This window comes from Nymphaea colorata, chromosome 12, assembly GCF_008831285.2.
Source record: "Nymphaea colorata isolate Beijing-Zhang1983 chromosome 12, ASM883128v2, whole genome shotgun sequence".
Classification (NCBI taxonomy): domain Eukaryota; kingdom Viridiplantae; phylum Streptophyta; class Magnoliopsida; order Nymphaeales; family Nymphaeaceae; genus Nymphaea; species Nymphaea colorata.
In genome coordinates this window covers 18,459,571-18,579,551 of record NC_045149.1, presented here as the reverse complement: position 1 = coordinate 18,579,551, position 119,981 = coordinate 18,459,571, and the positions used below count along the sequence as shown (strand labels likewise).

General features: G+C 38.8%; 9 protein-coding genes across 15 annotated transcripts; 2 read left to right on the top strand and 7 right to left on the bottom strand.

Moving 5' to 3' along the window:
• The first annotated feature begins 8,108 nt into the window (after window positions 1–8,108).
• LOC116265428 (auxin-responsive protein IAA13-like) lies at window positions 8,109–12,044 on the top strand. 3 transcript variants are annotated; one of them, XM_031646019.2, is made up of 5 exons: window positions 8,109–8,723; window positions 10,266–10,564; window positions 10,662–10,797; window positions 10,939–11,000; window positions 11,490–12,044. In XM_031646019.2, the coding sequence occupies exons 1-5, from the start codon at window positions 8,275–8,277 to the stop codon at window positions 11,540–11,542; spliced, it is 999 nt and encodes a 332-aa protein (XP_031501879.1). In that variant the 5' UTR covers window positions 8,109–8,274; the 3' UTR covers window positions 11,543–12,044. The 3 variants fall into 3 exon arrangements, with proteins under 3 accessions (XP_031501879.1, XP_031501880.1, XP_031501878.1); XM_031646020.2 differs by having other exon boundaries at window positions 10,263–10,564; window positions 10,668–10,797; XM_031646018.2 differs by having other exon boundaries at window positions 10,263–10,564.
• Window positions 12,045–14,951: 2,907 nt separating this feature from the next.
• LOC116265865 (probable voltage-gated potassium channel subunit beta) lies at window positions 14,952–23,454 on the bottom strand. The gene is made up of 4 exons (XM_031646820.2): window positions 22,691–23,454; window positions 21,056–21,199; window positions 15,597–15,761; window positions 14,952–15,405 (listed from the first exon to the last, which is right to left on the bottom strand). Exons 1-4 carry the CDS (start codon window positions 23,264–23,266, stop codon window positions 15,292–15,294), a joined length of 999 nt encoding a protein of 332 aa, XP_031502680.1. The 5' UTR covers window positions 23,267–23,454; the 3' UTR covers window positions 14,952–15,291.
• A 15,227-nt stretch (window positions 23,455–38,681) lies between these two features.
• On the bottom strand, window positions 38,682–40,035 carry LOC116266114 (zinc finger protein 4-like). The gene has a single exon (XM_031647209.2). It carries the CDS (start codon window positions 39,497–39,499, stop codon window positions 38,936–38,938), a length of 564 nt encoding a protein of 187 aa, XP_031503069.1. The 5' UTR covers window positions 39,500–40,035; the 3' UTR covers window positions 38,682–38,935.
• Window positions 40,036–51,349: 11,314 nt separating this feature from the next.
• Window positions 51,350–66,149, bottom strand: LOC116265633 (sterol 3-beta-glucosyltransferase UGT80A2-like). 2 transcript variants are annotated; one of them, XM_031646369.2, is made up of 14 exons: window positions 65,496–66,149; window positions 62,205–62,392; window positions 61,555–61,803; window positions 60,181–60,292; window positions 59,272–59,442; window positions 57,930–57,993; window positions 57,354–57,411; window positions 56,777–56,954; window positions 54,197–54,330; window positions 53,310–53,412; window positions 53,133–53,209; window positions 52,919–52,966; window positions 52,579–52,728; window positions 51,350–51,791 (listed from the first exon to the last, which is right to left on the bottom strand). In XM_031646369.2, the coding sequence occupies exons 1-14, from the start codon at window positions 65,866–65,868 to the stop codon at window positions 51,609–51,611; spliced, it is 2,088 nt and encodes a 695-aa protein (XP_031502229.1). In that variant the 5' UTR covers window positions 65,869–66,149; the 3' UTR covers window positions 51,350–51,608. The 2 variants fall into 2 exon arrangements, with proteins under 2 accessions (XP_031502229.1, XP_031502230.1); XM_031646370.2 differs by lacking the exon at window positions 65,496–66,149 and having other exon boundaries at window positions 61,569–61,803; window positions 62,205–62,346.
• Window positions 66,150–68,858: 2,709 nt separating this feature from the next.
• On the bottom strand, window positions 68,859–73,241 carry LOC116265396 (uncharacterized). Of its 4 annotated transcripts, none has more exons than XR_004175032.2 (7): window positions 72,744–73,241; window positions 72,495–72,573; window positions 72,222–72,311; window positions 70,372–70,465; window positions 69,632–69,679; window positions 69,405–69,547; window positions 68,859–69,305 (listed from the first exon to the last, which is right to left on the bottom strand). XR_004175032.2 is itself a non-coding variant. In XM_031645977.2 (6 exons), the coding sequence occupies exons 1-6, from the start codon at window positions 72,875–72,877 to the stop codon at window positions 69,465–69,467; spliced, it is 528 nt and encodes a 175-aa protein (XP_031501837.1). In that variant the 5' UTR covers window positions 72,878–73,241; the 3' UTR covers window positions 68,859–69,464. The 4 variants fall into 4 exon arrangements, 2 of the variants coding, with proteins under 2 accessions (XP_031501837.1, XP_031501838.1); XR_007574847.1 differs by having other exon boundaries at window positions 69,405–69,515; XM_031645977.2 differs by having other exon boundaries at window positions 68,859–69,547.
• A 2,866-nt stretch (window positions 73,242–76,107) lies between these two features.
• LOC116265139 (purple acid phosphatase 23) lies at window positions 76,108–81,233 on the bottom strand. Its single transcript, XM_031645662.2, has 7 exons — window positions 80,824–81,233; window positions 79,840–80,028; window positions 78,577–78,913; window positions 78,020–78,237; window positions 77,302–77,492; window positions 76,566–76,847; window positions 76,108–76,469 (listed from the first exon to the last, which is right to left on the bottom strand). Exons 1-7 carry the CDS (start codon window positions 81,131–81,133, stop codon window positions 76,290–76,292), a joined length of 1,707 nt encoding a protein of 568 aa, XP_031501522.1. The 5' UTR covers window positions 81,134–81,233; the 3' UTR covers window positions 76,108–76,289.
• A 5,743-nt stretch (window positions 81,234–86,976) lies between these two features.
• Window positions 86,977–95,309, bottom strand: LOC116265940 (probable pectate lyase 8). Its single transcript, XM_031646949.2, has 7 exons — window positions 95,104–95,309; window positions 93,051–93,110; window positions 92,837–92,893; window positions 89,832–90,474; window positions 89,245–89,348; window positions 88,571–88,709; window positions 86,977–87,641 (listed from the first exon to the last, which is right to left on the bottom strand). Exons 1-7 carry the CDS (start codon window positions 95,208–95,210, stop codon window positions 87,420–87,422), a joined length of 1,332 nt encoding a protein of 443 aa, XP_031502809.1. The 5' UTR covers window positions 95,211–95,309; the 3' UTR covers window positions 86,977–87,419.
• Window positions 95,310–111,509: 16,200 nt separating this feature from the next.
• On the bottom strand, window positions 111,510–112,974 carry LOC116266271 (late embryogenesis abundant protein 2-like). The gene is made up of 3 exons (XM_031647418.2): window positions 112,833–112,974; window positions 112,149–112,337; window positions 111,510–111,786 (listed from the first exon to the last, which is right to left on the bottom strand). The coding sequence occupies exons 1-3, from the start codon at window positions 112,890–112,892 to the stop codon at window positions 111,694–111,696; spliced, it is 342 nt and encodes a 113-aa protein (XP_031503278.1). The 5' UTR covers window positions 112,893–112,974; the 3' UTR covers window positions 111,510–111,693.
• Window positions 112,975–116,335: 3,361 nt separating this feature from the next.
• LOC116266187 (late embryogenesis abundant protein Dc3-like) lies at window positions 116,336–117,314 on the top strand. The gene is made up of 3 exons (XM_031647301.2): window positions 116,336–116,458; window positions 116,541–116,741; window positions 116,861–117,314. Exons 1-3 carry the CDS (start codon window positions 116,408–116,410, stop codon window positions 116,951–116,953), a joined length of 345 nt encoding a protein of 114 aa, XP_031503161.1. The 5' UTR covers window positions 116,336–116,407; the 3' UTR covers window positions 116,954–117,314.
• Window positions 117,315–119,981: the final 2,667 nt, after the last annotated feature.

Sequence of the window (119,981 nt, the reverse complement as noted above, 5' to 3'; positions counted from 1 at the left end):
GGAGAAATCTCCCAGTTTCTCACTGATGCATTGTATTGAGTAGTGTATTTAATTCCATCCATGGGATGGAGCTGTGATTGTACAGAGCTCAAGATGACCGGAAAATTGAAATTATGGAATTTATGACGATGTTCAAAGTAACCATGAGGGCGTAATTTAAGCTGTTGATTTTGCGAGAACTAGCACTCGGTTTGTGTGCTTGTAATTTTTTTTATAAATATTGAGAATCAACCGCCCAGAAATCTCTTAAATATGGTGGCCTTCCTTTTTTCTTCTTTACCTTTCAAGTTCTCGGACATTCCAGCAAAGATATTTCAATCGTGATAGCCTCGAACATGGAGTATATCTAGAAAGTCAGGATTGATTATATTCACACCAGATTGTGCCTAAGAGATACTAAGCTTTTAAGCTCATTCGGCGTAAAGGTCTTGAGTCCAATCCCTTGGTTAGGTGAAAGGGAGCGATTGCGTGAAATGATAATGAATAACATTAACAAATTGTAGGTTGGTACCCGAGATTTGTGAATCAGATTCAGATGAACTGTTGATATGAACCAAATTTCCGCTTCGTTCTGTGGTTGGCTTTCAAGTTCAGAGAACATCTGTAAGTGCAGAGAGAGAGAGGGTGGTTGCTGCATGAGTGACTGCAAAGATGTTCAACAGCATATATTTATGTATGCGGTTGTGGAAACATGGAAAGAATGCTTTTATCTTTCATTTATCACCACCATTGAATTTTGGTACTGTCAATGGAACAGTAATTGTTGGAAGAAGACACTGTTTATCTGAATAAAGTTGGTGTACCCTTCTGAAAGCTGTACACTGAATGATGCAGCACGTACAGAAAACAAGGCAAAGGTGTTTTTGGTTTCTTCTTTATATTTTTCTTTTCCTTTGGCCTGTAATGATCACCAGCATGCACGTCTGCGAATTACTCTGCAACTACTCCTCCAGGTTGAGATCCAAAGACAAAAAGCCCTGTGCCACCACAATTTCCTCACCTCCTCGCACTTTTGTTTGTTTCTTCCCCTCATTCTATCTTGTTACTCAACTGTTCCAAAATAAGAAGAAAACTTTTACAAGGTTTATGAATTCTAAAGTTGGGCTCACTACTCGAGTGTGTCTGGTTGATTCTCTTTGCTGGGACTTGGAGTACTTGAAAACGATTATCATTTCATAGGGCATGTGAGCCCTACGTTCTTTACCTTGTAGGTCCAACTCCTGTTACAGCGGTTGGTTTCCAAAGCCATTTGTCCTGCTGAGACACTTGATCTTTATATGTAAGCTGCTTAATTTATCATCTGCGGCTACAGTAATAGCGATGACGTTAGAGTGACAATGTTGTGATGTGGTAATAATAATATATGTATATATAAAGATAACTTAACAAATGCCGTTATAAATTGTGTTGGTAATTCTTTTGATAAAGATATCATCATGATTAGATCTTGAAGTTTTGAGCTTTACTACCAGTCAAATGTTTGGATGTTATTACTAATATTATATGTGTCACAATAACATAGGTGGTGTATGTGTTGCACTAAGGGCTGAATTTGGAGAGGCAGTTGTATATTTTGGCAGTAGAGTGTTTCGTTGCTTTTGTTTTGTTATATTGATCTTCCTTTTGAATTTTTTATGAGAGAAATGGGTGTTGTTCTAAGTGAAGAAATAGGAAATCCAACTACCAGATTTAGCATTTAATCATGGGAGTCAATCAATTCATCAACTTCTGTATGTTCCCTCTTTTTCCAGAGTTCAATGGACATAGAGGAGATTTTTATTTGATTTTCCCTTGGTTGAGTAGCTCTAGATGGTCAATTCTTATTTTAGAAAGACAATGAACTTAAAGATTCCTGTTGTACTCAGATTTCTTAATCAAATCTGTTTTAGGCAATCCCAACCATTTGGATCAAGATTACACACTTAGTGGATATCCCTGTCAATGGAAACTTTTCCCTCTTCATCCTAAAAGCTTGTCCCCCTGATTTCTGTGCAGTGGGCTCCAACTGCCCACTCAAGACCACTTGCTTGCAGTGGGCTGGAGGCAATGCCGCCTACCTTGGAAACCATGCTAGTGACCTCCATATTAACGCCAACATGCTGTCTGATCTCTGCCACAGTTGTAGAAATCTTATGGCCACTTTACAGTAGGACTGACTTTTGTCATGCTTCATTTATCGTTTTGAATGTTCTCTCAAACTTCAGAAGCAAGAAAAACAAGGCTTCCAATGGTTGAACTACCAACATACTAAATCCAGAATTTGAATTGTTAATACAGTATGATATGATACAGTGACCAAAAAGAAATCCCTATATGCATATTTTGATGATGGCCTGTGGCCCTACCTTCCTTGAATCAGGCCATTGTATTCCTTAAAAACTGGGTTCATCCACTCCAGTGATATAATTGCTGTTGATTTTTCAAAAGATAAAGTTGCAACCAACTTGGTGAATCTTTTGTAAGGCAGGCAGATGTGGACTCACAAGTATCTTTTTGAGACTGCTGACCTTTTTGAATATGCATGGTGCAAACTGCAAGAAACTCTTTCCCTATGATAATAAGCTGCATAGGCAAAGTTACCATTGTGCTTATATCCAACTCGTAGAAGTTTAGTCTGCATTCAAGCTAAATGAAAAGCAGCAGAAGATTTTATCCAGCTTTTACAAACTACTTGCAGTGGTGGATATTGTAACCCTATTGTACAAATATCTCCATGATTCTCCATATTAGATGGAAGGGGAGAAAAAAGAAAAGAAAAGTGATCACCAATGGCTGGAGACCAGGATTTGTGTGCAAAAAGCACAGGTACAGGAGCCTCTACCTGGAGCTCCCAAAGCCACATGCAATAGCAATTTGATTTCCATGGGAGTCTGCATTGAGTCCCTTGGCCTAAACCGGCTCGCAGTTGGTTCAATAGGTTAAGGGTTCAAACCTTGTTGTCTTTAAATTTCAAGTGATATAAGCCTAGTCAAGCATGGTTTTCTTAGTTTTAAAAGAAAGGAAAAAGAAGAAACCCCGAGCTTGAACATCTTAAGCCCACTTGTTTCTAATGTATTTTGATCTTTTGCAACACTAGCCACAAGAGTAGAGGAGAAGCTGAACCTTTTTTTGTTTTTCTTGGAATCTTTTCCTTCAAGGTCATTTTCTGCCTCATGGTCCTGGCTTGCGTCGGCTTTCACAAGGAGCAGGCACCATTGAGATTTGAACTAGCAACTGGCCGCTGACCGGCTGCTGGCCCAACCAGCTATGCCACCCCCATCAGGGCCAAACTAGAATTTGGTTTGGCACTGATCTGACTAAAAGGAAGCAAGACCCAAAGGTATGTTACCTTTGTTTTCCCTGTACCCCCATGAACCCTACAGGGCCAGCTTTAACCAGAGCCTGCTTTGCTAAAATGCACTTACTTTACTCAATTCATGTTGTTTCCTGCACTACCCACATGGGTTTAAGTCCTTTAAACCCCTCCCCACTTCACCTACTTCCAAAGGAACTGCCCCCCAAAGGCTGGGGTAGCCCCAAAGGGGTCATATGCACAGTCTTTAAAGGGATCCTTCTGCAATTCCAAGCACGGATCTTGTTGGCTTAAGCCCACCATGCATCCAAAAGAAAACCTTATTTTACACCCAAATAGAGGAACAAAAGCAGCTTTAAATCCTGCCTCCCCATGTCTCCTTTTATCATGATATTTTGTTTTGTTCATCCTCCCACACGGGCCACACCTTTTGCCTGTCTGCTTAACTTCAGGTCATGATCCAACGGCTAAGAGAAAAGGGTCTAGAAGCAGCAAGGGAGGCAGATGTGAGCACAGTGTGGGCAATTGCCCACACCCAAAAAAGAAAAAAGAAAATCTTTTTTCCATGTTGATACTTTAAGGAAATTTCATTTATTTACATGTTGGTGCGGCTTAAAAATTTAAAATTTTATAACTACTGCCTCTTAGCCAGAATTTTCTGGTCCTGCCCATGAGAGAAAGTTAGATATCATTCATTAAATCTTTCCTTTTCATATGGGTTTTGAGATATTGGTCGTTTTTTTTCTTTACTTTCTTGAGGTCCGGAGATGTCACTGAATGGTTGTTTTTCTTTTCCTTCTTGAGGCCCGGAGATGCAACGGAATGGATCATACAGTTCTATTCTAGAAGCAGGGATGTCAATGGATTGAATTCGAGAAAAAGATTTAACATCCCATTAAGAAATTGAATTCAATTTGAATTTAAGAAATGACACATCTGGTAGGATCCATGCTTGGTTTCAAATAAATATCTTATATCCAATATACTTATATCTTGAAACTCTGTTCGTCACATATCATAATGCAGTGCAGATTCAGCAGTGCATTTAAAAACTAAATCAGGGTTGGAAGTGAAAATAAAAGTTGAATTCAGATCATGTGAACTTCTGTTAAACAACCTCAAAGGGTTTTTACTGTTACTCCTCTAAAAATTCACAAAATAGAAGCAGGAAAGCAAATAACTCGGCAAAGGAATAAAATATGAATGAAGCAAAATTTAAAAATGAGAGTAGATTCCCAGGTAAGCAATTTCTTCATCTGGCAAGAATATTCCACAATGGATGTATGTGTGTGTGTCTATATATATATATATATATATATATATTGGAAAATATATTAGCAAAAAGGGTTGACAACAAATCACAAGGTACAAATAAAGATATATATATATATATACATAGAGAGAGAGAGAGGATGGTAATATCTAGTTCCTCATTTCTTATAGATTATTTCAAATCCAAGGATACACTTATGTAACAAAACAATGTTTCTCTTACTTTGACTGAAGAAAATTATTAGATGAACGTCATTAACATGCAATTTGATTTCATCAGCAACTAAATGGCCAAGCTTCCATGGAGCTTCATGAAACCCAAGAAAGTGCTCATGCAGGGTAAAAAGTTGCAGTACACCTTTTTGAAAAGTATTCTTTGGATGCTATGCTCTTAGGAATATTGATAGCCTTTTTCTTGTTAATTAAAAATTTGATTATTGTATTATTATTAATGAGATTTCAGAAAAGAAAAAAGAGTACTTTGGACCCAAGTTAGGATGTTATGTGGTCCAAGGTCTCAGGGTGGAGGTTCGGCTCAAGATGCTTAGGAAACTGAGACCATGCATTTAAATTTTTTATTTTTTTTTGCATTTTTTTTTCTCTTTCTCTCTCTCTTTTTAATTTTAAAAATGCTATAATAATCACTAGCTTTAATTTAAAAATATAAATTATTATGCACCGATACCAACATAAAGAACATGGTTCCGGTTTCCTCTTGCAGTTCTTGGGAAGAAAAACAACCTATGCCACTGTTTGTAGTAAAGAAATGAAAATAACGAGGCATGAAAATACTACAAACTCTTCTTTTCATTGTGTTTGCACTTCTCGGAAAAAAAAATGCTTAGAAGATATTGGTTTTTTAAATTTTAGTTTATACAATTGAACTCGTTGTCGACCCTTTTGGCAAAAGAATTCAATTGATTAAAGTTATTCAACTAGATGACTGAATAGTTGATTAATAACATTTTTTGAAAAATAAAATAAATAATAACTAAAGAAATTAACGCATAAATATAGGAGGAGACACTTCGGGGTGTGTTTGTTTGTGGGGCAAAATGGAATCCTCCCAAAGCCAATAAGGTCCATCCAAACACTGAAAGATATATAAATATAAATATATTCATGGAATCAAGTTCTTATGTAAAAGTACATGCAAGATTGAAAAGGAAATAGGTGAAAGAGGAGGTGAGTCCAGGTCCGGTCCCTAGCCCATCATAAAGTCACGGGCTTCAACTGACACCTGACCTGACCTGACCTGACCTGACCACATGGGTTCGGACCTCTCTTCACCTTTCTTCCCCCCAACTGCCTTTGACTTGCGCTCAAATCATTATCCTGCTACTCTCCCCAAAAGTTCTACAGCGACAGTTCATCTCCCCCAAAGTTTTCGTCTGATCTTCCTCATATATATATATATATATATATATATATATCAACAAGAATAATGAAGATATATTATAATTGGATTTGAAGCTTAATGTAGTTAGCAACAAGAGCTGAAATTGGTTAACATCGTGCCACTTAAAATGTCGTGGGTAATGAATAACATGTTATTTAGTTAAAAGACGGCAATTGATATAAAGATTAATATATATATATATACAGAACTTGTAAGGAATGCAGGGAAAGACGGCGACATTTTATCTCGCTTATGTTATGCTCGTGACACCTGGTCTCACTTCTAGGTGGCTATCACACAGTGGCTCTCCTTTCGGTACATTTAAAAAAAAAAAAAAGATTTTTTTTTTCTGAGGGTAAATATTTATTTGTTTTATATATTGCACAGGACACGTGTCGACGCAAGATTGAGCAGGTGGGCGACAGGTTCTTCGTGTTTCGGGTGGTGTCTCATTCCCGCCAACACTAATAAATAATAATTAAACACAAAAAAAGAAAAATAAATTAAAACAATTTTAGAAAATGACAATCGTACCCCGACGTGGAATGGAGATCCAGGGGGAGGCTGGTCGAGGGTATTTAGGTCCTTGAGGCGACCTTCTAGAATCAAGCGGAGGACAGGGGTGTGTTAGTAATTACGTAAAAAAAGGGGGGTGGGAATAATAATTACGGGAGGAAATAAAGTTTCAGAGGGGGTTAATTAAGGGACGGTGGGCCCCATGGTGCGGCGACCTGTCTCCCCTGGTCCAGACATGATCCTGCGGCCATCAGAGCTCCGATAGTGCCCGGATTCGACGCCAGGGATTTAATTCCCACCCTTCTGGGTCGGGTCGCCGGGTTCGGATGTATATGGATCGTAAAATATCGGGTCAGCCCGTACTCTTAAACAAGGCTTCTTTATAAAGAGTCGTTAGAATAGTGTGTGTGGGTGCGTGCGCAAAAGCAGCAGAGGATGGACAGTAGGTTAAAACGTCCTGCAACGAATAATGAGAAGATTCCAAATCTCAGACGGCAAATCCCTGATTTTGTGAGATTTGAGATCCTCAATTTAAGGTAAAATAACGGGGCACCCGCCATTTGACTCTATAGGATTTTCAACGCGAAGACCTTTAAAAAAAAAAAAAAAAAACAATTGTCAGAATCCTGTGTCTAACAAACCATGTTATGTGATATACATTATAATATATTGACCTAAAAAAAATATTATATATTTTTAAAAAACTGTATCGGTCCCGTACCGTATCGGCAAGGAGGCGACACGATACATATAAGCTATAAGTTTATCGGACGGCAAAGCGAGCTGACACGTAGGACGAGATCCAATCCTCTCCCTGCTGTCGGCTTAGGTGGCAACAGCTGATTGGATCTACCGGCGGGGAGTGGGCTCCGATGTGGCGATTATTTTCACGGTGGGCCCCACCGCGCGATTTCCCGACGATAAGACATTCTCCCCTTTCCATACGCGAGGCGCTCGAATCTTCACTGTGACGGTTTTACCCTCGCCTTTCGTTCCCATGAATAATTTAATTGTGTGGAGCAGACAGACTTGGCCACGACGCGACATATTCTTGTATTCTATGTAAAAATTGATCATACAAGTAAATAAATTTCGTTGGCAGCAATATGAGGAAATAGTGCTTGTTTAGCACCTACCATGTTAATGGTTTTCATTTTGTAATTTATATCTAAATGATATAAGAATTCAGAGCTAAAATAGATTCTACTTAATATTTGGGATTGATTTTAAATGTGATTCGTGCTTCCTATCATATCGAACAACAATATGTATTGAATAATTGAAATTGATTTTAAATATCAATGGCGCTTCCTATCATATCAAACATCAAGATGTCACATCTCATGCACAACTCTTGAAATTCAGAAAGTTGATTATATATATATATATATATGTGTGTGTATATATATTGGTTGAGTTTTCGTTTTTGTTGTATTTTATGAAAAGGGATTCACGAGCAAACTTAGGCAAGCTAGAAGAGGTTAGGTTTGTGCCACACCTAGAAAAGGGCAATTTAGTCATTGTAGGGCGACACCAAAAGGACATAATTGTCATTTGAAAAATGGTCTTCACACTTATCAGTCATCGTTGAGAAAAACAACGTTCCAATATAAACGTCTTTGATAACAACCCCTTCGCTTCTGTTCATCCCTCTCTGCTCTTCTCTCTCTCTCTCTCTCTCTCTAGCAAATCCAAGTTTCTTTCCCAATATTCTCTTTTTCTTTTATTTTGCTTTTGGGCTTGCTGGGCATTCAGAAGGTTGAAGGAAGAAGAAAAAGGGAGGGAAAAGCAGAACATGCAGCAGGCTATAAGAGGTAGGGGCGGTGGTGGATCATCTACAGGAAGCTCCGCCAATGGTTCAATGTCAACAGTGTCCAAGGTAGAGAATGGTGTTTGTGGTGGTGGCCTCACCGAGCAGGACTACATTGGCATCTCTGAGGTCTCTTCCTATCCTTGTTCTGGTCTGCTGAACCAGAAGAAGAGCCAGGAAGGTGGGATGGGGTTGGAGGAGACGGAGCTCAATCTGGGGTTGAGCTTGAACAGCATGAATGAGAGGAGGGTTGATGAAGATGACATGTATCAGAGGAGGAATGGCAGCAGCAGCGGAGGGAGGAGGATCGGGAGGATATTGACTGCCAAAGATTTCACTAACTTGGTTTCGTCGATGGTTCAGACGGGGACTAAGAGGGTGCACAATGAATCTGCAGATGCTGATTCTGTTCAAGAAGTGACATCTCATCCAAGGTGAGAGATGAGAAGAAAAGGAGATAAATCATTTTTTTTTTGTTTAAATCAATTCTCTTTTGTTGTATGGATCAGTTTTGTCTTTTCTTTTTCTTATGATGGTATAGGATTTACTCTGTTTGTATGTCTGTGTGTATGTGGAGTACTGAAGAAGAATGAGCTTAATACTTGTTCCTCTTTGTTTCCCTCATTGTGTATTTGGTGTTTTACTGGCACAATATGATCCGAGATTTCCAGGTTCTCCGTTCTTGTTTGTGTGTTTTTTACCTTCTATTATTTCATTTTTCCTGTTGAATGATTTTGTTTCTTTTTTCATTTATTGTTGACAAGTTTTATGGTTCGTTTTAATTTTCTTTTCATAGTATGTTTTGGGAATGTTACTGGGTCTACTGGTTTCATGTTGGTTCATTTTTACCTTGCTGTGTTCTCGTGTTAACTGTTATGGAGCAGCAAGTCCTTTCTTCCTGTTTCTATTGCGTCAATGAAAAATGGTATCTCTTTGTGTAGATTATTTATTCTATTCGTTTGTGGTCATGTTGGAATTGTTTTTCTTCTGATACTGGAGTACTTTTAAGGTTCTTTTTTGGGTATCGATGCTGTTTGTTTATCCTTGTTTATGATTTCCAAATTCCATTTCTTCTAAGTCTTTCAAATTTTACAAAAATGGTTACCCTGTTTATTTATTGTTCATGTGTTGGTTTCTGATAGATGAAGACGTTTGATCATATTTCTTGTTTTCTATGTTACTTGGCTTTCAGGCATTTATTGAATGGGTTAAAGCATTCCCTTTATGTGAAATTTTGCTTGATTTTTCAGCATCAAATTTTCCTGTCATGCTTATTGTTAGGAGCGGGCAGATTATCAATATCTGCTTTGTTGGTTTCTGAGTGAATTTTTGTATTAATGACTATGATTAGCATCCACATATCTATATTTCAGATATATATATGTTTGGCAAATAATACGGTTTTAGTTTCTGGGGTTACACCCCAATATTCTGAGATTTTTGATACTGGGTGGAGTCTTATGTATATATACTTACTGTTTCAAGTAATTCGATGGTTTCTTTCATGTTTACTGCGGAAAGTCTGATGGATGCCAACAGTTACCATGCTACGGTAATTTCCTTATTGCCGTTTTTGGCTTCTTTCTTCTCGGATCCTTGTGTCCTCTGGAGCAAAAATTGTCTCTTGCAGCTGTTTCTGCTTTTAACTTTTCTATTTTGGCTTCTCGGTAACCGCGGCCTGGAGATTTTACTGTTACCGAAATCGGGTTCCACAAATAATTTTATTTTTTGTCTGGATTTGCTGTTCATGAGTCACCCTCGGTATCCGCCTAGGACATTCTGTAGCTATACTTTCTTTTCACCACAGCAACTTGGATTCCTTTTGGTTTTTTCCTCCTCACAATAATTTGCTGTGTTCCCCCATCAAACTCAACATATTTTCTTTGGCGTTTCTCTTTTCAAATTTGGTTGAGCGAGTATATATATATATATATGTTTCTATTTCTGACTTCTTTTCATCTGACAAATTTCAGCAGCAATCAGGTAGTGGGTTGGCCTCCCATCAGAACTTACAGGATGAACAGTCTGGTAAACCAATGCAGAGTTCCAGCTGAGGAAGATGCTGAGAACAACATTAATTGTGACAGCTATGGTGAGATGACTAAAAATAAGAGTAGGCAGGAGAAAGCTGGCCAACGGCAGAACAAGTCCATGTTCGTTAAAGTTAACATGGACGGAGTTCCCATCGGAAGGAAGGTGGATCTGAAGAATCATGCTTCCTATGAATCTCTGGCCCATGCATTGGAGGAGATGTTTAAGAGGCCTACCGCCAATGGTATAGAATGTGCTGTCTACCAACTTTCTTTTTCCAGGTAGAGTTTATGGATTTTGTTTTTGGTGAATGACTATTCATTTCGCGGTTTTGTTGTTAGCTCCAGCCATGGGGAGGGAGCATGGGTTGATGGTTGATATCAAGTCTTCAAAGCTCCTGGATGGTAACTCTGAATTTGTCCTTACTTATGAAGACAAGGAAGGGGATTGGATGTTGGTTGGAGATGTTCCATGGGGGTGAGTAATTTTAACTTGTTAAGATGAAAGAAAAATTCCACAGTCGGTTTATAATCTTGGCAACCTAACTCTTAAATACCTTTCATTATTTCATATCTTGTCAAAATGTCACTATTCTTATATTTTAATTTTGTCTTACAGTATGTTCTTGAGCACTGTGAGAAGGCTCAGAATTATGAGGACTTCTGAAGTCAATGGGCTTGGTGAGTTTTGTGCCGTAACAGTTACAGTTACTCTTTCCGGTGTTGCCTTTAATTTTAAAGGAATTAAATGCTACAGTTAACCTTGATCTCCTGAAGGGGCGTTTGATAGCCTTGGATTTGAGATCCCGAGTTTTTAATAACCATGGATTTCAGATCGGACCCTCCCTCCCCAATCTTAAATTCAACCTTTTTTTTTTTCAATGCAAAGAAGTAAAATAAAGAACTTGCATGTGAACCTTAGGTCTGAACTAAAATCCTTGGTTTGATGAATCATACATTTTATCATCAATCTTTTGTGTATGAGCAAAAGCATGCGATGTCAGTTCCACATCTGATCCATGGATTTCAAATCCAGAGTAATCAAACACCCCTTAGGGTCTTACAAGAGTTCCTGTACGTGGATTCCTGCTGTCCCCTGCTGGTTTGCTTCATTTGATTTGCATGTTCACCTTTTTGCGCAAGGAATAATTGGTTTTGTTTTTCTTGCAGGGACAAGATTCCAGGACAGGGTTAATGGGCAGAGAAGTAAACCAGTTTACTAGTGGGTTTTCTGTTTCACATAGGGATAGCAGTGAAAAAGAACAGGGGAAGAAGTGAAAAGGAACCGCTCGTTCTGTGGAGGATGGCAGACTGGCAGTAAAAAGAAAAATGGAGGAACAAGTAGAGGATCATGTCATTTTGTCATATTTAGTGTCCATAACTTACAACCTATTTGTTTGACAGTTCTCTCTCCTTGGTGGCTCTCATAGTTTCCTACTCGAAATTCCAGTTTTTGGGTTTCCACAGACGGATACTCACAAGCCTGCAAGTTCAGTTCCTCCATCTCACTTGTTTAGTGGTGTTTCTTCTCTCTTGCCTCCTCCCTCTCTTTTGGTTTGTTATCATGTAGTTTCACATAATTGGTATGAAAGAATATAATGCTTTGTAATATTAGTGTTTCTTACTCATCTGGTTAGACCTTTTCAACTCCTGTAATTTTCTAGAACAAAGTTACGCGAATTGCTGAAGCCATAAAAGAAATGATGTTAAATGTTTCGTTGTTATTATTGTGCTTTCAGAGAAGAAGTCTTTTTTAAGAGTTTAAAGTTCAACACCGAAGGTGTATGTATATATATACGTCTTCTGTCAATAAGTTGAAGCTGGTAAGCATGATGTGTGCTCTGAAAAGAGACAACCAGAACAAGGCATGGTACATTCATATCTCACTGGGTCGACTTTGTGCTAGAGCATGGGATTTGGCTACCATTATTGCATGGGTGGAGCTAGAAATTTCTGGTTTTAACAAATTTTAAAATTTTAAGGGGCATCAACATGTTGATGTAAATGAAAAAAAAAAATTGCTCTAATTTTAATATAAAATAAGTATTTTTTGGGGTCTGTGTGGGCAATTGCCCACACGATACCTCACTTTGTCTCCAGCCCCTGCATGATTGGGTTCATCCAGCTAATTGAGGGCTTTAACAAGTATCAGTTAGCTAACTGAAATTCCAGAAGTCTTAAGATGAATCCTAGCCTTGTGAGTGGATCTGTAATTGGTTTGCCATAAATTGAGGATGTAAATGACAGAAAAGATGGGAATATGAAAATGTTCATCATTGAATGTCTTATGCGCCACATTTATTGCTACAGTTTGGGAGAAAATTTGAGGGATACAAAATTTAATCGTTTCCCCAAAAGAATTTCATTGATAAACTTACACTCATCATCTTCACTCTAGAGCGAGAAAGAAAGAAAGCAGTGCAACTAAGAGTAATTTGGATAGACCATTTGTTTCTCAAGTAGATATTTGATGGAGCCCCAGGGGTGTTTGGTACATCCGGCTCCACTTCTCTTACCTCTTGCCTATGCATGTTATGAACCTGGGGGCCAGGGAATAGTCTTAGTGTTTTGCACCGCCAAGCAAGCAACAAAGTCTCTCAACCCAGATACAGTTTGCTTGAGTAATATTTGATGGATTTAAACCTGAAAAAGCTATAGCAACTTGATGTTAATTTTAAAGAATCAAAGCCAAAAAGTCTAAAAGAAAGCATTTTGAATTTAATGAATTCAAATGAGATGTTTGTTTTGACATGTTCATCAAGCCATTCATCTGCAACAGATTAGTTCCGAAAAGTGCTTCCTCCTGCACCAGAACTTCCTACCTACCCTCAGCCGAGTACAGTTGAAGCCTAGCAGGAACCCGATGAAGCTGAACTGCTTGATTAATTTATGTTCATTGAATGCATCACAGTACTTGGCTGTCCACCAACATGTTGCTGTTTGGGAGTTGGTGATGACCCAAATGATTCTCTTGGGATAGTTGTAGCTTGGTTGTTTATTGTTTCCCTGTCCTCTTGTTGGGGAACAAAATTAGGTCAAATTATACCATTCTGATACACTTCGAACCTAACCCTGATCCTATTGCACCACATTTACCATGACAAATCTGTGAACCCACTGGATGAAATCAGTCACAGCTCATTTATGGAGTTGAGTGAGAACTTTGTAATGGAATCTCTCCACAGTAGCTGAATTCTTTCACAGATTGGTCCTTGTCGCTTTTGCAGTAGGACCTGTAAGCACTCAACATTTGAATCCTGGTGTTAATGGCAGATGATGATGGAGGAACCACTAGATACGAAGTCCTTGATTACAAAGATCAATCTTAGCGTGTTTCTGGAGTCAAAAATAAATGACGGTTCGATTTTTGCAAAAAGAGAAGAAAAAAATGGTTCATCGTTTATAAAAGCTTAGACAGGAGCATCGTCGCCTTGTGTTCGATCACTTTTCATACCAATACTGTCGACATTGTTGACATTCATTGCAGATGATAAGAACACTCGATATCGATATCTCAGGTGAATGAGCATGCCTAACTTACCTCTTGCAGGACGTATCGATATCTCAATTTCCGCAGTACAGATGATCAGTACAACCAGACTATATTATAACCACGTTATCAAGACTAATCACATCCTCGTTTTCTTTTCCTGCACATCCTTTTTGCTTTCTTTTCAGCAGTTGAAGGGAGAAATCAGCCTTGCGTCCAATCCAATATCTGATTCCGAAGTAATCTACTCCAATAAGAAAATTCACATCCTCCTAGTAATCAGATTCAGATACCGAAGGTGATTCTTTGTAAACCTGATGGATACCCAAATTTTCAGGACATCTGAATCTGATTACCTGAAAATTTTGGACAGGTTTTTGTCTCTTTATCTACATCTCAAGTCAAATCTGATTCCGGGCGAAATTATTTCCAGTTTGAATCCGACCCCTTTGACATCCCCGCCTCGTGAGATATGTAGTAAATCCTTCGAGTCCTTAATCGACTCCTGGGACTTCATAGTAACAAAACTTAGAAACTGAGTAGCACAGCCGGTTTCTTACTAACTGATGAGGAACAACATAACATGGATCGCGAATTTCTTGAAGGTGTCCTGAGTTTTGAACTAATTCGATGTTGTTCAATCGGTTATGATTTAGAACCAGGTTTGGATACGATTTTGTGAAGCTAAACCCAATAGATGAAATTTCGACATCTAGATGCACTTGTATTTCTTAATTGGTTTGCAGGCTAAACTTGTACCAACGCAGGCCAAACTTGATAGGAACCCATTTTCTTGTCAAACATAACTACCTGAATTTCAGGTTAGTTCATCTCGATCAGTGCAGAGTTGCAGACCCAGATGAAGTAACAAAGAAAGCTCTATAGATAGAAGGGACAAACCTTCACCCTAGAAGCCTAGAATACGGTAATTTTGTTCTCCACATAGCTTTATCTTGATCTAGTTAAATGCAACATTGGTACTGCGTAGAAGCCCTTGGTCAAAGTTGTTTCGAGGCGACTTTTTGCGACATGCATAATCACATACTCCATCACAAAGACGAGTAACTGACCACAAACTGAGACGATCGGCAATGCCTGTTATAATAGAATTCCATAATGACACCACACAAGGACCAAAACCAAGTCCAAAAAATTGTTCTGCTACTAAGAAACAGAAATGTTTTACATTTGTCCAGCCCGGTACCATTCTTCGTAAGAAAAACGGTGCCAAGGGCATTGTGTTCACACATCATATCCCCGTGCACAAATAACTTCTGTGAGTATACGAGTAACCCCAAACGAAAACGAGACCAATTTCCAGTATTTTAATTTCCCATAAATGATCTAGAGACTAGGAAGAAAGAGAAGCAACAAAAAACTTCAAAGAGGTAATCTGCAGCAACCTTGGCTTGAAAACTGTTGAGCACAAAATCATCCGGAAAGCCAATCCCAAATACTGATGACAAATACACCGCCATTCACTTATCTGTATGATTCAGCACGCTTTGGCTTGCTTTGAACAACTGCCTCAATCTTGTCCATCACATTTGGTGTCAGCAAGGGAATTGCATCTAGAGCTTTCATGTTCTCATGAATCTGCACATGGAAGTCAGTGCAGCGTTCATTAGAATTTGACTACGTAAAAAGTATTATTAGTTTTGTATAGTGCTATAGCAGACAATAAAAGAAAACCTCTCCCAGATGACTGAAAGCATGTCTGCTACAAAATAGAACTTCTCCCAAATGACTGAAATCATGAGTTTTAGAGATATTGAAAAATTGCCTACCTGGCTCTCCTTTGTAGCACCTGTGATGACGGAACTAACATTTGGATTTGTGGCACACCAAGCAATTGCAAGTTGAGCTAAACTCACACCCAACTCCTCTGCAATGGGTTTCAGTCCGCCAACCTTTTTCAACACATCATCAACCAACGACCTGTTTGCCAAGTTCTACAGAGCAAACAAACCAATCATAGAGGGAACTCCTCAGAAATAGCACAGCAAACACAAAGATGACACTGTAAAGAGTACTGGACGGCCAAACATGTATGATGACTGGTTGCATCAGCTGCTGCGAGCAGTATGCTCAGGAAAAGACAATTCTGTAGCGATAGCGTCGAAAAGGAATATTATAAATATCAACAACAAAAAGAACACATTACTTGGATAGTCCCCAACATCATCACGGTGACTGGCAACATTCAGTTAATCTGTTAAATCTAATGCCAGAAATTCTATATGGATAAACTAGTGCTCAGCCAATTTAAATGAAGAGCATAATGAGTGCATTGTCATATAAAGTGATTCCTTCAAGTCAAATAGTTGCACCCGTTGTCAACATAAAATAATTAACAGGTTTCCATCTGGATCCTAGTGAAAATTGACTTATAGGGCTTCAACTTGATATGGGACATTATGGCCACGGAATTTTTCATTATTGCTCAAAAATCAAAACAGCTACATTTTCCTAGCAATTATGATTTAATCTTCCCCTCTGAAAAGCTCGACATTTTCAGAATCAATACCATAACTTGAAGGCCTTGGTCACTGTTCGGTCATTCAGTAATTAGTATATTTACCAGTAATTAGTATCTTTACGTTTACACTCACTCAAAATCTTAGAATCAAGTATACCCTTTTAAATTAACTCAACTACCCATGGTAGCCATAGAATGAAGTCACAAACCATTCTCATGATTGTTGTCTACGCATTTCCAATTATGTAGTCTATTGATAGAATTGTTGCAAGAAAGACCTTTTGCTTACATCATAATACTGAGCTCATACTTCAATTTGGATCTGCAATTTATTTGATGAAGCAATATGATGCATGTTTTGTGTTTATCCATTAACCTTCTTAGTTGTCAAGGTGTCTAGGCGCTGCCTAGGCGCCAGCCAATGCCTGGCGCTTAGGCGTACCTGGCCTAAAAAGGCGTCCAATATCTAGGAGACTTTTATTCTGTTACTAACACTTCAGTTCTTTGGGAGCTCTTCTGTAATCAAGTCATATCTACTTAAAATTAATTGCCATAATCAAGCATTGCATTTAGTCTGTAAATGAAGATGAAGTTTACCAATATTTAACAAACTTTTACTATGTTACTTGTGTACTGAATATTTGATGACCATGACTTCATAAGTATCTGCATCAAATGAAATTTTTACAACATAGTAATTTAGGAAATGTTTTATGCTTCATGTGTGGACTATCATCTACATAGTTCATATTGTATCTTTGCAGCTCTAACATAAGACTATGTTGAAGTGAGGTCTACACATATTTCTCTGATTACTAGACATGCACTAAACAAAGAGAAACTGATGATCTTTTTACCATAAACCTAGGTTTTAACATGGGTAAGAAGGCTGGCATAGGTTCCACAAAATATGTTTTAGAGCACATAAGATATATACAGATTCACGGTTTTATAGACTATGTACTTAACATATGACTGGAACTTCCACTTGATGAGTTGATATACAATATGTAATTAAAGTACAGCAAACTGTACTTAAAGAACAGAAATTATATAATATAACTGCATTTAATATAAGTATATATTGTATAACAGCATATAATAAAATTACATGACTTAATTTGAAGGGAAGGTGACTTTCCACCTTCCCATGGACTAGGCATGCTAGCGCCTAGTCCAGGTGCCAGTCTAACATGTCGCCTAAGTGATGGACTTAGGCAACGGGTGTGGTCTCATGCCTAGGTGTGGACTAGTCCAAGCCTTAACAACTAAGTTACAACGGGTGTGGTCTCATGCCTAGGTGTGGACTAGTCCAAGCCTTAACAACTAAGTTAACCTTACAGGTGACTATGCACCGTCAAACCTCATCTCTGATCAGACATACTATAAAGTATAAACCATAACATCTTTGAAACCCAGATAGCATGCAAAATATCAAGAAAGAATCACTCAAACGATACTGCAGCACCTAAGCAATAGTGAAACTCATGTTCTTCCCTATGCTCAAATTTAGGTATCTCCATTTTCAAATGGAACCGAGTTACCACAGTGGCAGTAATTTTTAGTTTTATAGAATTAAAGGAAAAAAAGCAATTCTCGTCGTGACATTTCAACCAAGAACGGCCATCCATTGAGCAGAGTGCCCATCCTATGGCTAACTAAACATGAGAAGCTGAGATGAAAATTGTAAGCACACATCAGGCATGCACACCAAGAGAGAGATTCTTGACAAATAAGTAGTGAGTAGCTACTCTTAGTTTCAAGTTATATACAAGGATGGACATCTGAGTGGAGAGACCAAATGATAATAATCTTAACCTATGATGTCAAACCAGCAATTGATCAGCCCAACCAGTCACCTAGTTGGACCAGTTTCAAGTCGCCAGTAAGCAGCAACTAATTTCTTTAACTAGTCGCCTGACTAGGGCAATTAATCAAACCTAGTCATCGACTCACTAGAGATTTTTGGTGCCTACTGTTAAAGATTGTAACTGTATGATGTTTTAGCCTTTCTTTCCAATTGTGTACTTTGTATTTCTCTTTCTATATATAGTACATCCCTCCTATGCCACCAAAAAAGGTTGGTGTGCAATTACACCGCCTGTATGGAGCATTTGGCAAACACCTTCTAAACTATGCCTTAGACTCAAAAAACTCCCCTAATTCAAACTCCTTACATAAAAACTTCAAGCACATGGTGACCATTATCAAAACTTACATTTGCTTCATGATTATCATCATCATGTGAACTTTCATCATTTGTGTAATTCTCATCTTCTAAACATGATAGGAACATTTCGTTAAGTACAACTGCAAACTTGCTATCAATTTCAAATACTTTTATCACTTTGTATGATGTCATATCTACAACATAAAGAAAAACTTGACAAAGTTATCAAATTTAATAAGTTTTTCTATGAGACAAATCCAAATAGCATCATCACATGGAGAAAGAATGAAAACCGAATCTGGTTCAAGAATATAGCATGCCTTCAATGATACAAAGATGCTCCAAGCAAATTTATTTATGCAAATGGATACCTCTTATATGGAAAGTATTGTTCCTCAAGATGGAAAAAAGGGAGTTTCCATTAGCATATGATATAGTGGGACAGAAGCACATATAAGTTGGAAATGATTTTTTAGGCTTTTAGATGCAACATGTTAAATTAATAACGAAAAGTCGAAAACACCATTATTATGAGTGATTGTCAAAAAAGTCTGCTACCTGCTAAAGTCCTTCCACTTGTGCAACAAAATTTCTAGTTTGTTACACGAATTATTCTAATAGGCATTATACACTTGAAACTTACATTTAATAGCATAGTGTGGTTTTGCAGCCTCCAGTTGTTCAAATTAGTATTAAAAAACAACTTTTTTGGCTCAACAACATAAATGTTTCAAGATTACAGCAAATACATCAGAAAAGGTCATACATGATCAAGCAATGGACAATATTATAAGAATCAACATTCATGCTTAGAATTGATTGGATGGCATAGAAAGACATTTTTGGGCAAGAGCTATTTTTACTAAGATAATCCAATGAAGTTAACACCAATAGCATCAGCAGATCTTTTAACAATGTAGTAAATAAGTATAGATCACTTTCAATTATTGAGATGATAGATCGAATTAGAATAATCATATGACACTGTTAGCAAGAATAAGCTACAAAGAAAACACTTGGGAAGGTGGAGTTCTGTCTACAGTGAAGAAAAAAAGATGACTGACATGGTAGCTGGTGGAGCTATGTTATATTATCTCACTGGCTAGTAATGTTCAAGTTTCGTAAATTTTATTTTGGCACCCCGTACTAAGTAGTGAACATTCTCTTTAAAATGAACGATATGTTATTGTGTATATGTATAAATGACAATGAATAGGAAGCGGTAGAAAACGATTTCAAGTATACAATGCATTTGAGAGAGAAATTCCAAGCAAGCATACCATATATGTTATTGAAAATTCGGTGATGATCCTAAGCCATAGATAGATGATTTTTTTTGTTTTTTAGTTGTTGCATAAAGAAAAGCATATGCAGAGGCAATACATGTCTTACCTGATAAACAGTTTTGGCCACAAGACAATCTCTCGATTTTACTTCTTGAAGTATGATATAGTGTTGAGTGACCCAAAAAAAAAAAAAAGAACTGAATCAAAGGATGAAATCACTTTAAAAAGGGTACATTGACCTACACAATGTCAGGTAGGAGATGTGACAATCTTGGACATAATTTGAAAATGCACAAACAACCTTTAAACATTATACTTCAATCTACAAAAGGTGGTCCATCAAGAGTAGATAGTATAAAAACAAATTTGAAATTTAGTAGCTTTACAAATGTCTCATCTTGTTCAAATATGCAAGAATGAAGAATCACATAATTACTCATCACTAGTAGACATTGATTGTAGCGAGGGTGTTGACATGTTCTGAAAATTATGACATGTTTAATTAGACGTTATCTAATATGCAATTGACATGTGTGTGTTATTACAATGAGAAGGGGATGCACCACCTGTGAATATAGATGTCACTCTGACAAACAGGAACAAGAAACCAAGAGGTCCAAACAACAACCAGTTCTTATTAAAGATGATTGAAGAAAACATGCAATAGACTAATTTCTTTGAAGAGGGAAGGACAACGAGAGGAAACAACTTCCTTGAGATTTTGGTACTCTAGAACTTCCTGAAGGAAGAAGAAAGATGAAGTGTGAACAAACAACGTTAAAGCAAAAGGAATATTCTTGAACATGTTCAATGACTTATCTTAGTAAGTAATGTTATCAGCAAAATGAGTTTATGTCATTGTAAAATGCTTATACAATTGACAAGTTTAATATCAAGGACTAACTTGAGAGACAGACAAGGACGGAGTTGTTCTACCAGCTGATAATTTGCATAAAGGTCCAAAACTAGAATGTTTTGTCACTTAATCCTTTGTTTCCTCTAACTTTCTTGCATCTCCTACATATGGTCCCCTAAAACTTCTTCTTATCTCATATAAGACTCTTGATCCTTCACAGATAAAACTGCTTTAAAATTTCTACATAGCTGATTTTGTTTGCATCATTTTAAACTACCTCATTTCAACTTCAACAGAAAACTGACTTGAACAGTTGAAACATCCATGAATGTATTGCACAAACAAGCTAATGATCAGAAAGCAGATACAACTACAGCACCGAACAAGGAATTCCATGCAGTTTATGATATGTCGCTTCAAAGTTTAAATAAATTCATGAAATTTGAGCATTTTACCTTGTAATTTTCCAAGGCAAATCGACTATCAGGAGGTATGGTTTTGTCATTGTATTTTCCTGTGAGGACTCCAGATGCAAGTGGACTCCATGTTGTAAGACCGAGACCGTATGTGCTGTAAAGCGGGAGATATTCCACTTCAACCTGATCCCATCGAGTTCATGCTTAGGACTAAGGCATTTCAAAAATTAATGAAGTAAACATACCATGATAGCATTTCAACGTAAGAAGAGAACAATGATGTATACAAGTCAACACATATGTAAATAAGTACTTGCTGGCATGGGGGCACACGAGCTTGTGCCTTGTGGTTGTGGTTGTGCATGTGCATGTGCATGTGCATGTGCATAGATTTACAGATGCACGCACAAAAGTTCACAAAGGCATAATGCTTTTCAAAAGTATTGACTCTTGAATTGATACATCTTGAGTTGTGTGAAGGCCAAATTTTCCAAATTATTGTCAGAAAAGGTAATCATGCTTTAGTTGTGTAAACTGTAAAGACAAACTTTCCAAATTACATTCAAGAGAAGGCTAACCTGCGCATAATATACAAGCCAAATGCATGAATCAGACACTATACTTTCTTATGGCCGCTCAAATTTGGCATGTTATGCCCAAACATGTTTAAATCTGTATAAGACATTATTGGGTATTTCTTAACTGGTTTCTTGCATGCACGACAAAACAATATCACCATGACGTGAAACAAACAACTGATTGGCAAACAGACAGGCAACGTTGAAAAGTAGAACACTGAAAAAACGTGAAAAGGTTTTTACAGTTAGCAGGTAAGGAAAAGGTGAACAGTTACAGTATTAAGAACAAGAGAGGAAATGAAGAACGTAAACAAGATCAGAAGGATAAAACAAAATCAAAACAAATAAATTATGTGTGGACCAGGCAAAAGAATAGAAGAAGAAACCCAAGGGCAAACTGTTTAATCTATTAAGCTTCGATCACCCTACCCTGTAAAAACAGCAATACCTTAGGAATAAAAGAACTTAAACTTCAACCTGCGATCTAAAAATTTGTCAAACAATCATTAAATGATAAACAAAAAAAGAAAAATAACAAGAGGAGATTCTGAGAAGCCACGATGATCCCTACTCTACCGAAAAGTAAAATGATCGACCACAGAGCTTGAATAAACCAGGAAGCAGCAGCACATGTGAAGCAAAATTCTTCAACTCTCGTTAAAGGGTGGACTAAAACCCGAAAACCAACACCTTCCCGACCCAACCAGCAATTCGATCAAACCCATCAGAATGCAGAATCAATCAACTGCCACTAGACAAGTTTGAATACTCACCATCGAATTTGCGAAATCATAATCTATTCCAAGATAACAAGACTAATTACAATAAATCTAAAGCAACATCAAACCAAATCACCTACATCTACCATCAAACTCATTTAATCATCAATCGATCGACGCCACAAAAAAGCAAAACAAAACCAGCCCAAATCAGAACGAGGCCACACTAAATCAAACCAACAGAAGGAAAAACGAACATAGCAATATTAAACAAGGACATGGATCAAAATGGTGAAGCAGCCACCCAGCAACACAACAGCAAGACCACCGAAGGAAAAACAGGAGGAAAAGAAAAATGTCAGGGAGGGAGGGAAGACCTTGTGGCGGGAAAGGAGGTTGTACTCCGGCTGCTCGACGACAGGTCCGATGAGGTCGAGGCGCTGGGCGACGGACCACGCCTCGGTGATCTGCTGAGCGGACCACTCGCTGGTTCCCCAATAGAAGGCCCACCCATGGTCGATCACGTGGTTCATGGCGCGGACCGTCTCCTCGATCGGCGTCGAGGCGTCCGGTCGGTGGCAGTAAAGAACGTCGACGTAATCCATGTCGAGGCGCTTGAGGGATGCGCGCGTGCCCTCGATGATGTGCTTCCGGGAGAGCCCCTTGTCATTGGGGCCGCTTCCTCCCCAAAAGATCTTGGTGGAGATGACAAGGTCGGAGCGGCGCCACCCGAGCTCCCGGATCGCCTGCCCCATGATCTCCTCCGCCCGCCCATTGGCGTACACCTCCGCATTGTCGAAGAAGTTGACGCCATGGTCGCGGCAGCACTGCAATATCGACTTCGCCTCCCTCACGTCCAGCTGGTTGCCGAAGCTCACCCACGCCCCGTAAGATAGCTGGCTCACCCTCAAACCCGACCTTCCCAGATTCTTGTACTGCATCTTCGTTGCCATTTTCCTTCTTCTGATCTAGGTGGGGAGGGAGTCCTTCCGCTGCTTCTTTCTACTTGTTCTTCTTCCGGTGGTTGGTGGCGGTGAGAGTCACACAGACAGGTAGAGAAGACGAAGCAGAGCAACAGAGGATGTTTGACCTCTGGCTTCGTTCTGGAACAGACGAGGAAAGATCTGAACAGAGGAAGGGCGGTGGGAATGGTGAGTTGGTTGGTGAAGAGTTTACTCTTATGCCCTTCTAACGAGAGAAATTATTGCGGTTTTGGTCGCATGGCGCCGCCGTCGACGATGGAGTTAGATCTTAGACCCCCAACGACTGCACCCGAGGTCGAGTTCAATCAGCTCCACTGGACTTAGAAAACTCGAATTGAGTTCCCTCCAATTTGAATCGATGATACAATGTTGAGTTCGAACTCGACTCGTTAACTCGTTTGTTATGAATATCTTGTTTCTTTTAGCTCGTTTAATTAGTTAACTCGTTTAGTTGATACTCATTTAACTATTTTCTTAATATAACTTCATATTTTTTTGTATAGTCTAACCAAATCGGGTTTAAACGAGTCCAATTCTTACAACTCAAACTAGACTAGTTTAACATTTTAAGCATACATCTCAACTAAAGCTTAAGCTCGTTTATAAACAAATAAAGTTTTGTCAAGCAAATTAAAAACAAATAAAGTTTTGACAAGCAAATTAGAGCCAAGTCCATCAAACACCTCGATAGATATTCATGTAAATACCGGGAAGAACGTGGCCATTTGGAAAGGCAACTACCATGGATGACGTGCTCAGATTCTGGCATCGTGTGATTGTGCTTACTGGCCACACGCAACCATCCACGTGCAAAGAGCCTAAAAGTCCCAAACCTTGTAAAAAAATAATACTAATAATCCACCATTCACACAATGGGTAGCCAGGTATTTCATGATTTTTTTTTTTTTCAATCTTACCTTATTGTAATTTGCAATTTTATTTTCCAAAATTTACAATTCTAAAACGAATTTTTACATCTTCTATGTTACCTTATTGACATATATATATATATATTTTTTATCTTAGGTTAAATATTTTAAACTCAGCAACGTAAGGTGAAGCAGACTACTCTTCACAAGCTCAACTTTGAGCGTACCTGGTTCTACTTTGTCTCGAGGTAGAATTTGTAGCTCGGTAGATTTATCCTAGGCGTGTGTAAGGCCAGGAGAAAAAGTCCCGACTCTTTGAGATTCAACTTTCTCACCAACTAATTATAAGTTTCTAACGCCATGTGAAAAGGCAGGTGAATTTCGTCACAAAACATTAGATGGCCCATCAAAGGAATTTTCAATTAAGAGAGGCATGTGCCCGCCCACTTCGTCCTGACTCCTCCATGTTAGATTCTGTAGTGAAAAGATATAAGTTGAGTATTAAACTTTCCCGCTTACCCGAAAAATGTCACCAATGCATACCTTGTTAGGCCCCACCACATGAATCTACCTCTGCACATAAGTAACTCGATTAAATGATCATAGTTTTTGCCATTCTTACCTGAAACATATATATATATATATATAAATAAGGGGTTTGGTTGAGAAATTGGTGTTTGGGTCTCAAACCGAAAAAGCAAAGAGAGATCTGATCTGGTGAAACCCGGAGCTGACCCGTTCACATATCTTCACTTTTCTTGCCCAACGTTAACGTTATCAAGAAAAATACCGGAAGGCAAGAAAGGAAAAGCTTGGGGGTTGGTGGAAGAGCCCGGAAGCGGTAGGCTTTTGAAATACAAAAAAGGAATATTCCGTTTAGGATTCGTTTCGTTGACGTTAATGACAGAAAAAGGCCCCAGACTTCTGAAATTCTCTATATGCCACCTGGTGAAACTTCCGAACATGGAGTCTTTCTGGGTCCGTTCCTGTGTCATGGGTGCCGGTGCGGGTACAGATGCCGGCACGGTACATCTCAAAAAATTTAGGTGCAGCGAGAGTATTTATTATTATTAATAATTAATTATTATAATATATTAATAATATCAAATTTGTTAAAAAAACTTAAAAAATGAACTGAAATGAACGTGGTGCGGTTTGGGTGTGAATCTGGGTCGCACCCGTATCGCATCGACGCGGGTGCGTTTTCTTTTCTGCCGCATAGTGGTGGCGGTGGTCAGTTCATGAATTTAGAGTTCAACTCTAATAGCATTAAAAACAGAAGAAAATAATACCATCTCTTTCATTCGCTAAAAAAAAAAAGTCAAATCCAGAAGATACAACTTGCCAGCAGAGGTGGAGCCGAGAATTTTTCATGAGATGATTGAATTATAGTTGGGTGCCACTTCAACCAAATAAAGAAAACTAAAAAACACGACTCGCTATAAGACCAGGCCTAGGTCCAAAAATTGACCATTGGGCCTATTAAAATCCGAGCCTGGCCCAGCGTGGTTTATTTAACTAATGTGATGGGTCATAGGACCGGACAAGGGCATGACTTGTCTTGACAATACAAGAAAATTAATGATTTCATGACATAATTAATCTCGAGGAAATTTGTTGATATCCGATTTTATATCGCTTTGGGAGCAGATACACATCCAACTCATATTAAACTTCACCAGCCTATTTTTAATCTTTTTTATAGAGTAAATAATTAAAGAGTATCTTAGAATAATTGAATTTTTTAGAATACGTTGTTTTCACAATCTTAGGGCTGCCATGTTTCTCCCAGGGCCGGATATGATCCAACAATGGCAACATTGGAACGAGGTCATCGGTAATTTACAGTGAATATTTCGTAATATCAAGAATTTCAAAAACTTCAGGCCTCTTTTTATCATTAAAGGCAAAAAGTTGTTCTTGCATGAAAATATTCTTAAACTTTCAGCCACCAAACGTGCTTTGCTGGGTTTTTCTTCTATGTAATATTGACAGATTGGACGTGAACAGGCAAGATTTTTCTTTTCTTTTTTCTTTTTTTCCCAGATCAACGGTGCAAAACTTTCGATGGAGACCAACTTTTTAGATTTACTTTGAGACGGCATCACATGTTCTGAAATTCCTGACAACATTATTTCCTTATAAATCATTGAAGAGAGAGACCTGAAACTTTTAGTTCTAAGAGTTTACAAGAAAATGAGAATATCCCATTTCATCTTCATTTCACAAATAAAATGATAGATTTTTTTTTTAAAGTTTAATCTTTGGAGACTTATGATATGACATTTGCTTAAATGGATGCAAATAGATCCTGTTGTCTGATTCCAACACCTCATTTCTGATGTGAACTCCCAATATGTTCAAAGTACGTTAACGTTAAATTTGTACATATATGTTCTTGAGTAATTTAAAAATTTAGATCGGACTAGATCCAGTTTTTTGAGTTGATATGTAAAGTTATTTTTCCTCATTCACATTTCCATACGATCTATTTGAGTCATATGTTCGCGAGACCCTTTTTGGGTCCAGATTTGATGAAGCCAAGATTAATAAAAATATTTCATGTTTGAGCCAGACATATTTTCACTTGTTTGAATTCCCTTCATATTGTTGATGCCAATCCGAAGGCTCGGAGTCAGAATTTTTTCATGTAAGGAGCCAAATTAAAGTTTCTAAACTTTTACTAGAGCCAAAATATCATTTTTCAAAATTTTTATATAGAACAAGTGAAATTTTCTAAAATTTACATATAATTTTTTTTTAAAATTGAGGTGGGGCCAGGGCCCAAGCTGGCCCTACCTTGACTCCGCCCCTGAGTGAAACTTGAAGAGTCTATCGTTTGGCAGCAGTAACAATTATTACTGTTATATGAATATGCCCTAAATATTAGGAGCGTATAATACAAAGTTAACGTGAATCACATATTATTATTGTTATATGAATATGCCCTAAAGATTGGGGCAGGTTCATGGAGCATGTAATACAGAGTTAACATGAATCTGGCGCAATGTTTGAGATTGATTCATAATAGAATAACAACTTGTTACTGTTGCCAAACAACCCCAAATTTCATAGCAGGGTTCCAGATCCAATTATTTGAGAAGGCCTTGCTCCATTGGATTCACTAATGGTTTTGTTATGGTTACACTGAAGTGAGAAATATATGCTTGGTTGATCTACAAGGTGCAGCTGTGACTTGAATCCCTCAATATTTAATTCTTTGATTCTTACCTGGATTAGATGCAAGTTGGATTGGATTGATCATGCTTGTGTTGAATCAAACCGGATTCCGACATATATGAACTGAAACTTGATATAGGTTTCTGAAAATTGATATAGGTCTTTTCTGCTTAAAGCTAGATAGGACTGAACCCCCACAAAATTGTATATGGTTAAGGAGATAGCAAAATAGTTAGGATAATCTCTTCCCAGATCCAAATCAGTTTCTGTACTTGGTTCAAATATTCTTACCTGGATCAGATATCATACATTAATTATTAGAGACCAATGCGATCTTTAAGCTTGAGAATATTAACTATACCATCACTAATTTCTGATATTGCTAAACTTAGGAAAAAGCTCAAAAATTTTATATTTTTAGGCAATATGCATCGTCCGGGCTGTCGGTGGGGATTCTTCTGGCAGCCAAGACATATATTCCCTGTTTGAGTTCTTGATCTCGTTCAACTGGAAGGTCTTAAGTGCATCTCTCTGACCAGATGGATGGAGCTCTTATTCGACAAATAATTAGCCTTAACCGGAGAATTTGAGATGATATATATATATATATATATATAGTAGTGCTCAATTCATGGATCAAGAAAAGACCCATTTCACAAATCTGGAATTTTATTATGTGAAAATCCAGCAAAGTTCTACTTAGATCTGCCCATGGAGAAGCAAATCATGGATAAGCCCTACTGTCATATCTTGTACATAGATGTGGCCTGACCCCAACAATATTTCTAATGGAACACCATGAAACCGCTGAAGGTGCAAAGTAAGAGTTTGGGAGTACCTGTTCTTGTGTCTTCATCTCTTTTATTTCCATTGTCATTGGTCTTCTTCTTCTTCTTCTTCTTCTTCTTCTTCTTGTGAGAAAAATTAACCTTTTGTAAGATAAAATGATCAGGACAGCACCATCAGAAAACATAAGCTAATTGCAGAATGATAGCGCCCGGGATTCGAGCACATAGATGTCTATTGGTTCAGAATGCAATATTCCAAAGCCTTGGAGATCAGACTGATCAGTCTTATCATGCCATAGGATAAACATAGCAGCTGCACTAGAGTAGCTAAGTCACTAAAAATTGGTTGGCTCCATTACATATACTGTCCTTCCTTCCTAAAGAGAAGATCCAACTTCAATCTTGAGGCAAAGACAACCGTATCATCGACCCTGTTAGGTTTCCGATCTTTGCGACATGATCTGATCGACTTGGTAACTTTCGCAGGTCGCACAGCACCGTATAAAAGGGCCTTACATAGTTAACAACGGATATTTAGATCGAAAATCACAGAAAGAAATGCAAATGAAAATAACAGTCCGAACACCACCATTTCTAAGGGCAATTCTGAAAAGCTATCTCTCTTGATCTTTTCTCGATGTCTGTGGTGTTCTTCGCACAATGTTACAGTCATAGAAGCAGACAACCTCATCAGCTAGTACTTAAACCCAGTAAATTCACACAGAAACTTAAGCGTCTAAGAGATTGAGTGCACTACAGAAATAGAACAAGAATTTACAGTAAATGCCTCAAAAGTACAGAATATTTGACATATACATGGTAACAAAACTCAGTTCACCCGGCTAGGGGGTCGGACTACAAGATCTTTAAGCCAAAGAGGTAAAGAGTTGAATACCCATGTTATATGTCGACATAATCTGTGGCAAGGCATGACTAACCCCAACTTGCTAATTCAAAAGAGAGACAACGATTGAACTATGACTGACGTGGACTAACAAAGAAGGTATTGTCGAAGGAGAAAATTTTTTTCCACTTGGACCTCTCTAAAACTTGGAATCAGACTAGACAAAGTTCTCTTCATGTTCAACTGCAGGTTCTGAGCTTCACTGTATGGTAAGAATATTTATTTCTCCACAGAAATTTATCGCAATAGCCAATAGGGATAACAACCAGAATCCTTCTGCAAGCTTACGGTTGCTTGCAAAGGCCGCTTACAAAAAGATCAGTGAATACACCTTGTCCGGGAAACCAGGATAAACCTAGATTATCCAATAAATGCTCTAAAAATTCCACTTCTTTGAAGCATGAAGGGCACTTTATGAAAGTATCTTATTAGACTGGGCAGGTGAACAGATAAAGTAGCAGCTCTCTGAATCTGTGTTATTAATTGCTCTAGTAAAAACCTTTCATGGGAGCTACCGAAATTCAATCTGATTTCGAGTTCAATAGGACCTGTTTTCCCATTGACCTGGGGAAAATAGATTAAAAAGTTTTGGTTGGAAAATGAGGACATTGTGCTATGAAAGTGAATCACTTCAAAACTTTGCATACATGATTGCATGAGAAGATAATAACAATAGAAAGAATAACCTTTCCTTGTGTATCTGCTTCAGGCTTCATCAGTCGCCTGCGCCGATGATCGATGAAGGTAATAGCAGGTGAAGATGCTCGAATGTTACTGCAGTGCCATAATGGCAGCCATTTGTTCAAGTTTTTTATTAGTTCGGTGAAGACCAATGATGCGAATAACAAAAGGGAGTCAAGTATTAGTTGATCATGGCCATTGATGTTAACAACGTGATGGGGAGTCATTATTGTTGGTTGATCAGAACGGAGAGTGCTGTATCGGATGATCAATGATGTGAAGAACATAATAAAGGATCAATTATCAGTTCCCTGAATGTGATTACTGAAGATGCATTTGCTTGTATCAAGCAGGCAATGCAGCTGCTACTGAAAGAGGCCAAGATGGAACCTATCTTAGAAGGATCCATTCCTCACGAAACATCGATCTGAATGCCATTTAAAGTGAAAATTAAGGAAGAAATCAAGTAGGGAAAAGGTTTCAGTTGCTCTTGCATTCTTGGTCTCTTCGTTATGAACATATGAAATATAAGAAAGAGAGAGAGAGAGAGAGAGTGCATGATACACCACCAGTTACCTGCACTGAATCTACTGATGGAAAATTTTCTCGTCGGCCTTTTGAAATTTTTAATTATCTGGAAATCGGAGCACCTTTTTATCTTGAACTGTGTTTCTTGCCATCCGCACAGCATCTGTCAGGTATATCTAAACTACATACGTTTTCAGAAGACTTGTCTCCTGCAAATTAAAGCACCACATGCAATAAAAATAACGACAAAGAAACGGGACCAGAACAAAAACAAAGAGAGATTATTATCGCGTGCATTTTTTCTGATGATATTCGAGATTCACCTGTTTTAAATCTTTGTTTGTCAGCGCGCTTTTCTCCTAGCTTCTATCTATGAAATTCAGTTCACATAATGATTATATTTTTTAACCTCCCGACTTTCACTTCCGTGATTATCTAATTCTGATTACCCCCACAATGCAATCTAAAATGGGAAGATCATTTCAAACTTTCATGATCAATTTAACCAGATTTTATAGAATTATTCAACATTTTTCTGGAAAATTTTAATGTACAACTTTCTTATATATATATTCCCAAAGATTTTAAAGGTATCACGTTATATAGTTACAAGTTTATTACTTAATTTACAACATTCTTTCCCAATTTTTTCCCGAAAAGCATGTTTTTGAGATTTACATGAAGGCTTTCCATCGTCCAAATTGGCCTGACATTCCTGACTCCAATGGATATAAAATTTATCTCGAACATAAAATTATATATGATTTTTTTAGTAACCTGATAAAAGAATATGCAAGGTTTTCTGCATTTTCCTAATAAAATTTGGTGAATCGAAAGCATCACCCTACAAGAGCGTAGGGCGTGCCTGGCCTACTCCTACAGGGGTCAAAAATTATCGAAGTATGCAGAAAACATCCACTTTAAATGATCGAAGAGACATGTAAAAAATACTAAAAAATGAATCTAAGAAGAAAAAAAATCATGCCACTGATCTCGCTATCTCTTCCATCTTCTAAAGCTAATCCTTAAATATCGTGCCTCCTTAGGGCTTTGAGCCCATCAAACCCGAACCCCACAACACGAGTGGGAATGACTGTTGAGTTGCACCACCAATACAGTGAAAGCAGTGACTGAGCAGCTAGCTAGAGAGCTAAAGTCTCTTTTCTTTTCTATTTTTCTCGGCACTCCGATCTAAGCAAACCTTAGGATAAAGCGGAGAAAGTCAGATCCAGAAAGGAGAACTATTGGTCCTCACGGATTCCAAATGACACACGTAGGGGCACTCTAGCTAGAAATTAAATTCTTCTTCGATTAGCTCATTGATTGATTGAAAAATTAGAAATCTATGTACAATATTGCCAACCGGAAGCTTTTGATTGAGAGATGGTACAGTTGAAAGACCGATAAATCAAAAGAAAGAGCCAACTAAATCAACGCTTGGAACCACGTCGTTCTTCAAGCAAAATATCATTTAAGAACATGAAACCTGCTCCCCATTTATCACAGAAGCTTGATTTTGATAATCAAGCAAGACCAATATATGTAAAAATTATAGGAGCATATGTGTGTGTACGTATGATGAATGATCTCATGGGTTCCATCAAATTAACGTATGAAAATATTATGAGTCTTGATTCTTTTGGAAGCTTAATATCAACTGGTTATCAATGAAGAATTTCAATTGATTTACAGACTGCCAAATGGGTATTATATTGTTTGACTTGTTAGCGTCTTGTAATGCAATGAGTGCAAAGTTGTGTTCTTGCAAATCCATGACGGAAGATGAACAATAAGATTTGCTTTTAAAGCTCTGGGCCTTTGTTCATCTTTAAAGCAAGCACTAACAAAGAACTTGGATTGAATAGCTTCAATGACTAACAAAGAAGGTTATTCATTAATGCATATCGAGTAGGACTTGAAGTAAAGCCAGGACAGCAATGGATCTCTATATACCTGGGAAGTTGGCAACAAATCAAATTTGGATTTGTACATTAAACCATAAATATATGGTATGGATCTTTAGGATGCCTTGGCAAGTTGGATTTGCAGAAGTTGCAAAATGAGTCAACTAAATACATTGCATTGCAATTTGATCACAATTATATGGATTTTTAGAGTAAAACTGTCCAAGTACCTCAAGGTTGAAGTGTTCTTGGTCATTAGTGGCTTACTTTTGTGAACTCCTTACAATGAAACTGGAAAGACAAGGTCGCCTAGATGTTTTACTGTTTAATGGCCCAAGGGTGGGAAATTAGCTAGATATCTCATTCTTGTGTGGCAAAAGAAGTGAACATGCTCTATTATTATCATTATTAACTATGCTTGTTGTAAGCTCATGGTCAGACACATTAAGTTGTTTATACAGCAAGTTTGTAATTCTTCTATTAGAAAGTGTCAATGAAACATTTTTTCACTCTTGAGAGTTAATTAATGACATATAAAACAATCCATCTTTTCCTAAAACAATTTATGCTTTGTTGGTGCTGCCAGTGGCAGTATTGGCCTAGTGAAGTACAACCAATTCCCTATGGAACATTAATAAATGTTACAGCATGTATTGCATTCAAAGATCATCCAATGGCATAGATTGTGTTGCTTTGGGCAATTAAAAAAACAAGAAAACAGTGGTCTGCTGACTAGGAGAACATGTAGTAACTAGTTCCCATTCTTCATGAAGTGGTGTTGGAGCATTAACATTTGGGTAGTCCTTAGAGAAAGCTATTAACTCCTTGAAAGTGTTATTTTGATATTCAAAAGTCTCCATTTTCACGCACTCGTAATTCGAGAAGCACTTTGTCTGATGAGCAGGATACAAGGACATTAGAGGCTTTCTCTTTCATAGTCCAACTATTTTTCCTCTTTTTTATTGCTATAAACTACAAAACCTACTCTAATCATCCGACATAATCACTAATCTTTATGTTATACAACACATAGACTATCAAGCTATAGGTAGGGCTACATCTACGAATAATTTTTCACCGCTTGTCGCTCATCCCGTACAATTTGCCAGCATGTGCTTCTGACTAACTGTTGTCTCAACAAGTTTTAGATGAACAAGCACTGAACAGCATTGACATGGGGAACAGGCTAGAGACTTGGCTTAGAAAAAGTTGAAAATTTACATTCCACAGCCCTAGGCCCTACTCAAAGTTTTCAAAAATCAAAATGGAGTACCTACATGCAGTAAGTGGCTTAGCTTCAGCCTTCAAAGGACCAATATTGTTCCCTTCATGTTTTCACCTATAGGATGCATTGTTTTGTCTCAATAGGCTTCATAGGTGTTGTTGGGATGATAGAATATCATAATGTTTTCATATCTTAGGGAATTACTTGTAAAGTTTGTCCAGCGTAGGGTATTAACAGGAACAAGTTCAGATATATATATATATATATATATATACACACACACACACACTCACACTATTCCCTAAATTTTCACTGAATGTACTTTAGATTTTACTATACTACTGTCTTTGTTCTTCCAACAACCTTTCCAGGAATTACTAGTCATGAAGCAGTATTGTTTCCTTAGGCAAACTTAGGGCAACTTTGCTGCACCAACTCTGCAATTGCATTCATTTGAATTGTTTATCATTTGCCTTAGTGCACTCAATGTAGTCGTGGAAACTTGGCCTACTGACAATTCTTTATACTTTTTCTTGTCCATTGAAAGCCCTCATGGTGCCAATGCCCCGACATCCCACCTCCGTTATCAAATGAGAAAAAAACAATAGATAGTGGACATTGGGAGTGGAAGTTGTGGGGCCCACCACCAACTTATGGATGGTGGCCCCCACATCACTTGGTGCTTACAATTATTTTTTTTTTCTTTAAAAGAAAGAGAAAAAATACACTTTTTTTTTATTTTAGAAGTATTAGCTCCATCCCTCTTGGCTTCTTGCCATATTCTTCAGAGATTCTCTCTTGTATGTGTTGCTGAGAACTTAAGTACAGTTGTTAATTCTTCTCTTGGCCCTTTTGGGTAATCTAAGTACAGTAGTTCATTCCTCTCTCCCTCTCTTTCTCACAAACAAAAGAGAGAATGTCAACTTAGCTGGATTGGCCAACAGAAAAGTTTATAAAACTTATAGTCAGGCTTCAAGCCTATCAAAAGTTATCCCCAACTGCCAAATGGAGTAGAAAACTCATAATATATCATACAACTATTATTGGTGGTCCTTGGCACTCATGGGATTAAAGTAGGCAACATCCTGAGACTGGTACTGGGTGCCCTCTCTGATTAGCTTGATTGGAAATTTATCTGCTGTGAACACCAAAACTTAGTGGTAGTTTTCCAGGAGCTGGTTGATGATTACAAGATATTTCTTCTCTAAAAATTTACTTATGTACAGACTTTCGTCTATTGAAACAATTGATTTTTATGAGATAGCATTGTTTTGAACAGTATCTGTCAGGTATATAGATCATGAACGATTGGTTCTAATTTGTTCCAATTTGGCTTTATGAAGATATTAATTTGGTTCATTTGCAATTCTAAGGTTACTTGAATCCTTTAGTTAATTAGCAACCCATAAATTCACATTAATTACTTGGTGAACATTCTTGATCAAACTTGTCCAAAGTTCATAAATTCATGCACTTCCATCACCATTGATTAATTAATGATCTCCAACTTGTCGCTTAAGATGCCAAGCTCAAGAAGTTCACGAACTTGGCAGAGTTGCATGTAAAATTCCAAAATGGCGACATACAAACTCTCTCTCTATATATATATATATGTGTGTGTGTGTGTGTGTGTGTGTGTGTGTGTGTGTGTGTGTTTTAACCAGATGGGCCAATATGAATTGAAACACGATTTACCGTCAAATTAAGAATATATATCAAAAGTTAACTCTGCATACCGAAATTAAATTAGTCGATCAATGTCACCAATAATTGCCCAAATTGCTTTGCTTCCGAACCTCGCTGCTGTTCTTACTAAAATTAAAATCAGTTTTTACAGAATTTGCTTCATCTATAAGATAATGCCGCCAGAACTGCACCGCCAATGGCGATGGGATATGGTTTAATTTCCAAAACCGAAACAGTATATGCATTATATGTTTAATGGAAATCTAAAAAGATAGCCATGAGACTTATTCGTGGCAGCAATAAGCGTGCTTGACATTTAAGTAACAGTGCGGCAACCGTATCTTTTTCTTCCATTAATAAGGAAAAAGAAGCGTTACCGGGGCTACCATTTTGGAATTTAAATCTCATACCTACGTCATAATGAGGTGGTTAACTCGTCATTAAGCCAGCAACTCTAAATTGAACTCTCAAGGGATTTCAATAGCTTGTGTTTTGAGACTTGGATAAGATCGTCAGCTTTCCAAGAAGAATTCAATAGGAGGTTTTGTAGTTGAATAGATTTGAATCGACGCCCCGGGATGAGCGCAGAGTCATTGATGAAGCAATCACATACGTTACGATCTGAGATTCAATAAATCTAATTAACATCCTTAAAGGTTCTCCATTGAAAGAAGGAAGTAAGAGCACTGAATCAGATAAATTAAGAAACAGCATGTGGATTAATTGAGAATCAGAAAGAAAATGAAAGAAAAATGGAAGACCCACCTGTGCTTTTTATCAGTTCATCAGAATGATGCCCCCAAAATTAATCGTCAGTTTCCTGCTTCACTTGATTTATTCGGGGCACGTACAGTCGAGGAGATCTTATTTATTCCTCAAGGTGTGCGCTGTCTACATTCTATGAACAAACAGGTTATAATTAAAGGAGATGTTGCTACCGATTCCTCAATGGCGGTTTCCAGTTGGTTATCCAAATTTTATATAGGCTTCAGTAAACTAATATATATATATATATATATATATATATATATATATATATATATATATATATATATATATATATATATATATATATATATATATATATATATATGTATGTATGTACAAATATTTTTGGTTTTATCTTATTTGAGAGTACCACCTTTTACCTGCAAGCCATTAACTGCAACAGTGATCACCTCAGAGCCTGTTACGTAACCATGTCAATATTGTTCTTCAATATGCTCATCTTTATTATGTTATTATTATCTTTTGTATGATTATCAGAGATGAACAACACCAAATAGTTTTCATGCTGGTTCTTAATTGGACCACTTGGAGAAGTTTGACAGGTAGCCGATGTCATGTAACACCACAGTAGGTATATGAATCATTCTCCTGTTGTCTGTTTATTCTTGATATATGTGACAAGCCAAAGGTGAGATGGTAGGTTTCTTGAGCTTGCTTCTTGACAGATTGATCACTTGGGAATGGTACTATGTATGGTCCACACCCTATCTTTAGGGATAGGAACTAAAGTAACATGCTTTTGGATCTTTGCTAATTTTAAACTGAAAAATATTTGGGTCATTCCACTGCTCTGGTTGCCATAGTGCTGGACTAATTAAAATCCTCCTCCAGCTGTTGAGAATTACAAGCAAAAGCTCCAATGACGTACCTGACAGGAAAACAAGTCTCTTGATTTGAACCAAAAGTTTGTTTGGAACCCAAAACTATGGGTTTCAAGATGGACCCAAAACTTTATGAAATTGGTTTATATGAATTGAATAAAAAGATCGTATGGAATAAAAAACTATGGGTTCAAAGTGGGCCCTGTACATTAAATAATTGATTTGTATAAAGGAATTTAAGCTCAATGAAGAAAGTGTGGGATCTAAATTCGGTTTCCCACTAAGGCACGTCCCCTTGGGCTCATGCATCTAGGTTGCCAAGATAACTGGTCTGGTTTACTGCCATAAGTTCGCCGTGTTAAGACCCTAGCAAACTTGGTGTTTTGTGCCAATAGGGTATCACGCTTAAGCATAGTTTTAGGTGGGATTCCAAATTAATTACATTGTTCAGTAACAACTTTTTAAGCACTTGAAGGGTTCTAGTTTCTCTTTTTGTAGTTCAGCTGTTCTTCTTTTTCATTCACCTTTGAAGGAGAAGAAGAAAACCGGCCACCCGCCATCCGCCTTGTGTTACCTTTCTAGGAAAGCGACCATAGGTACGCGAGTTCAGGCCATTGCAGCCGGATCTCTGATCTTAACTACAATTGTTTCGTGAAAAAATTAATAACAAACGCTTAATTTAGGTGGTGATCGAAACCCATATATGTGGTAATTGCTCTATGCCTGTGGACAACATCATGTTGGAAATTGGTCTCGTGAAGTCTGAAGTCCGAATATCAAGCCAATTAACCGGCATGGGCATAAGTTTAACTCATGCTTGGTTTGCGATAAGAACATGCATAGTTCCTGCCAATTGTACTTAACCTAAAGATCAGGACGGAAACAGTCTCTGCCAAGTGAACTTAAACTAAAGATAAGGAAGGCAAACAATTCAACTTTTACCAAAGTATACATATTCTTCAGACATTAAACTATTATATATCACTATGAACATGTTTCACGAATGTTGAGATAAATGCAGATCCTGTGGTGCCATTTTCCGAAGTTTCACTTCTTTCTGATACCCGAATATTTTTCTGATCCTTTTTGTAGCTTTTCTATTTTCCAGCAGAAGTTGTGGGTACTTTGTGAGGAAGAAGCCTCACGGACATTTGTGAGAATGAGATTTATAGTTATCTCTTGAACTCACAATTCTTAGGATCGGCAAACTACAATTATTTTGAACTGATCTATCAAGTGGCTACTTAGTAGAGCCAAATGAACAAGCAAAAGACGGTACTTTCTCCTGTACTGAATAGAGCCAAAAGCAGCATTCATGCACTGAATAAAGCAAAATTTGGTGATTACTCTGATGATCTGGGTATTTCTGTATCCGGATGAACTCCCTTGGACCGAAAGGTTCTCTAATAAATGCAAAGAGCATGGCACAAGGAATCTCAGTATTTTGCCATTGAAGAGCTTGACTTTAAAGATAAAGACCATAATTTCTAAAAATAGGTTATCGTTCCTTTCAAGCTTCCAATCTCGGTTCTTTTTGCCAGACATGACGAAGAAAAGGTGTAGCCGTCAGAGAGACCTTATCATCGGCCAACAACTTGTTGAAAATGACAAGAACATGCAGTTTTCTTTGAAACAACTGTGTAAAAATACAAAACCTCTTCAAAGGGGAAGCAAGCAAACATCCTGAGCAGTCAGTTGACCGTAAAGCGTACTATTTGTTTTGTTACTGGAACCTTTCTAAGTTTCTTTCTTTCCTTTTCCTTTTTTTTTTTCTTTTTTCTAAATGCTGTTCTTCATGTAGCAATGACAGGAGAAGTACAGTACAGGAGAGCCTTGAGTGATCTTGACAAGAATAAGAATCCAAATTTGGTGAAATAATCTACTATATCTGGCCGAATGTTATGGATTGGGTTAGTAAATAAAATATTATCGGAAGGGAAAGGAGAAAAACCATTCACATGCCTCTTAAGCTTCAACCATGGAGGAAGGCGAAGAAACAAGAAACAAGGATAGTCGAAAAGAAGATGATCACTATACTGAAAAAGCATGCCCTCAGACGCAGAGGGCCATGAACAAAGAAATCAGAAAGAAGACTATTAACTTATTACACATGCACATACCCAGAACCAAAAACCGACGTCCCAACATAAGATCAAGAGAAGGAGATAAGCCTATAGGACACTATTTCTCTCTCTTTCTCTGCAACAAGAAAATTGTGGTCTCTCCCATGACTCTCCCTATATCTGTTGAAGATCCTTAAGCCTCTACAAATGCAAAGACAAGTCAAGATTCTGGTCACTTCCAGAAGATCCAGATGCGTCCTCATCAATTCCCAAAAGTTGTGCCCTCTTCTTTGAAGGCCCCTCTGATGGAAACTCCCCATTGCTCACCACCCTGTCCCTGTAACTCCTCTGCCAATTGAAGAAACTTGCATCTTCCTCCCCAAAACATGGTGGTCCTCTGTATGGGTTGTCGAACCTAGGGGCTCCATTGGACCCAAACCTGTCAGACAATTGAGAAGCAAAGTGCCCAGTTGGAGGGATGCCGTGATTCCCAGAGTGGGCATTGATATAGAAGGAAGGGCCTAAGACACCAAGGTTTTGAGCAAAGATAACAGGTGGGGAGGGTAGCCCTGAAATCCTGTAGTCAGCTGCTCTCTGGGCCTTCCTTGCTGCTGACCTCTCCTTCTTGTGTGCATTCTGGTGACCACCCAAGGCCTGAGAGCTGACAAACTTTTTTGAACAAAAGAGGCAGGGGAAGAACCTCTTTTCTCCAGTAGAGCCATCTACAACTTCATTAGTTGCACAACCCTTTTCATCATCTGCCATGCTGCGAGAGAAACAGTGAAGGGAGAACAATAGAAAAAAGAGAAAGTGGGGTTGATTCGTTTGGATCAAGTTTCCTTTTTCTTCCCTCTCTGCCTCTGTCTCCCTCTCTCTCTACAGTGGCCAAGAAGATCAAAAAACTTAATAAGAAAGAGTCTGAAATACCATGGAAGGAATCAAATAACCATCTTGGGTTTGCTTCCTTGGACTGGAGAAAGTGGGGAGCTTGGATGTGGGCTACAACAGCCAACCTTTCATTGCCTCTTCTTCTTTTCTCTTTTGGTGTAAAGCAGGGAGAAAGGCCTGTCGAGCCCCTCTATTTATATACGCGTTGGCAGGATGTATGAGAAACAACAGAGTGGTGGGGTACTCTCTATGTGCAATCTTTGAACTAGTTGGGAAAAAAAAGACAAAATCTTTCTGGGCTTTACCAGTGTCTCTGCAGTAGAGCAGGAAGTGGAAGAGGGCACACAAAAACTAGAGAGGGAGAAAAAGATAAAGGTGTCTTCTTGAGTTTGAGAACCTTTTCCTTTGGGTTTTCAAACAGATGGCATGCAAGAGATGGGGATGGCTTTGAAGCATATCTTGCACTATTTAATAAACAAAGTGATAAAAGAAGGAAGGTGGGATCTTTCCACCTTATTTTTTGTGATCTCCAAAAAAGAGCAGAGAATTTAAAGCTTTGCATGCAAGGAAATAATAAAGGTTTTTGGGAAATACTGTAGGGCGTGATTGGAGAGAGAGAGACTTCAAACCCCCACCTTCCCCAAAAACAAAAAGAAGAAAAAAAGAAAAAGTAGTGGGGATTGATAACCCCCTGCATCGGTTTCTTGGGCATTCTGATCAAAATTTGCAGGCGTTTTCCTGCAGTAATTGCTGTTTTGAGTTTTGGGTTTTCATTTTCCTTTTCTGGGGAGTGCAAGGAAATGTGACTCAACCTAGCTAGAGCTATGTTGCTGGTTCTGCCCAATAGCCCTCTTTGGGGAGCCCTGCACGCCCATGCATGCAGCCATGAGTTATGGGGATTGCCCTGCCATCTTCGGCCTCTTCACTACCTCATCCATGCACTGCAAGACCAAAGAAGAAAACCTGACAAACATCCCAACTTAGATTCTTTCTTGCTAAACCCGAGTTTTCTTCCACACCCACTCTCTCTCTCTCTAGAATCTTTCTTGCTAAACCGGAGTTTTCTTCCACATCCACTCTCTCTCATGTATATATTAAGTGGGTTTAGTTTCATGGTGGATGGATCTAATAGAAATTGGAATATTTTATAAGAGGGTGCTCAACTTGGGTTATTAGCAAGAACCTGCGGTTTTTATATCAATAAAAGTTGGGTGACTTGTTGTAACATCTTCATACAAGTTGCATCCACTTCCTGGAGTTTTAATTTACTGTGGGAAACTTTTAGAAAACCCTAAATGCTTGACTTAAATGAAGAGGCGCAGCAGGAGTGCCGCATAAATTCACAGATTTAGCGCTGCCAAACAGACGTAGAGTTGTTTATAGAATGAAGGAGCAGATAGCTTGCTGTTCTGCTTGGAAAGAAAGTAATTGAAAACTACAGAACATGAGTTAATTTAATAATTCTTTTTACTGCAAAGAAAGAATTTGTTATTGTCTTCCCAAGGAAAGAACATGGTCCTAAACCCTAGAAGTATATTGGGCTCTCAGATATCCAGTAATCTACCTTAGAATATTATAATGTTTCTTTTTTTTTTTCAAAACTCACTAAACAAAGAAAAAGAGAAAGAAAAAAAAAAGTGGAAACCCTAGGCCAAGATAACTCTAAACGCGAAGTCTACTTGAACTTGAACCTGTCCCCAGCATTTTCATATGCAGCAGGTGATTGAACCACAGCACACCCATGCTCTCTCTCTCTCTCTCCCTCTCAAAAAGTAATTAGTAATTACTATAAGACAATTGAAAGAACTTTCTTTTATTTCTTTGCCAGTTCCATGTTTAATAATGACCTTCTACAAAGAGAAAAAATAAAAAAAAAACTATTGTGTTGTTTTAAACAACTACAAATGTCATTTGATATGTGTATGTGTGGGAGCATATCATTTTGAGACCCTCATAATAATTATGATTGTTTGGCACCATACGAAGGGTTCTGTCGGATTCCAACCCCTTTGAAATCTGAGATTCTCAATAAATAGTCATATACTTCCTTTGTAGAGACCAAGTTTTAAAAACAAATTGCAATCAGGATAATCAATCGTATGGCCAAAAACAGCACTCTAATATATATATATATATATATATATATATATATGCGTGTGTGTGTGTGATGTGACATGAAAATAACCAAATCCCCACAGAATCAGTTACATCGATGCATCTGATGAACAAGGTAAAAGAACACAAGGTACTGGTGCAACAGTGGAGAGGACAAGACTGGTGGCTTCTATCTTGATTTCAACCGGCAAACGCCAGTTGTGAAAGAAGACGTACAAGGCCCAGCACAGGAACATCCTATAAACTATGCGGTTTTCTCTTTTCTTCTATAGGACAACATCCCATTTGGGTTCATTGAATGGCCCATGAGAGGACAAATTGTCCCCATGTTCCCCTCTCTAACCATAACCAGTTCGAACATAACAAAAAGACAATTTTGCCCCCTTCCAGGGTTCCAGATCCAGGTCCACAGTGTTCTGCCAGCATCTTTTCTTAGATTTTACCCTAAATAGTTCCATGTCTTTCCTGTTATTCTCCATGCCCCATGACAGCTAGAAAAGAGAGAGAACCGAAGGTACAAATAATGAGTGTACTTAAAAAAGAATCGATACTTGATTGATGTCTTGTGATTACGTGAGCATGGTACTCTCTGTGTGCAAAGCCTTGCATGGCCTGTTCGCCTCTTGTGCGGTAGGGCATGTCACGTGGGGGGGGTTGGGTCCTACCATCAATCTTCACCGTTGATCGGCCAGATGGACGGCTAAGATTGTGGCCGTGGTCATGCAAAGACTTCCTCCTCCTCTCTGCAACCAACAACTTCCCTTTCACCTTTCTGGAGGATTCAGCCCCTACCATCACTCTCGGCCGTCGATTCACCAGGTGGACGGCTGCAATAGCGGCCGTATCATACGACTCATGCAAGGACGCTGCGGTTCTCTGCGATCAACATCTCCTTTTTTCTGTGTTCTTTCCAGCTTTTATAGGACTCCCAACAACGGCATAGTGTGGCTCATCATAGGTTCTCTTGAGTGCAGGGAGTCACAAGCTTACTGCTATCTCGTTTGGCTTCGCGAGAGAGAGAGAGACCACTCGGGATTGAAGTCATATGAAGGCAGTTCTAAAGTTGATCTGCTGTCATTATTGCTCTTTATACTTCTACTGTTGTTTTATTCTTTCTGTTTCTCCTTTTTAAAGCACTGAAGTCTGAATATGATCAGAATCAGATTTTTTATGTGTGTAAGTTGATGTGAATATGATCTATTTACACTTGATCTGTAATATGGTCCTAAATCTTCTTTGACAGCAAAGGCAGAAAGGCCCCAAGAATGGCTAGCTTTTTAAGGAAAGAAGCTCGTGAGAATCCCACTACTGATCGCTTCCCCTTTGACAGAGATGCTGTCTGCTCCATATTGGGCTCTGAAAAGCTTGAATACATGGCTTCGCATAACAAAGTTTGGCTGTTATCAGTGCTTTCTAACTGAAATAAAGTTGTTCAGATTAAACATGTCTTAATGAATATGAATTTTGCATCTCACAATGGAAAAGAAAACAGAAGAGTCTGTATAAATCTACACGCAGGCTACCTTGTCGTGCACCATCATTGCAGTCTTCAGATTCACATCCATGGCAGGAGTCTGTATAAATTTGTTAAGATTCCATTAAAGTTTTCCATTCTCTTTAAAAAGAAAAAAAATAAAAGAAACCAGAAGAAAACAAGTGGATTCTGAAACACTGACTTGGTTGTGTGCAGCCTTGGTTGTCTGTGAAGAGATAATTATCAAAGAAGACTCAATAATGGAACTTCTGCATCAAGTGGGTGCATTTAAAAGTACCATTGAAGGGTAACGATGAAGAATCGCGACAATTCAGAAAGGAGATAAAGACCTTCCTTTTGGGTAGGGGGGGAAAATGGAAAGATATTCACGGAGATTTAAAAACAATAAAGCATGGTGAAACTATTGAGAAGATGATGAGTTATGAATTCAGATTATTTTGCTATCACCCAAAAGAATGAAAGGCTGCAACTTCGGTACCATAATGAAAACTTCCAGCTTCAGAAGCTCAGTCAAAAGCAGGGAATACATTATGGGCTTAATCATTTATATAAACAGTCTTTCCTGAGGCCATACTATAGCCAAACCATACGTCAAGAAACTTTATTCTCAAATGTGCAGTCAAATTGGAAAGCAAGCTTCATCGAGAAAGGAGCAGGACCAGGCAGGGAGATAGTTGTTCTGATCTACTTAAAAGGCGCCCATAGTACAAGCAATGGATGCATGTCAACACTTTTTTATGGAAGATGAAACTGAGTTATTGTTTTTTTATTCGTCTTGATGAGCAAGATTACAAAACACGACGGAAAAAGAAAGCATGAGCCATATTCACATTAGCCTAAAAGTGATAATATATATATATATATATATATATTGCTAGCATATGCTAATAAAAGTGTTGTATTACACGTGGGAGTCATTGGTTGGTACAACTGTGTCCTAATCCAGGTGCAAAGTGAGCGACATATCAGTTGTGTTCTAAAACACATCTAAGTTGGTCGGATTTGGATCAGCTAAATTTACAAGAAATTGGGTTTCTCTTGAAATCCAGAAAGAAAGAGGAACGGATCAGGATCTTTCTGGTAATTTATTGGGAGAATAAAGATGGGCAGGATTAATATTATTCATGAATCACAATCTCATTGACTTTATGGTCAAATAGTGGAGGTTTGCAACAGTATTATGTTGAGTAGGCCAAATAATGCGAAACACCATTAATGCCGTTCTTCTGTTCAGTGTATCATCATCAGGGTATTGTGTTATTGTTTTATGTATATATTCATTCAAAGATTAAATTGTATGCCGTAATCGGTGCATTTTCCTAGCTTGTTGTGGGATCTATCATGCATGATACATGAAAATAATGTATATATCTTCTAAATTCTGCTTCCAATAAGAACTTAAATTGGGTATAGACACTACTAAAGTGAAAAGTGAGAAATGATATCATAGAAAAGGAAAATTTTACATGAATTGTCCCATAAAAATTTTCATTTTAATTATGTCCCTGAGAAAGTGTAATTAGCAAAAAAGGCGCACAAAAATGAAATGAATGACTGAAATTTTCCATGCGAGAAGCTTCTATATCTGAGAAATATTTTGTATAAAACTGAGATTTATATGCTTGTTAGAAAAAATTTCTGTTCTTTGAAGCCAGAAGAGAGGGGAGGGAGAATTCTTTTACTCGTCCTCCATGTTTTCTTGTCTACTCGAGTACGCACTCTTTTCCCGCCGAGTCACACCTAGCTTGTCCAAGAACATTGACTCGTTAGAACATTCATCCACAACTATGAGCTCTATATTAACTTTGGCATTCAAACATATATATATATATATATATATATATATATATATATGTGTGTGTGTGTGTGTGTGTGTGTGTGTGTGTGTGTGTGTGTGTGTGCGTGCGTGTGTGTGTCTTCGTTAAGGTTCTAAAGCTGATCGTTAACGTTCATGAAGTGAAGAATATATCTCCTATTTTTGTTCAGTAGTGACCAGAAATAGTTAAATGAGACGTACGGCTTACAGTGTGTCAATGAATTTGTTGATGAGTCCTTGAGGTTGTTATCAGATGCCTAAACGAATAAAAGAAAGTTGTTGATGTCTGAACTCTGAAAGCATTGGTTAAAGTTGAAGAATAAAAAATGTACAAGGCCTTTTTTCTATGTTAAAGTAAATTTAATAAAGTATTTCACCTAAACAAGCAATCAATGATTAACAGATAAACTACTGGATTTGATTTGACGAGTCACTCTCAGAACTGTATATACATATAGCTTTCCACAAGATAACAAGGTACTGCGCTAGCTGTAATATCAAATCATGCACTGGTGATTTGACCAAATTTTTTTTTTTTACTTCAATTTTTTCTGATCAAGTAAGAAATTCCCCGTTAGCACTTTTACATATTTAATTTCGTAGCTTTCACTCGGAATCTATCTCTCTCTCTCAAACTTGTAAAAAATTATTTACTTAATAGAATTGACCATCTAATCGACTATTCGACTGACCAATCGGATTGCAATCGAGGGCATCCACTAGCTGATTAAAATTAACATGTATGCTTTAATTTAAGAAAATTAAAATATAAAAGTGGTAATTTTAAGAATTATGCCACCAACTCCCCGTGAAATGGATTTTATATAAACGGGAGAACGGTTTGGTTTCATTTGAATCGAACTCATTTCGGCTATAGATCCATGATTTTTATAACATAGTGCGGATCTTGAATCTGCAGTTGTGAAATCCATTATTTATTTTCTTCGTAGATTTTTCTAAGGCTAAGGTGAGATGAGCCTCAATCCAAAACATGCCCAAGTTAAGGCATGTCGCTGGATTGGATTCAGCTAAACACATAGAAAATCAGATTGTATATAATTCATCTTGTTCCATGGGAGGGGAGGTTGAAATCCCTCCCTCTTTTCGGGTGTCTTGAGGATTCAGTGTTACTTTGGAACCTACGTGAGAAGTGAAACACCTGTCAACTAAACGTCATACAAGAAATTAGTCATCATGGAAATAGAGGTGACAGCCTATCTTTCATTGTGCCGCCAATCCGATAAGCTACACTACGTCCCTCCGAATCCTGTAAGGGTCAATCCAATAAATAGTTCAATAGATATTTGAGATAGTTAAGTTAAGGAAGTTAGTTTATCAATTGGTAGATTAGAGCACATATCTCTAAATTTTAGCAATCATTTGTGCTATATTGGATAGTTATAATTTTGTCGAATTAAAAAATTTATCGCCTTCAGATAAGAATAATCCTCCAATCGTTTTGGGTCAATGCTCTTTCTTAAATCATAGGGAAGAAAGGAGGAAAATTAAGGGTACAGTCTATCAAGTTCAAGAATGTTCTTCATTGGAAATTGATATTCCACAGAAAAACTTGTTTGGAGAATACCTGATTGCCAAGTGTCTAAAATTTGTTTATTCTAAGTTCCACCTGTAAGAAAGCAATTATTGGCTTTGGAGGGAAGAAGATTTACTTGGGTACACATGAATCCAAATCCTTAACCTGCATTATGTGGTTTGTAATTTTGTAAGAAATATCAACTCTATTATTTCCAAGGATGCATGTATGATAGGTTTGGCAGTATTTCTTCACCTCATTCCCACTGCCTCTAGATTTGCTGCTGCCAAATATCATTTCTTTTTGTCCATGGATGTCATCAGCTTATGTAAACTGGCGGAAATGGTTTGCGTTAGATGTGCTCTGGATAGCAGTGAATTTTTTGTTGCAGTCTTTTAAATGTGTGTTCTCTAAAGTTTAGATATAACTAGCATGTTCTTTTGTAAGTAGTAAAGACCTGAAATGTTATTTTTTGGGGTTTTCTACATCCTGTCAAATATTAAGAATTATGAGCCTGTGAGAAAATTGGAAAATATAACCAGATGATTCGATAGCAGATCTTACTAAATACACCATATAAATTATACTCTTTGTAGAACAATGGATCACTTTAGTAGCTATAGGAGGAAAACTTTTACTTCTTGCTACATTCTGACAATGCCTGCCCAAAAGAAGTTATTGTACTTGAGGGAATTGAACACTTGGGTCTTATTCAGTAGCAAAAACAACTATATATACACATTCTCCACGATCTTCCGTATGGTTGGCATGGCTGGTCAGAAAAAAGCAGAGTCACTTATTTGATTCTTATGAGTGCTATGCCTATACCCCCACCTAAATCCTTATACAGCCTAGAACGCTGGAGGCAGGGGAATGGTGGAGCCTTTGAGTATTTTTCTTTCAAGCGATGGGTTGTCAACCTTATGTTCATCCAAAAATTATATATATATATATATATAAATTAAATATAGATAATAATTCTGAGAACTAATAATTTTCAAAGAAGATAAGTGGCCCACTATACATTTTTCTACTTCTTTCTAATTCACTGGTGGTTTTTGCCTCCGTAATGGAAAGGTGTTGTGCGCAGGGGCAGTGCCAGGGGGGTATATATATATATATATATATATATCTAATAAAGTTTTGTAAAATTAATTTGGGTATAAGTTTATAGAACATGGTAAAAGAAAGCTGGGATCAATATTAGACTTTCAAACAGTTGAGGAGTTGTAAACTATGGGAGTAATGGATCCAATGCTCAATCCGGCTTGAAGTAATTAATTGTCTAACATATTTCATACATTTGTAAGTTTTTGAAGTAATACTCTTTCGTTCAAGTACTTGCGAACAATTCTCTAAAGGAAACCGATATCTTGGCTTTCTGAATTTTGAGAAATGGAATCATCAAGAGCCCTGGCCTGTTAGAGAAAACTGCTTACTTCAGTTGATTGTTATTTTCTCAGCTCACAGCAGACTTGTTCTATCGTGAAACTCGTCCATGGTAAGAAGCTGCAGGGATCAGATTGGTTCACTAGAGCTAATTACTGAAGAATTAATGGTGTATGCACAAAGTGGACATGTCGAACCCCATATGCACATGCATCTAAACCAAGGTAGGTGTGAAAAATGTTGCATAAAGACTGTGAGATAAGCAAATGACAAAAGTTTCATTGGATCTAAGAAAGAAAAGGACGATTCCTTCCACAGTATACTACAGGCTACTAAGGTCGATAAGTCTCTCATAATCTATCGTCCCATCACGCTCTGCCGGAGCGCCATGCAGAGCAGCAATGGCAGGTCACTACCAATCAAGCAATCTACCGGCCCATCCACCGGCATAACAAGCCAGGTGAGGATCAGAATGATCCCCACCCCAGGACCTCTTGGCTCGTCTACGTTTTTCAACCCGTCCATATAGATGCTATTCACATGATTTATTGCAAAAATATAATCTCAAGACAAAATTGAATTAAAGAAAATAAATGGAACCTAAAAAGTTCAACTATATAGTAAAAGAAAAAAATAAATAAACGATTAGCGAACATAAGAATCACTTATCAAAAAAGTCAGAGAAAAAGAATCATATGTCGGAAGTTTGTTAACCTCAAAAGCGAAAACAAATAAATGAAAATTTTATTATAGCAAAAGCATAATATAAAAACTGTTTAAGAGAATAGGCTAACAAATATTAAGTTTACATGTATTTTTTTTTTTAAAACCCCCCAACTCTTCAATTTTTTTTTAAATTTACATGTAAATTTAAAAGAAAAAAATCATTTATTGTATATACAAAAACTTCGAACAAATTATATTTCGGCCCCTGTTAAAAAATTAATACTATAATTCGGGCCCCTCATAAAAATGACTGGCTCTGCCTGCACTTAGACAAGTATGAGAATAGATAGTCGAAGTTGCATGTTCAAAGCCATTCACAGTCAATTTTTCCAAAAGAAAGTGAAAGATTCTCTACCCATGTCCCCTATGTACCTTGCACAAATATTTTTCTATTTTGCATGTACCTCCTACTAATGCCAGATTCCACAGTTCTAAATTCACTGTCTTCAATATATATAACTATATACGCATATACAACTATTTTAAAACATTAGAGCAGGAATCCGCATCGTAATGATATTGCGATCTAATGGAAAAAAAATTATTAGCAATTCGGCGCAGTCTGACATCATGATCTGAAAACAATTTTTTGGTGGCTTGCAATCAAATTACTATTCCTGGCACATGATAAGGTTACTTTTATTTTACTCAAATCTTTTTTTCCCCACTCTTCACAATGGTACCAACTCATTATTGTACAATTTACAAACTGTTCATCAATGTTTTTAAACATTGGTATCAGAATTGTATCGGTTTACTTAACGGCTATACGCATCTGGACCGGCGAGATTTGGCCGACACAGGCATTATACCGGCAAATATTTTGGAAAAAGATTTGCTTTCAGTCTCTTCATTAGAATAAAGCATTCAACGGTTATAGCCGGAGATGGGGGGTAAATATACTCTGTTGAAGCACTCTCCACTATAATGTGAGGTCAATGAGAGCTAGAGAGAGAGAGAGAGAGAGAGAGAGAGAGAGAGAGAGAGCTAAAAGGAACCCAAAGATACATACGGACGAGGACAGCCAAGTATTGAATTTGGGCCACATCTTTAGATAGATTTATTTAGTAGAGAATAAATTAACCTGCTTTCTAGAGAGAGAGAGAAGAAGAAGAAGAAGAAGAAACCCTAATACTGGACGGGCATGGTAGCCAAGTATTAGATTTGGACTACAATCTTAGAAAATTTTATTTATTAGCGCACCAACCAATCCGCTTTATAAAGCCAATTCTATCTCACAACAAAGTCACATGTGTGATTTACTGAGGTGAGTCCACATATATATATATATATATATATAGGGGCGGAGCTAAGAATTTTTCAGGATGAACTATGATTTCAAAATTTAAACATGAACCAAAATAAAATTTTTTAAAACTTTAATATATAGGCCAGGTGAACATATAAAGTGAACTCTCTCTCTCTCTCTCTCTCACAGCCTCATGCACCCAGTAAGCCACTCACTTGGGCAGATCAGATGCCTTTGATATAATTAAAATTCCATGAGAGGGACGCGATCGAATTGGCAAATCAATACGGTCACTATCATGGACACTCAACGTGTCACTCGCTCTTTTATTGCAGGTTCCAGTACTACCGTAGGCCTTCGTCCCCAAAAAGCGGAAATGTTATTTATTATCATTCTAACTTTACAATTAGATGAAGCTCGAAGGAATTTGCCACAAAAACAGGAAAGCAAAAGGGTTGCTAGATTTACTCAACGATTAGAGTGCGAACTGTTCGACGTTGAACGTGAAAATGATCCACCTTGTTGAGAATGAATTAAGATCCCAGAGAGGTTAGATATGTCTGGCTGCTGAAAATCCCATTTCACATACTGCACGGAAAGGACCTGTTAAAATTTGTGCAGTGACATGATTGGCAGATCATGTTTTAGCAAAAAATTATCAATGGTTTATTTTGTATATAACGATAATCTTAGCAATTTTGTACCTGCATTCAACTTGACCATTTATGATTAGGTCAATAACATATCCATAGATCATTATCGACAGCAAAAAGAAAACAATACATCATCCGATAAGTTATCTATGTCCAAGACATTAAGAAAGCTCTCTCCCTCTCTCTCTCTCTCTCTCTCTCTAGCGTACATTTCCGTGTTGATAACTTTGTTAACATCCATTAGCAGAGAAGATATTATATTTAAACCCCATTTTGTTACAAGACTGGGAAGTCCACTCGCTTATGCTGTGGTTTTCAGGAAGCTGGAGTCCCACCTGGAATCAACAACTCAATCTTCATCTCCCTGTCGACAATAATTAACCAAAAAGTTACCCCACATCATGGGACCTACCTTATACATAAAGCTCTGGTCTTTTCTGCAGCAGCGCCGCCACTAATCACGGCCTTGCGGACAATAGTGGACCAGACTCCAACAAAACCGTTAAACCAGATTTAGGTTCGCCTAAGAGGGAACTCGTATACATAATTTTTTAAAATCTTTCATGGATAAAATCATGAGATTTTTTTTTTTCTTATTGACCACCAACACTAGTGATGGGGAGAAAATAAACTTAAATTACACAACATTCCCTCGCTGGATCCCACCTTATATAATCTGGTGCACTTTGACCTAACACACGCACACGCAGAGAGAGAAGGAAAGAGAGAGAGAGAGAGAGAGAGACTTCGTGATCATCAGATATTGTAGATATAATAAGAGCGGACTATCCACAACAAACAAGTTCCACTAACAGGAAAGTGGGCCGCCATTGGATTGAACAAATATAAGATCTTTATGTGGCATGAAATAGGAATGAATACAACGGGAACAGGCAAACGCAAACACAACAAACCTCATCTTCCCTTCTTTGCTGACGCTTTAGACATGCTCCTTGAGAGAAATGGCCAAGAAGTTTCGAGTGATACAATCACACTTGATGTTCAGCAGTTACGTACATCCAAAACATTTCGTCACTGAGCTGAAACAGTTCCCTAATAAACTTGGCGGCATGGGTGTGGTTAAAGCTGGTGGCATTTTCCGTGGAAGATGCTTATGGAAGGCTTTGACTGCACCTGTCACTCCATCTTCTGATGCCAATAACGTTGCCAACTCTCCTGCCCTTTCTTTGACCTGCAGAATTTTTTCATGCAACAGAGAAAGCCATGACTCATGATCCATTTTTTTCTCATTTCCAGATGTTGCAGTTCTAATTTGAAAAGATAAAGATCCTAGTCATAAATAACAAATGACCCAACCCAGGATTAAGAGAAAACACATAGCAGTAATGCATGGTCTGCGCAGTCTGTGTACTGTACGCTGTGGTTGGAGATTGGAAACGAAAGCAGAGACAAAGATACAATGGAGGTTTATGGGCTTCCTAATCCCCACGCATCCCTTTGAACTCTCCAGAAATAAGGAAATGGGGGACGGGAATGACTGTGGAGGTCACATCCCTTCAACGAAATCTATCATCTCCCATGCTGGCATCTCTCTCTCTCATCTCCCACAGAACCAAGCCTCTCAAGCAGACTCTTTAAAACTCTCAGAAGATGAGAAATGTTAAGATCTGGCAGACACTGCCAAGCTAAACATGCAAGCCAGCGCCGATGCATTTCACGTGGGTAAAATTCTCATGCAACTTGGAATGGTTAACACACATGCAAAAAAAGATGAATGATGGCCATCAATGTTGTCAATCGAGTGAAGATTTCATCCACTACTTATGAAGACCGACCCACCAGAAGGATTCTAGTGATAGCCTGATAGGGAAACCTATTTGATCTGAATGAAATGATGATTACATATACCATCTGAGTTTTCTGCCCCTGGTGGGTCTGACAAGTGATTGTACTACAAAACTCTTGTTGCTTTAGAATGAATCAGAATGTGACAATGCCATAACTAAGTAAGCACATACCTCAGGCTTGAGCATGACATTGATTGCTTCAACTAGCTTCTCTAATGAGAACTCATCTACAGGAATAGGAGGTGGTCCTAATCCCCTGGCATGAACTCTCTCCCCCCAGAAGGGCTGGTCTCCAAAAAATGGCACAATAGTTGTAGGGCACTGCAGAAATTCAATGAAAGAATTAGAAATTTAGACCATTCCAAGCTTAAATCTGGGAATGAGGCATTAAAGAAATGAACCCAAATATGAACAGAACGTATTTCTGTTATTGGTAGGATATTCTTATTTGAACAGATTATATCTAGCTACCCAAGAAACAAAATTCTCTGATGATAAATGTGGCAGTTACCCCAGCCTTAAGCCCAGCAGCAGTTGTCCCCGCGCCACCATGATGAACCTACAAGAAACAAATGAGATATCTTGACTAAACTTTAATTTGATTCCCAAGCTGATAATATAAGGAGAAGAGACCAGCCCATATAACCCAAGTTAATAGTTTTTTTTGCCCTTTAATCACCACCTCAAAAAAAAAAAAGACTGATGGCAATTTCAAGTAGTCTTACCACAGCAGCACAATGCAGGAAAAGCCAATCGTGAGGGCAGTTGTCAAGCAAATACACAAAGTCCTTACCTTCTGCCACTGGCAAACTCACAATTAGTATGCATACAGTTTACAGTTTCTAGTGCAAGCAAATAAATGAAATGTTAATTTCTGATGTGACTTATAGACAACTGCATACAGTTTCCAAGACCACCCCAGCCCTTGTTAATAATTCCTCTCTGATGGGTTTTTTCCAATGCTTCCACTATGATCCGAGTCATCGTATCTGGTTGTTGAACAGGCTTCAGACATACCCAAAAAAGGAGAACAAAAACAACCATTAGTTTCAAATTCACCAAATACAAGAACATTATACCATGAAGTTGAACATGATGTGAGAGAAAAAAAAACAAGGAGTGATAAACGAGCAAAGCATTCAAGGTTGATACTGAACAAACATTAATACAATAGACTGGGAAAAGGCAGGAGATTCATGCAGCTCACTGAATCACATCAATAATTACTTAAGATTGAATAACCAGAAGTACAAGCAACTTGCGGGACTGCAAACGTACCACGAAGAATGGTACCTGAAAATCTCTCTCTCTCTCTCTATAAACAGGAATAAGCAGGTCTGATGAGATTATATTCAAGCAAGAGAACACTCGACAAAAGATATAAACTATTGGAGGAAATATTTTGTTTTATATAAAGACATAAAAGCAGCTCTGATGAGTGCCTACATAGTTTCATGGGGCCTAATATCGAGCATTCTTACTTTGCATACATAGAGGATTCATAAAATTCAAAATAATCTCAATCGTGTGATTTCATCAAAACATTGGTAAGAGAAAAATGGACTGGAGTACATATCACCTAAATATACTTTTTAATAATGATAGGAATTATATGGTGCAGAACTACTTGACTAACAAAATCAACTTCTCATGCAACACGTTCAATCATAACCAATTGCACTCAGTGCACATCATTTTTAGGATATAGATCATCGTGATACAAAGTGAATTACACATTTCAGTAGCTGCAACAGCAATATAACCAGAACAAAACAGATCAGAAACTTACAAGACTACCAAATCCAATATAGATGGGCTTTTTCTTATCCTTCTTTATAAACTGTATCAGTGACTCTGGAGGCTTATAGTTTGTTGCGAGGTCAAGAAAGCAAAAGCCAACCACATCAACCTTTGGGCCCCAATCTGCAAAACGGTCAGAGAGAGAGAGACTTTCAATATGTCACACTCGCACACCATGCAAAAAATGCGAAGTTGTCTAGACACTCCTACCATACAGTGAAATTCATATCCAACTAACAAGTGCAATCACAAAATAAGGGACAAACAAAATATATGTTATCCAGTCTGACAAAATCCAAAACAAAAGCAACATGAAAGTTGAGGTTCACTTTCATGTGACACAGCTGACGACCATGGCCACCCCACTGTAATGCATTAAAATGATTTTACTGTCTGCAACATGAAAGTTGAGGTTCACTTTCCCGTGACACAGCTGACAATGGCCACCCCACTGTGATGCATTAAAATGATTTTACTGTCTTTCTCATACATGGCACACACCCAAAGTGCTACAAATTTAGTGATTACTGTGACAGACCCAAAAGCTTTAAATAACAAAAATTTGATTACAACAGCCTACTGTTGACTATGTGCCCGCTCAAAGAAAATCAAATATAATAATTAATAAGAGCTTTTGATATACCATCTTTGCCACTTATTCTAGACCTGTTTGGATTTGGATCATATTCAGCAACAGGTTTAATTTATTTAGTCTACTATCCCTTAGAAAACACAAACTAGACTAGCTTGCATTTGGCAGGATTTAATACAATATGGCAATAATTTGAATCAAGAAGTTCCTTTTCAATTTTATGTTAATTTGCCATCCTGATAAGCAGTGACCCAGGATACTCAGTTCTATGGCATCTATATTTGCATTACAGTGCCTTACTCAGCGTATCTGAATTAAAAATGAAAAATAAACTTGATGTTAAATTTGAATTGCACATCTAATTTTATTTTTGAAATTTAATGTGAGTACAGCACCATATGGAGCCATATTCCTTTACCATGTTGTTGCATGGTCCACAATCCCTTTCTGCCCAAAACTTGGATTTCTGTAACCCGCTTGCAGACACAATCACAAAAGGACTCCAGGAAAAACCCTTGTAATTTGACCAAGAAGTAGAAGCCATCAATGTTGTTAAGTGCGAGAAGGCGAAGCGATGCACCAAGCCTAGGAAGCAAGGCGTACCCAAGCAATGCTTGGTGAAGCATAAGTTTCAGAACAAAAATTGCCTAGTATATAATATCCATAAAGATAATGTCAAAAATAAAAAACAACAAGCGAAAAGCATTCTTTTCTCATACCAAAATCAGAAACAACCAATGACACTGTTCTGCCATTTGCTGTGCAGACAGAATTTTAATTAACTGCTATCTATAATTTTAATCAAAGTACATGAAATATTTAATACTTTATAAGTATTGCAGATGCAAAAGAAAAAAGCATTCCTTGCTTTTATTTAAAGTTTTAACTTTTAAAGAACATACTTTTGACAGAACCTATTTCATTCAATGTTTACAAGTTCAATAAATTCACTGAATTCTGCAATTTTATCCAACATTTACTAAATTCCCTGATTTCATCCACCATATCACTTCGTTAGATCCAACATTCACCAATTTCATCCAACATTAGCTAAATTATACCATGCTACAGAGAAAAAATTAAACAAAACAAAAATATGCCAAACATAAACATAACCATATGAAATTTTTTTAAAAAAAGAAAAAGATACATGCATTAATCACAAAACACACGTGCGTGCGCACACACACGCACACATAGAGGGAGGGAGGGAGAGAGAGACTTGAGCGATGGAGCTGGGAGATTCGCGGGATTGGCATGCCCAGCAAAGGGAGCTTCAATGGGCTCTGTAGATGAAAAGGGGAGAGTTGGCAAAATAGAGAAGACGACTGGCTGTTTGTTGAATTATGAGAGCCACTGATTAAGTAAGGAGAGGATAAGAGAGGAGGACAACCGATCACTTTTTTTTTCTCTTTTTTCTAGTTGCAGAGAAGAGAAGCAAGGAGAGGAGCAGAATGGAGGAACTGTTCTTTTGGATAGTTTTCTGGGGAGGGCACGATGTTTAACTGAATGATGGATCCAAAAGTCTTGAGAATGGCTCATAAGCAACTGAGCAGGATGCCTCCTAGTGAATTGGCAGCCACTTAAGGTGCGCGCTTCAGGCACGCCTCATGCATCTGCCAGAGGCATACGCCTTGCTGGGTAGAGGCGCATGCCTCAGGGCATGCATCAATGCATGTGGAGGTCGGTGGCGCATGGCAAGGCGCATGCCTCATGCATTGAGGCATATGCCTGTAATAACACTAGTGGCCATCATCCACTGGGTTCTCATAAGTTCTTAGAAGTTACGAACATTCTCAACTTTTTCTGCAATGATAACATTTAAGGTCTAAAAGGAAGAAAAAGGTGCTTACACAGAGGAAGTAAGTAACCTATCATAAGTTCAATCATTCACAAACTGTACCCACTTGCAAGAACAATGAACACGTACAAATTGTATATAACATTTTACCAGAACACATTATGAAGACATTATACCTTTTGGTTTTGGAACAAGGTGAGGACTCCAAATGTACCCAGTAGGCACATCAGAGGAAGAACCTTGGGTACCACTCAGATATGTGACGGGTCGTAATTTGAGCTTTTTCTTCCTAAAATCATTGATCATGTCTCGAATTCCCAGCCAAATTAATGAATCCACAATTTGATATGAGAGCTGCAAAATGAACACTAAAGTATGTGTTAGAATACTTCCAACCAAAAAGAAAGGCAACATAAATGAATTTTGATATTATAGCATTTGATGTTTTAAGGAGAACACATTATAAGTAGATTTGCTTTCAAGAAAAATTATAAACATAGTGAAACGTGAGTAGATTCTAAAAAAGCTTAACATGCTCTAAGCTCTCCCCTTACATAGTCATCATCAATGACCAACAATGAGCATTGATAATGATGGTATCTTCATCTTAGTGGCTGTATCACTTGCATAAAGAATGATCAAATTGTACTAGCTAGTACAGATTGCGATGACCTCAAAACATTTTATGACCATGAGTTTGCAAACCACACCATATCTGCTAAAAAAAAAAGTTTGAGAAAAGTGAATACTCACTCTATATCCTGCTGGTTGCTTGACACGAGATAGAGGATGTGGAAACTCACTTGTTGGCCTATGATGAACAAAAAAAACCGCATTAATCACCTTTAACCAGCCAATGCTATGAAATGTGCAAAATGCCAAAATCAGGATTGACAGTCAATGAGATTGAAGGTGAACAGAACTAATTTATCGAAGTCTGCTGGACTGGTTCCAGATAAACGGATGTTTGCATTGGGGGGTAACAACAACAAACCGAGTAACATTTATGCTTGGAATTGGATCTATGTTGGAGACCTCAGAGGGCCATCCAAGTTTTCCATACAGGCACTCTTTCACGTGTCGAACTAGACTTAATATCCCATCAAAAGAGACATCCCTTTCATGGGGGCTTCGTGTATATAAAGCCAATGCCCATTTACCTGTTTTTTTTAACCACGGAACCAAATTCTTAGGTACAATAGTCTGCATAGCAAAGAAATGGCCATTGTTTAACATGTGAAACCATCATAACGGCTACTGACTACCTATTGGTCCACAGGTTAAATAGCAGTTAGAGTTAACAGTTTTATGGTGAGTAGCACAACTTACGTCCAAGGCATTGTGAAAAATATGTGAAGTGGTATCCCTAACGCCTCTGCCACATGAATATGTCCTGAACATCAACACCAACATTACATGCAAAACAAAGAGCCCAAAGTTTAAACTTTAAACAGCACCTTGAACTAGAAATTCAAGTTGTGAAGGCACTTGCAGTGTCATGATTTGTGAGGATAACCAGTTGTCATGAATGCCATGACAAATCCATGACTTCTCAACATTAATTGTTCTTACTGGCATCATGATGGCTTTTAAAGATAGAACAAAACCATGCCATATGACAAAAAATATGGCCTTTATATCCATGCTACCCAAAGAAAACAATTTGGAATTCTAGTTGGGCATTTGCACATATAGATTCAATCATGCATCCCGCTAGTCAAAAAATCCTCAATTCATTGAGCGACAAAAGCTGATGAATTTAGTAAAAATAAGATTTCAATAAGTGCAGGTCTTCAGGGACTCCCATAAGTTTGCAGAGAACCATATTTATGTCTCACAGTAGCTGCCTATACATGCTGCAACTCTCATGCAGGTGTGGATTCTCCAATTGGCATGGTAGTCTGAACTTGCTCACCAGTTGTAAATACACTTGCCATAGCCACACTCATGTGACATAGTAACTTGTGCTTACAGGACAAATCAACAAGTCAAACCATAAAAAACAAAAAACTAAGGCATGTACTAGCGAAGTTTAAACTACAGAAGAATTAGACAGGGCGTCTTCAGTAACTACACTTGACAGATGAGTCATAGACTGGTGGCATTATTCATAGCCTCAACCTACAATTAAAACACGCTGCTTAAGCCTTTTTTCCATATTGTCGCCAATAAGCTCAGATTGTTCCAAAATCAGGGAACATAAATCAGTCGGAGGCACTTCTAGTTTCATCATATTTGGATCTGCTAGCTAAATTCTCACGAAGAGATTCAAGAACAAAGCTCACAGAACGCTTCCAAGTGAAGCCTTCAATGATTTTACACAAAAGCTACCATCTTTATTCACCTTTTTATGAACCAAGCCTTAGACCTGAATACTCACTAAAGTTGTACCATAAATTGAGCCACCTTTTCTGGGAGTTGGATATTTAGATTCCACCAAAATGCATCACTATAGACAATAGACAACCTAAAAACAGATTATCTTGGTCACCCTACATGCACAAAGAGATGAAAGAAATCCCAGACCTACAGAAATGTCTTGACATGCATGGTGTTTGGAAAAGAGTATGACCACATAGATCAAGCAGCCAAGCACATAAGAATCAACAAGCAAAACGGTTGCCTTTTCAACACCCAAAAATAAAGAATGGGACAAGAAAACAGATCATACCATATGCAGGGGGATTAGCAATTATTGCCTGTGCTTTGAAAGCAATTCCAGACTCTGGATACGGTTCCCGACAAGCTGGGAACAAAGAATTAATGATCTCCTTTATTTGTTTTCGCTGAATAGGTATTTCCGAAGGACCAGATGGCAAAAATCCTTTGTTCTTGACCATATCTAAACAAAAGCAAAGCCATCATTGAAAAAGGTTTACAAGAAGAAACACATGCAGACTGAAAAAGCCAAATCATTCAAATCTAATTTTGTTGTACTGTTTAAAGTGTGCAAAATGCATACAGGACTGTCAAACTTCTTTTATGCAACAGGGATCAACAGGGATCAGTTTCACATATATCAAAAGCGGAACACTTCGAAACTGAATATATAGGTTAAAATAGATAACATAACAGACATGACTTACCGTGTGCAATTATATAAGCCAAGTCAGACACAAGTTAGCAAAATAACAATCAGCAAGCATAATGCTCATAGCAGAAAAGGTCAAAGCTAGCATGGAAATAGATATCAGGATTGCTCAGTGGATCAAGCTAGAAGTAGAAAAGGTTTTGGCACGTAAGAAAATGGCAACCATCCGATTGGAAGACCAAAATTTTGCTTTCTGAAATGGTTTACTGCATTCTCTATCACCAACATGCACAAAAATCATTTGATGCTGGCAGGAAAAATGCATAATGTTTGGATACAGGCATAAAAATTTAATAGAAGAAAAAGTGAGAGTATGCTCCGCTGGAATTTGGAAACACAAAGGTTCCACATGATCATGCAGAACATTAAGAACCACTTAAGAGTGATTCTCACAGAATGCTGTAACTAATGTGGAAAAACTTCCTGAAATCAACTGAAACAAAAGTAAAAAAGGTAAACAGAGGGAAATCATAAGACAAGATTACTTACAACCAGCAAGAACCTTGGGGTCACCGCCTAAGGGGTAAAACTCCAACCCAGCAGTCAACACAAATTCCTCAAAATTTGAATGAGTTGCTAATCGAACACGATGACCATATTCCTGAGTTGTATCAAGAAAATACTCAGATTCAGAAAGCACAATACAATAACAAAAAAGATTAGCTACATCTACCATATAATACTGTAATCCATATTGTGCAGTTCTATCACAAAATCGAGCTATATATCCACATCTATGTCACATCATTGCAGGTGTGGATGCCTCCAGCATTTTCAAAATAACTAAGGCATGGGCCTGCACAAACAATATTCAGTCATCTAGATATATGGGAAACATATAGTACATTGCTATGGTACGCTTTTTTATGTGTTCACCTAGGCATCAAAATTTCAACCCGTCATATAGATGTTATTCACATGATTTATTGCAAAAATACAATTTCAAGACAAAATTGAATTAAAAAAATAAACTGAACCTAGAAATGTCAAACGTATAGTCAAAAAAAGAAAAAAAACGATTAGCAAACATAAGAATCATTTACTCAAATATGTAAAAGAAAAAGAATCATATGCCAGAAGTTTGTTAACCTCAAAAGCGAAAATAAATAAATGAAAAATTTATTTTAGTAAAAGCATTACATAAAAACTGTCAAGAGAATAAGGTAACAAATAAGAAAATAAGGTAACAAATATATAATTTTAACTGTGTTCAACTTTGACTCAATATTGAGTCTAATATCCATCCCTATGTGGACAGATCCAGGTCAATGAACTTGAGCGCATCCAAACACCAGTAATGATTGAATACAGCAAATCCAATACAGATACCCACACCCAGCAACAAATGATTGACCTCCTTCAAGAGATGACATTACATAGCTAGGTAACAGTGGTATTGCTTATGTAGCACCCTGTAAGAACCCCTATGTGCATCTACCTGCTACAAAAGGCAAACTCCTCCCACAACAACTCCCCCCCCCCCGCCCCCCACCCAAAAAAAGAAAAAACAAACACATCAAACCCAACCACACCTGGGTCATTTTGGATTTTCACAAAAGTGAAGCTAAAAGTACTGGTTTTGTGACTAATATCATGGAAACATTTTTCCTTGACAGATTAATCTACCATTTGTCCAACTTTTTTTTTATGGTATCTTATTGTAGCAGTGATTGGTTAAGCAAAAATATTTGCTGCTCAATGGAATGAATTTCTGGCAAAACACATGTTTGTCGATGGCTAATGAAGTATTTCTTGAAGACATGAACTTTAAATATATGAGCAGAAGAATGTGTTAGTTCCACACACACACAAAAAAAAAAAAAAAAAAAAAAAATCTGACCAGAACCTCAAGAGTGTGATGACCTGCAAACGTTTACCAATTGCAATAAATGGCTGCACATCTCCTCGGGTCCCAACAATAAGCATAACAATCTGCAATGGTGGGATATCCTCTGCAGGATCCTCCACAACATCTTCAGTTCCAGTATCAACTTCAGGCCCACCAACAAGATCATCATTAACGTCAGGCCCACAAACAAGATTATGTCCTTCCATCGCAACCTCGACTGTACCATCATCTTTCACAGTGGCTATTCTGTCCAACATCTTCCTCTGCAAACCAGATAGTGAAGATACAACATGGAAGAAGGTAAACTTGCTGTCAAATATCAGAAAATGTTTAATATGGAACAAGTACTGCCACCCAATGACAATGTCCTATAAGGTAACCATAATCAATCAAGGGATGAGCAGAAGCTGGATGAAGTTCATAAAGTCATATGCAACTTTACGTGTAAAAATAGTCAAAAAACCAAAACCTAGATGTTATGGCACCAATCATGAGAGCTGGAGGAATCAACAAGTAGATTACAGTATCTGCTCATTCTCTTTGCAGAAAAGGTTTAGTCAGAACAAAATCTCCATCAAAAAACAAGAACAGTGAACAAAAAAGTTAGTGCCTCTAGGCTCTAGCAACTATGAGTAGCATGGAACCAAAGTGAAACATCCATTACCTGCTTTCGAGCACTACTTTTTACATCAAAAATTTGTGCAGGTTGGTCATTTTGCATGTAACTTTGTCTTCGCTTCTCGGTTTTAGATCGTGATAATCTTGGCTGCTCTATAGGTGAACCTGATTTATCTGTAGTTGCAGACTCACCGGGCATAGTGTTTGCTCTATGTAAACCCTTATCAAATACCCCTGACAGAGAATCATTCAGAGGATCAGACTAACTAAAAAGAAGCAACTCTAGGAATTAAATGAGCACGAAAGATCATATATGTTCATTATGTTTGATCCTCAGCATTATACAGAGAGAGAGAAAAAAAATGATTAGGGCATTGAGTAACAAGAACCACATTGAGCAATTGAGGCAACAAAAACCCAAAGAAAATTATTCAGGAACTCTGTATTTAAATTCATATCAGTACTCTCAGTATTGTAAGGTTTATCTGACCATTGAATTAACCAATACTTTGAATACATAAATAAATGAAAGTCAATGTACATCTTGGGATTCCTATTGCTAAAGTCAATTCTCTCTTCAAATGCATAAGCCAGTGAATAAAAAAAATGACAAAGAACCAAATAGGAGGTAAAGAAAATATGGTAAAGCTAACCCATAACCCCAGCCAAAACAAGAGGACGGCCTTGGGGTTTTACCATTGTCACAAATACTGTTTGAGGTTTCTCTCAGGCATTAAAATTTTTTTTATAAAACATTGAAAAAAATCAAATTAGTTATAAAAATCAATGTTGTAAAAAGCGTATCGAAAGTCGTATCAGCCTAGCTTTAAGATACACCGTATCGTAAAATATCGTAACGTATCGTAACCGTATCGTTTTTTTTTTAATAAATCAGAAAAAAATCGAATAAAATTTGAAAAAAAATATAAAAAATCAGTAAAAATAAAGAATAATATGTTATTCTTAAAAAGCATGTTTTACAGAATGATAGACTTATTATTGCTATAAAGTTACGGTTCATCATTCGTAAACATCAAAATTCATCAAGATAATGAAATTGTGAAAATGTTCAATGTAAATACATATAAAATGAAAGCACTCTCGACTCTCATTCATAATCATCATCATATTCATTCTCATCCTCATCTCCATCTTCTTCTTCTTCTTCATTTTCACGATTTAAAAAAACCTCTTTCATCCCAACGGAAATCAGCCACCCGCGCACAAATCCATGGTTTAATCGATGATTTCACTTTGAAAATCAATGATTTAACGATGGAAATCGATGATTTCCCTCCACGGCGGCACAATCTCTAGGTCATAAATGAAGAAGAGACGGATTTTTATAAAGAAAACTCGAAAAGGGGGATTCAAGCTCCCCTTTTTTGGAATCAACCCGTATCGTACGATACGGGGCGTATCACACCGTATCGTACGTATTGTATGACAGAGGCACGATACATCCCTATTTACGATACAAGGGGTGTATCGTATCGTATTTTCTATACGATACGTACAACACTGATAAAAATGTTAAGAAGAAACCCCAATAAAATTTAAAATATAACTTAAACAAAAACATTGTGATATTTTTCATGGAAGCAGTTGTACATGTGTGTCTATACATGTTCCAAGGTCGGACAGTACACGCACCAAAAGTTCTTAGTGTAAGCAATAGAACATTTCATAAACGATGAAGTTCAAGCAATAAAAATGAATTTAAAGTCGCAAAACTAATGTGTTTAATGAAATTTTAAAGAAAGAAACAAGTGGATACAGAACAACATGCTCAAGACCATCAAATAGATAAAATATGCAAAATAAATATGCATATCATGGCTGGTTGACTTGGCAGTCTACAACTCAGTATGTCCAAGTGTCAATGGAAGCATCACATGCATAAGCATCAGCTGGCTAAAAAAATTTTCCCCCTTTAGGGTGCTAAATGCAGCCTAAGTTTACCAAACCCGAGGGAGCTACCTTCAACTATGCTCAGCTGGGGTCTATTTAACATGAATAACACTTGCAAAAGAAAGGCTGCAGAAGATCAAGCTAAGAAGGGACAAGGCAGACAGAAACTGTTCTTTAGATGAGGCCCATTTCCTTATTTCTCTCGTTGTGGATAATTAGTGGCCAGATACACCCTCATGGTCATACAAGTGGCTTTATAAAGTTTTCAAGTTAAAATATTTGCTTTTCCCCACCTTGACAAGTGTATGACACATGGCATTCCAGCTATACCGGTGGCCCCTTCCGAACGCCATGTTTCCAAGTAAGTCTCTGGATCTTTCTTGTACCCAAACATCTTTCGTGCCAATAACTCATTCTCGGTAGACTACTGTAATGGGCGGTTTGTGTGTCCCCTATGCTTTGTCAGCAAAAGCTATTGTGAAAATCAATGCATGGGACTTTGTCCTCTGCAATTACCATTTCTGCCTAGTGACCCGTCATTTCCTTGCTGCCCGAGCTAAATACAGACCCTAACCAAGATCAGAGTTCCCAAGCATCCTTACAGTTCGGGAAACTTAGGACCACAAAAATTCGGCATGTAGGAGAAAACGAGAAGTTGTTGTGTGACAGTAAGCTTGTGGAGGAAAAATAGGCAGTTTGTAGTTTTCTGAAAGGAATGCCCCACGATCTTGCAGTTTTTATGCAACAGAAAAATACTCGTGTCATTACATTAACAGAACAGCTCCAATATCCACCTAAAGTCCTTCTACAATCAGCTTTCAAGCTCCAGTGCTTGTTCTTCATGGCCCAGAAGTGTTCGCAGATTGTAACTAATGATAATAAAAACCAGTGTATTAACTCTCCAAGTCTAGCGAGCGAACCATGTCGTGGTCCGTTAGAAGAAACGAGGAACAAAATGAAAAAGTTAACCAACTCCTACAGATTAGGCATCAAATGCCAGCATCCTAAAAAGTAGGGGTCAAACACATGGCAACATTCCAGGTCCATTCACGTTCGTGAACTTCCTTCAGTATCTGGATATCACGGAGCACCTATAGTACGCTCAAAGACTTTGCAGATGTCATAACGAGAGAATCGAAAGAGAAAACAAACGAAACAAATATCCAAAAGCAGCAGAAAGGCCGAAAGCATTTCCGCAATAAGACCTAGTCACTAGCAATTCAAGCACTGTTAGAAAACCCGCATCCGATTCATGCAATGTCGTGGATGCACAAAACCGGTGCGCTGAAGCATAGATTTCATGGTTTTCTTCAGACTGTCGGACGACGACTTTTCAACTTCATTTTTCATTCATACAGCTTCTCGTCTAGAAGATAATGAATTCAAATGGCACCGAGAAAGATCCACGGGCACTAGTAGGACGAACCTGAGGAATGCTCGCTGCCACACCCAGGCTGAAACTCAGAGACGCATTCCGTGGAAACATGGATGTCGCCAACCGCCAAATTTCCTAATTTCCGCTCCACATGCAATCGCCGTCCGGAGTCACCTTTAAGTCCGTCGTCCCGACGTCCTTCTCCACCGCTTCCGTCGCACCGCGACGCCTCAGCTTCATCGTTCCCACAGCCACCGCCATCGCTGCTCTGAGAAACACTCTGCTCCGCACCCCGCACCATCTCTCCATTCACCAACACTGTTTCACGCTTCTTCATCTCCAGAACGTCCGGTCCCGCGTCTCCGCTGCCAAGATCTCGAGAACCTTCCGGGCGATCGACGGCTTCGTCCTTGGGATCCTCCATTTCCGACCACCCCTTACTCCTCAGTCCATATAATACATACGCATAGAGAGAGAGCGGTTGTAGATCGGTTGAAGCAACGCCGCCTGGCAAGTAATTCGGCGAAGAATTCGGAGGCCACGTCGGTTGGACGTCCGAGGTCGGCCGGAACCAGGGGCAGCGGACCGCGGGGTTTTCTGTTTTCCGGCCGGCGCAGGTGGAGAGGCCGGAGGCCAGAGTAGTCCGACCACTCCAGGTAATCGCTTAAATCTAGGGCCCTAGGCTTTTGCCGCAGACATGCGAGAGACTCATCTGTTTTTCCTCCTAGTTAAAGACAAATAAGAGGAAAGGAGCCGACACGATTCCGCGGCGCTTGCTCACTCCGCTGTCTCGGACCCCATCTTGTCGGGTCCCGGATAATCGGGTCCGATTCGGTTCAAGTCTGAAAATTACTGTGGCTTAACCGGATCTGGATCTCGTGTCATGTGATGTGAAGAATACCAGATTCAATTCACATATTGGATCGAGCTCAAATCCAATCTTGGATTTGATACGAAATTCGGCTAACGAGTACAACAGAAAGTTGGATTTCAAATAATAATTTGATTTTAAGCTCCAACCAACAGCATTTCAATATCCTATATTAAAAATAATTTCTATGTTGTCTAAAAAAAGAAAGTGTAAACCATAATTTGAAATCCATCTCTCAATCAGATATTGATCGAATGTAGACAGGATCCGCAAAGTTTGGATATATATATATATATATATACTTAAACAAATGGAATATAGAGTGTCTATGGGAAAAATATATTTATGATCACCATCGTCAGTAATTTATGATCGTACTTTGCTGGACATGACTTTTTATTACGTCAAATTTTGTCTTCACCTTGTCCCCGGGGAGCTATTGAGGTTGGAAGATCTCAGGAGGAAGCCATCGAACCTTTACAGGTATAGCTGCCGAATCGGCCCATTCGGTGAATCGGCCGACTCAGCCTCCATCTGAACCGGTTACGGTTCAGAAGAAAATATTATTTACATGTATCTTAGAAAAATCAAAGGAAAAGAAAAACATATTTAAAATTCAGAAAACTCTGGAAAGCTTTAAAACAATGAAAATAGAAAAGGCTACGACAGGTTGGCGACCTTGGATCGGCCTGTGAATAAAATCGGTTCCTCATGACCCAAGTCGGATCGGCCGGGTCAGGATTGTTTTTCCAATGTTGCATTCAAGGTCCGTTTGATAGGCAGGATATTTCCTGTAACCATGTAAATAAAATTGAAAATTTTTCCTGCCCATCAAATTTGGGATGAAAAAAGTGAACGTTGGGTTGGTTTTTATAAAGTTTTTTCCGAAATTTTTCTTCCATCTCAAGGGGATGAAGAAAATTATCACTGGATTCTCAAGCAATGCTTAATACAACTATTTTGTTTTTTCTTCTTTCATTCTTATCAAACTAATTGACAAATTTATTTCTTGAAACATAAACACCTAAGTACAACAAACACAAATAGGTTTTGGAAATCCAGATTTTGTTTTCATTTCTTTAATTCTTGAAATAAATTTATGGAAACTTCTTTCAAACTCCATATTTCCAATGCATCAAACAGCCCTTTAAGTCATTTGAAAACTCAACGCCTATTGAGGATCTTGTGTTTGACTTGACTTCGGACGAAAAATCCACAGTTTTTCAGCCCAACCTACACAAGAAGGCTGGTCAATAATAGATGGATGCCTGAGAGGAGAATAGAGAAGTATGATCCTAATAAAGAGTTCATCAGCGTTTAAAAAAGTCACATATCAGACAAGATCTTAGGCCACCAAACGTCTCCAATACTTGACTGAGTAACCGACGCCTTAGCACTGCTGGGTTTCACCTACTTCAGATCAACAAGTCGACAAACTTCTGGAGAATATAATAGTCCTGATATATTATTTTCCCACTTTGTGGGGACTACTTGTCCTTTCAATCAAACATGGATCATTTTTTCACCCAAAATAAAATGCTTCTTCTATCCTAGTTCTGTTTGCTCTTGTTGGGTTTGATTCCACCTTGATGATTGATCCTAATCCATTTAGCTGACAATGGCTGATTTAGAGTTAATTAGTTAAAGCAGCAGAATGTGGATTCATTTGCTGCTCTTTTTTCTTTTTCCTTTTCTTTCTACTAGAGCTACCTCTGCTTCAAAACGAAGGTTTGGATTTATTCTGCCCCATCTGTCTGAGTTTGTAAATACGTATCTGAGTTGTTTTATTCTTGAGACAGCGGGTTACGGCTAGAGAGGGAAGGATGAAAAAGGAAGAACTTTTCGAATAAAGTGTCCCACTGTGGAGTTGTTCACTTGTTCTTTTCCTTTCCTAGCAAGACAGGTACGAATTAAAAATAAAAAAAGGAAGTGAAACAACTGTGCATTTAGAAAGCATATTATACTACCCCACAACTATCAATACAAGTGTTGCAACAGCTGTACAACTTGGGACACAGCACCATCATTTGATACCTTGGCCATTGGTTTGATGTTTTTGGTTGAGCAGAAGGGTTATACCACTGCCTGGGCGAGAGCCAAAGCCCCCTGCATTCCCTTTGCCCACAGGACACAGAGCTGTATCAGTACCAATAGCAAGAGCTCCCCATAACTTGCATGTAGGACAACACCCTTCCTCCAATCCCTTCCGTGGGTCCGAACTAGAGACATACCTCTAATGTCCCGTTTGAGTTATGCCCATCGGGGCACCATTGGTTTGATGTTGTTCAAAAGATTTCTAAGCAAAGAAAACATTGTATCCAAGACAGGATAAGATCATGTGTTCATGTGATTAACTTACTAATGTGGTTGATCTACTACATCAACAATCAGTTAGACAATGTAAGTTGATCTGAACAAGTCAGAACCATAGTTACCAGATAAAAGGAAGACCCACAAAACAATAGATGAAGAGGAAGTATGGAAGCAATTATTTGAGAAACATTATCAGCATAATTGATGAAATTGGAGGAAGCAAAGCGAGGTGAGAAAAGAAGCAAGAACAAGAAAGTGAATTTTTAGAGCACGCAGCAATCTCAGTAATAGTTGCTGGGACAACAAGATTAGTAGTGTGCTGCAACATATATTATGCTAGATATACAGAGTGCAAATAACCACCAAATCATGCATCTTGGTTTCATTAGAGCCACCCAAGTGGCATTATACATACAACAGAGTTGACAGAGCAGATTGGTCACACTCTACATGACAGTGTCTCAAGTAGCAACCGATCACCAGGTTCTCCGTCGCACTTCTCAATTACAGGGCCACCTGCTCAGGTGGGATTCTTTATGATCCAACTCCAAGAGTGGGACAAACAGCATTCAGGAGGACAAACAACTTTAAAGAGATCCACAATGTCCACCCTCCATTTTGATGATCGACAGTATAAGCACTAGTGATGTACTTTCTGATTGGCTGCACAAATTAGACTAGAAATAGCTGGTTGAGATCAACCAAGTGGATCACATAGCTCCCTTTAAAAATGATTAGCCGGCAATGTCATTAATATTTAGAAAGTGCAAACTTACACCATAGATGTGCACTAGATGCAGTTTGTTGACAACAGGTTCTATCCTTAAATACAGTCTTTATAATGATTCAACGGCCTCACATTTGTAAGAAAACAATTTATGTGTGTCCTGGAAAAAAAATTCACCCTTAAATTTTTGCCCTGTTGAAGAATAAAAAAGAGAAAAGGTTATGAATTGCATCTATATGGAAGGAATAGTAAACAGAGAACTTTGCATGACCATACCTTTGAGAAAAAGAGGATACCAAACAGTGTCATCTTTCCACATTTGCTCTGTGGATATAACAGTCTTGGTTAGCAGAAAGCAATACAAAAGAGCACATAAACTTTTAACTCAAAAGCTGATACGATTTGTATGAAGTGCCATCCATATATGGATCAACTATAAAGGTTCTGGCTTCACGTATGAGTCATGCAAGCATCAGCTACAGGTTGGATGCAGATAAGCACGAAGATACAAGGGAATCCAAGAAGGCTAAATCTAATAGATACCAATGGCTGATAACCATACAATTTTGTTACTTACCGCTCCATTGAAACTGGGAGCTGACAAAAAACCAGCTTGCTCCAATGGAGGTGGGCCGTAAACCATCTTGTGAAGCTCATGAACTATTGGTGTGTTGTCAGATTTTTTTTTAAAAAAATATTTGAGCTCCGTAACAAAAAAAGCCACACGCACACAACTATCAGTTATAGGAAGCAATTACTCTTACGTGGCTTTCCATCAAGAATGGTTAGTGAAAGAAAAACAACAGCACAATGCAAAGTCTCTACAGCCAGCAATCTCTGTACATGGAACACCATAGAAAAATTTGTCTCCATCACGTGTCCAAAATAGCCTTTAAACCACATAATAGATGAACCACACTAAAGAACAAAGTGAACATAACAAGCACGTCTGCAGAATAAGTGATTGACTATAACACGATCAAATCTCCAAAAAAACCAATGAAAGGAAATCTCACCAAATGGAATCTGCTCATGTGCAAACCAAGTTGGCAGCATTTCATCACTTTCACATGGTTCTCCAGTAAACTCAGGAACATTGAACACGTGTACCTGCAGTACATTCAAGCATGATGATACGCCAAACTTCTAACTTGTAAGAACAACAAGAGGCAACTTTCACAATCAAATATGCAAAAACCAGAATGTTTGCAAATAGAGTGACAAAAAAATAGGAACAAGAACAATTTTCTGCCTGTATGAGAAATGTGTCTCAATAAAAAAAGAGGTTTTCCTTTCCCAGCTGCACTTCAAGCAAAAACATGGGCTGGAAAGATATTCCAGCCCTTGAGTGTATAGCATAAGACAGTCTACTGGTTCAACATTCACATATCAAATGATTGAGCATGGAATGCTCTCTGGCATTCCCATCAATTGAAACAAGAGAAATTTCACAAGAACACTTCAAGCATTTTGGTGTCTTCTGGCACTGAGAAGTAGTTGTTTAGTTGGCAGCCAACACTGATTGGTCAGAGAGTCCTATAAGCAGATAGGCTATCTAATTCACCAAAACTCACCCAAGTCATTTTGCTTCCATGCCCTCATGGATTCATCAGTTAATAAGGGTTTCAAGCAGGAATCTAAGGAACAATTGGAATCCGTTACACTTGGCTCTTTCACAAAGACTTCCTCTATACTTCCAAGGTAACTTGTTTATGACACCTAGACTAGATAAGGTAATGGTAGAATAAGCGAGATTCATTGTCTTTCATATCCAAAATTTGCCTTGAAGAGAATGAGGTAATGAATCAAATAGAAAAACAGCGCCTATCAGTTGACAGTCACTAGTGTTATCTGTATCGTACGATACGACTCATCTGGGTGAATAAAACCCAAACGATATGCGCTCAATACGCGATACACCCGTGCATCATACCATACACATGATACATTTTGTATCTTACAATACAGGGTTAAAATTTAAAAAGGAGGCCCCATACCCCTTTTTGCATCATTCTTTTAAACCGAGGCCCTCTCTCTAACTTCTGTAAAGGTTGTGAGAGGGAGAGATTTTGCTGTTTTCTCCAAAAAATAGCTGATTTGAGGAAGAAACCATCGATTTGATGAAATCATGATGTAGTTTACTAAACTCTACACCACTCTAAAGTCTAAACTCGTCACACTCTAAACTCGTATGTGCTAGATGTTCTTTATGCTCTTTAACTTGTGATAGATCATGGATGTTTTAATGTGTTATTTTGAATATCCTAGTCTTACTTTTCATTTTTTGAATTTGTTGGCGATATATATGCCTATGATTTATGAATGATGAATGACGAATGATGAACCATTAATGTTCTTTATGTGTGATGTGATTTTTCTGATTTTTTGGGCTATTTTTTTATTTTCCCTGATTTTTCATGAATTTTATTAAATTTTTAGTGCTTTTTAATTAAATTATGTACATTCCCTACCCACACGGCCAAAAGTTGCGGCAGACCGTTCGTTGTGCAGAGAATACAACTACATCCATAAGGCGTGGTTAATTACCTTCGCTATTTTGCAGAACAAAAACAACAACAATTCCTGTCTTCCGTAATAACTAATAAAATTAAAGGCTGAAATTAAGGTTGCCAAATTGAAGTGTGAACTACTTTCTGGTTAAGCTGACTGAGGCCTTGGGAACCAACTTACCGGACATTGCTCTTCAACAAAGGAACACAATCAGCTTAAGCTTTGTTTACTACAGCTTGCTTTATAGGATCAAGATTCGAAAAAGGTTATATAAGTAATGGAGCCAAAGAACCACCAAACAAAAGGAGACCAGCGCTAAAATCACAAAGGGAATGACTAAAGGTAGAGAACTGACCTCCCAAGGGCAGGGCTTATCATCAAAATGGAATATCAGAATCCCCAGCTTCGTCATACCAATTGGGGATATCCCTGCTTCTTCTTTGAGCTGAATAACCAACACACACAAAATCACATTTGCAGCGAAAAGTACATTTATGATTTAATGGAAAAAAAAAAAGGGTTTCTTACTTCCTTAGTTCTATCATCATTAGACAATACCAATTTTCAACTCATTCTGATAAGAACAAGAAAAGGGCTCAGAAGATTTTTTTTTTTTCGTAAAAATCACCTCTCTAACAGCTGCTTGATCGATGGTCTCCCCTTCTTCGACCTTACCCCCGAAACCATTGTAGTAACCCTCACCAAACCTGATAAATTTCGTTCAAATCAGCCAAACCAAGACAAGCAAACCAAGAACCAAGAAACATAAAATCGGTCTCTTCCTGAATCATCGATCATGAGGAGTTTTCCGCATAAAGACATGGGATGAAAACCAAGAAACGAAACACAAGGAAAAAGCAGAGAGGGAAAAACTTACCCACGTTTCTTGAGGCCAAGGAGGACCCTAGAGCCATCGTTTACTACGGCTAACGTCAATAGCTTCCGGTTGATGGGGAGGCTGGCAGCGGAGATGTCTGAACTTCCAAGGCAGATATCTGAACTTCCAACCATTGTTTAGGAGGGAAAGATCAGATGCGGATCCCCTGTCGCCTGCTGGTTCCTACTTGGATAGCGTTTGATAGCATGAAGCGAACATTTGAAAACTGGTTCGAGCTCACAGTCCCACCGAAAATCCAGAGAAACCTTATAAATTATTAATAGAAAAAATTACCGAAAACAATTTGTGCGTGATGACAACTTGTAATTTGTAAAGGGTGAAAAAAGATTCGTCTGGGACAGTGCACATGAAAATTTTCACCCAACCGAAGATTCAGAAGCCAAGAGCTATCTGACTAAAAAAAATAAAAAACAAGAAAAGGAAAGCGGTAGGCGATAGATCCGGTGTCTCGAGATCTAGCTCCAGTCAAGATCAACACTGCCACCCGCCATAACTGTTTTCAATATTACATTTTTTATGTTACGTAAAACCGCCCATTTGGCGATTGCGTTGTCATTTTTTGTTGTTTTTTAATATATTTGTTGACTCCTTGTACAGGTTGTGGCGGACGTTGGATTCTCCATCTTGGCAACAATGATGAAAATGTCATTTGCATTATTTCATTAATGAAAAAAAAAAAGACGCAATTGATTCCGAAGAAATGGACGATTCACTCGACCTTCAAAGAATAGGAATGTCGACCGATTGGATTTGAATAAAATATGTTCCTAATCTATCTGTTTTTTAAATATTCATATACCAAAATTAGATTCAAAGATGAATGGGAAAATGTCATATTTGAATCTGAATCTGAATTCAAAATTTGATTTCACAATCAAAAGAAAGTTGATCTTAATCCGACTTTCACAATCAAAAGAAAGTTGATCTTAATCCGACTTTTACGTTCATATTTGAATCCAAATTTTAAACTGAATCTGACCAATTTTTAAAAAACATATAAATATTGGATATACAAATTTATTTAAAACTAAACCCGAAACAAATTTGAATTTGAATCTGATTATATATATATATATATATATATAATTGGATGTCATTTCTAAATCCAAATCTTATCTACTTTCTTAATTGGATATTAATTTTTTTCCACATCCGATTTTTTTGGAAAGGATATGAGTGAATCTGATTCCATGTCATTTCTTAAATCCAAAGATGATCCTCTTGATGAGATATTATTTTTTGTTCATATCTGAATTTTTCAAAACAGTTTGGTTTGGTTGAATATCTTATTCAAATCAAATATATTGACATCCTTAAACATGGGAAGGATTGCGCTCACGCTCTCCATCATTTGTGTTAACTGAGTCAAATGTTAGAGAGAGAGAGAGAGAGAGAAGAAAAAAAAAAAAACAAAAAGATCATTTGAGTTCCAAACCACCAGATGGGCCTGATTTTCATCGTTTTCAAGAATCTGTAATAGTTTTTGATCGTGCAGGGTAGGGTGCAGATGCATGAGAGCCATGGGTTCCTTAATTTCCCTTCTCACACGAGCTTTCTTGCAGTAAAAGAGTGACAATTGGTTACCTATGTTGGTATGCTCGATCATGCAAACAGAGGGCAGGTAGTTCTCAAGGGGCTATCCGTTGTGGTGGTGTGAGTGATGCACGAGGAATATGTCTTTTATTATGGTGGAGAAAAGTAGATGTGTGAAGAGGAGCCGTTGGGACTCTTCTTGGCATTGCTTCTATTATAAAATGGCTCCACCCAGTGGTTGATGGCAATGTTAACTATATTCTAACTTTCTTATGTTGTTACAATCTCTAAAATCTTTAGTTTGCCTTCCTAACTCCTCCTTGGGTGGCCCATAATATATTATTAGATGAGGTTTTTTCTTGGTTAGCACAACCTATTTGGTTACTAAGCATGTATTACCTGTGTCTTCAGTTCGATCTTCATGGACACTATTAATGAGTGTTGATTTTGAGATAGATTAACAAAGTGGCTCAAAATGAGGTGGGCTTTGAAAACCGATTGGATTAGGTTTGGAAATTGGATTTAAGAGATTAGATTTGGATGTTGGATTGAGATTTTGAAAACTGGATTGGAAAAAAAAAAGTACTGTTGGAAATTGATTTATTTGGGTTTGAAAACTGGATTCGATGTAGCTTGAACATTGGATAAAATGGTACTGTTGCAGGCTGATTTATTTGGGTTTGAAAACTGGATTCGATGTAGCTTGAACATTGATTTGAAAACTAGATTTGATAGGGGCCGGACATTGATTCGAAAATTGGATTTGAAGTGTTATGATTTTAATGATAAAAAGGTACTACTATTAAGAAGTCTATACTGTATCTGACTCCATGTTTTAAATTTACATTCTGGATCTGACCTCTATTCATACATCTGGTGCCGACTTCTAAACATAGACTTGAATCAGCACTGCACTATGGCTTGTTAAATACTGACTTCCAAATTGTGTGGATATTTTACATATGATATTTATTTGAAACTAAAACTAAACTTAAGTCCAAATCTGATTGGATTTTGTTTCTTAAATCCAAATTTAATCTGTTTCCTTAACGGGGCTTTGCATTTTTTTCATATTATTTTTTACCAAATCTGATTTTGCTCCTTCTTCGTGATCGTATTCTGAATCTCCGACTGCTTTCTTGATGTTTTAATGTGACGATTTCTGGTTCTTCTCTGTGGTTAGATGTGGATAAAGAGAAATGGGGGAAGGGAGAGAGGCTATATTATCCCATTAACCATAATATCCTAGGAACCTAAGCCATGTAGAGGCCGTTTGATTGCTGAACTGAACGCTCTGTTCCGTTCCAGGCGTTCCGTGGTGAAGGTGGACACCAACAAGTGTATTCTCGAATCATGCAAGAAATATACCAGAGGATCTGGAATTCCTCGGAAGTGTTGGTGAGAACACAATCGGTGCTAAGGACGTTATCAAGGGGCCATCTGTTTGCTGGACTTCATGCTATGGAGAATTTGTCTCTTGACCATCTGTTTGCTGTTGCTGTGTGTGTTGGGCGAAGAATATGATTGTTTATGGAGGAGAAAAGTAGATATCTGAAGACTAGCCACTCAAATTCTTTTTGATGTGGCTTCAATTGTGAAATGGCTCCTCCAAAGGTTGATGGCAATGTTAACTATGTTATATCCATCTTATGATATTACAATCTGTGAAATCTTTTGTTTTGCTTTCCTAACTCCTCATTGGGTGGCCGATAATGTTACTAGACGAGTTTCTCTCTCGCTCTCTTTCTCTCTCTTTCTCTCTCTCTCTCTCTCTCTCTAGCCAACTGAACCGGTGGTCTTGACGCAGGAGTAGAGCATCAAGATCTATTTCTCATATTTTAGTTTTTATTATTGTTATTTTTTATTTTGATCCAGATACATGGAGTCTTGGAGGGATCATTTGTAAAGGAGAGATCAACTTTAGTGACAACCCTTATCTTTCTTTTGTGTTTTTCTTCACTAGTTTTCAGTTAATCCCTTCATCGTTTCAGTTTACAACTGTTGGTTGTGGAACTGAGGAGAAGTCCCCTCTTCTCCTGCATTAGAGTTCTTCACATTTTTCATGCATACTTCTGGCTGCCGAACTATGTAAATCTGATCCCCCTCTCCCCTGTCTTTGTAGACATCTTGGTTCCTATGCCAAGTCCACAAGGCATACGTTGCATTTTTCACCTGCAGAAACAAAACTAGATAAGCAAAAAACAAGAAACCATCCCTGATGTGGCCTTCATTGCTCTTATGAGAGCGGAAGCAGGAAACATTAGTCACCTCCAAGATCCCATGTCCAAAGCTGCTCTCTCTGAAAGCACTCCACTCTGGTTGCTTGTCCCAGCAGAACTTTCCCTCTGCATGCCCTGTGGAAAAGTTTATGTGGCAGACTCCGCCGATTTCCGGCACATTGTCTCTTGGGGACGGGCACTTTCCAGGATCGTCAGCATGATCTATGTCGATCCCCTCAATGTTGCCGCCATCTCCTACTGTGATGAACACTGGACCACATGGATCTAGTGTATAGTTGTAGACTCTGTTCATCCGCTCGTATGCATGGACCTGCAGAAAATCCACAGCTCATGTTAGTTCGAAAATCTGACAGTTTTCTTATATGACTGTTATGACACGAAACATGAATATAGTGTGGTATGACTGTAGTCAGATTGATCTTGAGCTGTATCCATGTTCAATGGTAAGAATTTATGGGGTATGTTGTAACAACTCACAAGGTAACAGAAACAAAGGCTGCTTTCTGGAACAAGTATCATATTGCAGATCTACTCATCCTTGATGAGAAAGAAACTAAGATTCATCGATTTATTTGTAGAATCGTCTTTTATATCAGTACGTATTAGACAAAAGTTCTTTCGAGAGAAATAGGAAAACTCTGATTGCCTGAGAAAATAAAACTCCAATTTCCATATTTTTCACCAAGAGCTCACTCCAATATGTTGTTGATTTTCAAAGATGAAAAAAACAAGAAATAGGAAAATATGGTTCTGAATTTACTTACATGACCAGAAAATACAATATCAACACCATTTTGATATAGGAGTTCTTCCATTTCCTGTCTCATACACTCAAATTCTTGATAATGTGAGGAGTAGCTATTGTACCAAGGAGGGTGCCAAGCAGCAACTAGCCATGGTGTCACTTTTCTGTCCACTTGTGATAAATCTTTTTGAAGCCAAGCAAACTGAGAGCCTGATTCGAGACACATATACAGACAAAACGTTCAGGATGCTGAATTCGTAGTAACTGCCGTCTGTAACCTACCTGCTTCATTCAGTCTTTACACCCTTGTCACAAATATCATTTTTTTTTCCACAAACACAAGAAAAATAGAGAAATGTGGAAAAGGACAAAGGAACACGAAAAACAGGAAATAAAAATATCATATTTTTTCACGTTCTCCTCAAAAACTGTTCTTTAGTATATTTTAACTTTTTTGACGTTCCTATTAAAATCTTTCTAATAGTTATTTTGAATTTTTTTCAACGTTTTGTAAGATAATTAACAGAAAACTCAGGATTTGGTAAAATTTTTTATATTTCGAATTTGTAACTTGCGAGTCTTTTCACTAAAACCAAACTTCCTTGTTAATTACTTGAGAAAAATATCACTAAAGAAAACCAGAGAACGATACCTATGACGATGGTTTGCACACATTCAGTCAAAATGTAGAGAACCAAATTCAAAGTCAATGCCATCTCAAATCAAATTTAATTTACCTGTTGCATTATAGTCCACATATGCACCCAACATGATAAAATGCAGACCTCCTGCATTGAAGGAGTAATAAAAGCTACTGTTGGAGCCAGACTCGCCTGATGGAACAGCAAACCTTGCCTGGTAGGACTGGAAAGTGGCGTTACCCAGTTGTGGTTCTATCTCATGGTTTCCTTCAATCACCATCATGGGCACCCTTCTGGTCAATGTCTCCATAAACCTTTCAAAAAATCGATAGCCACAGCAGAGTTGAGGCTTTCCTTTCGCATGAAGATCATATAAATCTAATCGTGCCCTCTTGTTAACATAAATGACAATGCTCTAAGGTTCGGGTGGTGCCGGCTATTTCAACATGCAACATGTAGATTCAGTAATGTAGTTCCTACAGCAGTTATGTAATATTCCTCTATAGACGAAATAGGATGAGGAAACAACCAAAGATTTATTATACCCACCAACAAAAAGTTCAATTGTTCACAGGAAGGAGAAAATTTGCTGTTTAGCTTCATAATATTGGATATTTATTAAAAATCTGGACGTCAAATAACTTTCAGATTACCTTCCCCACGCATCCCAACGTGGTTGGTATGTCTCACGAATTGGAGCATCTGGGAATGAACATGAAAAGCATGGTGCACCTTTTCCACCAGTGGTAAGGTATTGATTTGCGTAACTTAAGTCCCCAACCATCAGAACTAGTGAAGGCTTGTTCCCAATCAGATGATCAATAGTTGAAGTGGAGTTTCCAGTGAGACCCAAGTCGCCAACAACTGCAATTCTATATGGATAACTATCTATACTAGGTGATGGAGGTGCTTTGAACACAAATTCTTCACTCATAGCTGACAATGAACTGTCTCCACATATATAATAGTACGTTGCACCAGGCTTGATGCCTGCAGGCATTATAATTGGCCATAAATTAAAAGATCATCCAATGTATACTGACAACAGGATCGGTTATAGCTGCTTCTACGATTTATAATAAAAAAATGCAACTGCAAATGAAGTTTTTTGCTTGATCATCCTGATATTCTCAATCTTAACGACGTTTAACAAATTTTGCAGAAGTAACCAAATTCAATTGGATCGTTTAAGTTTATACATACATAGATATGTTGACTGATCTGTCATAAAGTAAATGAGTTGTTTGTATATGCCACCTGAATTCATACATGTTGAGGCAAAACATGGTCGGACACAGCTTGATAACTAGGGCTCAAGAGATTGTGCAGGTCATTGGCAGCTGACGTCTTTCACTTTGCTAAAAACCAGAAAAAAATTTGAGACTTCAACTGTAAGGTGGCATTGCACTTTCACGTGCCATAATAATACTTGACAATGTTAAGCGACTGCGTCACTAAACAAAAATACAGAAAACCTATAATCAAAATCGTATTTCTATCTGAATGAGCTTCTAGTTATGCAATTGTTGTTCGAGATTACTCCTTTGGGGCCTTAAAAGGTTGTCCATGAAAACTATCTCTAGAGTCTAGACATCTATAGGCCGCAAGCTGTCGTTTTTCTCACGAGTTATTTGAAATTGTTGGCAAACAATTTTTTACTAACTTACCAAGATCCATTTAGTTTCATATGCAAAACATAGGCCATGTTTTACTTCATAATTTTGTCCAGTCCCGTTCACATAAATGGGTTTATAAAGTTCTTACTGAGAATAAAATTTTTCTTGTCTTACCTGGAGTGTCATGTCCTACACGAGCTATAAAGCCTTAGACCATCTTAAAAACTTCCAGGTTACAGATACTCCGGCAAGGTTCCTTTCTATTTAGCAAGAAAAGCGGAATATCTTCGCATAGTTTACCTTCCAATTTTACATGATGAATTATTCCTGATGTGTAGTTCAGAAGCCCCTTAAATGGGTACTGCTGACTATAAACAGTTGATGTCCCTCTCTTTACATGTGTATACTTTCCGCTTCTTCTTCCATAATGAACCTCACTTGCAACAGTGGAGGGGTCCAGAGGAGTAACACTTCCTACCTGTGCATCGCCTGCAAATACAGAATTCAGTTCGCAGATCGGCCTGAACTTTCATTTTGTTAAATTCCGTAAGACAAATACCGACAGCTTTAGCATGAATGGCAGCAGTAAGATTTAACATTTATTAATTACGAAACAAGTGAATGTACCCTAGACCTATAGAGCTTTGCTCTAATGGCAGATAGCACTGTTTATTATGAAAAGAAAGCAACCGACACTCTTAACTCACAGCAGATGGATGTGAAATATACGACCAAACCGCTTGAAATCTTCATACCGTCAAGCATTTGAGGCCATCGATTTTCAAGGGAGTGGTCCAAGGCGGAATAAATATATACCTAACTCGTTTCTGTCTTACAGTCCATGACATGTAGTTACCCCAAAACAGATCAAGGACGGATCCACCTATTAACGTCGCATATCTGTCATCAGAACCTGTGAATAAATAATGCAACCAAAGCTCTACTCTGCTGCTCTATAGGTGTTCGAGAAACAACTCCAAACTAATTTTCCATGTCCACAAACCGCATACTTCATTTAATTTCCTTGGTCGCAAGTTTGTACTAGTTCCAGAAAGTTTCCTTATTGTACATCTGGATTTAGCTGTCAAAAGTGGGTATGTTCAGTCTGGAAATAATAAAAGAACACCCCACCCAATCTCTCTCTCTCTAATATTCACTATAATTCTTCCCATCCATCCAAACATAGTAATATTCAACAGCCAATAATTAATGAAACGATGACTCCGATTAAGTACTCAAAGAAGTAGGACACAGAAAGGAAGGAATTTACTGGTGATTCATTACCTGTGACCCAAGACACCCACATGGAGGTAGGTGAGGAAATGGCCAAAGCAATCTGTTCAGGGAAGATGGAGCCGACCCTCTTGGCCACTCGCGGGTGGTTCATCAGCAAATCCTCGCTTCCGCGCCGCAGGGAAGGGTCGAAGCGGCGAGTAACAGGGGCGAATGGACCATCTAGAGTTGTTGGTATGCTTTTGCAGTCAACTGTAGCTGCAGAGAGCATGATGAGCACCAGAACTGAGGACCACCACCATGGAATTGGTTGATGGAGAGGAGGAAGAAGAAGATGATGAGAACGACCCATTGCAACCATGATCGTTTCTTCTTCTTCCGTCTTTTGATGATTAGCATAACGCCAAGAAGGGGACGTTCGAGCTATAATGCACTTTCGTTCGCGTTTGTCCAAAGTCTGAATAGTAGCCTGGTGGAGGATTACGGCGGAGGGCATAACCTTTGGAGATTTTTAAAATCTATCCGTTGAGGGGTCAGACCGTCAGTTCGGAGCCGATACCTACGAATGGGATCTTCGGATATTCGGCAGTTGGATGCGCGGATTGAGCTAAGTGGATCGGTCAGGTCCGAACCGGTGAGAGGTACTCATCCACTCAGTCGACTCGAATCATATATAAAATTTTGAAAAGACACAACATATATAAATAAATAATTAATTAATTATAAGACATTTATATAAAAATAAATAAAAAATTTATTGCTGGTGTGGGACAAGGTCTATTTTTATGGGGACGAAAAATGATTTTTTTTAATTACATGTATAATTTTTCTTTTTTCAAAATTTGAGGGGCCACAGACCTTGCCTCCGCCGCTGACTTAGGGGTTGTGTTAAACGGCAAAACCATGTACTCAATCAACTACAATTTGGATATGTTTTTTCTTGCTCATAACATATCCGATTAATCTGTTGTTCACTTAATTGGATTTGAATTTAAATTTGAATGTGAATGAAAAAAAATTATACCCACTCTAAATTTAAAACTAAAATCTAAATCCTAAATCCGACTTTAAAATTCAAATCTCAATCTTACTTTTGAATACATAACCAAATGAGAACCACATTATGATATGTGAAGAACATGCTTTTAAATGTATGGATACATAAGAAAGGATATTTATTTGGAACCAAATCTAGATATGAATTGGAATGACAAGATATTTATTTAAAACAAAACTAAGATATTTATTTAAAACAAAACCTGAATACGATCATATGTCATTACTTAAATTTGAAACCAATCTAATTTTTTAAATTTGAAAGTTTTTTTTTGAATTATTCTCAATTGTTAAGCAATTCTAGTAGATATTTGAATCTGATCCATTGACATCCGGAAGCACCACTAATGAGAAGTTGAGAAAACTTATGCACGAGGACCAAATTTTGCTCAAGGCCTTCAAGACACCCTTCACATCTACCTCTTGTAATTGGCAATCCTTGCACAGTGTGTGTGCTTTTCAGACTAATTTATTTTTCATATTATGTCCAGTAAATTAAATTAGTAGCATGCGATAAGTAAGTTATTAAAAAAAAAGTTAAAAGCATAAGATTGTGTTTGATAGCCTTAGATATTAGATCTGAGAGTGCATCAAAATGTGTGTTTTGGGAAATCTCTAGTTTAAAAAAATTGAGGATTTCAATAACAAAGAATTTTTTAAAAAAATCATCATGATACATATTAAAAACCATAGATTTAAGGTCAGATTAGGAGGGAGGGGTTCCGACCTTAAATCCATGGATATAAAATCCTAGAGCACCGTGAATCTCATATCTACGGTGAAACAAACACAACCTAAAAGACCTTGAATGTTATCAAAACGAACTTTCTTTATTCATTTCCAAGTTCTTTCTTTTACAACGGAAATTCTTTTGACAAAGAGTAAAACATTCCCCAGAAATGGATCTCCAATAGATGACACGACCCATCCCTTGGACAACTTGTAGCGTGCTACTAACTTTGACGTAATATGAAAACAAATTTCTCCTAAAAACTCACAAGTTTTTATTGTTTCTTGATGCCTTTTTCAGTATCACTTCTATTAGGTAAACGTCTCTATAGAAGAACATTTAGTTCAAAATGGAAAAGGATTTATCAATGATAATAAGGTAGGAATGACGTGAAAGAAATAAGTTTCTCATAGTTGCTTGTGCCAAGAAGATTTAAGCTTATGGATTCACGTTTAAGCAATCCCATTAATACGAGAAATGCTGTATTAGAACTGCCAACTATATGTTCTTAATCTCTAACTTTATTGTTCGTAAGCCTTCATGCAAAATCTGTCAAAATGGACCTACAATACATTTGTTCCTTGCACGGGATGACAACGATTCTCAAATTAAATTATACGAACTTACAATCATGTAATAAGTTAATTATTTTAATTTAAACACCTATAATCTTGTTTATATGTAAATTGTATGAATTTTAATTATTTTGGTTTTAATCATATATGATGACTAACATATTTAGTTTTATTTCATGTCTATATGTCTCTAATCCAAGCAACAACCTTTTCTTCATAGTTGCTTTGTTGAAACATTGTAGAGTGGGGAGGAAGGGGAATACCCTAAATAAACAGAAGCCGCTCGAAGAATGTAGAACTACTTCGGGACCTGGGTAGAGAGCAGTACACCATCAATTAGAATTAGAGTGTTGTGTCTCCCCCATTTGCAATCCAGATGAAGAGCGCCCATGTGAATCAAATTGAGGAAGAAACTTTTACTGACTCGCTAGTCCGACCAATTACGCTAAGTCTTCCAAGGTTAGTTGAAACGTGGAGAAACTATAAATCTATAAAAGATGGCCATTTGTTCAATTTTCTTTAGAAGTTCTCATATTTGGAAATGCTGCTCGATCTAGAAGTTTATAGTGGGAGACTTGATATACCAAGAATATTGAATAAAACCAAAAAGTAAAAAAACAAAAACATGAATATATATATCCTCACTTTTAATTAAGAATCCCAACCAACTTACTTGATGTGCCGCTAAGTAAGTAGGTGACCGACGGCGAGCCCATTAAATTATGAGGCGCTTGGGGCTTGGACTTCAATTATTGCCATTTGACAACAGCACACCACGGGATTGCCCTTCGATCTCGTTTGGCTGCACGCCCCACGTGACCAAGTTCCTGATTCCAAAACCTGTACTTCACCTAGTAGACCTACAGGTATCACGAACTTGGCGGTGTTCCACGCCACGCCAAACAAGTCCAATTAAGTCCAAACCCCACTAGAGAGTACTTTTTTGGACGTTGCCACCGACATGCCTAAGTGCGATCCAATGCGTGGGAAGCTTGTCCTTAGTGCTTCTGCAAATTCTTTTGGAGTCAATGCAAACAAGAACGAAAAATTACGTGGAACTGATGAGTAAAGAAATTATTTACTTACTTGTTCATTAAATTGTTTAATTAGAATTTAATGGCTTAATAGCATGTTTGGTTGCCGACTAGTGTACAATATTTGCAATAAGTTGGGTTGTCAACTATTTTCACCCGATTTATGCATGAAAAAGAAGGGTGGTGATGAAGGAAGTTTTGCACATTATTTCCCTTTTGTTTGCTTGAATGTTTTTAGCACAGTGAGGTTAACTTTTACATCATATATGTCTTTGAGTTCATCGCAATGCATAAAATAGCTAGTCAGTGTATTAGTATGAAAGTTTCATACATTGTTAGTTTGATTTCCTTGGGTACTATGCATCTGTGTTGTATGGAATAGAGCGCGGTACCAAGTAGACGGTACACTGTCTTCGGATGTAGCCCTAGCCCCTCATGTTGCATTTGGTATCCATATTCTCAGAGCTAAGATACAAGTTAAGATCTCATGGCCTGTTTGATGGCTTTTCGGTTTCACCTGGATCTCTCTATCTCTACCTCTCTCTCGCGGCAACAATTGAGGATTTCTGCACCAACATTAATGGGAGATTACGTCCGAGCTACAAATTTTTTATGAGGGGGGCCAAACTATTGTATCAAAATCTTGACAATGGCCAAAATATATAATTTTTCAAAATTTATACATAGAATAAGTTAAAATTTTTGAAAATTACAAGCAGATTTTTTTTTCTGCGAATCTAAGGAGAGACCACGGCCCCTGCCGCCGCCCCTATTTCCGCCCTTCGGCAATACATTAAAGTTATTTGGACGTACTTCCTTAGTCACAATTCTTCGTCCTTAACAATGTATTTTGCACGAAATAACACCAAATGAGATTTGAATTATAGCGATGTTCCAAGGCCCACCTCAGTGTGTCATCTTTCATGTGCCCAAGCAAGCATAATTGTAAAGAAGGGTAAATATATATATATATACATATATATATATATATATATATATATATATAAAAGAGGCTAAGAACTAATTACATATATGCTTTTGTGCAGCTTGCACGTCTCAAACACTAACCACTTTGTTGAATAAAACATACGTTTAATTTAAGTTTTATTAAACGACCATAGCCGGCCGATGGCAACACCTAAATTTAAGTTTCAGCCGTTCAGTTTTGAACGTCAAGGATCTTGGCAAGGGTGAAAGAGGTTTATTTGTGGAACAAATGGATTTTGGGAAAGGGAAAGCGGATGTGTAGTATCATGTAGAAATCAAGATTTTGTTTTGTTTGGACGGAGAAATCCTCTCTGCCCGATGTATCGGTTAATGTGTTTAATCACGTCTACCTGATACATTACATCAGATGGTCCTGATTAGACGGAGCTCGAGATATGGCTAACGGAACCAGAATGACCGAACTTTTTGAAAGGAATTGGGTACATCAGGGGCGCGAGTGTGGGTCGGAGTATTAGCCTTCCGACCGACTTAGCTAGATCTGGGTTTAGGGCCATTTGCGTTTCATATTAGCATCCGATCTTAGATTCGAGGTTGAATTATAAGATGTGATTGATCTTAAATCCACGTTACATGTTAAAAACTATGGATTTATCTGAGCTTAAATTTCTCGTGAATCTGAGATCGGCAGTGAAACAAATGGATGCCAAACAATGGGCTGGAAATATTTTACACGGCAAAGGTGGCAGGGCATGCAGCATTAATTAAGTTCTTAGAGGATCTGTCCATTTCTGTGCAATATGGGGTCTTTTTCAGGGCCATGCTTCTTTGCCTAAGAACTCGTGTGTGAGTTGTAAACCAGAACAAAGGACAGGTGAATGAGGACGACCCCCTACTCTCCCTTAGTTGTAATGCGAAGTGGACCTTACGAAAAGGCCAACTCTTCCGATAATAATCATTAATGAAAGAAAATGAAAAGGCCAGGCAATGCCTGTTCCCTAGGGATCATTTCCCTGTTTTTTTATGGTATATTTTTAGGCTTCATCGTGAATATGTGTGTAGATTAAGTAGTACATAAAAAACTTAAATTAAGACATGTTTTATGTTAAATTAGTATTTATAAACATATTAGCATGTCTATATGTTGTTTAAAATATTTTTTTAATAAGAATTCAAAGAGGCATGTCTACATGCGTAACTCATTAGCTTCTATGAGAATATTAGAATGATCTTCGATGGCCTCAAAGTCAAGACAAAGGATCCAAAGGAATACGGGAGTTCAAGAAAAAACAAGTCATTCTTGTCTGGGTAGCTTGTCAATTCATCTATGCCGATTCAGCTGAATCCAAATATTATGCGTACTTTTAAAATTAAAAATATGTAAAGAAATAGAAATGAAAACTTAAAATATGTTTTAAATAATTACAAAATCATGTACATCGAGGGAAATTGTATCAATTCAATTTGCCAACGATTCCATTCAAGTTAGCCGATTAAGCTATTTGTACAAGTCCGTTTTTGTTTGTTCGGTTAAATTACACAAGAATTCTTTGATTTTTGTATCCTTAAAATCTTTTTTCTTTTTGCTTTCCATGGTAGAATATATGCATTTTGCTAAAGGAGATTGATGAGGAGTACTGTTTGCTCTTTTTCTTTTCGTCTTTCTTTGTTTTGTTCTCTCTATTATTTTTTGTAGTCTGTCGTAAAGTGCAGAGAATTTTGACGGTTGAGCAAAGCCTTTGCAAACAAACAAGATGAAAAGCCACAGGACTCCGGATTTCTTTGCTTTAACAGATGAATGCCTCTGGATCTCAACACAGAGAGAAAAAAAAAGGAAAACAGAAAGTACTGGATCCGCATTCAATAATCACAAGAGAATTTCGTTCTTTTTAACTTTCTATGGAGGAACAGTAATTTAAAAAAGCATGCGCTATTACATCATTAACAATAACCCAAGAAAAAGGGAAAAAAAAAGGAAGGACGATAGAAGGAAGAGGCGAAAGGACAAGAAACCGACGGACCAACAGCAACGCTTCCTTTCCTGCCCTCATTAATCCCAATAAATTCACTGTGTTTTTTTTTTTCCTTTTCCCGTAAAAAAAAAAAAAAAACCCAATGATGAAGCAGGGGGAGGTTGAAATGAAGTTGAACCCCAGGACTCCTGCAACCGATGACCGTGTAAAATGTACACTGTCAGAGTGGACTCCATTTTTGTTTTCTTCTAAAGAAGTAACAAAGTAAATTGCAGAGAGGAGAGAGTGTTGTTTCGGGGGAGGCAACTAGATGATGTCTGAGTAGAGTCGTCGGTCAGCAACTGGAGCCCTTCCGGCAGGAAAGCACCCCTGCCTGGGACGTGATGATTCCCACCATGGAGGACGACTTGGCGCTCAGGCTAGAGGCCCTCGAGTAGCTGGCAGCGGCGCCGACGCCCGACGAGGTGAAGTAGGCCCCGTTCAGCATGAGATCGCCCTCCGACCTCCAGTTCCAGTTCTTCCACACGCCTGTAGCCGTGTTCACTCTCTTCGTCACCTGTTCATAAAACCCCCACCCACCAGCTCAGAAGCGCGTCGTAAAAAGCAAAGGACACAAGGAAATAATGAAGCCGTGCCCCGGGCCGGGGCTGCGGATGTGCATTACAGAGGAAGGGAGGATGGGGACGGGTCACCTTCTCCCGACAGCGATTCAGGACCTGAACTGGCAGGTGGCCTTACCCACAGTTATACATTCGGCTCTTGTTCGGTGCTGGATGGGTCGCGCCCTTTGGGATGGGTCCCCCGTTGATCGGAGGCGAAGGTCCGCAGACACAAAAGTACAGATGTACAAAAGCACGGACTTAGGATCCTGTGCTTGGATGTTAGTCCCATCTCACAGCCTGAGCCAGGGCACCTCCACCAGGGTGGGCCACTCCCCTCCTACAGAGCAGAAGTAACCGACACTCTGCTGCGTGCTCAGGCACGGTTTCCGCCGTGCTCGGGCAAGAAGATCTCTCTCTTACTGCTATCTCACCATAGGTAGATTAGATAGACTCGGTGAAAGGCTCTAGCCTGCCGTTGGGCAGACAGAATGAGCTTCTTTCCCGATGCCAAGCCGCATGATTGGCGACCGTTAGATAGAGGATTTGAACGGGAGGGTCGGGGCACATTCTTGCTCTGCGGTACGTGGCTGGCGTAACCGGACGTGATGGTCCGCAGCTCCGAACCAAGATGAGCTCACATAGTTGATGGTCCCTGTACTGAACTAGGCTTGATCTTTGATGGCACGAAACAATCCGACCGTTGGTGGTCCTGTCCAATACAGGGAGCAGGATGGGTGTTTTCCTCCGTTTTGACTAAACGGCTAATAGGTCTCTGGGGCAAAAAGCTAAATGACAAACGAGCCCCCACAACAAGGATGAGAGTGAGAGAGGCACGAGAACTAAAGTGTGCGAGAGAGATTTCTTTTTTTTTTTTTCACTTTACCTCCTTGGCGAATGGGTTGACAGGAGCCAAGTATCGGTTCCCCTGGCTATTGATGGTGGGGGACGCACTTCCTCCAATCGCGTACATCTCCCAGTGGGTGTAGTCATTGTTCACAACGTGGAAATACCCATGCCTGCACCTGTTGTCGGCAAAACAAGCGAGCAGTAATTAGCAAACAAGCTCCCAAGAGAATCCACTAGGGCAACGTCAAAAAAAAAGAAAGAAAAAAACTTAACGAAAGAAATGCGCTTAATTTTATTTTTTTTTTCTTATCCTCTGGTTAGGGGGTCAAGGTTCCGGTAGACAACGTTGACTCTAATCCCGCAGCTGGACGGGTGTGGGCCTAACTCAAACCTTATCACTTTCTGTATATAGGCTATGTTGCAGAATACTGGACCCATTGTCAATATCCCGATCGCACGATATGTAATTTTTAGACTCAGATATTCCATAGACGATACAAAAATACACCACTAGAGCCAATAGAGCAATGGCCGTTGTGGTTAGAGGAGCTGGACCACTTCTAAGGGTATTACCGAGTATCCCGGTTCTAATATGTCAGAAATAAAGGTACTTAATGTTTAAGAAGCTTAATGTGGCTGATCAAACCAAACAAGTTAACAAAACAAGTCTTCCTATTGACTATAATTCAGGCCTTGTGGCATTCTTTTTACCTGGGCATTCTCTGAATGAGACCTTCACCGAAATGATTGAAAGCGATGGTCACCTGCATTTCCTTATCCTTCATATAAGAATCACTATGCCCCAACAGCATCACCTTCAAACGCAGAAAAAACAAAACCACAATTTAGTGGAGTGAGACCAAGAAGTAGCAGGAAGAAACGGAACGAAAGAGAGGCCAACATCACGTCATTAAACAGCACGGAACTATTCCCCTAAAGGAAATGACCAAAAGGGTCGCCTTCCGTCTCTGCGGACAAGTTCTTCTTGTCTCGTGAAAAATTCTTCTTGTCAACTCTGGCATGATTTGATCCACATAAGGCCACGAAGGAATTATTGAGGGATGACAAATCCTGTAATAAAGAAGGAAAAAGAGGACCCATCCAACGATCCTCTTTATTCTTGGTTTCTTTTTTATGTAAAAATTAACCGGCTTCGGTATCTGCTTCAACTAATTAAAGCGAGAGTTAACAGCAGGATTTTGAGAAGAGCCGGCTCGACACTAGAACTCGAGACACACTACGGGAAAGAATAGGGCATAAATGGGAGGGCGAAGACTCTGTGAGAGGAGCAAACTGACCTCGTTGTGGTGCGTGAAGTAATTATTAGAGATGGTGATGGCGGTGGAGGCCATCACGGCGTCAACGAGGCCGTCGGCGCACTTGGAGAGCGAGCAGTGGTCCACCCAGATGTGGCTAGACCCGAAAATAGACACGGCATCCCCATCGGCCATGGTCCGCCAGCCGTAGTGGCGCGGCGAGCTCCTCACCATGGCATTGCCCGTCGGCTTGCAGTCATGGATGTGTATGCCGTGGATGATGATGTTGGTAACGAATTGGATGGTGATGCAAGCGCCGTTCGCGATGTGGACATTGGCGCCACGACCGTCGATGGTCTTGAAGCTGTTCATGATGAGCTCCTCCTTGAGTACGATCACCATGTCTCGCTTGAACACGATCCACAGGGGTTCGTCCTGGATCACTGCGTGGCGGAGGGTGCCCGGCCGGGGGTTCACTGGGTCATCGTCCGTGTGGTCCGTCACCACGTAGAACCGGCCATTGCGTCCCCCTACGGCGTTCCGCCCGAACCCAATGCCGCAGTCCGCCAGCCTCTTACGGTTGCGCGACCAGTTGGGGTCGCACCTCCAGCAGTCATCGATGGGATTACCGGTGCCGCAGGAGAGGTAGCCTAGTTGCCTCCGTGCCGTGCTGTTCCTAATGCTCCTGGGAAAGGGCAAGAAGAAAATTAATGTTAGAACACATGAGGAATTGGGTGCTAATTCCACGATTAGATTAGTAAGTGGATGTTGCAATAGACTCATAGTGGTGGGCGAATTCCAATGTTTAGTTCATCTTTCGAAGTAATTTTCAGTAACTGACTTACAGGAGCAGACAGCATGCCAACGAGAAACTAATCTGCGGGTGACCCACAGACGAATCTGTCGTAGGAAGTATCCCAAATTTGACGTAGCTTTTGCATTATTTCAAGCACGGATCCTGGATGATTTAAATGCTAGGCGAGGCTAGCAGACACAGGGGTCCCGCAACACCAACGAGGTGAATCAACCCTGTCAACCCGTGTATTTAGCGTGAAGGGGTTCCTGCAAGTAACTTCTTCGACTCAAGCAGGGGCGTGGGTCCTGATTCCTGACGGAGCAGAGACTTTCTATCTAAGTAATTAAATGAATGCCAAGTTTGTGAGTTGAAGATTATATGAGGAAAGGGTGTCAAAATCACTAACCAGTTTATGAAAGCTCCTCTTCCCACATGCTTCTTCATAAGCATGCCGTGCTAAAACGTTCTTAAAGGGAACCTCTAATTTTTTGTCTATATTTTACCCATATTTCTCGGAAGAGACTCTTTCATGATTTTCCCAACAGAACTGTACTTTTCATAAAAAGTTTTGGCTGTCGATTTTATTAATTTGAAAAAGTAAAAAGTTAAATTTTGTACAGTTTCACTCTCTATCGCAAGATCGCATTGATATCGTTTTAGCAGTTTTTGTTACTTGTGACAGTTTTCATGGAAAGTGTTACTATTTTAAAAAATTGTAAAAAAGTAAATTTTTGAATTTATGTGCGAAAAGTATGCCCGAAAATGAAATTTTCCCTTACCATACCGACTGCTTCCCGAGTCCACAAAGAGGGGTTGAGTGCAATTTTCATTGAGCTCGGACCGGCTCGACTTCACCCAACATACGGCAGTAGCAAAACACGAGAGTATACAAGGCCATTAGGACCAGTAACCAAAATACCTTCCGCACTCAATGACGTTCGGTACCCTTTCCCTGCTTTTATCCTTAGACCATAAAGCGCTACGCATAAAAGGGAAAAACTGAAAGGGGAAGAGCAGAAGGTCGTAATTCATAAAGAAGTGGTCTGCGTGGGAAAGTTAAAGGCTTGAAGGGAAACGGAATCTTCTTTACTGATTTGGTTCCTTGGTCTGGGCCTCCTGGCACGACGAGGACGAAAAGCGTCAAGACTTCCCTTGACACAAAAAGAGTTTCCATGGCTTGGAGGAGAGCGCAGGGACTTTGTCGCCCCGGAGCAAGAACCATCAAGGGGACAATAGCGGGGGCAAGGAGCAAGAAAACCATCTGGCTTATCATATCTGACATCCAAGAAGGGTACCACAGAAGCGTGATCATCAGTCTTTTGACCGTTAAGGGGTTCGTTCTCTTTCTCTGGTGTCAGAGACCCACCTAGAGTTGGCATTCCTGTTCCTTATTTCAGTTACAAAAGTGAAAAGAAAAGCGCGCGGAGAATGAAGGGACTCAAGGGAATATGCAAAAGGGGTATCCCGGTCATTCTCATGAAAAAAAAAAATGTTTCACAAATTGCTTTTTATAAAACACCTCGGACGGCCCCTGTCAGTTTCTGAGGCAATGAGGTTAAAGAACAAATAAATGCCCTGCCTGTGCATGTGCATGTGCACTCACATGCAAGGCCGATCCGATCTGGTGGGTGCCAAGATTTCTTCTTCTTCCTCCTCCTCCTCCTCTTTTTTTTTTTCAAAACAAACCACGGTTGTCAATTCCTACACAGCTCATGTACTGCTTCTTATCACAAGTGTGACCAACCAATTGGAAATCCACCCTAACGGAAAGCTTCCAAACTTAGACATGCATCAGACAAAGAGGTAAGTAGATGGTTTGGCCAAAAAGCTACTTAGCGACTAATTTTATATTAGCACGTATGGGTTGGTCACTATTATTCACACCATCCTAGGCCCACCTTGATGAAAACAACGGGGAAGGTAATTAGCATCTGAGATCCGCACACGGCTTAGCAAGGTGAGGGAGACATAGCACATGCACACAGGGTTCAGGACAAGCGATTAAATAGTTCGCTTCAAGAACTCAATCGGAGGGTAGCAAGATCAGACAGCTCATGTGACCCACTGCCAAAGCCGCCCACCCCCCTCTCTTGGCCAGGTCACAAGTTGTTGAAAGATACATTTATGAGCCGGAAACCGTAATGGTATTACGGAGATTGCACGGAATGCCCAAAGTCGTGACAATCGATCGCAATAAAACCTTCGACTTCATGCGCAGATATGGTTCTGAGACGTGAAAAAAAGGACTTACATGGTGACCATCTCTGCGACGGCATCTGGGTCGTCCACGACCGGATTAATGAAAGACCTAAGCAGGGTAACAAGTATATCAGTTGGAAATGCACGGAGGGAAATTTTAACAGTAAATGAAGAACCCAAAATATGGAAATAAAAGCAGTCTTCGGAACCCACAAGTAAAAGCCAACTCTGGGAAGCGCAAAGGAAAAGAAAGAGGTAATACTAACGTGTTAGATCTGATTGCTTGCAGCCTTCTTTCCGCTTCATACGCTTCAGCATTAACTCCTCTGAGAAAATAACCAAAAAACATAAGAATGGAGTCAGCATTTTCATATTAGAGAATACGGTGCCACATTGAAAGGCGGGCCGATATCCAGGTTAATCTTAAATTACTTTCTTACCCCTGTATGAAAAAAGACCGCCAGGCCCTCTCTAGTATAATAGAATGTGCTCATCGCGGTACCTTGGCAGGACCGATTGCAGTAATAATAATTGGCGGTACATTAAGTTGTATATTCTAAAACGAGCCCAGAGCCAAACTTTTCTGTCCAGCTCGAGCGTCGTGACGGTGGCCGATCGGGTCGTTTTCCTTCTACGACGGACGGCGACGTTCGAACCCTTTTCCCATTCGACAAAAAGGAAACACAGACCCTGAACGGCGAAATGCTTAATCTGTGCCGGAAGGAGGGACAAAATGTGCGCGACTCAAAAACCGAGAGAGAGTCGACGGGAACGCAGAACCCGCTCCCCAAGAAAAAAAAAAAAAAGTGAAAGGCCTCCACCCGAAATTGCCGATGGATGGTGTCTTCAGTTCCCACCAGCCCGACTTCCAAAAGGAGGAAGGCTGCCTAATGCATCCACGATCATTAAAAACGAAAGCAACCGTTTTCCTCCCATCGCCATGCGCCACACATTAACAATCTGCACATGTTATGCGCTATACTTCCAAACAGAGCAGACGACAGAGAGGGGAACGGGTATCGGCGACCTGGGACTAAATTCTCGAGTCCCGAACCTGGTTCTTGAGCTCAGGAAGGATCTGGTGCGAATACTGGATCCAATGGCTGAGGCCCTGCTTCTAGATGACAACAGAGAAAGAGAACTGCCATCCTAGTTTACTTGAATGTGGTTCACGAGGCTTCAGGGCCTAACTGACGCAGTAAACCTATATAATGGCCAGGAAGCCAAATTTTAACTAAAACTCAAAAGAAGCCATTAATATAGGGCACAGCTAAGGAAAATGCTTATAACGCCAGAAGCAGCAGCACTCCAAAAAGAAAACGGATGCCACACAGGACGAAAAAATGCTCATCTCGTCCGCCACACAGGCGGAAAAAATGCTCATCTCGTCCCCTGTTTTCTCGGGCTAGTATAGCGAGGGCTAGCTACGGGTAAAATTGGAAAAGAGCAACCGGAGTTGACATGAAAAAAAGAATGAGGACTTGTGTAAGATCTCTTCCGCCATAGCCACAAAGTAATAAGGATTTTCTCCTCCTTTTTTCCGCAGTAATTTTAGCCTTATTTGTCGGTAAAGCAGTAAACATCCTTCTACTAGAAGTCAGCACTCTGATCCCCCATCGCATTGTGTATTTCAAATCAGGTTTTATTGCAAACACGGAAATGCTCCCATCACCTTTCAGTACGAACATGGAAATCAGACGGAGAAACCAAGAAGGAAAAAAAAAAAAAAACATACGCTTCCACTGGAAGGATTTCGCCTGCTGTAACATTCCGCTGAAGTAAGAGAAAAGCTTGATGCAAATCCGAAAAACAGAGAATACAAGAGATGATCCATTCGTTCTTTGTAAAACTTGTAAATATTTCTCAAAGATAGACCAGGAAAATCGTCGAAACTGAAAAAGAAAGAAAGTTCAGTCAAATCCTTCTGCATTTCCCGAAAACGCGGACAGGTAAAGGGAAACGCAGTATAAAGTAAAAGAGAAAACAGATCGTAAGCAGAACGAGGCTAATTCCACCAATTCTCTATCGTCCAGAACACCAGATCCCCTACATTCACGTCTAAACCCGACGCAAACTCCTTATCATCATCCATAAGCCACTCAAGTCCCCACTCTCGCACTCAAAACTCTCAGCACTCAAAGAATTGTCCACTAAGCCCAGAAAACTCACCAAAACCCCCTAAATTCCTTCACTATCACCGAAAAACAGCGATAAAATGCGTCCTCTTATCGAAATCCTCGAATCTCAGAGAGCACGGAGCTGACACCGAGCTCCAAACCGGGAAAACAAAAGAAGAAGCGCGATCGGGCGGCAATGTACCTCAGATCCGTCTCCTCTCTGCTCCCTCGGACGCCGGAGAGCCCTCCGATGGCCAGCGCCACCATAATCAAGGCCACGACAGTCAGGACTCCAGCTTTCTCCGCCATGGCTCCTCCGCCCCCCCGCCGTCGTCACCACTGCCGCTCTTGCAGATAACACTGAGTGAGAGGACACGGGGGAAAAAACAGAAAAAGCAACGCAGTCAAAAAACCACCCATCGGGACGGTCTTTTATAGAAAAGGGGAGCCCCGACCCGACCCGGACGCCCCATAAGCCCCCGGTTAACCCTCCCACCCTCTGCACTAACCATAGTTAAGGAAACCAGTCTTCCCTAACCGCCATCAACGGATTTTCCTCTGTCCCCCACCCTCCTCCAACACACACATTCTCGAGCGCACGCACCAACGCACACATCCGCCCAAAGCCCACTCCAACACACATATACTCGAGCGCACCCACCAACACGCACACATCTATCACACACATACTGTAGCGCACGCACCAACACCCACACATCTGCACGTGCCATCACCGACGCCTTCGCTCGACGCGTGCGAGAAAGTGTCGGCTTAGTGGGTCCCGCGCAGCCACGTGGACCAATAGAAACGGGTTTTCCGTCGTGCTCGTGGACCCCGCCTCTCTTTTTTTGTTTCCAAATCCATTTTGAGATTATGGATCTTTCTATCGGATCCAGACGGATATCGCTTTTAGAACCGGTTCGGCCCGACAGAGAACCGTTTCGAACATTTATTTGCACATTTAAAATTTTTGGATGTGAGACTGTTGCGAAACTATCTAGATGTTACGTGGGTTGATACAACTATTAGGTCACATCAAACAATTAGCACAAATGGTTAACCATCGTTTTATTAAGACAACTTGATCAAGTTTTTTTTTTTTTTTTAGCATATTGATGTCATTTTTCATGAAAAGGACCTTCTTATATTTAGCATATTTCTCCATATATATGTATGTATAAAAGGAATATACCATGCCAAGGCCTCCCCTTTCTTTCCTTTGTCATTGTGTGCATTGGGCATTTGACAGTGAGGAACTAAAAAAAACAAAATAGTTGAAAAGGAATATGTTTAGAAACATTTATATAGGGAGGCACACTTATATATAATTTATCAACATAAAAACAAAAGAATTCTAAGCAGTGTTGGCAACCGCCCACACGAGCCCTACATGTGACTACGCCAATGAGATATCTGGGAGAATTTACAGTTATTCCCTTAAACTCAATAGTATCATCTACAATTGTTTGTAACTTAAGAAAGTAGTGCCCACGGCTATACTCCACTAAGCATAATATATATATATATATATACACACACATACACACGAATGAGATATGAGACAAAATCAGCGTAATATAATGGGGGACATCAGGCGGGTGCTGAGGGCCCGTATGAATGCTGCCGTCCAAAGACATATACATGTGTGTCCCTGAGATTGGTTCCTTATAATTAATTAATTAATAGAGGTTACCATTTAGTTCCTTCTTTTTTTTTTTTACTTCTTTTTTTCTCTTGGTTTTATTTTCAACTTATTTTTCACAAATTTTCTGCAGTTTACTTTACAAAAATGCTATTATACAAGACAATGAGTTTAAAATTCGATGAGAAGATGTAATACTCATTTATCAAATTTTCTTCTGTTCCTAGAAACATTGTGCGTCAATCCGTATGTTTCTAAAAGTCCTTATCATACCCATCAATAATTTTTACAAAAATGAAATGCATATATATATATATATATATATATATATATATATATATATATATATATATATATATGAGCCAAATGCAGTAAGCAAATGGGCAGAAAAGATCCTAACGGGGTAAGAAGAAAGCTGACACATTTTGTCACCTTTGGAATGAGATTGGTTCCTCATATCCGGATCCGGTCAGAACTGGATAACCACATATCGTAATATCCGGACAAAAAAACGATTACATTTTGCACACGCAAGGAAGTAGACGTTACCCTGTTTTCAACGGATCCGAGACCCTAGGCTCCTCGCCTCAACGGATCGCGGATCCGAAACTGCGCCCGACCTCAAACCCCTCATCCGTTCCGAACTCGCAGTCGCAGACGCTTCCCCGTCCGCTTCCTTCTCTTTTACGCTTCTCAAACACTCGCTTTCCGCAAACCTCTTTAAAGGAAAGGATCATCTCTCGCCGGCACTCTTCCCCTTCGCGGTTCCTCAGGGGGAGCACGTGACTTCTCCTGTGAGACGAAAACGCCCCTCCTGTATCTGAGATTGTCGTTCCGATTTAACAGGACAAGGCCGTATACGAGGATTTTAGCGGGCCCAGTTTCGTCTTTTTAGGTTAAAGGCGCGCTCATCGTGAGCGAAAGAGGCGTTACAAGGTCGGTGGAATGTTGCGTTCGGTACACATAAAGGCCGAGGGTCCTGAAATGGACTCACCTGGCCATTCGGCTCCGACCCATTTTAGGTAACCCGTTAAATTGAAGAATATTAGTTTTCAATTTAAAAATATAATTTAAGAACATTTTTTTTTTTATTTCAAGGAATTAATGCTCTTGAGTATGGCAATTAAATGTTTCTATGTTTAATGGTGCTAGTCATAAGGACATATGTTTTCATATGAAATGCCTTTGGAAAAACGAGGAGTAACTCTTACATTTACATAATTGATATACTTGTGGGCAAAATGTTTAATAAATATGGGTTTCTTCCATATGGATAATTGAAAATGGATCGGGTTCCTACTTAGATCCATTATTTCAATCCCGTAGATGGCTTTCGTTTTGTTAAAAAGAAAAATGTTTTTAAAACTCAATAATTTTCTCACGAGATTTTTGGGGACTAGTATTGTACTTCCAACACTTTTTGTGACCATCATTGCAAGCATAATTCTACCCACGTGAGTGAAGATTTGGTCATATAATAATCTATGTATCGGTCTTTTTTTTTTTTATTCACCAATTGTAAAGTATAGAAAGCGATTATTCAAAAAATAAAAAAACATAAGTGAGAAAAAACAAGTAAAAAAAAAAACAGTTTCATACATGGTTTATAACTCTATCACTTATTTACAAAAAAAAAAACTTGAAAAAGGAGACCCAATTCTAAAAAAGAACTATATTTCCTTTCATTTTTCCCTTTGAAAGGGGGGCTCATCTTATTTGTGCAAGGGTATTTTAGACATTTTGGGTCTCACTCACTAAATTCACACTTATAAATATAATGGATTTTGAAGACATCCCCCAGTCTAAGGTTGTTTTTGGTGCATAGGATTTCTCATGCTATGCTTCAATTTACATAACAAAAAGTTGGCGCTAGAGTACCTCGAAACAAAAACTATTGTCTACAAGCTCCACCGTAACCATTGTGTCAATCCTTTCTGATACTAAACTCAAATCTTGCTATCATGAAATCTGTCATCCATAGATAGTTAGGTTTGATCCTTATATTAGCTATTTGATAACAATAACATGTAGTTATTGTCTCAAAAATTTACCAAAAAAAAAAAGAAAAAGAAGGCAGATGCATGAAACACTGTGACAATTTGCCGTATTTTTTGGAGCAATTATATTTTATATGACGGTGACATTGTGTTATCATGTTTCATAACTATATTATCTGTCTCTAAATGATGGCAAAATTTCATAGAATACTGTCACCATGAACACACACACACATCTATATATATATATATATGTGTGTGTAGACATGCTTGGAATGAACAGGTATCTGAGAAGTAGAGCAATGAACCAAACAGGGTGCAACTTGTCCTGGACCACCGCCCATGTGGTTGCCGATATTGATCTGCATTGATCCAATCGCAGACTCGAGTCTGACGTAGATTAGTTGAAAGTTTGGTAAAGAAATCCAAATCCAATTAATAATCACGTGCAAATTCAGTTTTGGTAGTTGGTGTTTTGAGTCGGGAAGTAAGTAACAAGACTCAATTGTATATAGGGCAGTTGGATCTGAGAATATATATTTCAAGATCTGGATTCACGTCCTTGCAACTAATTATAGTGAAGATGATACATATTATCGGGCATATAAGGATCCAAATCTGTGTCAGACATGGGCTATATAAAAAATCCAACTTGTTTGGATCTGTCTAGTTGAGTTTAGATTTCGTAACTTAAGCATGAGATGCCTGGAAACATAAGATAGTTACACACGTATTCTTATTCAGATTTCGTTTGGAATTTAAATTGGTATTCAGATTCAGATCCAAATGTAAAACCACGTATCAGATCCAAAAGTGATTACTAATTAGAGGATTTTTTTTCCCTTTTCCTTGCTTCAACTTGATAATTTAATAAATCACAGCCCTTACTAATTAAGGTCCTTGATAAGTATATTCCTGAGGCATATACCGTACAAGAATATGGATTTTGGAACTTAGCTTGGATTTTATTTTTAAAAAATGAGACCGTATACTTTAGAAGCCGAAGATCCGAGTACTGTACTTACGTCTGAGAGGCAGTCTTTTAATATAATTGAACAAAATGAACTCCACATTTTGAATTATATATATATATATATATATATATATATATATATATATATATATATCCTCAGAACAACTTGGTTTGAGAATTTAAATTAAAACTTTTTAAATGACATGGGACCAAATCTTCCATGTGAGCATGAACTAACTCAACTTGTATCGATTTATATTCTTAAGATTACTTAAAATGTTTTGATAATAAGAACATTATATTATTATGTGTTTAAAATAAGTTGTTGTTTGAAGAAGCACGATACGGAAGAACAAAAATCTTTTTCGTCATTAATTTATATTCCTAAAACAAAGATATGGTATTCCGTATAGTCTTTTATTTTTTATTTTTCAGTTTGGGAGAGGAAAAAGATAATGGGTTTGGATTCGAGGAATTTCGGGGCGGACGGCGGACCCGAACATCTTGTCAACAAAGCCGTGGAAAGTGGTGGCGGAGACTGGAGAGGGTCAGGGGCTTGGGTCACGGTGGTTTGACCGCTCGTGGTCAACCCAACCGCCTTCCGGTGATCACGGGGATGGTGAGTCCGTTAAAAGTAACCATCAGCATCGATCCACGAGCCCACTCCTTGGCCCATCCGACCCAACCCCAAATCAAGGAGAACAACTGAAACGGCTCACGCAACCTAAACCCACGGCACAAGTATCTCGACCACGAAGGCCCATACTCTTTGTTTATTTGTTCAGTATCGGTCGACCGATACGGTGCTTTGAAATCGTCTCGGTGGCAGCCGTGTCGATCAACTTCCGAATTGTATTTAAAGGAACAAAAATGTTTAAGATTTCATGCTTTAGGTCAGTCAATATCTTTTAAGTTTCGCAATCAATGCGATACGATACGTCTCGGTCGAATCCGAGTCCCGTGTTGACAACGCCCTTAGGAATGGACTCCCACCCACTTCGAGTTTCTACTTTCTAGTCAATGGGATCTTGAAAAAGTGAGGTTTCCAAAGACTTCACTCTTGGATATTTCACATGCAAGGGTTAGGTAAAATATTCGCCAAAAAGAGTTAGTAGTTAGCAGGGTTTTACTTTTTTTGAGTGCAGAAAAACCGGTTTTACATGATTGGGGGCACAAAACACAAAACTAGCCATACTTTTTGGCTACGTTTACTTATTAGCCAACTGGACCCAGATCTAGTTTTCAATGAGAATAAATGTTAAGGGTGTTTGGGTGACACTTCAAAACCAGTTTTTGTATCTCAAAACCTGGATTTTGCCTCCGAAAATCAGGTTTTATGAGTGTTTGGGTGCTATCAAAACAGAATTTGAAGAAAATCTAATTTTCACAAAACCTGGTTTCAAAAACGAGGTGTTGTTTGTGTCACCCAAACAAAAACACAAAATTTTTAACGAAACTGGATTAGATAAGGGTGTCATCCAAACACAACCTTGGAGAAGATAAGTCAAAATTGGACGGCGTTGTCATCCATGGCAAGTTCATTTTGAATTTGATGTACGTTTTACCTTAATCACATGTTTACATATACAAATTCAAATTGTGATTTAGGTATGAAGGAAAAAGGCCATATCATATTCAGATCCAATTTTTAAAATTTACTAGAAGAATATGATCCAAATCTGACTTTTCTTTTCACTTTTGAATCTGCCGTTAAGTTAAAAAAAAAGAAAAGAAAGCGAAACCCCAATCATATTATAATACGTTAAGAACCAACATTAAAATGAATAGATACCCAAGATAGAATTCGACCCAAATTGAATTGGACATTCATTTAAAACTAAATCCAAATCCAAATCTGATTGCATGTCGTTTTCTAAATTACCAAAAGAGATCTAGTATCTTAATCGGATGTGAAATTCTTTTGCATATTTGATCTTTTTTAAGTATTTTACTCAGATATCCGATCCGAATTCAATCCATTGACATCCATATGACTCACCACCTCGTTAGGTGATCATAAGGACAAGAAAGTAAACGCAAGCGGAACCTGATGGGTCAAAGTTTTATTTTTTCAAAACCTGTAAGCTTGCTAAACCAGCAACCACAACCAGGATTCATTCCTAACTTCAAGAATTTGGTCACATTTTTTGGACTTCTGGATGAGCATGGTTCCAAAATTTCTACATTTTTTTAGGCAAAGAAGAGAACACTAAGCAAGACAGCCAGCTTCTTTAATGGAGGAACATTTTGAATTCAACTCCTGGGTTTGATGAGTTAGTGGGGAAGAAAGAAGCATGATCACTCAACTGTGGACACACATGAAAATTGTCAGGATGCTACAAAATGAAGCAAGGCACTAATCTTCTAAGGCAACCCATCTGTTTTTTGTCCATGTCTGTCTGTGCATGAATGCATAAAATATTTGGCCCATATTTGTCATGGGTGACCCAAAGACAACTCACACTCTTGCACCTGGGTCCGCACCGACGTCCGGGACGAGAACCCATTGAATCCGAACGCCACGTGTTGCCGTCAGATACGCGAAATAGTTACAAGAAGACCCACTAGAGAACAAAGGAGCATCTACCTGGACTCTTCATGGAAACTAAGCACTGGAGAAGACTGTGAGGCATAGAGTGCACCTTAATACTAACTTCTTGTCGTATAGATTGGCTGCATATACTTAGTGTTTGTTTGTCCATGTGCGCGTATGCATACACACACACACACACATGTACAATAAGTCGAACGAAGTCGTACATGTATACATGTATAAAATGTTAGATTGAGATCTAAAGATTTGCTTAGGTGAATGTGGAATAAATTTTTCCATGTTTCTCTCTCTTTCTCTCTCATGGTTGTATTCCTTGTTACTTGAGAGAGAAACAAAAGGACTATGTTGGTAACAGCATGTGGAAATTATTGGGTGGAGGTTTGAAAATTATGGGCCAGCATTTATTAGATACTAGTGTGAAAAACAAGCAGCAAGAAGAGTGCAACTAACCCACATGGTTTATAGAAACTAGCAGCTCCTCTTCTACTCTTTCTTACCTCTTAACAAAGTGATCCCTTTCCTCTACAACAATATTTAATTTTCCTACTCCTACCTTACCACGCATCCTCGTCTATAATTTCAAATGACCTAGAAGTGAGTAAGGCCTACACAAGGAATAAAATGGCCAGTTGGTTCTTCCCTCAAGCAAAGGAGTCGATTTCTTATTATCTAATCGAAAAATATTAATGAAGAAGTCAGATGATTAGGTGTTTTAATAATCCGAACATGACCATGGTTAGTTAAGTTTAACCCCCCCCAAAAAAAAACGATCAATTTGAGGGTTTGATGTAAGATCCGTGATTAGTTGCATATGGTGGCAGCTTAGGTGCCGCCGCAGCCGAGAAAAAAACCGAGCTCCCCCCTCCCCCCTTTTTCTCATTTGACCCTTATGATTCGGAGTTGCATTGGTGTCTAGTAAGGAGACAGTGAGGGGCGGAGTGCTACGATTTTTTTTAAGGGTGCGCCAAACGATCCGCAGGTCGGGCCAAGAGGAGCGACAGGTCGGGCCAAACTAAAAAAAATTGATTTTCTTCAATATAAAAAAAAAATTCCTGCGCTCACCCGGGCCAAGGCCCCCCTTTGCCCATGGAGACAGTTTTTGGTACCATAACTCCACGTTATGAAACACGTGAGCATAGTGTCCATGAAAACCGAACTGACAATGTCTCTTTTCTATGCCATAGACCCGAACCAGCACCACGCTATATGTTGTGTTTCATTTGAATGCTGTTACTTTATATTTGATTAACAAACACATGATTAATTGGAACTAGCAACATATGGCACCCACTAATGGAGGCAGAAATGAAATTTTGGCTGGTAGGGGCACTAGTTCAATAACCTTAATGTTTTAAGGGGCATCTATATGTATATACAAACAACCAAATATATGAAGTTATTAACATAAAAAAAAAAAAAAGTAAAGTTTGTGAGGCTGGTGTGGGCAACTGCCCACACTGGCCGCCTTGTGGCTCCGCCACCAATGGCACCAGTGGTCCTGAATCTGAACCATTTACGTCTCTAGAGAAGGTGAAGCAAATGGATTTTCAAATGCTTCCACAAATGTACTGAACTTGTACAAGGAAAAAGAGACGGTCAGTTGGAATATCTGTTTTTGACATTCCTTGGCCTTCCAGTTGAAGACAATGAGTTCAGTTTCAGAAATAAATTCAGATGGAAGCAAATGGGGAGAGGTGGTTGTGGTATCACCAAGCAGGTGGTCCATCAGAAATTGAAGAGAAATTCCTCCATATGTAAATATGGGCACCTCCTTACCTTTTGTGCTAAATCCATTTTGGCCAATGCTGTGACATATATTGAGTCTTGAAACTGAAGTTTGTTGCTAGAGACAAAGGAAAAAGTAAGAGAAGTAAATTCCTACTACAATGCCCATACTCACACACACACAAACACACATTTATACACGTGTACATACGATGCATGTGTGCATGCATTTGTACATGTGTGTGTTCGGGGCCCAAGTCAGAGTTGTGTACATACGATGCATGTGTGCATGCATTTGTACATGTGTGTGTTCGGGGCCCAAGTCAGAGTTGGTAAAGGCAACTGCCCACACAAGCCCACACCTAACTTCAACACTGCTAGGCAGTAGCAGAGCCATAAAACTTTTATGGAGGGACAGTGATTCACAGGTTTTCGTACCTAAAAAAGCACTTACATGTATAACAAAGTAAATATCAATCAATCTTAATGTAAAAATGAAAGAAAATTGAGAAGCGGGTGTGGGCAATTATCCGCTAGGGACATGTTCGAGACCACTCTCGACATGTGTTCGGGCTGCATATATAACCTTATCTTAATTGGGAAGACCAGTGGTGTGCGGCCGTTCATAACCAGAAATGAATGTGCTCATTTATTTTAATGCAAGTAATATTTAGGTAAAAGCACGTTATTCTCCAAATGACAATGCAATGAGCAAATAACTACTCTTACATCACGTGCTATCATCCCTCGGTCATATAAACAATAAATTATTAAAACACTGCTGGTAAGTTATAAGTCTAGCTAGCACTGGATTTGAAGCTTGATAATAAGAAAGAGATTAGGTATATAGGCACCTCGAAAAGGCCGCAGCCCCTCACCCTTAACATTCTTTGTGCACGTTACAGTTGCGAATGGGCTGGATCGGATACGGTGAAAATCATTTTCTTGTGGCTTGGATGTGCTGATCAACGTCGGAAGATTATATTTATCCAACAGACATTGACAAATAATCATGCAAGAGTTTTTTTTTTGTGGGTCTTGCAAGAGACGAACCAGGAAGGCATCAGCCTTCCAAGATTAGACAGTAGACCTTGATGCATCCTATGTTCTGTTACGTTCACTATGGATTGTTGTCAATATAACTCGGATTTGCATTCGAGATTGAATGGTTATCTTGCATTTGGATTTAAAAATAGATCGGTTGATGACAAGACTTAAGTACCAAAATCGCCAAATATGATTCGACAAGATATGCAGCAAGAGATAGAAGTTATACCCTTTGGGTATCTCGTTTGTGGGTGAGCAGAAGGTTAAGAACCCATCGTCTAGAAATAAGGCTCGAAGGCTCTCTTATTCCCCCTGCCTTTGGGGTCTTGAGGTGTATCAATATCAACAATGGTAACTTAGGTTTGGTATCCCATTTCCAGGCGAGGAGAAGGTTAACAACCCATCGTATCAGTGTCAATAATGGTAACTTAGGTTTGGTATCCCATTTCCGGGCGAGTAGAAGGTTAACAACCCATCGTCTAGAAATAAGGTTTGAAGACCCCCTTATTCCCCCTGCCTCTGGGTCCTGAGGTGCATCAGCATCAATGATGGTAACTTAGGTTTGGTATCCCATTTTCAGGCGAGTAGAAGGTTAACAACCCATTGTCTAGAAATAAGGCTCTAAGACTCCCTTATTCCCCCTACCTCTAATGTCCTGAGGTGCATCGACGTCAACGATTGTAACTTAGGTTGAGTTTGTCATTTTTGGGGGAGCAAAAGTTTAACAACCTATCGTCTAAAAATAAGGTTGGAAGGCTCCCTTGTTCCCTCTGCCTCTAGGGTCCTAAGGTGTATCAGTGTCAATGATGGTAACTTAGATGTCATACCCTACCAGTTAAGAAATATAGCACCCATAAGAATCGAACTAGAAATCTGCTTTTCCATAGACTCTTAAGCCAGCCAGCTATCCTATGCCTCTTAACACCATTTCAGCGCATCAATAGTGCAAATTGAAGATTGAGGAGCACAATAATGTAACACGTATGTACTTTCGTCCATAAGCTTCACATTATATATATATATATATATATATATATATATATATATATATATATATATATATATATATATATATATATATATATATATATATATGTAGAGAGAGAGAGAGAGAGAGAGAGAGAGAGAAACATCACATGAATTGGGTACCAACTGTAATATGCAAACACATGAGGAATGAGTGAGAAGGAATAGAAGAAATTGCAGAGGCCCTATACTTGAGTCCTAAACTAGTTGGTGCCGCCTAGATTAACGGGCGACAGCCATTCTCTATCCACTGAGAAGCTATCAGCATGGGGAAACGGTAGGCGATGAAGAAGGAAGACGAATAATGTTAGTCACCACGAGAAGGAGAAGTGCCGGAATCATCTCCTGAATTGCTGGGAATATTTCAAGGCTTCAACTGAAAGGAAGAATGAGTGCGCTCACATGCAGCCTAGGCTGCAGGTCATCCTTTCCCCTTTTCTCTCTCTGAGTTCTTTTATTTCCTTTTGGACTTTTGTTTTCTCTTTCCTTGGGATGCGAGAGTGAAATTCATTCCATTGCTAAGAGAACCCAAAAGCCGCTGGTTTGGGCTTTCACAAACTTGTGTATTTGTTTATGTAACTTGTTTTTGATAATAGAGAAAATAAATTTTCATTATCGAGGGAGATGAAACTTAGCTGCATTTGTTTATGACTTATTTATTGTATTTAGTGCAGAGCTTCAAGTCAGTTAGGAATGTGAACCGATGGATTGGAAGTGGATGTACCTTTATAGATCCAATTTTTTGGACGTTACGCTACAGAAAACTGCCGACGGCTTTAGCCGTGGGCAAAACATGGTTGTGTCCGTCGGAAGAAAGTGTTGGAAACTGATGGTATAAATCCCGACGCTCTACAGTACACCGTCGAGAATCTTCGTACCATATTCCAACCCGACTTTTTTCTTTTTACGTGTGAATCCGAGTCTGATTTTTAAGTAAACAACTAAATGTAAACCACATTATTATATGCTAAGCATCGACTTTGAACCTGAATGAATATTGGGTACAAGATATTTAGTTGAAACTGAATCTGAATTTGATCGAAACTTACTTAAAACCAAATTCAAAACATGAATCCGATTGGATGTCACTTCTTAAATCCAAGTTCAATCCAGGTTTTTAATCAGGTATTTAGTTTTTTTCCATATCAAACATTTTTCAGGCAATTCGGTCGGATATCTGGTCCAAATAGATCCGTAAACATCCCGGCTTTAAACACCATGTGATGAAGCCACACAAAGTTACAAAAAATTGACAACATATATATTTGAGACCGTAGTCCAGCTTCAAGAATTGGAGCTGATCCATTGGAGCAATGAGAAGGAATAAAGGCATCTTGCATGTGGGGGAAGAAATGAAGGATGTGGGAGGAAGAAAGCAAAAAGGGCCCAGAAATTAGGGGAAGAGGAACGTCTTCTTCCTTGGGCTTCCTGCAATCATCATTGAACAGGCGTGGGGTTGCTTCATTTTTCTGCTGCTGCCTTAGCTGACAGCGTGCTGCGTCCGTTCTCTCTTGCCGGAGCTTTCACTTTTCAGGCCGCGCGAGTAATTGCACCATGTGATTGCCCCAGCGGTATTAATTTTCCTCGACTAGAATAATTTCCAAGCTTCTGATAACATCACATAATAATATGATACATGGTAAGCCATTGCCAACTTCTTTCCATAATAAGATTTGGCTCTCTCTCTCTCTCTCTCTCTCTCTCTTCCTCTTTTGTCCTTCCCCCCACCTGACTGCTTCTTGGGGTCATGTCTGGAGGCCGTGGCTCATTTAAGCTTGGTGGCGCATTTGGGTGGAGCGCAACAACAGGGTCTTCAGGGGCACCTTCTCTTCACCAGATTCTGTGGCTCGTCTTGTGCAAGGGGATATCCAGTTCGCCATTCGGATAAAGCGCCGCCGCCTGACTGCGGTTGGGTGACTGTGCCGTTTTGTCTTTCTTCTTCTCTCTTATTTTTCTGTGCATTGTATTGTTTATTTGTTCCTCCTGCTTGCGTAATTTTGTTCTTTGCGGATTGTTTTTATATTTAGGGGACCTCTTGTCCCCAAATTTTGTTATATATTCCCATTTTATCGGCTCTCTCTCTCTCTCTCTCCAAATGATGGGTAGCGACCATCGGGTTGTGTAGCATGCATTGACCACATCTTCGGTTCAATTTTAGAGGACGCCATTTTAATGGTATTGAAGAATGTTGATTTGGGTTTAAGTTTGTGTTTTTGAGTGTTAATGTCTTTTATTCTTTCCCCCTCTCTTTTCTCTCTCCCAATCTAAAATGAATTCATTTATGGTCTTGAAGCTACTTTAATATAAGAAATAACATTTTAAATGTCCTTAGCACGCAAAGGAAAGAAATTATTTTTATATCTCCAAGTATTTAATGTACTTGTATAAAGGAAGTTTCATACAAGGACTCAACAATGGAGCCATGGTAGCAACACGCTAGAGAATAAACAGCTATCAAATATTATTTAAAGATAGTCTTCTGGCCATCCATGACATTCAATAGCCTCACTGAAAAACAAGTTGTAATAAACAGTCCTGAAACTGAGACAGCATATTAGTCTTTACTTTTAAGGTTTTACCATTCTTCAAGCCTCTGGGGACCTATAATATGATCAGATGTCACATTTGCAACAGTTTGCAGCATAGAAAAGTAGTGCAACAAAGCGTGACAGAGACCATAGGATTCAAACTTCAGACCCATTGAGTCCTTGACTGTGAGTCGCCTTACCACCCCATCGCGCTATGCTCCTTGAGGTGAAATTTGCTTACTTTAGAAAAGCTAGTACTATACATCTGAAGATGCTTGATCTTGTCTCCTAGAAAATGCATATGCACTAAGATGTTGCTAGGGGTTACTCAGTTAGAATGTGCACATAATCTCCATCTTATCTTCAGAAATTAACCTTCATAAATGTAACAACCGATTTTTGGGTGAGCAAGAAAGTATTTCAAAGCCCCATCAAGAGCTGAAACTACTCTTCTTGATTACCCTCTGGTCTAGGGCCGCATCTTTGCTCATAAGCTAGTGTATTGCTCCCACTCACATGAACAGCCACCTGCTAACCATTTGCCCTAGCCGATGCGCCGAACCCCCATCTAACGGTCACTTTTTAACTTGGCCGGAAAAAAAAAAAAACTGATTTCTACAGCATTATGATGAATATCTTGTCTATTCTTCTTTCATGTAACAACTGAGTTTTAGGCAGCTAGGTGCACCCTAGCTACCAATTCTCAACAAAAAGAGCACCTCAAGTATTGAACTCTTGACCTCTCTTAACTAGCAATTAATTAGTCATGGATTCATTCACCTAATCAAAAGGATAGAGATCCCATCGATGTTAACATTCCGATTAAGGCATTTAAAATGGTAAGAATAAAGTGTAAATTATTAACATGTCCATGAAAATCCGAGATGTACGACGTGAAAAATATTTTCAATTATATATATATATATATATATATATAGCAAAATCATGTGACAGCGGACTGATAGCAAAATCACATGGGCTCAAATTTCAAGTGATCACAGTGAGGGATATGCCCAAGGATGTAAATCTCAAGAAATATAATAAAATATACTAAAAGGTAACCATATATACTAAAAACTTGAGCTTGGATGTTTAGCAACGGGAGAGTCTAGGGTGACCCCATGAATGCCGGACCTTGAGAAGATAAAATATGAAAAGAATCTCTAAATGTGAGACGGCCATTAATGAGACAGATCATGTTCTCGCATAATTTGTGTATTTGAACAGTTATTATTATGATCAACGCACTTGTTTACTTATGCATTCTAGGGTTCCTGCCTGTGTGCCAGTCAAGATTCATTGAGCCAAATCCGCTTTATGATTAACCTAATTTCTTTCTCAAGACCATTAAAATACTGATCTTGACAAGCCGTCCATGCGCATGATTAGATGAAGTGTCTTCCTAACTGCCCTAGTTTGAATCTCAAGACCATTAAAATACTGATCTTGACAAGCCGTCCATGCGCATGATTAGATGAAGTGTCTTCCTAACTGCCCTAGTTTGAACTTTTGAGGGCAGGTCTTATGTAGTTAAGGGCAGAGTTAAAATTTTCTCAGGGAGCTGAGTTAAAGTTTCTAAAATTTGACTAGGGCTGAAATATTATTTTTTAAAATTGTTTATATAGAACAAGTGAAATCTTCTAAAATTTAAGTATAAATTTTTTAATAAAAATGTTGAGGTGGGTCTGGGCCCATGCGGGGCCCTACCCAGTCTCCTTCCTTGCCTGTGTACGTGCGGATCCGTAGAGGTGTAAAGTGATCAGGTCACCGGCCATGTTTTCTCTTGAGAGACATCCGATAAAATTGGAACCATATAGGTCACCGGCCATGCCATCTTCCTTAATCGCCTCGGTACAATATGCCTTCAACTAAGAACACCGTGTGAGTATTATATGAATCTGCTTCAAAAATATTAAACTAGTTTCATGACACCCTTGAACAAATGTTCCTCAAATCTGTCTCTATTTTGAGGTAAATTTATGTGACACTTACAAGTCCGCCTAAGAATGTTGCTATTTGAAAAATATAGGCACCAGAAAGTATATGTGTACTATGTATATAAATCTGATTCTCCCTAACAGGCCAGGGTACGAGCTGAACTCTGAGATTAAGGATACAAAATTATGCAAAGCATGAATATGGTAAAAATATTTTATACATGAAAAATGGCTAGGAAAAATGAACCGAATGGGCGCTGGAAATTAGTGATCTCATTGATCATCTAAATTTGATCGAGTTTTTAAAACAAATTAATGATCTCATGCATCGACATTTGATTGAATTTTTAAAATAAATTAACCAATTAATCTCATTTACAAGTGAGATTTCTTAAGGATCGAAATAATTTCTAAAACAATGATTATTTAATTAATTAATGGACTTAGTATATAAGAAATGACAGTATTGCTAATTGAATATATGACAGTTTGAGCAAATTAGCAAGCTAGGCAATTTCACATCTGATAGGTAGGTTAGTTTTCGTAAGATCCAATTCAGATTATTCATTTAAACGTCAGTTTTGTGTGCAGTTTTTCATTCAGATCTTTGTCGAGTTTGAAGTGCTTTAGGTCTGACAAGACTCCAAATATAGATAATTGAGGTCGCGTTTGATTACCATGGACCTGAGATCTCAGGTCCGCGGTCTCATCCACATTCTTTTACAATATAGCGTGGATTTTAGATCCATGCTGGGGGGTTGAGGCTGAAATCACAGTTTGTTAAGAACAAACTGTAGATTTCAGCAATCCTTGATTTCAGATCCCCTTGGACCTGATTTGGTTGTATATCTAAAAATAATGTGAGTTGATTCGCTGTATATCTAAAATTCTAGATCGGATTTGGATATGAAAATAACAGTCAGTTTTGGATATGAGTTAAAAAAAAAAGGATTTGGATATAGTGCGTACCTTTCTTTATTCATATTCGAATCCGACTTCGAGTTTGAATATGAGAATGTCCAACAAATGGGACTTAGTTAAGAGTACATCCGATTTGAATCTAATCCATTTATATGTGATTTCTATATAGTTTTGCCTTGAGTTCAGCCATATATCAGTGTATGCTCGTTGAAGTTAAATTATTTGGACGCATGAAAGTGAGCAAAGAGACCATCGATGTACCAAACATCAAAATTGCTCCCATCAATTTATGAATCAAAACCTTACAACGACGACAACAGAACTGCAAACTCGAAGGAAAAACACACACACATCACAATCTCACATCACAGACACAACTTGAACACGAAAATGGCCTCCAGAAGGGAGCAAACAAAATCAGATCCCATCTTCATCATCTTCTTCAGCTGCTCTTGTTGTTGCCACTTCCAATGCCCAGAGTGTTCTTCACAGCTTCTGCAGCACCCTGCGCCATGCTCATAGCTTGCTCCCCAGTCTGCCAATCAACCAATGTTTCTTTTTGTCAGATCAAAACTATAACTTGGCTCATAAAGTAATATCACCAAACTGTGTTTTAAAAAATTGAAAACTTTAAATTGTTTTAAGCTAGAAATAGTTGCTAGTTGTACTACCAAATTGCATTTTTAAGGACTCGTTTATGTTTACAATTGGATTCTCATGCTTTGTGTTTTCTTCTTGTCTATACAAAGAAAAGAGAGATGAACCTTCCTCCCTCTGTGTTGCTGAATGTATAACTTTAGAGTGTATTAGTAAAATTCTCTCCAATGAAGCAACAAAAAACCGAGCTCTTTTAGTCGTGAAAAATGGGACCATATGCACGTAGATACATGTCATCACCTGCTGGAGAAATCCACTAGACTGGTTCTTGCAGTCACTGGCGGCGCTTTTGCCGCTTTCGGCGGCGCTGCAGCACTTATCAGCGGCAGAATTGGCAGCATCCTTGGCCGCTTGCATGCCGCTGCTGGCCTTGTCCTTCACGTTCTGAGCCGCGTCCCTTCCCTTGTCCATCAGCTCATCCTTCTTCACCTGCCCACAAATATAAAGCTATGAACTTGAACCCCCCATAACTTTGTTTGAATAAAACATACACATATATTGTAAGTCACTCAAGATCTTTAAAAATCATTGAGATCAAATTAATTAGACACAAAGGAAAGCCTCCAGAGCATAATATAGTTTATTAAACTATGAAAGTCTGGTTGTCAGTTCGATTGCTATGTTCATTAATTGTACTTTTGAATGGACATAGTATCGAGTTGAGGGTATATCCTCTATATCGTGGCGCAACCTTACACCACGGATTTATCGAGTTGAGGGTAATACCCTCTACATTGTGGCACAACCTTACTCCCTGGATTTCGGTGTTTCGACCGTATTTTGACGGTGGAATCAGGGGCCGAGCGAGGATTTTTTTTTCAGAGGCAGGCCAAAAAGTCCAACAAACTTATCGAAGTAGGGCCAAACTAAACCTGAAGTCGCCGAACCCCACTTTTGGATATAAGATTGAAAAGGGAGTTGTACCTGAGCTTGGCCGGCGAGCTCACCAGCCTTGTAGCGGATGTCCTGTCCCTGGCTCGCCATTGTATTGCTTCCTTCTTGTTTCTCCCTGAACAGCGAAGTTGGGGTTGGTTAAGTTGGTCGCGCCTAGATCGAACCGAGTGGGTTTGGTGGGAAAAGGGGGTGGAGGGACGACCATTTTATAGGTGAAAGGGGGCCTGCCTTTGGCCACCAAGTGTCCCCGAGATCCAAAAATCTTGCAGTTTAATACGCACCCAAACGCGGAGCAGCGATTCCCTCGCGTTCCCAGGGACGGGAGAACGGATTAAATCGTGTTCCCAAACCAGCGGCCTTCGTGTTCCGGAATCACGACCGCTTATCTGGTAAAATGGACGGTAGGGATGATTTCGAGGCGATGTGAAAGCGTCAAAGTCCGCTCCTAAAAATGGTGGACCCCGTAAGAGCGGGTCCACGCTGGTGAGAGTAAGAGTTGGAGATGTGTGAGATTCTGATTAGTTCCGTTCTGCTGGAGTCACATCCAAATATAATCCATATATTCAAATCCAATTCTAGATTATAATCTCATCGAATTATTTGAAAGTTTCATAATATTAGAAAGAACATGTCAATCTTCGTCTTCAAAGTCACCACAATTGGTTTGTGGTATTTCTAATTTGTTAAGCATTTTTTTTTTATTTCTCAAACTTTTGTAGGGATTGGGAACTTGGGCTCAATCTGGAAGAACTAGGTAAGAAACAATACCTCAGATTGACCGAAGTCTTTTTCCTTTTTTCCACAGTCACCGTTTGTAGTATAGAAAAGTAGCACTTATAAAAACCGAACTAATGATCGGCCTTTTATGGCTCCATTAGCATGGAATGAGATCCACCTAAATGAGCAGATTTGATGGTATGGATTGGTGCTTCACGTTGGTTTTGTTTTAACTATTTGCTAGAGATTTGGATATCATGATGCAAGGAAAACAATGCTATTTCACCATTCTGCTTGAATTTTACTTCTCGTGTTTCGGAAATTGATTTGCAGGGTGAGATTAAAGTCGAAGGATTTCTTTCTTGAACTCTAGTTTTCTTAGTGCAATTTTCCTAATGTTGTTCACTATCATTTCTTCATCTCTTGAGTGTTACATTGCACATGTGATGAGGATGTGTGTATATAGTCATGCAGTCATAAAAAGAGCCATTTACTAGAATTGGCCTTGGTTAACAAAACTACATATAAAAAACTGTGTTTGTGTTTTGAGAGAGATGATATTAGTAGTATGCATGTTAAAAACCATGAATCTAAAGTTGGCTAGAAAGGGGATCCAATCTTAAATTCATAGATATGAGATCCTACCACGGATCGATAGCACAAACGAACCTTATGCAGGTAAAAAAAAAATAAAAGAAATGTTTAGTCTGGCCATGATTGGATGTTGCAATCACTTAAATTAGCTGAAGATGTTGTGCAAAACACACACATGTGTTCATATATATATATATATATATATATATATATATATATATATATATGGGAGAATCCATGCACTGACATCATTTTTATAGATGCTTTCTCCTTCATGATTAATGTAAGGAGACATCCACAGCTCGCATAATTAGCTTCGGACAGTTTATTTGCGAAAATGTATGTCTATCCAAACACTGAACATGCATTAAATCTGGTCAATTTATATTGATTTGGCTTCATTCTTTCATATTAATATCATAAAAAAAATTGAATTGTAGTTATGACTATCTAGACTTGTCCAGCTCATTCACAAGGGCCATTTAATTCATTGTGTTAGATGGTTGAGAGACGAAAATGACGGACAAATTAGTTTGTATTTTTTTTCTATTTATTTTTCTCTCAACCATTCATTATAATTTATCAAGCCACCCTCATGAATCAGAATCCCGATTGACTCAAATACAGCTCCAAGTCTAATATTGACATGAATATGGTCTATAACTATTGGCCCAGCAATTATTGAATGCTGGGATTCCATAAATGAGAAACACCCTTGTTTTTCTTTTTTTTAACAAAGGACACGTTTTAAAAACAGAATGTTTTTGTTATTTGATTGATAGATTTGGGAACATCTACAATGATGTTATGCCTAGATTGAAAACATACTGCTGTTCTTGAATTATGTATTCTAACAACGTAATGCTCTCTTTTTTAACATCGTTTATTTTTGCTTATATTGCAAAAAATAAATGGCTGAAATAACCGTTGTCTATGAAATAACCGTTGTCTATGAAATGAGATGTCTCCTCATAAGGACTAATGATGGAAAGTGAAAAAAACAATATCTCTGAAATATTATTTTTCTTTTTCAAAAAATTGTTAAAATGCCCTCACATATGCATGGTGCTGCTAAGCATATCAGCAAGTGTTTGTTAACCTTGGATCTGAGATCCTTGATCTAATACTGCATTGTGTTTTAGAAAATTTTCGAGTGGTAACCTGGATCTTAAATTTACCATCGAATGGGTGGTACAATCTTAAGTTCATGGATTTAAAATCTTACTGATCTCATATGACCACCGACTTCAGAGCAAAGACACCCTTTAAAAAAAAGTTTTCAATAACAACGTTCTTACGTACGAGGGTACGTTTGAATTGATTTTCGTTTTTAAAGTTGTGCATAGGGGTGAACACGAGCCCGAGTTTAGTCAACTCAAGGTTATCACAACTAATGAAACCTTGAGTTCGAGAATAGCTCAGCGAGAGCAGCTCGAGCTCGACTCAATAATTACATGTTGAGCTCGAGCTCGATTCGGTAAACTCGTTTGAATAGAATTGATATTTATCGTTACATGTTGAGTTCGAACTCGACTCGATGTTGAGTTCGAACTCAACTCCGACAAACTCATTTAAATAGAACTCATCTTCATCGTTAAATGTAAGCTTAAGCTCAACTCGATTAAGGCTCGACAGACTGGTAAACTTGTTTGAATATATCAACTTGATTAAGGCTCAACAAGCTCAATTAAGGCTCTAGCTCGACTCAGTAATTACGTATTGAACTCGAACTCAATTCCATTATTTGAATGAGTCTACTGATGAACTAGAGCTGAACTAATTAAGCAAATGATTCATCTCTAATCGAACTTAAGCTCAAGTAGCTCGTCCTAGCGGTGAGATCTCACGCTGTCAAGACGAACAGAACCGTCGTCCAATATTTAGAAGTAGTCGATCCATTTGCAGACCCGTCCGGCAACTGCCACGAACCGTTCTGTCCCCAAAATCTCGAACTCTAGAAAGCATGGTCTTTTTCACTCAACTTAAACATGAACCCACTAGACTAATGATACGTGTCCATTGCGTTCTTCTCGAAGGGGACACATGCCTTTCAAAGAAAAAGGCGGGCCGATCCTGTGCAGATAAGGGAAATCTGACTCTGTTGGCACCCAATGAACACGTCTACGTGGTCTCAGGACACGTCGAAGGACATTCGTCTTCACTGCACTAGCCTTCTCTCCTCTATAAAACACATCTGCATTCTCTCCTCCTCCTCCTATCATCGATCTCTCCAACTCTCCCTCTCTCTAAATCTACATACGCTTTTCATCTCTTCCTCGTCGCAAGAACCAACAATGGCGGACCAAGGGCAGTTCAAGGCAGGAGAAGCAAAGGCCCACACTCAGGTACTAAGCGCCGAGGCGCAGTTGATCATGTTACTCGCGATGTATAAGCATGGCTGACTGCAATGGTCATTGAAATTTGCAGGAGAAAACTGGTCAGGTGATGGAGAAGGGAAGCGACACAGCCCAGGCGGCGAAGGACAAGGCAGGCAGCGGCGCGCAGACCGTTAGGGACAAGGCGTCGGGGGCCCCCGGTGCGGCCAAGGACAAGGCCTCCGGCGCTGCCGAGTCCGCCCAGGAGACTGCCCACGAGGGGAAGGAGCGGGCCGGAGGGATCCTGCAGCAGGTACGTCCGTGGCCTGCCGGCCGGCTTTGAATTGCACTGCTGTGTTATAAGCGATCCTTCATTGAGTACTTGTTGAAATTAATCTTTGAGACTTTGACTGTTGCATGTTGCGGGTGTAGACGGGGGAGCAGGTGAAGAGCATGGCTCAGGGAGCTGCGGATGCTGTGAAGAGCACCCTTGGCATGGGAGGTGGTGACAAGGAGAAGCATTGATCAATCTTTGTTAATTGATCGTCTCTCTGTCCTTTGATTGCTGCCGTCTCTTGTTAGTGTTTGATTCAGTGTCTGATCTGGTCTACGTAGGCTTCTTTAATTTTCCCTTTCCTGTTCAGTTAGTTTTTGGGTTTGGCTGCGCTGGTTTAGTGTCAAATAATCGTGGTGTAAGAGAAGGATGAAAGCAGGAGTAATTCGCTCGAGAATTTTGTTTTTTAAGCCTGTAAACTTCTTCCTGACCATAGACGGAGCGATTCGGGTGAATCCGAAGTAACTTTTTATTTACTCAGCGATGCAATGTAGATCGAACTTTTTATTTACTGGCGGAATTCAGTTTGGTCATGGATTATATATTTAACATTAGAGTAAAGAGTGGGGCGTAAGTCCATGGAATATTATGAGCATGAATACGGATTTGCTTTGAAAGTTTGGAGCAAATTCATGCTTTGACATGCTTTGAAAGTTAGTTTGGAGCAAATTCATGAAATCTATAATATAAGATGACAATCATGGATGTATGAAATGGATGTACGAAACGGTAAGATGAAACAAGAAACAGTAACTATTTGTCCTGTCCTGGCGAGCCAAGCCAACTCGAACTCGGTTCGGAATAGACTCGAACTCGCTCAATTAAACTCCACTCGCTCAATTAAACTCGGTTCGAGTTCGACTCATTTATAAACGAACTCCACTCGCTCAATTAAACTCCGTTCGAGCTCAAACGAACGATACTCGAACAACTCAATTAAACTCGGCTCGCCTCATTTATAAACGAACGGCTCGCCTCATTTATAAACGAACGATACTCGAACAACTCAATTAAACTCGGCTCGCTCAATTAAACTCGGCTCGCTCAATTAAACTCGGTTCGAGCTCGATTCATTTATGAGCTCGATTCATTTATAAACGAGCGATACTCGAACAAGTAAACGAGCTGAGTTTGCTCGACTTGTTATTATAAAACCGATAAAATGTAGAAAACTTATTCTCATGTGGTGCTTATTTTTTGGTAAATAGCTCGTTCCTTTCTCAATATAGCTCGTTCCTTCCTCAATAACCTCAATAACGTCTAAAAGAGTTAAATATAACGTCTAAAAGAGTTAAATAAGTTAAACGGATAAACCTTAAACAAGTTAAGTTTAGTTCAAACTCTATTTTGCCTAGTCGAGTTGAGCTCGAGTTGACTATTCCTTCCTCAATAACGTCTAAAGGAGTTAAATAAATTAAACGAATAAACTTTAAACTAAATAAGTTAAACGAATAAACTTTAAACAAGTTAATGAGTTAATCAAGTTTAGTTCAAGCTTGATTTTGATTTTGGGTAGTCGAGTTGAGCTCGAGTTGACTATAAGAAGCTCAACTCAAGTTCGAGCTCGAGTAATTTTAGCATAGTCGAGTTCGAGCTGGCCAAGCTCGGCCAGCTCGGTCTCAGCTCAGCTCTTGTCAGCTCGGCTCTTGTGCAGCTGACCAACCGGTCCCTAAAATGATGACAATTTGCCAGCGTTCGTAATCACTTTTCATGAGGTTTTATCTTATGTTCGTTTGCTTGTTATGTCCATTAATTTTATGCTACTGGCCATCCCAATAACTTCAAACAATTATCTGGACAAATGTCTAATTGGGGGGCATGCACCAAGCCAGTTGCGGGTGTGAATGTGGCCGTAATAATGATGCAAAGATCCTAAGGTAATATCAGCATACAAGTCGAAAGTGTATGTCGAAAGCCTTGTTACAAGGACGAGGCACCTTCTGTGGCTGGAGACCGACGAACTGTGGCTGAAGACCCGTGACAGATGGCTAAGGACCGGCGATGGAAATAGATGGCTGAGGACCGGCGATGGAAGAAATAGCTGTTACCAATGGAAGAAATAGCTGTTACCAAGTTACCAACCACCGGAGACTGACAAAATGACTGCAAGATGATGGTTTTTTTTTTTTTTTTATCTTTTTCTTTTTGTTTTAGGTTTTGTTTTTCTTTATCACCAAAAAAACCAGCGGCTCGCGGTCGCAATAATCGGCCCGGCCGGTGATTTCTAGTTTTCGCTCTTCCTCTCTCTCCCGCTCTTTCATCCTTGGCACTTTGTCGTGACTGTGGGTCGCCGGAAAACCAAGGAGAGGATGTTGAGGCTGTCGTCTTCGGCATTGTGATCCTCATCTTGTTGCTTCAAATGGTCAGCGATTGAGATGCACTGTCTAGTGAGGAGGGCAGCCTGTCTGGTGAGGTTGAAGCTGGGAGGAGGGCAGCTGCGATGGACGCTGATGCTCAACATGCATTTTTAAGAAGTTTTCAGAAATCAACCAAAGCCAAGTGTTTTCATCCCAAGTTTGACGGGCAGAAAAAATTTTAAATTTTATTTCCAATGTTACTTTCAATGGTACAAGATATTTTCTGCCCATCAAACGGGCCCTTTTTGTCATCGAGTCTATGTCCTGGAGTCATACTAAAAGGGGTGATCATTAAAAATGAAAGAAACTGAGATTTAATCTTCTCACGCTATATCTTTAAGAACTTTTTGAGCAAAACTGTGGTCACCAATTGTCAAGCCCTCAAAAGTTCGTTTGGTGGCAGATTTGCCGCTGAGATAAATGTCGAGTCTTCATCTTTAAGAGTTGTATTAATGTCAAGTTGTTGCATTACCTTGGTGTCGACCTCAGATTCAAGTTGCTGCTTTGCCAATTATGCTACACATTTGTTCTTTTCGTTTCTTTTGTCCCATGGTAACTGTCTTCTAGAAAGTTGGCTGATCATTGTTGCTGCACTATCAACTTATCCCACGGCCTTTAATACACTGAAAAAATAGCATGTTGTCTCATCAGCATCAAACAAATGCATCTAGCTAGGCACAGATTGGCATTCTTCTCCAACTTTGAAGATTGAAGATTGAACTCACAATTGTCTCATCCTGGAAAAGAAAACGAAGAACTGGATCTTCTTGAACGCTTAGACAGTCAGGCCAGAATTTCAGAGAGATGAGACCGTTATTATTGCAACAATAGTAGTAACAACAAGCTGAGCTCAACTTTCTTT

Coding starts and splice junctions, on each gene's coding strand:
- LOC116266271 (XM_031647418.2), bottom strand. CDS start 112,892: ATGGCGAGCCAGGGACAGGACATCCGCTACAAGGCTGGTGAGCTCGCC. Junction 112,338..112,832: donor AGCTCGCCGGCCAAGCTCAG/GTACAACTCCCT, acceptor ATTTGTGGGCAG/GTGAAGAAGGATGAGCTGAT. Junction 111,787..112,148: donor CTAGTGGATTTCTCCAGCAG/GTGATGACATGT, acceptor GTTGATTGGCAG/ACTGGGGAGCAAGCTATGAG.
- LOC116266114 (XM_031647209.2), bottom strand. CDS start 39,499: ATGGCAGATGATGAAAAGGGTTGTGCAACTAATGAAGTTGTAGATGGC.
- LOC116265940 (XM_031646949.2), bottom strand. CDS start 95,210: ATGGCGGAGAAAGCTGGAGTCCTGACTGTCGTGGCCTTGATTATGGTG. Junction 92,894..93,050: donor CAAGCAATCAGATCTAACAC/GTTAGTATTACC, acceptor TACCCTGCTTAG/GTCTTTCATTAATCCGGTCG. Junction 89,349..89,831: donor ACTTCACGCACCACAACGAG/GTCAGTTTGCTC, acceptor CTGCGTTTGAAG/GTGATGCTGTTGGGGCATAG.
- LOC116265396 (XM_031645977.2), bottom strand. CDS start 72,877: ATGGTTGGAAGTTCAGATATCTGCCTTGGAAGTTCAGACATCTCCGCT. Junction 70,466..72,221: donor ATAAGCCCTGCCCTTGGGAG/GTCAGTTCTCTA, acceptor AATGTACTGCAG/GTACACGTGTTCAATGTTCC. Junction 69,548..69,631: donor GTATCCTCTTTTTCTCAAAG/GTATGGTCATGC, acceptor ATTCTTCAACAG/GGCAAAAATTTAAGGGTGAA.
- LOC116266187 (XM_031647301.2), top strand. CDS start 116,408: ATGGCGGACCAAGGGCAGTTCAAGGCAGGAGAAGCAAAGGCCCACACT. Junction 116,459..116,540: donor AAGCAAAGGCCCACACTCAG/GTACTAAGCGCC, acceptor TGAAATTTGCAG/GAGAAAACTGGTCAGGTGAT. Junction 116,742..116,860: donor CCGGAGGGATCCTGCAGCAG/GTACGTCCGTGG, acceptor TTGCGGGTGTAG/ACGGGGGAGCAGGTGAAGAG.
- LOC116265428 (XM_031646018.2), top strand. CDS start 8,275: ATGCAGCAGGCTATAAGAGGTAGGGGCGGTGGTGGATCATCTACAGGA. Junction 10,798..10,938: donor GTTGGAGATGTTCCATGGGG/GTGAGTAATTTT, acceptor TTTGTCTTACAG/TATGTTCTTGAGCACTGTGA. Junction 11,001..11,489: donor TTCTGAAGTCAATGGGCTTG/GTGAGTTTTGTG, acceptor TTTTTCTTGCAG/GGACAAGATTCCAGGACAGG.
- LOC116265139 (XM_031645662.2), bottom strand. CDS start 81,133: ATGGTTGCAATGGGTCGTTCTCATCATCTTCTTCTTCCTCCTCTCCAT. Junction 77,493..78,019: donor TGTGGACTATAATGCAACAG/GTAAATTAAATT, acceptor GTCTCGAATCAG/GCTCTCAGTTTGCTTGGCTT. Junction 76,470..76,565: donor TTGGACATGGGATCTTGGAG/GTGACTAATGTT, acceptor TTGTTTCTGCAG/GTGAAAAATGCAACGTATGC.
- LOC116265633 (XM_031646369.2), bottom strand. CDS start 65,868: ATGGAGGATCCCAAGGACGAAGCCGTCGATCGCCCGGAAGGTTCTCGA. Junction 61,804..62,204: donor AAAGTAGTGCTCGAAAGCAG/GTAATGGATGTT, acceptor TCTGGTTTGCAG/AGGAAGATGTTGGACAGAAT. Junction 53,210..53,309: donor CTGGGGTGGTCTTGGAAACT/GTATGCAGTTGT, acceptor TGAGTTTGCCAG/TGGCAGAAGGTAAGGACTTT.
- LOC116265865 (XM_031646820.2), bottom strand. CDS start 23,266: ATGGCAACGAAGATGCAGTACAAGAATCTGGGAAGGTCGGGTTTGAGG. Junction 21,200..22,690: donor ACCTCCTTTCCCGCCACAAG/GTCTTCCCTCCC, acceptor CGATGGGATCAG/GTTGAAGTGGAATATCTCCC. Junction 15,406..15,596: donor GTGCTACAAAGGAGAGCCAG/GTAGGCAATTTT, acceptor TTCCATGTGCAG/ATTCATGAGAACATGAAAGC.